This window comes from Mesoplodon densirostris, chromosome X, assembly GCF_025265405.1.
Source record: "Mesoplodon densirostris isolate mMesDen1 chromosome X, mMesDen1 primary haplotype, whole genome shotgun sequence".
NCBI lineage: Eukaryota > Metazoa > Chordata > Mammalia > Artiodactyla > Ziphiidae > Mesoplodon > Mesoplodon densirostris.
The window spans coordinates 134,052,921-134,197,099 of record NC_082681.1 but is presented as its reverse complement, the minus strand read 5'-3'; the positions used below and the strand labels follow the sequence as shown (position 1 = coordinate 134,197,099).

At 41.6% G+C, this 144,179-nt stretch overlaps 1 protein-coding gene and 1 long non-coding RNA gene across 5 annotated transcripts in view; both read right to left on the bottom strand.

Annotated features, from left to right (window-relative positions):
• Positions 1-9,709, bottom strand: part of NLGN4X (neuroligin 4 X-linked) — a 342,892-nt gene extending 333,183 nt beyond the window's left edge. For 3 of the 4 annotated variants that reach the window (XM_060087275.1, XM_060087277.1, XM_060087278.1), the window contains exon 1: positions 9,424-9,709. The gene's annotated coding sequence lies outside the window, so the exon portion shown is untranslated. Of the gene's footprint in view, positions 1-7,070; positions 7,123-9,423 lie in introns of those variants that run through there. The other variant, XM_060087276.1, reaches the window with a different exon arrangement.
• A 68,338-nt stretch (positions 9,710-78,047) lies between these two features.
• LOC132482390 (uncharacterized) lies at positions 78,048-124,773 on the bottom strand. The gene is made up of 3 exons (XR_009530914.1): positions 124,691-124,773; positions 99,738-99,825; positions 78,048-78,096 (listed from the first exon to the last, which is right to left on the bottom strand). It is a non-coding gene; the product is annotated as an uncharacterized LOC132482390 (long non-coding RNA).
• Positions 124,774-144,179: the final 19,406 nt, after the last annotated feature.

Sequence of the window (144,179 nt, the reverse complement as noted above, 5' to 3'; positions counted from 1 at the left end):
GTCTTGGGACTTCCCTGGTGGCACAGTGGTTACGACTAGGCACTCCCAATGCAGGGGGCCCGGGTTCCATCCCTGGAACTAGATCCTGCATGCCGCAACTAAAAAAAATGAGAGATCCTGCATGTGACAACTAAAGATCATGCCAGAACAAAGATCCTGCACACGGCAACTAAGAACCGGCCCAGCCAAATAAATAAATAAATAGATAGATAAATATTTTTTATAAAAAATAATAAAGTAAAATAAAGCATGTTTTGATGAGTCTGTCATCAATTATATAAATTGTATGCAAATACAAATATATAAATGCATAGTGTATACTATATATAGATAACTAACAAGGACCTACTGTATAGCACAGGGAACTACACTCAATATTTTGTAATAACTTATAAGGGAAAAGAATCTGAAAAAAGTGTGTGTGTGTATATATATATATATATATATATATATATATGAAGCAGTTTGCTGTACACTTGAAACTAACACAACATTGTAAATCAACTTCAACTTAAATGCACAGTGTATACACATAATTATATAAATATATAAATACAACATAGCAATAATTATATACATACATATTTAAATAAAATTTAGCTCGTTTAGAGGATGAAGTCTTTCTAGATATGATCTGCCAATAAAACGACCCTGTGCAAGAAATAGCTTTGTGATGTTGTGGCTCTAACTGTCTTGAGACCACTTGGGTCCGCACACCAGCCTACTGACATGTCAGGCACCTACGTCTGTTTGCAGTCCACGTGCAATTCTATTTCCAAAGAACCTGAGCCCACTGGCAAAATGACAACCCAGGACAGGAAATCCTCTGGCATTAATTCACGGCTGCCGTGGCTTTCCTGTGAGCTGGGGTGTGTCCGTGCTTCTCGGTAGGTGCACCGTGGATGAGTGCTCCATGTGAAACTGGGATGCAAAGGGAGTGCGGGAAGGCAGGGACCCCAAACCACAAAGAGACTATTATGAGCTTCTCAACTTTGGGGACTTCCAGCTTCTCGGTGTTCATGGCAAGTGAACTCTGGGCTTGTCTGCTGTGCTGATACGATGCTTCTTCGACCGCGCCAGGAGCTTTCGATGGCGACAGCCTCTCCACAGAGCCCTTACGTACCGAGAGACACAAAGGCTTGCATCGCCTACCAGGCAGATAAAAGGGCTATTTAGTTTCGCCTTTTTAAAAAAGAGTGTCCAGTGTGATCCTTGCAAAAACTGTCAATTTCTCCATCCCAGTATGTAACCTGGAGGAATATGGATGGACATAAAAGGGCAGCGTGTTATCACTCCAACCACACAGATTATTTCACCCTGGACCTGGACAATGATACCTTGTAAGAAACTCTTACTCAATCAGAAGAGAAAGCTTCAAGGAAAGTTAGAGAAAGCAGCTGCTTGCCCCTCAACATACACTCTCAAATTATTTAGGTCTCAGTGTCCTGTCATAAACCATCATGGAAAAGAACATGAAAAAGAATATGTATACATATGTATAACTGAATCATTGTGCTGCACACATGAAACTAACACAACCCTGTAAACTAATGTCTTTCCCCTCCAATGAGGAGTCTTTTCAGGTCCATCTCAGGTAACTTACATCATGAATTTTCTAATATCACTTACGTTTGGTGAATGATGGAGAGAAGAAATGGAAAATGACCAAGACAAAAATCCCATTTTTCATTTTGGTACTTTGTTTTTTTGTTTTGATCTAATGTGTTGCTGTGGCTGAGAAAAAAACATTTGATGCAAGAAATTGCTCTTGGTTACGCTGGTGCATACGGGCATACCTATGTGTATAAATATACACAGACACACACAGACACACTTCCCTTCTTACTACATGCCTTTAGGCCATGAGGGAGTATGCATTCGAGTGAGAAAAGCAGTTAACAGTGACATACTTTATTTGCTTGAAAAAATGTGTTTCCTCAGACTCACAGATACAGAGAGAACGAAGGAGTAACCAGTGCAGAAGGAGAAGGGGGAGGGGCAAGATAGGGATAGGGGATTAAGAGGTACAAACTACCCTCCTACGCCTTTGGTGGGAATGTAAATTGGTGCAGCTACAATGGAGAACAGTGTGGAGGCCCCTCAGGAAACTAAAAATAGAGTTACTATGTGAGCCTGCAATCCCACTCCTGGGCATATATCCAGAAAAGACAAAAACTCTAATTCAAAAAGATACATGCACCCCAATTTTCACAGCAGCACTATTTACAATAGCCAAGACATGGAAGCAACCTAAATGTCCATCGACAGATGAATGGAAAAAGAAGATGTGACACATATATACAGTGGACCATTACGCAGCCATAAAAAAGAACAAAATAATGCCTCTGCAGCAACACTGATGGACCTAGAGATGATCATACTAAGTGAAGTAAGTCAGACAGAGAAAGACAAATATCATATGATATCACTTATATGTGGAATCTAAAATACAACACAGATGAACTTATTTACAAAACAGAAATAGGCTCACAGACATAGAAGACAAACAGAATACACTTTGCTGTATACCTAAAACTAACACAACATTGTAAATCAACTACCCTTCAATTAAAAAGAGGTACAAACTACTATGTATAAGACAGGTAAGCCACAAGTATACATTGTACAGCACAGGGAACTACAGTCATTTTTTCGAAATACCTTTTAATGGAGTATAATCTGTAAAAATATGGAATCACTATGCTGTCCACCTGAAACTAATAGAATTATGTAAATCAACTTAAATTTTTTAAAAATGAGTTCATGGCTGCCCACCACCTGGCCCATTCACAAAGGGTACTCGAGTAGGAAAAAACTGAAAACACTATAGGCACGCCACCTCAGTGGCTTGTGGTCTCCACACACACACCTCCCCAGTGCCCCGCACACCCCCATCCCCACTGGTTGTTTCTGAGACCACAGTTTGACGCTGCAGGCTAAGTAGCCAAAGCTGGCGGACCGTCAAGGTCACATAATCCACGTCCCTGCCACGGGTCTAAACCAAACACTGGTGATGCTGATAGATGAAACCCGGAACACGACACCATGTGCAAATCCCATCACCGCTGTAAGAACACAACCAAAGAGATCTTTTCCATGCTTCGCAAAAATAAACAGCGACTCACGGGTAATACACCTCTCATCACTGCCCGTCACAGTTTCTTTCAGTTTGATTCCTTTTTTTTTTTTTAAAGGATCCAAAAGCTTAACCAACTTTCTTTTTCACGTAGAAAAATCGGAGGTGAAATTCCCATTTCAAAGAAGTGCACTTGGCAAAATATGACTTCTTGCGCCAACACCGCCCCCCTGGAAACAAAGTTCCAACCAGCCAAACAAAAGCAAAAATGGTTACCAAAGGGGAAAGTGGTGGAGGGATAAATTAGGAGTTTGGGATTAGATACACACCACTATATATATATATATATATAAAATAGATAAACAATGAGAACCTCCTGTAGAGCACAGGGAACTACACTCAATGTTTTGTAATAGCCTATACGGGAAGAGAACCTGAAAAAAGACTATACACATATATATGTATAACTGAATCACTTTGCTGTATGCCTGAAACACAACAACTATACTCCAATTTAAAAAAAAAAAATGAGAGGTGAGTTGGGATGAGGGTGGATGCCTGCAGAAACCTAAGAGTCAATTTCACAGAACGAAAGAATAGAATGGGGGTGGTCAGGGGGAAGTGGCGAGTTACGAATCAAAGGTCATAAAGTTTAGATAAAGCAAGATGAGTATCTTCTAGATCTTCTGTACGATATTGGACCTACAGTCCACAGGACTATATTGTACACTTAAACATGTGTTTAAGTGTACAGTATAGTGGATTCTTGTGTCACATGTTTTTACCTCAAAGCAATAAAATAAAAAAACATACCCTTGGGATGATGACTTCAAGATGGAAGGATGACTTCATCATCCAATCAGGGATTAGCCTCTGGAAACCAAAATGATCGCCGATAGCAACACATCAAACCAAGAAGGTCCAGTTGCCAGCCAAAGAAGAGCGCTCTGTTACCGTGGTAAATCACTATTCATAAATAAAACCACCAAACAAAACTCTAGGTTCTTTCCCTTCATTTCCAAAGAGCTGTGAAAGCACACGCCATTTCATTAATACCATCCTGAAATAAAGATCTGCCTCCAGGGAGGCCCTGTAGGGTTTATTCTTCCTCACTTCTTCCCTAATACGATTACTCTTTTCTCCTCTGGAATCAATTCAATAAAACCTCACCTTACTAGACATTTCACGCTTGTTGGGGTTTGGTTCCTGTTCGGTCAGGCACGCCTTCTGGGCAGTGCAGGGGGGGGGCGGGGGCTGGTGCAGAGAAGATGCTCATTCTGGAAACTGGCCAATTTCCACAGGCACGTGGTGCTCAGGGGTTCCACACACACCTGGGGCAGGTGATCTCAACAGTGAAGGTCTGAAGGCTGAAATCAGAGCCCTAAGTGGCCTGGCTATTCTCCACTCATGTGCTCATTTTATGAGCCCTTTATTTCCTTTTTGTGTCGTATACCCACTGCAGACATAAATCCTTCTCAGAGGTATTTGTTCAAAGCCTATAAATGGCCAACCTCAAACTTCTAGGCGGTCCCACTGTTTTTTTCTCCCTTATTCATTTGTCCTATTCTGCCTGCCCCTAAGTAAAGGAGGAAGGGTTTCCCATCCCGCCACTCACGGAGCACAGAACAGAAGAGGCTTTGAAAGGCCAAATGTAGGTTGTTTAGAGAAAAATGACAAAACGGGAAAATATTCATGGCGTGAATGGCCCATGAATGGCTTGCAGCCCACAACAGATGACCTAATTGCCTAGAACCACGTGGGCTCAATTTTGAGATTTTCACTGCCTCCCCTTATCCGGCCCAAAGCGGAATATCTGATTTGAAACTGGTAGCTGACAAGTTTAAGAAAGCAGCTGTCGCTACATCCAAGGCCTAGTCTGTCTTTGACTTTTTTAACATAATTAAGCGGAAAATGAAGTGTCTCTTCTGAAAAGATACAGTATCCAGGATTTTTTTTTTTAATTGGGCAACTGACTTAAACTAAACCCTGCGCGTATTTTTCTCATTTGGGAATAAATGTATACTGCTAAGCATCAAAAGCATTATAGAAAGTATACAGCTGTGGTTGATATATTAAAAATCTGTTCCTTGCCCTTGACTTTCACATACAAAAATCAGCTCTCATCGGGTTTGGAATTTAAGTATATTTTAACCAGAGAAGCCTGTCATCAGAGTGAGGGCATTAAAGGACTTGAAATATTTTCATACGGTGGCTTCATTGGAATCACATAAATTCTGTCAACAGGTTGTACTGTTGACAATACCTAGCTGTGCAATAAAGGTTTAGAATCTGGAGTACCAATTAAAACGGAAGAACAGTAAAGCCATGCCAGACTCTGTGCACTTGAATATTTACTTTTGTGAGAACCCTCCCTGGGTTTTTTTGTTGTGGTCCAGGCATCAAAGCCCAATATTCTAAAGAGCTCTTAAAGAGATGCTTGCACATTCTGAAAGCACTGTAATGTGTATAGAGAGGAAACACTCTCATCTTTGTACAGAGACCAAGAAGCTTTCCACAAATTACTACAAAGGAAAAAACATGAAAAGGCCAAGTTCAGAAATAAAGGAAAACCCCACATACTTACTGCGGGTCTACATTCCAGGCCCCAAAAAGAGAACTTTTATATTGCCCACATCTATTCACTTGTAAATTTCAGAACATGGAAATACCTGCTTTATCTACCTTATGTAGCAAATCATCACTTATCAAGTATCTTATATCTATTTTGAGATTTGGGTATAAATTGGCTGGGTTTAGGGCCAAATGTACATTCAGCACTCTTTTCATTTAGGGGAAAAAAATACAAAGGAAAGCAACAATTCTTCCACCAAAGAAAAACGTGTCAAAACACCTTGAAAACGGCATCAAAGCACAGCCATTAGTATGAAAATGCAATTATCATTAACTCCCTGCTCGAAATCATTCCGGTTTCCAAAAAATTAAACCTGTCATTTTAATCCAGTAATTTAAAACTGATGAAGTAATTTTCTACTTGCTACTTATTGGCCGTCATGATTTTCTTACATGTCAAGGAAAATATTCTTTAAAATTGCCATATATATATCTATATATAGAGAGAGATAAATATAGATATATAGATAGATAGATCTCCAAGTACATTTCTTTGGGTAACAGAATATTTAAGTTTTAATCTAGAAAAAAAATAAATATTTGCAGAGGTCTCCGTGAGATTCTTATGTTCTTACTTTAGGGATGCATTTTTTAAATCTGGAAATAAGGGATGAATGCAGCCATGTGCCAAAACACTCACCACCCCCTACACACACACAGACACACACACACACCCTTCTGCTGCATCTACACAGGGAAATCTACCCTGAGGTTTTCAAGGCCGGCTGTTAACCTCTTTCCAAAGCCCACTAAAGGCAACTAAAGGCATGAAAAATTCCCCAGCCCCTCTATCTGCCCCCAGAAAGATGCAGATTTCTGTGCCACCGGACCCCTTCTCCGGGCTCTCTCATTCTCTAGGAAAAAGCTAAGCATCGCCATTCAAACCACGCCGTTCTCTTAGCAGCTGCGGTTGCTTTGTTCTGATAGAAAGTCAGGTCTTGAAGCCCCGGTTAATTTCTAGCTGAAGTATATACCTACCGACGATGCCTTATGCACGCACTCCTACGTTGCCTGCAGAACCCTACACAAACTGGAAATTCTGCTCCCTCAGGATATAACTAAGTCTCCCCAAACTTTCTTTTCTTTTTTCGTTCTTTTTTCCTCTGCGTCCCGTCCCTCCAATCGTGGTAAAGGCTGACTCCGAAAAGGAGCTAGCTCGTACCACCTCGCATCACAAAACAGTTAAACGCAGCGCGCTCAGGATGTGGAGGCCGGGTCAGCCAGGGGACCCCTTCAGACAGCCTAGGCTAGGAGCACAGAAAGCCGTTTCCCCGAAACTGACCCAGTAGGAAAAAAAAAAAAAAGGAAATCAAGGGAAGAATCCACACTACCACCTTGTGGATTCTGCTCGCAAGAACAGTACCTGCTGAGTTCGATACCCGCCGCCGGACACACCTCACCCCAAATCTCCCAAGTTGGGTCCACATGACGGAGGGCGAGCCGCGGGCCCGGCTCACGGCAGGCGCGCGCGCGCGCTCTCGGCTTCACTCCCGACGCGCGCTCCCAGAGCGGGCGCGAGCCGCCTTCCCCGGCCCCCGACGCGGCCTCCTGCGCCCCGCCCCCCTCCCGCCGGCCCGAGAGAGCTGCCTCGTGGCTCCAAAAATAGATGAAAAGAGGCCCACACCTGCTGGTCGGTTCAGAGAAGGGAGTCACACCAGAGGAAAACCCGCAGCCAAAAAAAAAAAAAAAAAAACCCACAAAAAAACAAAGCAGAAAAGGGCGAGGGGCGGGAGGGAGGCAGAAGACGTCCTCCGGGCGCCCCTCGCCCTCCGAGGGGGACTTCCGTTCCTAGGGCGGCCCCGGCCAGGCCCCGAGGGTGCGCGGGGGGACCCCCGGCCCCCGCCCCCGCCGCTTCGGGGAGAAAGGATGCTGTGTCTGGCGGCGGGCAGGCGCCGGAATGGTGCGCCGGGCCCAGGGATGCGCGGGGCCCCGGGCCCGGATCCGGGGGCGCACCGCCCGGGGGGGCCGGGCGGAGAAATCGAACCTACAGGTTCTCGGAGGGGCGAAGAAGCCGGGGGAGGGGAGGGGTGCGGTCGGGGACGGGCGGGGAAAGAGGGGGCGTCTGGGAGACTGAAGGGTGCCCGCGCGCCCTGAAGAGGCGGCGGGCTTCCCGGAGAGCCGGAGCGGAAGGGAGGGAACACTCGTGGGCTGGGGTCGGGGTGCAGCCGGGACCTCGGCCTCTCCTCCGGCCGCCGCCGGCCCGCGACCCCCGCACCGTCTGCGGCCGAGCGGCACGCCTGTTCGGCCCGCTGGAGCGGGACGGGGGTCAGGCCGAGCCGCGCGGGAAAGGGCAGGGGGCGGCGGCGGGGGTCGGGATGCAATCGGCTGGGAAAGCGTAGGAGGCGGGCGGGATCCGAAGCGCGGGACGGCTGCGAGCTTTGGGATACGGCGGGTGGGGGGGGGATGGAGCGAGGGAGGGGGGAGGGTTGTCTGTTACGTGGCCCAAGTCTCTGCGGGTGGTCCGCACCTCCGAACCGAGTCCCCGGACCTCCGCCCCCCGCCTCCGGCGAGAGGACCGGCCCGCCGTTCGCCCCGCGGGCTCTGCTCCTGGAACGAGGGTTCTCCGTGGGCACCGACGGGGGTCCGCATCCCCGGAGACCCCGGCTAGGGCGCCCAGCGCCGGTCCCCGCAGCTGCCAACTTTTGTGGTCCTCGGGGAGAAGCGGGCAGCTCGGGGACGGCGCTCGGGCGGCAGCTGCGAGCCCCGCGCAGACGTGCAGGCCAGACCCAAAGGCTCCCGAAGCAGCAACGCCACCAACCGCCCTCACTCCTCCTCGCGCCCTCCATGTCCCGCCGCTTGCCTTCCCACAGCCCACACGCACGGCTGAAGGGCGGATGGCCGTGGGAGGGCAGGTGGCCCGCTCCCCAGCTTTGCAGAAACGGCGCTAAGCTATTTCGTCTTCACCCGGGGTCTCCAGCGCGCCCGGGTCGCTCCCCAGCAAAGCCCAACCAGGTCCTAATCAATCACGTGCGTTATTTCGTGCATCACACAAGCCGTCATCTTATTCAAGGCCAGCAGAGGAAGGAGGGGAAAAAAAAATCGCTTAATGCAAACCCAGCCAAGCCTGTTTTCCTTTTTTCTCTCTGGTTAACCCAAAAAAATGCACCCGGGGAGGTGGTAGCTGACAGTTTCCTTAAAGAAGAAGGAGGAGAAAAAAGCCCGTGATGGCTCACAGTTTCCAGAAGTGCTCCTGGCTTCCCCACCAGTCCTGCTTTGCAGAGATCTGGCACTTTGCTCTTTCTCTCCCTGTACTGCAGATGTATTTTTTTTTTCTTCCTGTGTCCGCCACACTCTTCTGTTTATTTGTATGTAACACAGCGCTATTTTGTAAACACATCACACACGGCCCCAGAGCCGTTCAAATAGCTGATTGCAGCAAAACGCTTCCAAACCACGGTGGTCCCAATTTTTTTAAGTCATGAGGAAAAAAAATGTACTGTTTCTGTAGAGATGTGCACGAAGCTTGCACAGGACACGCCGTACATATATGTCCACACTCCCACCCACACCTAAGAAACGGAGCGACCGATGGAAGAAAAACTCCTATCCAAATTTTCAAAATTAAAAAAAAAATTTTTTTTTTAATGTCGGATGAAGTGGAGCGCAAACGTTAGCAGTCGGGCTTATCATCTTTTGCTGGGAAGCACACATCAGTCAAAACGTTAAATAGGCTTTAAAAAAAAAAAAACCCAGACACATCTTAAAACGGCACCTACCTTAGCCGTGGAAAAGCTGCATCGGCTGTAAGTGTTCTTTTTATGCATCCAGATTTTTCCAGGGACCGAGGCTATGATTCAGGAGGATGTACTAAGTCCAAGCGCCTTGGCTTTCTCGAATCCCAACTGGATTTGCTCCCCCGAAGAAACGCGAGGACCACCGACACTGCCGTTTGCAGGAAATTCGTTGTTTCTGTCGTAGTCTGACGGGGGAGAAGAAACAGGAACACAGTCGGAGAAGGAAGAGCCGCGTTACGTCTGAATAAGAGCTCTGTATGTAGAGACAGAGACCCGTCTGCAAGAAAGAGAGAGATTGAAGCGAGAGGTCCTGATGGCTCCCAGCTCCCCCTCTGCTATTGGACCAAACTGAATGAAATTTACAAAGCCAGCAGCCAATAGATCCCCGCGGTCGGCCCCATCGCTACAGAAACCACATCCACGGCTACAAGCGCATGCAAAGAGCAGCTAATCCCAGTGCAAACCAGCTGGAACAGAGAGATTCCGGTGCCGCCGGGGTGGTGGAACAGGTGAGCGGGCTTCTCACTGGGCCACTGTGCCAGAGCGCACGGGAAAGCTTCCCTGCGCTCTCCAGATACCCTTCAGGGACACCACACACGCTGCCGTATTTGCAAACACTTTTAACCCTTTAAGGCTATGCTATCCAAGGGTGAGTGCCAGCAGTGCAAGCTATTCCCCGGGGGTCAGGCTGACAAATGTGTTACTGTTTCTGGATGGTATTCGGCTTGTACTGGGAAACAATGATAGATAGATAGACAGATAGATAGACAGACAGACAGATAGATAGATAGATAAATTAGCAAAATTAGAATGAAGACCTGTAAAGGACACAACCTCTTTTATGCCCAGGCGATGGGTTAATACCTTTTGGCGTTTTTTTGTTTGGTTTTTTTGGTTTTTTTGGCTGCGTTGGGACTTCGTTGCCGTGTGTGGGCTTCTCAATGTGGTGGCTTCTCTTGTTGCCGAGCACAGGCTCTAGGTGCATAGGCTTCAGTAGTTGTGGCTCGTGGGCTCTAGAGTGCAGGCTCAGTAGTTGTGGCACATGGGCTTAGTTGCTCCGCGGCATGTGGGATCTTCCCGGACCAGGGCTCGAACCCCTGTCCCCTGAACTGGCAGGCAGATTCTTAACCACTGCACCACCGGGGAAGCCCCTGTTTGTTTCTTATACAGTAGTGGTTTTGATGAATGAACTACTGAAGAAGTTTCTAGCATCTGCCAGTTCTATTGAAATACCCCTCTTCACTTTTGGGATCCAGGATTTCATCTTTTCCAGCCAACTCAGAATTTGGTAATAGGACCTGGTATTTATCACTGGGTTAGAGGTAGCTGGCTGTCAGTCGCGTGATGTCTGAAGCTCCCCTCTGATAAATCAGGGAAGGCTATAGAGTGCTGTGGCAGTCTGAACACAGATTCTCAAACTAGACTGCTTGGGTTCAAGTGGCATATGACCTTCGCTGTGTGTTTAAATACTTCGTCTGGGTTTCTGCCTCTGTAACGTGGAGAAGACAAAAGTAAATCACCTTGTGATATCCTTGTGATGTGATATGTGATACAGGACTAGGCATGCAAGGAGCTCCAAATAAATGTCTGCTTTTCTTAACCTTATTTCACAGGCCTGTGGACTTACTTACTGAAGGAAAAACATAATGTCTTCCATCCATAGGACATCGTCACAATTGCTTCTGCATTTAGGCAGCAAACTCAGGCATCCAACCTGCTGTCATTATATGGTGTGACGGCACAATTAGCGATTCCTCAGGAGTTTTAAGAGAAGGACTCTTGGGGAAGATAGCCAATAGTGGGGAAGGTGATAAACGCTGATGTAGGGGACCTAGTTTCAGGTCGAGTGCCTTAACCCTGCTAGCGTTCACCTGTTGGAAAGTCTGTTAGGTTCTGTGAACCTTAGGGAACAGATCCTTTAAACAGTGATGAAAATAGCTCTCTGTGGTTCCTTGGGACAAATAAATGAGATAACAGGCACGAAAACATGCATCACCAAAAAGATGACTATATATACCATACATACAGGTACAGAGAGAATGCTGTTTTCATCAGTTATATATACACAAAATAGATATATAATCTAATAATAGAAGAAATATACATATGTTTTATATAAATATATATTTTTCTTCTATCATTTAATAATTATTTAAGATCCAATAACATAATAGTATCGCTAATAAGTGTAGTTTTCCCCCCAAATTAGTAACACACATAACTGTAGACACAAAAATATATAGACAGATATAGATGTCTCTATATATGTAGACATCTATTCTTCCCAAAGTAAAGTTTAGAAGCAGAGACTTGAGTTAAACACAATAACTTAGAGCAGGCCAGAAAGTCACTGGCTTTGCCGAGAAAGTGTGCATTCACTGACTTATTTATACATTTATCAGGTAGGTATCTCTTGAGCACAGGCATAATCCTAAGCGCTAAAAATGCATTTGTGAGTAACACTCATCCATTTATTTTTGAAGAAGCATACCGTCTAGTCGATAAGGGAGCCAACAGCGTAAGAAAAAAGTGATCACCGGGAGGTGTGAAAGTACCTATGACGTATGAAGTCATAGGCATCCATGCAGATGGAACTGATGGAGAAAACAGTCTCCAGAGAAAGAGTGCTCTCAGCAGAGAAGGCACCGTAGCAGAGAAGAACCAACCTGCCTCCCTGTTCAGTCTATTCCATTCGCTCTAACCTTTGTGCTCTGCGGTCTGTGCTTAGGCAGGCTGGCTCTGCATCTTTTGTAGAAGAATGTTGCCTAGAGCCTGAAATATACATGACAGCGCATTCTCAAGGCTCTGCCTTGCAGGCTTGACCATTAAAGGCATAATAAAAAGTTGTGGAACAGAAAAGGACAATTGTGGGCTGTTCCCTGGCGGTCCACTGGTTAGGGCTCAGCGCTTTCACTATCGTGGCCTGGGTCCAATCCCCGGTGATGGAACTGAGATTCCCACAAGCGGTGGCCCGTGCAGATTAAAAAAAGAAAGAAAGGGCCTCCCTGGTGGCGCAAGTGGTTGAGAGTCCGCCTGCCGATGCAGGGGATACGGGTTCGTGCCCCGGTCTGGGAGGATCCCACATGCCGCGGAGCGGCTGGGCCCGTGAGCCATGGCCGCTGAGCCTGCGCGTCCGGAGCCTGTGCTCCGCAACGGGGGAGGCCACAACAGTGAGAGGCCCGCATACCGCAAAAAAAAAAAAAAAAAAAAAAAGAAAGAAAGAAAGAAAGCAAGTAACAATTGTTGAAGTTTTCTTGGAACATTGTATTGTGACCACAACCAGTCAATACCTCCTCCCGTTTTAGTAAAAAAGAAGCCTGGATTCTATTCTACTGGATTCTACTCTACCTCCGGTCAGATGGTGCTTTGGGACATTTCTCAGTCTCCTGGCTTCCCGAATAAAGTCCTTATTCGTTGCCCCAACACTTCCTCTCTAGATTTATGGGCCTGTCGTGCGGTGAGCAGTGCAAGCTTGGAATGGGTAACAGAATGGTAAATAAACATGCATCAGGTGCAGCAGTTGGGGGGAAAAAACATGGAAACAGCACGGAGAAAGGCACAGCAGCGACAACCTGTATGTGGGGATCTGGAATACACAGGGTTTTTGGGATGGGCAGGGTAGAGAGGGTGAAAAGAAGAGAGATAAGACGAGAGGGTGAAGAATTCCTCTGAGACCTATTTATGGAGGGTCTTGAATACCATGCTGAATGGCTGGAATTTATCCAGCAGGCAGTGGGGCACCAAAAACATATGTTAAGCAGGGGGTAGGGGAGGAATCATCAGATTTTATATTTTAGGGCAACTGCTCTGGTGGCAATGAGAAAAAGGCCACAGGAGCAGGAGACAGAAAGCAAAGGTCCACTTTCTGAGACTGCTGCAAGGACGGATCCTAGAGAAGTGAAGTCCTGAGTAAGAGGGAGAGAGAGAGACAGACAGACAGAAAGAGAGGAAGGAAGGAAGGAAGAAAGAATGACCCTGTTGGGATTTTTAAAAAGAGCCAGAGTATTATTAAAGAGCCAGAGTATTATTTTAAGAACAAGTGAATGTATACTTTTATGAGTTTATAATTTCCCCTAATCCTGACTTCCTCACATAACGCCAGGAAAAGCAAGAACCCAACTTAACCATCGGGAGAACAGATTGTACGATAATACAGCAAAAAAAAAAAAAAAAAAGTTATACAGTTTTAAATCCGGGCTTCTTGGAAGAGAGAATTCTTCATGTTTCCATTTGAAATCTAATTATGGAGTATGGCGAGCTGGGGAGACATGTCATAAAAAGGTATTAAACAATAGGGTCCAGAGAAGGACCCATTGCTATAGGGGCTGGATTTGATTCACAAGAACAGAAGGAGACTGAGAAATAATCTATAAGGTACCATAGATGCCTCTGATGCGTGCAGCAACCTTGAACGATTCTAACCTACATTCTAATATAACGTTCGTGTTCCCATGGGCCTGACATGTTCAACCCTAAACGCAATACTGCCTATGCCAGGGAGATGATCAGGCAATACTACCTCATACTGGCTCTAGCAGTACAATGGGAAAAATAAAATAGAACTATGATTATGTAGGATAATAATTATTAGTGCAATACTAATATACACTACTTTGTATTACCACACACTATTGGAGATACAAATATGAATAACCTGTAAGGTGCTTAAAATCTAAGGCGGTGGTGATAAATCAGGCTCTTCGAATACTAAAATCCAAGGCAGTATATGGTCTGTGCCATCTTAGAAGCATAGGAGAGGCATAGCAGGCTCCCTGTAGGGATGAGGAGAAAATTCTTCAGAGATAAACAAGGTTTTCATGGGGAACTGGAGAGGTGGGGAATCCTTCCAAATGAACAAAGTCTGGAAAAAAAAAAATAGCCATGGAGTAGGTAGGGGCTCTGAAAGTTGAAGGCACCTAACTGTGAGCCAGGTAGCTTGTTTAGCTAGTCTCATTCCATCTTACTTTATACTCCAAAGTGCCCGAGGAACCTTGTCCTTTCAATGATACAAAGTAGACTTCAGACCAGTTGAACTTGAATTCTCATGAATTCCAGGTTAATGTCAATCACTTAAATGAGGTTTTCACATACTAGTTTACTAGTATGTACCTTTTCATACATGTAAATATCATTATAGAAATTTAGTTAGAAGAGACACAGAGATGGACCCCACTGGTTTTGTGGGTGAAGTGTTTTCTACACTTTAAGGAGAGATGTTCAAGTTTGTATTTTCCAACAAGAAGGTTGTACATTCCTCTAATTCAATTTTTGCACCTGAGAAATGAAAATTAAAAAAATGAAATCCTCTTGGGTGGAAGTCTGCTCCCAGGCCCTACCATGCTCTTGTCCTTCTGACTGTTATTTTAAACCCCCCAAAACACCATTAATTATGCAAGATGCATATACTGTGTGGCAATATGCTCTGACTTGCCATCTGATTTTTAAAAATCCTTTGCTAGTTATTATTTCATCGCTGGACATGATGAGCCGAAATGACTTTTAAATGGCCCTGATTTTTTAAAAAGGGTTCAAGCTCCTGAATTTCAGTACATTCATTGAGGCTGAGAAACCCATTAGGTACTGCTTTTGTATGAAAACCAAGGACACTGGATCCCAGTAAATGGCCCCAAATAGAGTTTGTTTGTTTGTTTATTTATGGCTGCGTTGGCTCTTTGTTGCTGCGCGTGGGCTTTCTCTAGTTGTGGCGAGCAGGGGCTACTCTTCCTTGTGGTGCGCGGGCTTCTCACTGCGGTGGCTTCTCTTGTTGCGGAGCACGGGCTCTAGGTGCGTGGGCTTCAGTAGTTGTGGCATGCAGGCTCAGTAGTTGTGGCTTGCGGGCTGTAGAGCACAGGCTCAGTAGTTGTGGCACACGGGCTTAGTTGCTCCACGGCATGTGGGATCTTCCCAGACCAGGGTTCAAACCCATGTCCCCTGCATCGGCAGGCAGATTCTTCACCACTGCGCCACCAGGGAAGTCCCCTAGAGTTCATTTTTAAATGAACTTGCAGCAACTTTCCCACCGTTATTGCCTAAGTCTTTATAAACTTATTTCCGGGGTACTTATATATATAAGTATATATACTTATATATATATATATATATATATATATATATATATATACACACACACACACACACACACACACACGATACACACACACACACACACACGATACACACACACACACACATATATATTCAGGCATACATACATACATATACAGATGTATACATATAATACATAAAGTATATATGATAGAGAGGGGTTATATATTATATGTAAGGTTATATAATATATATATTTATATATTATAGTTTATAATTTTTAATATATTTATATAATGTAAATGGTTATATATAATACATATAATATACAGGCACACTTCAGAGATACTGTGGGTTCAGTTCCAGACCACCACAATACAGTGAATTTCTAAATAAAGTCAACAGGTTTTTTTGGTTTCCCAGTGCATATAAAAGTTATGTTTAGAGTTGACCGTAGTCTATTAAGTGTGCCATAGCATTATGTCTTAAAAAATGTCCATACTTCGATTAAAAAATACTTTATTCTAAAAAATGATAACTATCATCTGAGCCTTCAGTGAGTCATAACAGCAACATTAAAGATCATGTGGGTCACAGATACCATAACAAATACAATCATAATGTAAAAGTTTGAAATATTCTAAGAATTACCAAAATGTGACACAGAGACATGAAGTGAGAAAATGCTGTTGGAAAAATGGCCCCGATAGACATGCTTGAAGCTTGGTTGCCACCAACTTTCAATGTGTAAAAAAACAAAACAAAACAAAACAATATCTGTGAAGTACAATAAAGCAAAGTGCAATAAAATGAGGTATGTTTGTATAGCATTATATGTGACATATACAGGGTGTTATATATAACCCCTCTCTATAATATGTAAATATATAGACATCATATATATATATATATATATATATATATATTATATATATATATATATATATATATATATATATAATACATTACAGAGATGTTTATATTCCCAGAATGGTTTATTCCTGATTCTGTCCTTGTATGCTTGTTCTGTGTGCACACCCGACCTCACTTCCTACTTTATACCTTATACTTCAGGTAATCTATATTTAAAAAGAAAGAAGTTTACTACTGTAGAGACAAAATAAGAACTGGCATAGACGTGCTTTGTTTATTGATGCAAAGAACCTTCTGTCTTACTAGTGACCTGTACCAGCTATACCAGCAGGGAAATAGAACTTCTCTGGTGAACGGAACATGGTTTATAATTTCAGTTTAAATAAGATGAGGTTGACCAAAATATTGTTAGCACCATTACTCTCTTGTATCCTTTCAAACTCAAGGTTTATTTTGGAATCTTTTCTTTAAAATCATCATTTCAATTTTTTTTTATCCTTCCTTGAGAGGAGAGGGAAAGTATTGCCAATTGTGCTTTGCATGTGACATGTAAACATATGTGGATTTGCATACATGTGGAACTAGAGCAGGAAGAAGATGTATATTAATACGAATGGTCTAGTTTTGAATGGAGATCAACTTCTGTTCTAAGGCACTGGTACAAGAGTAATAAGATAATGTTTTCCTGGAATAGTCAAGAATGACCCAATGACACAGAAAACGGTCACACCTGTGTAATATCTTCATATCAAGAAACTGATGTAAAATATGGCACAAATGAGCCCATCTACAAAACAGTAACAGACTCACAGACATAGAGAACAGACTTGTGGTTGCCATAGGGGAAGGGGAAGGTGGAGGGATGGACTGGGAGTTTGGGATAAGCAGATGCAAACTATTATTTAGAGAATGGATAAACAACAAGGTCCTACTGTACAGCACAGGGAACCATATTCAATATCCTGTGATAAACCATCATGGAAAAGAATACGAAAAAGAATGTATATCTATACATATAACGAGTCACTTTGCTGTACAGAAGAAATTACAACACTGTAAACCAACTATACTTCAATTAAAAAAAAAAAAAAGGAAAGAAACGGATGGTATCTTTTGGCCAAAACTTGGTGAAGAACTGAAATCCTCAGTCCAGCAGCCTGTGAGAAGAAACTGAATCCCACCAACCACCATGTGATAGAGGAAATGGATTCTTCCCCACTCGAGTTTTCTGCTGAGACTCCAGCCCCAGCTGACACCTGGATTGCAGCCTACGAACATCTTGTTGCACAGGACTGACTCAGCCAAGCTATGCTCCAGCTGTAGCCGCTGTGTGTCCCAGTCTCTACATCTGATAATGTGTTACACTGTGACAGATAGCTAATGTTACTTAAACACATAGGTATGTCTGCATGTATGCACGGATGTATATGGATGTGGAGGGCTGTAAACAAGCTGCAGCGATCAGGATTGTAAAAGAATGTTGATCAAGTCGAACCAAGATGCTAAAGATTTTACAATTTGCAGCATGGTTGGGACAGCTCTTCGAGAGACACCATAGACGAATGAACCAGAGGAAGGAGTACGTCATCTGCTCGTGAAGGCTGACAAAAGGTATCAACTTAGGAAGAGGCGGAACTTGACAACCAAATCTGTACTTCCTGCATCCAGCAAAATAGATTTTCTGTGCTCTGGCTGAGAACTGTTTCACACTCATCAACACCCCTGATGTGTGCACAATTTGTCACATCAGGGAATGATTAGGGAACCCACCCTCTATCTGGTCAGCTCTGTGCTAGCCAGGATGTGAGAGTCTTGGAGATATTACACAATTCCAAAGGATTTATAATTTCTTGATATAATCACTCATTCCCCCCACATCCTCCTGCAGAAAAATTCATCATTCCACCTCCCCTCATTTCAAAGTATGTTGACCTTCTGATAGCACTTAAACCACCTACTCCCGGTGGCACACAGAGGGCGTGTGTGTGTCTGTGTATGTGCATGCATCTTGACCACGGGACTGTAGGCTGCATTTAGATATCTATCCCTAATGCCTCACTTTAAAAATATTTACTATTTTTTAGAGTTACCATATGATCCAGCAATCCCACTCCTGGGCATATATCCAGAAAAGACAAAAACTGTAACTAGAAAAGATACACATACCCAAATGTTCATAGCAGCACTATTTACAATAGCCAAGACATGGAAGCAACCTAAATGTCCATTGAGAGATGAATGGATAAAGAAGATGTGGTACATATATACCATGGAATATTACTCAGCCATAAAAAGAATGAAATAATGCCATTTGCAGGAACATGCATGGATCTAGAGATGATCGTACTAAGTGAAGTAAGCCAGACAGAGAAAGACAAATACCATATGATGTCACTTACCTGTGGAATTTAAAAAATTATACAAATGAATTTATTTATAAAACAGAAATAGAAAACATCACAGACATAGAAAATGAACTTATGGTTACCAAAGGGGAAAGCGGGGAGGGATGATTTAGGAGTTTGGGATTAGTGTATATAAACTACTACATATAAAATAGATAAAAACAAGGTCCTACCTCATAGCAACAGGGAACTAAATACAATATCTTGTAATAAGCTATAATGGAAAATAATCTGAAAAAATATATATAACTGAATTACTCTGCGGTACATCTGAAACTAACACAACATTGTAAATCCACTATACTTCAGTTAAAGAAAAGGTGTGTTAGTTTTAATATAACAAAATGAAATATAACAAAAGTTGAATTTTGTTTCCTCTTTTTCAGTTCACTTTCATCTCATAAATTGGGCAGATTCATCCAAAACCATCAGTGGAAATTTACTGGGAAGGACAGATGTTACCTTGTCTTCCTACATCTCATTCCTGAGGGTTGAGATTTCCCCCTTGGGTAGACCACAATTAAGTCATTTGCCAATGTGATCTAATCCTGTGTTACAGTAATGAGCCTTCTGATATGAAGTCACATGGCTTTACTAATAACATGAAAGGGTTGAAGTCCCAGATCCACACAATCCCCTTGCCCACTGCATTACCATTTGCTAGTCACGCTCGAACATAGCTAGCATGATTAAGGATTATAAACAAGCCCTCTCTGTTAGCAATTGGGGATCAAGACTCTTTAATGGGGGCACCTAGCACGTGGGTTGCAAGACTACGGAGGAATATATTTATTCCAAGCTGGCCAATTTAAAGAAAATAAGAATTACTTATAGATCATATTTTTTGTTATAAATTTATTATTTTTTTTTACTTTACTTTTGGCTGTGTTGGGTCTCTGTTGCTGCGTGCAGGCTTTCTCTAGTTGCGGCGAGTGGGGGGGCTACTCTTCATTGCAGTGCACGGACTTCTCATTGTGGTGGCTTCTCTTGTTGTAGAGCACGGGCTCTAGGCATGCGGGCTTCAGTAGTTGTGGCACGTGGGCTCAGTAGTTGTGGTGCACAGGCTTAGTTGCTCCGTGGCATGTGGGATCTTCCGGGACCAGGGCTCGAACCCGTGTCCCCTGCATTGGCAGGCGGATTCTTAACCACTGTGCCACCAGGGAAGCCCTAGATCATATTTTTTAATTCACATGAAAAGTGTGTTTCATAGTACTAAGGACAAATAATCTCTCCCTCACTCTCTCTCTTGGTCTCTCTTGCTTCTCTCCCTCTTCTCTCTCTCTCTCTCTCTCTCTCTCTCTCTCTCTCTCTCTCTCACACACACACACACACACACACTTTTTTTTAAGACCGTGCAGCAGGAAGCAGGGATTAGATCTTCGAGCAAGTTCTCCTGTTTCTTGCAGGGACCTCACAGGTCCTCCGGGCTTCAGGATGCATCTTGTTTCTCCCTTGAGAAGCCCTGGACAGCCTCAGAGCTCAGCCTCTCTCAGACCCGTCCACTCGTCCATGGGCACTTGGGGCTGCCTCTTCCAGGACAGCCTTCCCCTGGCCAGTCTCCAGGCCCCTACAGCCACCCTCCCAAGCCTATAATGGTGGGGGGAGGATGAGACTCAGAGGCTCAGGGGTCCCCAGCCTGAGATGCTTTTGTCCATAAACAATCACTGTGGGACCTCCTTCATGGCGCAGTGGTTAAGAATCCACCTGCCAGTGCAGGGGACACGGGTTCGAGCCCTGGGGTGGGAAGATCCCACATGCCATGGAGCAACTAAGCCCGTGCGCCACAACTACTGAGCCTGCACTCTAGAGCCCGCGAGCCACAACTACTGAGCCCACGTGCCACAACCAGTGAAGCCCGTGTACCTAGAGCCCGCGCTCTGCAACGAGAAGCCACCACAATGAGAAGCCCATGCACCACAACGAAGAGTAGCCCCCACTCACCAAAACTAGAGAAAGCCCACACACAGCAAAGAAGACCCAATGCAGTGAAAAATAAATAAATAAAAATTTTAAAAAATAGTAAATATTTAAAGAAAAAGAAATGGGAAATGACAGTGACAAATAGTAATGGAAATGACAAGATTTGCATTCTCAACTGGGGTAATATGTATCACTTTCAAGGGGGTAAAAACTGGTTCTTAAGGGGCAATAAAAATCTTACTCTTTGAATATATATATATATATATATATATATACACTCAAAGTTATATATATGTATATTTATATATACACTCAGAATAAAACATATATATATATATATTCCATATATATGGATATATATGTATATATATTCCATAAGCAAATGTAGAGTATATCTGTGATCCACGGTATTAAAATAACATGGGGATGGGAACTTTGGAAAACATGTTTACAAATTCTCCCTAGGGGTAATGGGTGGATAATTAACAATAGCTTGATAAATACTGCTACAAGGCATAGAACATATGAGAGAAGGGACAAATTATATATTAGTTTCTTCAAATAGCATCAACAGCCTCTCGCCAAAAGTAAATGAAGAAGAATTTATTAGTGTGTACAAGCTCCATACCCTGCAAGACACTTGAATGAGTCCCAAAAGTGGTATTAAGGCATGGTCCTCAAGAAACGTTAATTGATACACATGGAAAACACATGTGTGAAGCATGACATCACACTGAAAAGTATTTAACCATCGGGTTTCTGGGAAACCTGATGTATCACTTGATGATTTCCATGGTGAAATACTTGGATCTTGGCCAGTTTCCTATATGAACATGAAGTCCCTGAGCCTGGAAACTGGAAGATGCTCGGGGTGTTTAATGATAGAGAATTTCCTCCATGAAGCTACAGTAGACTTAATAACCTCAAGAGTGTGGAGAAGACCAAAATGCAGTCAAATAATTAGTCACTGATGAGTTTCAGGCACTTATTAGCATTTTAAATAATGTATTTAGTTTTAAGATTATACAATTGTTTTTAATGGAGGGCTACCTTTATCAACCGCGTGTCAAAATTCCCAAAGAGTGAGCCATTGGTGATCTCAAGCCAGAATGAGTTGAGTCAGCCACACCTGCAGAGAATTAGGAGATGGTGCCCTTCATTGTATCAGATGTCCTTCAAGAACTTAAAAATTAATTAATTGATGCATCAGCTGTTCAAATTAACAGAAGAGTTCCAATTCTATTCCCTTTTGTCCCATCCGTAACTACCTGTTTGTGGACTTGAACTCTTCTTTTGCTGAGTTTCTTTGGGTTTTGATGGTTTTTCACAAACTGACCCTGTTCCAGGTAGTTTTATTATTATATTATGTAAAATATTCACATGAATGTGACTGGTCTTATGTAAATCCTTTTAATCTGATATCTGTGTCCTTTCACTATGGATCCAGAACTTTTTTTTAAAGCAACCATTCTTTCCAGTAATTGAGTTTTCATATTTAAAAAGACAGTCTCTTTAGCAAGTGGTGCTGGGAAAGTTGGATAGTCACATGTAAATCAATGAAGTTAGAACACGCCCTCACTTCATACACAGAAATAAACTCAAAGTGACCTAAAGACTTTAACATTAAGACATGACACCATAAAGCTCCTAGAAGAGAGAGAGCAGAGGCAAAACATTCTCTGATATAAATCATACCAATGTTTTCTTAGGTCAGTCTCCCAAGACGACAGAAATAAAAACAAAAATAAACAAATGAGGCCTAATTAAACTTACAAACTTTTGCATAGCATAGGAAAGCAGGGACAAAATGAAAATGCAATGTATGGAATGGGAGAAAATATTTGCAAATGATGCAACCAACAAGGGGTTAATTTCCAAAATAAACAGCTCATACAACTCAGCAGCAATAAAACAAACAACCCGATCGAAAATTGGGCAGAAGACCTAAGTAGACATTTCTCCAAAGAAGATATACAGATGGCCAAGAGGCACATGAAAAGATGCTCAACATCGCTATTAGAGAAATGCAAATCAAAACTACAATGAGGTATCTCCTCACACCAGTCAGAATGGGCATCATAAAAAATTCTACAAATAACAAACCCTGGAGAGGGTGTGGAGAACAGGGAACCCTCCTACACTGTTGGTGGGAATGCAAATTGGTGCAGACACTATGGAGAACAGGATGGAGTTTCCTCAAAAAACTAAAAATAGAGGTAACATATGATCAATCTCACTCCTGGGCATATATCCAGACAAACTTTAACTCAAAAAAATACATTCACCCCTATGTTCATAGCAGCACTATTTACAATAGCTAAGACACAGAAACAACCTAAATGTCCATCAACAGAGGAATGGATAAAGAAGATGTGGTGCGTATATACAATGGAATATTACTCAGCCATGAAAAAGAATGAAATAATGCCATTCGCAGCAACATGGATGGACCTAGAGATGATCATACTAAGTGAAGTAAGTCAGAAAGAGAAAGACAAATACCGTATGATATCACTTACATGTGGAATCTATACTATGACACAAATGAACCTATCTCCGAAAGAGAAATGGACTCACAGACATAGAGAACAGACATATGATCGCCAAGGGGAGGGGGGTGGGGGGAGACTGGGGTTAGTAGATGTAAGCTATTATATATAGAATTATAGATATATGGATAAACAACAAGGTCCTACTCTATAGCACAGGGAACCACATTCAATACCCTGTGATATACCATAATGGAAAAGAATATGAAAAAAGTATCTATATATATGTATAACCAAATCATTTTGCTGTAGAGCAGTAATTAACACATTGTAAATCAAGTATAGTTCAATTTAAAAAGTTAGTAACTCTGCAAAATGAAACTTCATCAAACCTACCATGTGAACGTGCACATTTAGATTTAAATAAAAATGCAGATTTGGTTATAATGTGATTGGTGATTGCTTCCTGTCTTCTCCTGAGATCCCCCAATTTTCCAAAGGAGATGGGATCAAATTCTTTTGATTTGGAGGATGGGAGTGAGGATGATACGGGTGAGGGAGCAACTGAGGCATGGGATTTTATTAATAGGTTTAAGGAAAAGGTATTATTGGTTGCATTGGTAGTTCAATGCATTCGATAATATCATCCTGTAATTTATAGATTGCATTTCTTCTTCTTTTTTTTTTTTTTTTGTGGTACGCAGGCCTCTCACTGCTGTGGCCTCTCCCGTTGCAGAGCACAGGCTCCGGACACGCAGGCCCAGTGGCCATGGCTCACGGGCCCAGCCGCTCCGCGGCATGCGGGATCCTCCCGGACCGGGGCACGAACCCGTGTCCCCTGCATCGGCAGGCGGACTCAACCACTGCGCCACCAGGGAAGCCCTGCATTTCTTCTTTTTAAGGATAATGTCTGAAGATTTTTTAAGAGCCCGCTTTAGAAGTTTTATATTTCAACCCAATGGACAAAATGCAAGTGATAATTGTTCTAGGCCCACAAAAGCTCCCTGCGTATTGAAGATTCCAGAAACAGCTCTTTACCCCAGTGACACAATCCAGGATGAGAACGTTGACCTGCCTCTCTCCGACTGGGGATGAATCAGGCATGGTTACAGCAGATATTCTGACTCACCTGGAGTCATCACGAGAAGATTCTACATCTGTCAGTCTAACTCGAGGGACTTCCCTGGTGGCGCAGTGGTTAAGAACCCGCCTGCCAATGCAGGGGACAGGGGTTCGAGCCCTGGTCCATGAAGATCCCACATGCCGCGAAGCAACTAAGCCCACGCACCACAACTACTGAGGCTGCATGCTGCAACTACTGAAGCCCGTGCACCTAGAGCCTGTGCTCCACAACAAGAGAAGCCACCGCAATGAGAAGCCCGTGCACCGCAAAGAAGAGTAGCCCCCACTTGCTGCAACTAGAGAAAGCCTGCATGCAGCAATGAAGACCCAACTCAGGGAAAAATAATAAAAAAAAAAAATTAAAAAAAATCTAACTTGAGGGTTGGCAAACTTTTCGTTTTTAATCATAAGCCAACGATATTAAATGATAATTAAAGAACACAAAATTAAAAGCAGTCTTTTTTCCGTGAGACTATGGAGGTTTGTTTTGTTGATGGAGAGGAATTGAAACATGTATCTCACACTTTAAAGGGATTAATAATGACAACACAAAATTTCAGTTGATTTTAGTAAAACCTTTTACACCATTCAGTTCTTACAGTATCTCCCTCTTTCTCTTATTGAAGTAGACATTTCAGTAAAAGTAATGTCGTGATTGAATCTGAACATTTGCAATTAATGATTATTTCACTGCATGAGTGGAAAAAAAAAAAAGACAGGCAGGAAACAACTGGTGAACTCAACTATAGGAATGTGCTAAATTTGATTTCTTCCATTCAGTGATACGGAGGATAAAATGCAGGAGGCTTTCAAAGACCAAGGCTGTTATGCAGATTGCAACACTCTACTTCTACAAGGTCATTCATATGTACTTTCATATTTCATAGAGTGTCAGTAGAAATGTTCTGTTGGTCAAGTCTGATGTTTTAAAAACACTTACGGAGAGACACAGATGTAGAGAACAAACATATGGACACCAAGGGGGGAAAGCAGGGGATGGGGGCGTGGGGTGGCGGTGGGATGAATTGGGAGATTGGGATTGACATATATACACCAATATGCATAAAACTGATAACTAATAAGAACTGCTGTATAAAAAAATTAAATTAAATTAAAAAAACACTTATGGAAATTGTTACTTTTTTTTTTTGGCGGTACATGGGCCTCTCACTGTTGTGGCCTCTCCCGTTGGGGAACACAGGCTCCGGACGCGCAGGCTCAGCGGCCATGGCTCACGGGCCCAGCCGCTCAGCGGCATGTGGGATCTTCCCGGACCAGGGCACGAACCTGCGTCCCCTGAATCAGCAGGCGGACTCTCAACCACTGCGCCACCAGGGAAGCCCTACATTTTTTAAAAACCTCTGCAAAGCCCTTGGTTTTTCGATGAGGGATATTTCTGGGAAGGCAAATAACTGAGATCAAAGATCTTTCTGCTGCTTTTAAAGGCAAGCTTATTATTTCTTGAAATGTGTTCTCATTTACCTGTGATTCACGGTGCACGGTTAGCCATTTTACTGGGGATGAACATCAGAGAGCTACAGTTAAGCTACGAATGTGTTTAAAACAAAAAATGTGCCAGAGGCTATTTTGTCTCTACTTCCACAACAATGTAGAACCGCAGTGAATTATATGTCTGTATGGTGATAAAGTCAATGAGCTTATCACAGCACTTTGTGTGTGTTAAGAATAGGTAGGTAATGTGCAGTGTATGTGTTTATTTTAGGGTGTGGATAACCTCTGTGTAACAGCATTTGTCCACCAGAAATATCAGTCGCGGAATATTTCCATGGCTTCCCAAATGCTTGAGCCCTTAACCATCTTGAAATAATGAGCTTCTTACTGTTGTCAAATTGGTTCCCTCTTGGCAACATTGCATTTGCAGCAGACTTGAAGTTACAGAAGTGCCCTCAAATGCACGTGGGTGAGTTTTAGCTGGGAACCAAAAGATTTTCCCAGTCTGCACTGGCTGTTACCATATGGATGGAGTTGGCTACATCTGCCCTGGGAATTGGAGCACTACCTGTTTTAAGGATGGACAAATACAAGGACTCGGCTTTTAGCTGAGAAAAAGAGTTTTCTGAAACCTACACAGCCACCAGGAACCCAGCTTCATTTTAATGCTTGCAAATCTCACTGTGGGGTGGTGGCCACATTGCTCTGTGCGTTTTCATGGCACCACTTCCTATCGAGATAAACAAATATATAACTTATTATAACCATTGGGAAGAGTGTCTTCCCTTGGGATTTGGAAAATAAGGAGGACAAATGATCTCTTATAGTCCCATCTCACACTCAAGAGTCTTCTGGCTAAACCATGGGTTGAAAGACTCAAGTGTTTAATCCCCAAACAAATCTATACACAGTCCAAAGAAATACTGCCCTGAAAGACAGTATTGTGGATTTATCTTAGAAAACCTGAAGCCAAAGACAGTTGATTCTGTTTCCGGGTAAGTCAGAGCTTACCCAAAGCTGAAATTAAGGTGTTTTTTTCTTTGTTGAGTGGTTGAGAATCTGCCTGCCAATGCTGGGGACACGGGTTCGAGCCTTGGTCTGGGAAGATCCCACATGCTACGGAGCAACTGGGCCCGTGAGCCACAATTACTGAACCTGCGCATCTGGAGCCTGTGCTCCACAACAAGAGAGGCTGCGATAGTGAGAGGCCCACACACCGCGATGAAGAGTGGCATCCGCTTGCCACAACTAGAGAAAGCCCTCGCACAGAAACAAAGACCCAACACAGCCATAAATAATTAATTTTAAAAAATTAAAAAAAAAGCTTCAACCAGTTTGAATGATTTAAAAAACAAACAAAAAGAAAACTTTTAAACTCAGTGTTGTGCACCATTTACAAAAAGTTTTGCTTTCAAGACTATAGAAAGAATAATAAACCACATTAAAGCTTGTTCCCCCAGAAACTCAAATATGAAAAACGATGTGAAGAACTCAATTTAAGAATGTTTTTCTCCACTTTGATGCGATGGGATTTCCCACCCTGCATTGATGCTTTTCTTCCTCCCATTTCATTCTTCAAAAAATTTAGAGACAAAAATAGAAGAAACCTCTCCCCTAGTTACACTGGGCCTTAAACAATGAAGTCATTTATTTAAACAAGGATTATCCTTGTTAGGCCAGATAAGACTATTGCATGCATACCCTGTTCTAAATGCACTACCTGTTTCACTCTGCGGACAAAACATCCAGCATGAAAAACTGACAACCCGATACCTCTTCATTCTCCGTGAGGCACTGCGTTTAACATAATTAACATGCATTTCCTGGAAGGATGGGTTTGCTCTATGCCATAAATTCCAACATAAACCGTCAGGATCACCATAGTTACCTGCAGCAGTAGACTCAGTGATGTGTGTGCCTGAAATATCTAGGAAAGTTGACTGTGGGGTTGGGCAGGTTTTTTTTCAGCCCAAAGATAAAAGGGTAATGAAAAAAAATTTAATTAATAAAAAAAAATTACAATAATTTAAAACAAAAACATCAAGAGAGAATGGCATCATAAACTTTCAAAGTCGTGGATTTATGCTCAAACGATCTGTCTGTTGATCATCAGAAAGAGGGTGCTTGCAATCTGCAGCTGTTTCCGAGGCCAAGGATGGGGAAAGCAGACGTTTCTAGGGCAAATCTGGTTCCTTTAAGCACACCTTTATCAACTGACATCAACCTCTGAATTGAAGATTGAGTGCTGAGCGCACGGCAGGATGATTTTCACCTTGGGGGCAATCCCGTCGTGGCAACTAAAACTCACGAATGATACCCTATCCGTTAATTACTTATAAAAGTCAGAATGAAGGACAGTCAATATGGTCAAACTCCATTTCTCTCGGGGGCGGCTTTTAGCAATGATTGGAAGACATTTCCTCATTCGAGGATCGAAGAATCGTATCCGAGCCACATCCCTTCCGTAGACCCTGCATTTGCAGGAAACAGCACATAGCGCAAAGATGGTCTCTCTTTAGGTGCCTTTGGGTTTTCTGCTGAAAAATCCACAGAACTGGGCAAGAGAGGAATTACTATCATCACGTCATTTCACACAGGAGTTGTTTCTTGAAGGTGCACAATAAATGTGTGTGAATTAGGCCTCAAATCCTGTTTTTCTGATTGTACCATGGAAATGCTGCTCCTCTTGAGGTTGTAAAATTTTTTAAGTGTTATTTAAAAAATCAGCCAGCAGTGATCTTCACATACCGAGTGTCGAGAATTATAGCAAAGGAGAACCTTACCCTTAAAGACAAGGTTTGGAAAACAATGGTCCCTGGCACAGTTTAACATCTACCTGTATCTGTATGGCTACAAGCTTGGAAAGGATTGTACGTTTTCGATGGTGAAGAATAAACCAAAGAATCTCTGCTGACCCATGAAAATCATATGAAAGTTTAATTCTGGCGTCCACCAAGAAAGCTTTACGGGCACACAGCCATGCCCGCCCATGCTTCTCTGTGCTGCGTGGATGCCTTCAGGCTTCATGCTGCCCTGGAAATGGAGAAGCTGCAAGAGACCAGAAAAGTCTACAAGAGTCACGATTCCTGCCTTCACAATCCAGGTTTAGGGAAATACCTTGACATAAATACCTCCTCGGGTGTGAAGGGTGGTATCTCTGGGCCTGACCTGGAAAGAGAAAGACACAAGAAAGCAAAAAATCAAGTGTCCTCCATCATTGAAGGATCTGGGGTTTCCAAGGACAGGTCAGAGGGCGAGGGCCGGCAAAAGATACGTCAGGGATGAGAGTCGGGGTGGGGGAGTAGCTTGGGAAGATGCTGGAGCGGAACATCCATCCAAGTAGAAGGAGGGGGACGGTGTACAAGTTCATGGTCAGCGTGAAATTCCCGACTTGCCAAGGACAAGCAAAGATTGTTAAGATCTGAGCTTCCAATATTTATTCCATAGGAATTGGTCCTGATGTCCTCTCTCCTCAATGCTCTACACTTTCCATGGCCTTGGAAGACACCTTCCATTGGAAGGTCCTGTCGGCCGAAAAAGAAATGCACAACCTAAAAGCTGAGAATTAGGTTTTACTTGGCGGACTTTCTGAGGTCTTAAGCCCGAGACGCAGCCTCTCAAACAGTTCTGAGGGACTGCCCCTAAGAGGTAAGGGGGGAGCCAGGATATACAGGAGTTTTTGCAACAAGAACCAGGTAGAACATGAAAAGATGACTGTTGATTAAAGAAACCAGGCGTCTGGAGGAAATGGATTTAGCATTTTTCTCTGTATGCGAAGATGCAAGAGGATGGGCTCACTGAAGTCAGTCCTCTGATATGCACCTCAGTTACCCTGGGCCAGGATCCTGCTTTTCTCCATCCCGAGTCCCCTCAGGGTGCCCAGTTTGGGACAGCTATGATGGTTGATGGCTTGATGGCTGCAACATCCTTTGTTATGGATAGGGCAGGCGCTGGTTTTTGTCCACAGTCTGAAGTTACTGAGGAAGGGGATGTGCGCGAGAAGGAAGCCATGGAAAGTGCAGCTCCGGCCCCAAGCACTGACGGCTCCGAGTTTGCAAGGCCCCGCGACCCTATGAGAACGGTGATGGGCCACCAAGGCAGCATATGGGATGAGCCCCCTGATCCCTGAAGAGGTGCCTATTACAAGGGGACCTCAAAAGACAGGAGGATTTAGGGCCAGGCTTGTCGGTGACACCCAGTTACAGTCTGCGGTTACAAAGTGGAAAATACTCAGGTACATGGCCTGCATGATGGCAATTATCACCCAATATCTTCCAATTATTAACTTGAATGTGACCTCTGCTCTTAGCTATTAAATGTTCGGAGTACCGATGCCTGAATCACTCTCCAAATATATTTTTGAATACAGAAAGAAGATAGGAAAATAATCATGCTTTCGAAAAGCACCAATTGGATTCTGAAGAAAATCCAATTTCAGAGAAAATAATTAAATGAATGTTGTTTTCTCTTTAATTGCTTCACACTTACAATCAAGTGTGTTTGGGTTAATACTTTTCAACTTCTAATTGAATTTTTTTTTTTTTTTTTTTTGCGGCACGAACCCGTGTCCCCTGCATCAGCAGGCTGACTCTCAATCACTGCGCCACCTGAGAAGCCCCTTGAATTTTCACAGTTCCTTATTTTGTTTGTTTTTTTAGTTTTTTGTTTTTGCGGTACGAGGGCCTCTCACTGCTGTGGCCTCTACCATTGCAGAGCACAGGCTTCGGACGTGCAGGCTCAGTGGCCATGGCTCACGGGCCCAGCCGCTCCGCGGCATGTGGGATCTTCCCGGACTGGGACACGAACCCGTGTCCCCTGCACCAGCAGGCGGACTCTCAACCACTGCGCCACCAGGGAAGCCCACAGTTCCTTTTATTATAAGATGAGGTTATAAGGAAAGGTGCTGACTTTTCAGGTACCATATGGTTTCTTTAGACTATTGGGCAATGTTTGAGGGGCCCAAAAGATGTTTCTAAGACTAATGCTTGTTTTGAAAAGGAAGATTCTACAGGCAAACTTGTGAGAAGCACAGCAATGAAGAGCAAATGCTTCTATCATAGAAGAAAAGGAATCAATAATCCAAGTAGTGACAACTGGGCAGTCCTGTTTCCCTATGATTTCGAAGTCCAGAGCCCAGGGAAACATAACAGGCTGACCATGCTACGCTATACTCAATATAGATAAACATGTTCCAGAAACTACGATCCAACCTGTGGAAAATCAGCATTTATGAGAAAATCTGAATAATTTTAGGTCTGTATGAATACTAACAGTAGGTAGTCGCTATAACTGCCCTGAGAAATGTGTGAATTTAAGTTTCCAGAGGGCTTGTCCTCAAACCAAGAATTTAAAATCATTCTTCCATGTTTTTAAATAATGACTCAAACATTTTTTTCTCCATTCCATCTTCCATCCAGTGCGCCCTGAATGTTTCCATGTGTAGCAGTGGCATTATGATATATTTAGATTCTGTATGTATTTTACACTTTTCTTTGGCCACATTGCACAGGTTGCAGGATCTTAGTTCCCCGACCAGGGACTGAACCTGGGCCCCTGGAAGTGGAAGCACGGAGTCCTAACCATTGGACCACCAGGGAATTCCCTATTTTATGCTTTCTTATTGTTGATATTTAATATAATTGCACAATGGATAGTAAACGCTGTCTTGATGGTTTTGATTCTTTGGATTTTTTTTTTTTGAGCTTTCTTTTGTAGCACATGATTCAGATCAGCACAGGTTAAATTTTGTCAATGACTCAGATGCCTTGCAAAAATAATACATAATGTCTTTTTTGGTTATATATATATATTTCACTATCTTTGGGGGAATCTATCAATTAGATTAAGCTTGTTAATTACAACCTTCCAGGTTTTATCCTTGCTTTGTTTTTTGTTTCCTTTCGCAATACTTGAGATGCATTTAATTCTCCCACTAAAGATATGTTTTAAAAATACCTTTGGGGGATTCTGTCATTTTAAGCTTTATGTACGTCAAGACCGTTGTCAGCGTTAGAAAGCAAGTTTGTGATTACTGTGGATTTTTAGTGGGATGATTTTCAGACTATGTGATATCCCTAAACTCTATTCCCTGCTTTTGGTTTCAAGTCAATTGTATGTCAGTTTCATTTTTTTTTTTTTCCGGGTGTGAGATTTCCATTTCTATCATTTTCAAACTCTTTTTGTCATTTTGTTATAGGTATGTCACCAGTAAATCATTTAGAGATGCATTATTATTTTATTTAGTTAGTTTTAATCCAAGCAGAGTATGTGTGCCTTTTACTATGTTGAAGGGGTTTAAGCTTTTATATCTATGGTGATGACTGACGTAATCGTACATATTCCTACTATTTCAAATTGTGTTTTCGTGTCTCACCCTGTCCTTTATCTGGCTTTTTAAAAAATTTTTTATTGGAGTATAGTTGCTTTACAATGTTGTGTTAGTTTCTACTGCACAGCAAAGTGAATCAGCTATACGTATACATATATCCCCTCTATTTTGGATTCCCTTCCCATTTAGGTCACCACAGAGCACTGAGTAGAGTTCCCTGTGCTATACAGTAGGCTCTCATTAGTTAGCTATTTTAGACAAAACTGGGTCACTTGTAGAGACGTGGATGGACCTAGAGACTGTCATACAGAGGGAAGTAAGTCAGAAAGAGAAAAACGGATATCGTATATTAATGCATATATGTGGAATCTGAAAAAATTTGTACAGATGATCTTATTTACAAACCAGAAATAGAGACACAGACGTAGAGAGCAAATGTATGGATACCAAGGGGGAAGGGGGGTGGGTGGGATGAACTGGGAGATTGGGATTGACAGATATACACTATTTTTTTTTTTTTTTGCGATACGCTGACCTCTCACTGCTGTGGTCTCTCCCGTTGCGGAGCACAGGCTCCGGACGCACAGGCTCAGCGGCCATGCATGGCTCACGGGCCCAGCCGCTCCGCGGCATGTGGGATCTTCCCGGACCAGGGCACGAACCCGTGTCCCCTGCATCGGCGAGTGGACTCTCAACCACTGCACCACCAGGGAAGCCCCCATATACACTATTGATAGTATGTATCTGGCTTCATTTTATCTGTCTTCTTGACGTCTGGTGATTTTCCTCATTGTTGGTTTTGTTTCCTTACTTTTTCCTACTTGTTGTTTTCAATATTCAAATTTCCAATCTCTTAATGAACTTCAAAGCTCATAAGTATGATGATCCTCTTTCTGCACCAGACAAGGGTGGCAACATACTCCACCTAGTCAAACACCTACCCCCGCCCCCATTCCTTATTCATATTATTTAGCATTTCTACTCCAGCTTAGATATTAGTATAAAAAAATTATTTTTGGCTGCGCCATCCAGCATATGAAATCTCAGCTCCCTGACCAGGGACTGAACATGCACCCCCTAAACTGGAAGCATGGAGTCTTAACCACTGGACTGCCAGGGAAGTCCTTTTTTTTTTGGTATAAAATTTTAATATTGTATTACAACTGTTTTTGCAATTAATACATATTTATTTATAGATTTACCACTATAGCTCACAGTGGTCTTTCCTTATCTTTCACATTGAATCTAGTATTTCCTACCATGTTTATTACTCTGGGCTAAAATGTATCTTTTCATAGTGTCTTTATAAAGGATCTTTGGGTAAAACATTTTTTAGAGCCATTTATGCATGAAGAATATCTCTATTTCTTTTATTAACTGTTGCATTATTGATGGTTGTGATTGGAAGTTTATATTCTCAGATTTTGTGCACAAACATTTCAAATACACTGGGATAGACAAGATATTTCTAAGGTGACCCCGATGATTCCTGCTTCCTGGTGTTCATAACTTTGTGTGATCTCCTTCCATAGAGTGTCGGTGGTCAAGGAGATCTGTTTCTAGACATGGAAAATTTTAAGGGAGATTGCAGACAGTTCCACATTAACTGACTTTGAGTTCATCTACAGGAAGGTTATCATGGGTGGGTCTGACTTTATCCCATGGAAGGTTTTAAAGGAGAGAATGGGTCCTCCCTAAGAGAAAGGCTCTCCCCATGGGTTGGTGAAGTTGAAGACCATACTGGAGATGTCTTGGGCTTCACCTGTGTTGGACAGATTGTAGGAAGACCCCCCAATGACCCCCCATCTTCTGGTATACCTTCTTGTATACGTCCCTGTCCTTGGGCATGCCCAGGATCTTAGGATGTGACTTCCCTCTTTGCTGATGCTACATTACACTCCATCTTGCTGGCAGACGCTCTTAGAGACATTCTCTTGCTGATGCTGAAGAAGCAGGGGGTCGTGATGCTGGGCCCACACGGTGAGCTGATGAGTTTGGCCTCTAGGATATGAGCGTGGCTTCTGCCTGAGAGTCAGAAATGGCCAGAGCATTCAGTTCTACAGCCACAAGGAAAGTTAAGTGGCTCCTTCTCCTCTTGAACCTCCAGATGAGAACACAGCTGGCCAAAGGCTTGATCACTCCCTTGTGAGACTCTAAACACCACACTCACCCAAGCTGTGCCCAAATTCCTGACCCGTGGAAACTGTGAGATGATGGATGACTTAATTTAATAAATGCTTTAAGCTGCTATGTTTTGGGATGACTGTCACACAATTAGCAATAGTGAAGGAGTCCATGAATGATCCCATTACAACGTCCGTGAAGCAGAGAGTGTAAGACCTTGGTTCTGAATCCAAACAGCCTTTACTCCTCTCTGACTTATTCTGCTCCATCTATCAACTGGGATAAATAACAGCCCCTCCATCCTAGAGTCATTATACAGACAGTGTTGATGTTTAGAGCCCTGCCAGAGGGACCTAGGATATATATTTAATAAAGCTATCATTATTATTTCATTGTTGTGATTATTATTCCAGGAACTGAACATGCAGAGTGGTTAATGTTGCTCTGCTAGTATTTTTTCTACTTCTTAGATCAAATAGGAATCTTAGTCAGACAGGAAGGACTTCCCTGATGAGCCATGCTTTCAGAACATGGGACCCTCTCTGGGTTGTGTGATAGGTTTAAATATCAGGTCTCTACTCGTCCAAGGTCTCTGTAATTATGTGCCTTTTACATTCACCCCCAAACTTCAACAATCTATTGATGTTTGAAGTGAGCACATTGATTTTTTTCTCTCTCTCTTATATTACAATGCCAAGGGCTTTTAATAAATGAGCGGTGGCCTTTATGTGAACTAACACAAGTCCCCATGATGGAGCAGCTATCAAGATAGCAGCCAGACAGATAAGCAGAATCACTGCTAAGGCTCTGGCATTGAAACTCTGGTCATCTAGGCTTGTAAATGCTCTGACTGTGACCCCCGACCAAAATCTAAAACATAATGCTCTCCTCTAATTATGCAACTCTTAACGTCATAAATTTTTAAAAATTCTAATTGTGCATGACTAGCCTTTGTGTTATTTATGAAAATTTCTTATGTTCCCAAGTTACTTGATTTTATAAAAGGAAATCTTCAACTTTCCTTATGTAAATTAGTGCAGCCACTGTGGCAAACAGTATGGAGGCTTCTCAAAAAACTAAAAATAGAGCTACCATATGACCCAGCAATTCTATTCCTGGGTATATATCCGGAAGACACAAAAACACTAATTTTATTTTATTATTATTATTATTTTTGGTCACACCATGTGGCTTGTGGGATCTTAGTTCCCCAACCAGAGACTGAGCCCACGCCTTCGGCAGTGAAAGTTCAGTCCTAACCACTGGACTGCCAGGGAATTCCCCTAAAACACTAATTTTAAAAGATACATGTACCCCAGTATTCATAACAGCATTATTTATAATTGCCAAGACATGGAAGCAACCTAAGTATCCATCAACAGATGAATGGATAAAGAAGATGTGGTACATATACACAAGGGACTATGACTCAGCCATAAAAAAGAATGAAATAATGCCATTTGCAGCAACACAGATGGACTTGGACGGTATTATGTTAAGTGAAATAAGTCAGACAGAGAAACATAAATACTGTATGATCTCACTTACATGTGGAATCTAAAAAATACAACAAACTAGTGAATGTAACAAAACAGAAGCAGACTCACAGATACATAGACTGAAGTAGTGATTACCAGTGGGAAGAGGGAAGGGGGAGGGACAAAATACGGGTAGGGGACTGAAAGGTACAAATTATTAGGTATAAAATAAGCTACAAGGATATATTGTACAACATGGGGAATATAGCCAATATCTTATAATAGCTATAAATGGATTATAACCTTTAAAAACTGTGAAACACTGTATCATATACATGTACTTATATACTAATAATAAAGAAAGAAAGAACGAAAAAGAAAGAAAGAAAGAAAGGGAGAGAGAGAGAAAGGGAAAGGAAGGAAGGAAGGAAGAAAGGAAAAAAAAATCATGCTATGTTGTGTCTGGGACTAGGACTTTCTCTAGCTCTCAGGCACTGTTTAATTCTAAACATGAGACTATTTTTTTACATTTTAATTTTTTATTTAATTTTAATTTTTATTGGCTGCACCGCATGGCTTGCGCGATCTTAGTTTCCTGACCAGGGATTGAACCCATGCCCCCTGCAGTGGAAGCGTGGAGCCTTAACCTCTGGACCACCAGGGAAGTCCCTACACCTGAGACTGTTTAAAAAAATATAATTGATATGTATGACCTCTGCCTTACCATTTCTTTTTCTTTTGTCCTGAAGAGGATCCCAAAAGAATTGCATACATCCATTAGACACAGGCCGACTTCTCTTGTGACTGTAAAGATATAATAATTCCTAGGGTGCCTTATGCTTTCACTCAAACTGGATCCTAATCATTTTTGAAACAGTCATGGCCCCAGAAGGGAGAAAAAGAGTCATTTGAAAGTTGGCTTTTTTTTTTTTCTCTCTCTCCCTGATTTGATGGAGCCTTAACTTCTCATTTGATGGAGAACAGCTCCACCTCTGGAAAAACAAACAGACATGCTTTCTTGCATGGAAGTGTTTAAACACAAGGATGCTTGGGTTCTTCTGGGTTCACCGAGGAGGAGATTGCAAGATGCACCCTTGGAGAAGCAGACAAGACGTGATTCAACTGGAAAGGATTGTTTCCGGAGAAAAACCCGTGTGAGGGAAGATGCCAGAGGATCTGGGTAAGGCTGGGAGACCCAGCAGAGCTGAACGCAAAGTCTGACTTTCAGCAGAAGAGAGAGGAAGGGGGTAGGAAGATTGGGAAAGGCGGTTTGGGGTCCTGGAGCCAAAGTTGACATCAGAGGAGTCTTTTGTCTCCCCAGAACTGCCCTGCCTGACACACTCAAGCATTAGGGGGCGATTAGTCTGGGGGAAGTATGGCCACCATACAAACAAGGTGATGGCTTTCGGAGCACAGCAGCTGGAGCCCCTGACAACCAAATTCTCTGCAGCGGAGGACCTGAGAACCACATTTTTTATGGCTCTTCAAGGGGCATTTTGTTGCAGAGAGTTTCTCCTGGACGCACAGCACCTGATTCCAGAGCACGGAATTGCAATGCACGAGTACCTAGGAAGCTGATTTCTTTTTTTTTCTTTTTTTCTGCATTGTCAGCCTCAACTGCTTTAACATGAAGTTTTGTGTGGTGTCCCAGCTTAAAATTTGCTGAGCTGTGGGAATTTGAGGGTCCAGCATGTGTCCAGGCTTGGTATAGTGGCAGCCCTAAGGATGCCTGGCCTGACAGGGCAGCAGGAGGGGCCCATCCAGAAGCTCAAGGCTGACCACTCAGCTGCCCTGCTGGCAGGGGCTGGGGAAGACGGGGCCAGATCTCTGGGGCTGGGTGCCTACTCTTCGCAGATGACTATAGCTTTAGGAGAAATGCAGTACCATGCCGGACTTCCTGCTGGACCCTCACATGTGAGTCTTCTGGTTATATTTTGTTTTATACTCTCCTTTTTCCCAGTAGGGGAAACTCACATACATCCATTGAAACGGCCTCATCTATTCTCTAAAATTGTGTCTACCAGAAATAATAAAATCTCACTGGAAATGCACATTTAAATTTTTATCTAAAGAGCATGGTTTTCTTCTGGAGACTGCTGCTCTATTTTGTGAACTTCCACGCAGCTGGGCGGTGGGGTCCGTGTCAACCTTTCAAATTTAGGTTTTGCTCTAATGTAATTTCTCCAGGGAGGTCCAGCACGTTTTTTCTAGAAATTTCTTGAGCTTGGCCTCATCCGCAATCCAGATGTTCTTCCCATGACCAAGGAAATCGATTTCTCCCTCTTCATTGTCAGCCATAGACGCTCTGGAGTGATATCAGGGTCCTGGCTGAAACTTATCCTCTCTCAGTTCTGGAGGCTACAAGTCTGAGATCTAGGTGTGGGCAGGGTTGGTTCCTTCCAGGGCTGTGCCAGAGAATCTGTTGCAGGCCCTTCCCCTAAATTCTGGTGGATTACTGGCCATCTTTGGTGTTGCGTGGCTTGTAGAAGCATCACCCCGATATTTGCCATCAGAGTCACATGGCATTCTTCCTGTGTCTGTGTCCAAATCTGCCCTTTGTATAAGGACAGCGGTCCTATTGGACTAAGCCCGTCCTAATGACTTCATCCCAATTTAAATACACCTTCACTGACCCTATCTCTAAGTAAGGTCACTTTCTGAGGTGCCTGGAGTTAGTTAGGTGTTCAATTATGCGTTTTCAGTGTTAACCCACAACTCCAGTGAATCAGACATAACTCACCATTTCAGGACCCAACGTCAGCCGTGACTGGGTTGCCCAGGGATGCTCAAAACTTGGCAAAAGAGCGGCTCGATTCCATGACAAAAGTTGGCTCAACTTTTGAAAGAAGCATCCTGCTCCCACCTTGCCGTCAGATTTCCTGAATTACGCAGCACGATCTCCGAAATTCACTTGGTATCTAGAAATTATCCCAAGTCTGGCTGATCAAAGAAGCTTTGCTGAATGCCAAAGGTAATGAGTTCAAATTTGCATTCAAATTTGCATCATTGTATTATCCACCTTGGAAACTCTTCACTTCTTAATGTAGCATGACTATATAGAAGTCAAGTACTTTATTTTCTGCACATTCCTCACATGTGTTCTTAACAATTACAGCCTGTCTCCTCAGCACCAGCATTGACAATTGTTGGCACTTGAGAATATTTTAAGTTTGTCGTGCTTCCTGGCAGAATTTTTAGAACCTGGATTAAACCTGCAAGGCTAAGATCTCACGTTTTTCCCTTAGTAGTTATTTAACCCAAGTTTTATGGTCCATATTTACGACTAATGATTCCTTCTGTATCTATAAGCATAAAACACAGGTTTAAAGGTGTGCTCAGTAATTAAGTCAGTAGTTATATAACCGTCTGTGTGGACATGACAAATTATAACCCAGCCCTCAAAATGTAGGTTTCTTATGTAAAAGGTAGAAGTTAGGATGGGTAATCTTAAGAACTGGATGTTTCAAAGATATTTCATACCTTCAAGGAAAGGTTGAGATTTTCTTTGTCCAGAGATGAACTCATGATTTATCTTTATCATACATGGACTTGCATGTGAAGCAGCATTTAATTTTAAATTACTACTTCAGCAAGAGTGATGCAAATGAGCAGAATCCACCTCCAGAATCCAGTAAGTCTCTTCTGTACACTGCCATAGAAAGTCCATGACTATTTTATTAAAATGGAACCCAGTACGGCACTGTGTTAAGTGAAGGAATTAAAGAGTATTTAACTGGCGAATTTATTCATTTATTTTTTTTTTGGTGGTACGTGGACCTCTCACTGCCATGGCCTGTCCCGTTGCGGAGCACAGGCTCCAGACGCGCAGGCTCAGTGGCCACGGCCCACGGGCCCAGCTGCTCCGTGGCACGTGGGCCCTCCCGGACAGGGGCACAAACCCGCGCCCCCCGCATCGGCAGGCGGACTCCCAATCACTGCGCCACCAGGGAAGCCCTAACTGGCGATTTTAACTGACAGTCAGAGCACAAATGGGAAAATGAAAAGTCCAAGAATACACAGTTATATAAGTAAGAATTAAACATTCTTGGAGAGCAGATTCAGAGTTACTGTTCTCTAGAGGCTGATACAAATTTCTCTTCTAAGCTTCTGGAAACAGTGTAGGTTAGTACAGAGCACACACGTGAATGCACACACACATACACACACACAGAGGCAACCTTTTTCATGGCTGCCTAATATTCCATTTACAAATGACTTGGACTTTACATTGGACTTCCATCAAGGGTCATTTTAGTGTTTTTCTGCACTATTACCAAACAGTTCTGTAGTGTCTGCATCCTAAAACATAGATCTCTCTGTCATATGGGTGTGTGTATTTCTGAGTGCGTCCCTAGAAGTGGAAGGAGATGCTGAGTCACAGGCCATGTGCATTTTATTATTTTATTTTATTTTTATGGGGGTATAGTTGTTTTACAAGGTTGTGTTAGCTTCTACTGTACAGCGAAGAGGAGTTCCCTGCGCTATAGAGCAAGTTCTCATTAGTTCTCTATTTCATACATATTAGCGTATCCATGTCAATCCCAATCTCCCAATCCATTTCAGCACCACCACCCACCCCCACCTTGCCCCCCTTGGTGTCCATACGTTTGTTCTCTACATCTGTGTCTCTATTTCTGCCTTGCAAACTGGTTCGTATGTACCATTTTTCTAGATTCCACATATATGTGTTAATATACGATATTTCTTTTTCTCTTTCTGACTCACTTCACTCTCTGCATGACAGTCTCTAGGTCCATCCATTTGGGTCTCTACAAATGACCCAGTTTCATTCCTTTTTATGGTTGAGTAATACTACATTATATATATGTACCACATCTTCTTTTTTTTTTTTTTTTTTTTGGGCTGTACGCGGGCCTCTCACTGCTGTGGCCTCTCCCGTTGCGGAGCACAGGCTCCGGACGCACAGGCCCAGCGGCCACGGCTCACGGGCCCAGCCGCTCCGCGGCACGTGGGATCCTCCCAGACCGGGGCACGAACCCGTGTCCCCTGCATCGGCAGGCGGACTCTCAACCACTGCGCCACCAGGGAAGCCCCCACATCTTCTTTATCCATTCATCTGTCGATGGACCTTTAGGTTGCTTCTACAACCTGGCTATTGTAAATAGAGCTGCAATGAACATTGTGGTACATGACTCTTGTTGAATCATGGTTTTCTCAGGGTATCTGCCCAGTAGTGGGATTGCTGGGTCATATGGTAGTTCTATTTTTAGTTTTTTAAGGAACCTCCATACTGTTCTCCATAGTGGCTGTATCAATTTACATTCCCACCAACAGTGCAAGAGGGTTCCCTTTCTCCACACCCTCTCCAGCATTTTAAAATTTTTATTTATTTATTTTTGGCTGCATTGGGTCTTTGTTGCTGTGAGTGGGCTTTCTCTAGTTGCAGCGAGTGGGGGCTACTCTTTGTGTGGAGTGCGGGCTTCTCATTGCGGTGGCTTCTCCTGTTGGGGGCATGGGCTCTAGGCACGCAGGCTTCAGTAGTTCCAGCACGTGGGCTCAGTAGATGTGGCACATGGGCTCAGTAGTTGTGGCTCGCAGGCTCTAGAGCACAGGCTCAGTAGTTGTGGCACAAGGGCTTAGTTGCTCCACGGCATGTGGGATCTTCCCGGACCAGGGATCGAACCCATGTCCCCTGCCTTGGCAGGTGGATTCTTAACCACTGTGCCACCAGGGAAGTCCTGCAGCATTTACTGTTTGTAGATTTTTTGATGATGGCCATTCTGACTGGTGTGAGGTGATACCTCCTCGTAGTTTTGATTTGTATCTCTCTAATCGTTAGTGATGTTGAGCATCTTTTCATGTGCCTCTCAGCCATCTGTATGTCTTCTTTGGAGAAATGTCAATGTAGGTCTTCTGCTCGTTTTTTGATTGTGCTGTTTGTTTGTTAAGTGTGAATCTTCTTTGCCAAATTTCCCTCTCAAGGGGCTGATTCACACTTTTACACACTTACTGTCAAAACGTTTCCTAGGTGTTGTCAATTTTTTAGTTATCTATTGGAAGGTTAAAAATATGGGTTCCCACCCACGTTTGGATTTGCATTTCCTCCCTTATGAGGGAAGAAGAGAATTTTTCCACTTATTTAAGTTTATGTATATTTCTGTTCTTCTCAAACTCTCTGTTCAGGCTTTGTTGTTTGTGGTTAATATTCTGGACATATTTTAAGTGGTAGCCCACGGTCTGTTACACAGTTGAATGCTTAGTGTTAACGTGTTGCATTAGTGTACCAGGGTTGTCGTAACAAAGTACTCCAGACCAGGAGGCTTAATCATCAGACATGTATCTCTCCTAGTCCTGGAGGCTGGAATCTGAGATCCAGGTGTCGGCAGGGCTGGTCCCTCCTGAGGCCTCTCTCCTGGGCGTGTAGACGGCCGTCTCCTCCCTGTGTCCTCCCAGGGTCGTCCCTCTGTGTGTGTTTGTGTCCTGATCTCCTCTTCTTATAAGGACACCCGTCCTATGGGATCAGGACCCACCCTAGTGACCTCATTTTACCGTCATCACCTCTTTAAAGACCCCACCTCCAAATACAGCCACACTCTGAGGTTCTGGGGCTTAGGGCTTCAGCCTGTGAATGTGGCGGGGGTGGGCACGATTCATCACATCACGTGTTAGCTGGGTTAGGCTATAGTTCCCAGAAGACTAATCAAACACTAGCTTATATGTCGTTGTGAAGGTATTTGATCGATGTGGTTAACATCCAGAATCAGTAGACTTTAAGGAAAGCAGAGTGGCGCGGGGGATAAATTGGGAGATTGGGACTGACACATACACACTGCTACATATAAAACAGATAACTAAGAAGGACCTACTGTAGAGCACAGGGAACTCTACTCAATACTCTGTAATGGCCTGTATGGGAAAAGAATCTAAAAAAGAGTGGATCTATGTATATGGATAAATGATTCACTTTGCTGTACACCTGAAACTAACACTACGTTGTAAAGCAACCATACTCCAGCATAAACTTTTTTTAAAAGATGAAGGAAAAGCAGATTACCCTTGATAATGGAAGGGGTTCTTTCCTGGTCAGCTGAAAAGCCTTAAAATCAGAAGTGAGATTTCCCACAGAAGAAGATATCCTATCTCAAGACTAAAACATCAGCTCCTGCCTCACTTTCCAGCCTGCCTTACCGATTTTGAATGTCACAGCACCGGCAAACGTGGGAGCCAATCCCTTGAAATAAATCCTATGTGTGATCTATAAAATAAAGAGTGCATATAACATGTAATAGATAATATACTTTTGTGTTTATAATATAAATATATGTGATATGTATATACATCTTTAGATACATAAACAGAGCTATCTCCTACATATATATAAACCACACATTATATGATATAAGATACGGATCAAGGTGTTTTGGGGGTTGGTTCCTTCTGGGGGCTGGGAAGAAGGACCAGTTCCAGACCTCTGTCGTGGGCTTGTTTTGGGGTTTTTTTCTTAATATATTTATTTATTTACCTATTTATTTATTTATTTTTGGCTGTGTTGGGTCTTTGTTGCTGCACACGGGCTTTCTCTAGTTGCAGCGAGCGGGGGCTACTCTTCATTGCAGTGTGCACACTTCTCATCGCAGTGGCTTCTCTTGTTGCAGAGTATGGGCTCTAGGCGCATGGGCTTCAGTAGTTGTGGCACATGGGCTCAGTAGTTGTGGTTCACGGGCTCTAGAGTGCAGGCTCAGTAGTTGCGGCACACAGGCTTAGGTGCTCCACGGCATGTGGGATCTTGCCGGACCAGGGCTCGAACCTGTGTCCCCTGCACTGGCAGGCGGATTCTTAACCCCTGCAACACCAGGGAAGCCCTGTGCATGTTTAATATATAGAACTTAATGACATGTGGAGATGGTATCTACACCCATGAAACCATTGCCACAATCTTTGCCATAAATGCAGCCATCACCTCCAAAAATTTCCTCCCATTCTATTTATTACTATTTTTTGTGTGTGATAACATTGAACATAAGATTTATCCTTTCAGTACATTTTTAAGTCTATAATACAGTATTGTTAGCTATAGGCTCTATGCTGTAGATTTTTCATGTATATTACCATGTAAATTTGTCATGTATATTACCAAAACTCTGTATCCTTTGAACCCTCCTACACTGTTGGTGCGAATGTAAGTTGGTGCAGCCGCTGTGGAGAACAGTATGGAGGTTCCTCAGAAAACTAAAAATAGAGCTACCATATGATCCAGCAAACCCAGTCCTGGGCATATATCCAGAAAAGACAAAAAGTCTAATTCAAAAAGATACATGCATCCCAATGTTCACAGCAGCACTATTTACAACAGCCAAGACATGGAAGCAACCTAAGTGTCCATAGACAGATGAATGGATAAAGAAGATGTGGTACATATATATATACAATGGAATACTACTCAGCCATAAAAAGGAATGAAATAATGCCATTTGCAGCAACATGGATGGACCTAGAGATCGTCATACTAAGTGAAGTAAGTCAGACAAAGAAAGACAAATACCATATGATACCACTTATATGTAGAATCTAAAATACAACACAAATGAACTTAACTACAAGACAGAAACAGACTCACAGACATAGAGCACAGACTTGTGGTTGCCCAGGGGAGAGGTGTTGTGGGGGGAAGGATTGGGAGTGGGCCTCTGGACAGAAGTCTGCCCTCCTCCCTGGGTGCTGACACTGCAAATAGAGCAGACTTTCCTTTCTACCAACCTTGCCTCTTTACTGGCTTTTGAGCAGCGGGCAGCCAGACCCCACTTTCGGTAACAAAGAGAACAGTTTGAAAGCCACTCAGCATTCTCTGAGCCCCTTGGGTGTAGGCAGATGTCTGCAGGTGTATGGGCTGCTTCCTTCAGGACCTATGAGCACAAAATCTGCACACCCAGAGAAAGGAGGAACTTTGTCTGGAATTCCCAGCCCCACTGAGTAACAGGGCTTTGGTCTCTGGAATCAGAGCAGCGCAACGCTCACCATGAAAACACTTCGGGAGTCTCCCTGTGTCCTGTTCAGCGGTTACCATCTGCCCGTGGCTGTCCCCGCTTGGCATCTTTACCACGAAACTCACTTCTTTTTGTAATGTGCACCTTACCACCCCCATCAGTGGAGTTAAGGTTTCCGTACTATTAGGAAACATAGAGCTTGGTGGTCACGGTAATGTCTTTTCCCGCAACATCCTAAGCGAAACGGGGGCCACGGAACAACTGTGTTGATTAGCTCCTGCCTGCGGGCTCAAAAAGAAATCAGGCTGGTCTCCAAAGAAAGCAGGCTTTGGGAGAAGAAGAACACCTGGGGGACAAAGGGCCACAGGAAACTGCACTGATGTTGATCGATTCTCTACCTTATCTTGAGAAGAGTGAATAAAAGGCAGGGACAGGAACTGCTGAATACAGGGGTACTAGTTGAGCGTGGCTGCAAGCAAAGACAGAGGACCCCACACTGGTGACGAGAAACCCTTCTGTAAACTACTGGCAGCCTGAATCCGCACACCGCTCCTCATTCTTTCGGTGACTCCCAAGCTCGGAAATAAGAGGTGAAAATGACATGACTTTTGCTCTGCATTGTCAGCCATGACATATTACAGCCAGGCAGATCCCCCCCCCCCCGCAACCAGGCTCCTCTTGTCGACGCAGGGGAAGCAACCCCACTGCTCGGAAAGCTCGGCGGGTTACTAGGAAGCTAGATGCACATTATTAATTCTTGCCTCAGTTATTTTTCACACCACGGAAATGATTCTAAGAATAACCTGGAGAATTATGTAACTCTCTTTGCCATTATACTCTTGCTTTCTTGATTTTTTTTTTCTTTTTAAACGAACTTCTAGATGGATCCACCATGGGCTGCTTTGGCTAGAAGCAATATAAAAGATGTTCATTTCAGTGGACCCTCCTTCTTCACGAAGTTCTAGAGCTGCACTGCTCCTGGGACTTATGACTTCATCTCTGCAGTCTTGGCAGTGCCGTTGAAGCCGTGGGTTAAGTTGTAAGATGAGTGTTTTAACATCTAGTGCTCTAACAGTGAGATGTAAATGTTTTCACTGCCTTTCTACAGCCCAGATTCTCCAAGAAAGTAAAACAGGAGAGAGACGGTGAGCTCATCATTTTGAGGATGGAACAGACCAGGCTGACTTCACAGAAGAGAACAGACTGCAGGGGGAAAGCCCCCAGGCTAATGGAGTTGGAGAATTTTGGAGGCATGGACATCTTCTAAGTTGACTCCTGGATACCCACTGATATGCAATCCAGACTTTGGGGGCACTGTACAGCCTGGAAGTCAAGAAAACCTTCCCTCACCATGGTTCACCTTGTTTCAAAAAGGTTTTCTTTCATTCCTTTTTAATGAAAGGAAGGTACTCAAAGGCATCTTATTACGACAAGGAAATCTCAAATTGCCATTCAAATATACTCCGAGGTACCTGGTCCTGTGGATTTAAGTCATTAATGGAAGCAGAATGGGCTGGAAAAACAACTAGAAGCCCCCAGGAGTGCCCTGAGAGCTCCAAACAAGATAATTTACCTTCTTTATCTTTCGCAGATGGAGGACGTTGAATCCACTGTGCGTCCCTTTTAAACTCTATGTGAAATGCTCTAGTGAACGCAGGATTTTAGTGAGTAGAGAGCTGATTTATGATTTCTGTGTTTGCTCAGTTTTACTTATCATTGGAATTAAATCATTCAATGGAATCTATTCAGTTTGGTGAGAAGCAAAAACAGGTGGCAGGAAAAACATGTGCCATGTTTGCAATCTGTTTTTTCTAATGCTTTAGAGTTTCAGGGTCCCTAAATAGATCTTGTCGAGGGTTTTTTTTTCTTTAATTCCCATCTGTATTTAGTGTTTGTTTTTAAAGTAAATTCATTGAGGGGAGAACTCTACCTTCTTTCATCCATAAAAAAAAATAGATTATTCTCATTTTCCATCTTGAGTGAACCATGATAGCAACTGAATTAAGTTGACCCAGGTACACAGAGTTCATCCAAAGTTCAGTTTAAGGGGTTAGATGAAAGCGGGTAGGTTGTACTGACTAGTAAAATGGGCAAAAAATCTCTTAGAAGTATCATCTTAAAGAGCATATATTCCAAAGTGATGTGAATGTGAAAAGACACTGAATATCAATGAAAAATTTGGCCACACTGATTCAGAGCAAAAGCTGGGAACATATGTAAACCATCTGCTTTCAATTCTTCCTCTAAGTTTAGGAAGATAGGGTTTTTGCTATCAAATTCCTATTCATCTTATAACTAGGAATGATACTTAGATTAACGTAGCATCCTGGCCAACTCTGCTCTGACCTTTACCAGGTATGCTGCAGAATTTCGTTGCTGATACACAATAAAATCAAAGGGAAATGTTAAGGGTCAGAACAATCGAAACTCTTTGAAGAATTATGGCCAATTTTCTATTTTTTTTAATCCACAGAGTCTATTACCATGCTTGGCCCAAATGATGTTCTCAAATATACAGTTGACCCTTGAACAACATGAGTTTGAACTATGCAGGCCCACTTATACATGGACTTTTTTTTTCAACAGTAAATACTACAGTTCTAAGTAATCCAAGGTTGGTTGAATCCCAGGATGCAACCGGGGATACAGGAACCCAACTGTATGTTATAGATAGACTTTTTACTGTGCGGAGGGTCACTGCCCCTAAGCCCCACAGTGTTCGAGGGTCAACTGTGTCATTATTGGGTGGATGACTGAATGAATGCCTCCAAGTTATACTGCACCTTGCAATTTGGGAGACCACTAGCCATCGAGATAGAGACATGAAGAGTTCTCCCCCTCTACTGAAAACCCCTCATAGCAGGGAGCTAACCATTTGTTGCCTTTCTGCAGGAGAGTAATAAAAATAATAAGAAAAACCATAGGATGCCTGGAATAGAATGCCCCAGATTCATCTTGTTTTCCAGAGAACCATAATGGAGGGTTTTCTACAGTTAATTAATACTGCTCCTTAAGAAAAGGGAGCCCTCCTGCACTGTTGGTGGTAATGTAAATTGGTATAGCCACTATAGAGAACAGTATGGAGGGTCCTTAAAAAACTAAAAATAGAGCTACCATATGACCCAGCAATCCCACTCCTGTGCATATATCTAGAGAAAACCATAATCCAAAAGGATGCATGCACCCCTATGTTTACTGTAGTACTATTCACAATAGCCAAGACATGGAAGCAACCTAAAGGTCCACTGACAGAGGAATGGATAAAGAAGATGTGTGTGTGTGTGTGTGTGTGTGTGTGTGTGTGTGTGTGTGTAAAATGGAATACTATGCAGCCATAAAAAAGAATGCCATTTGCAGTAATGTGGATGGACCCAGAGATAGTCATACTGAGTGAAGTCAGTCAGATAGAGAAAGACAAATATCATATGAGATCCCTCATATGTGGAATCTAATTTGAAAAGAAAGATACAAATGAACTTATTTACAAAACAGAAATAGACTTACAGATATCAAAAACTTAATGTTACCAAAGGGGAAACACTGGGGGGAAGGGATAAATCAGGAGCTTGGGATGAAAACACACACACACACACACACACACACACACACACACACACACTACTATATATAAGACAGATAACCAACAAGGACCTACTGTATAGCACAGGGAACTCTACTCAATAATCTGTAATAACCTATATGTGAAAATAATCTTAAAAAAGAGTTGATATATGTATACATATAACTGAATCACTCTGCTGTACACCTGAAACTAATAAAACACTGTACATCAACTATACTGCAATAAAATTAAAATTTAAAAAAAGTCAGAGATCCACCATAGAACACTGTGCCTAGAACTAACGACATTGTGTTGTACATTTAATTTGCTAAGTGTTCTTAGACAATAAATAAAAATACATATATCTTTTAAAATGCTGCTCCTTCATACTTCTGGGAAGAAAGAAAGGGAGTGAAATCACTTTGATCGAGCTCCTAGGATATGGAGAACAACCTCCAGGGCTTTCAGAGGTGCCTTCCCACTACCTACTTTGGGTAATCACCTCTCCGTGACATATGATTATCTGCACTGTTCAAATAAGGAATTTGAGACTGAGGAAGGCTAACTGTGTTGGCAGTTTCAAGCAGTTGATACATGGAAGCATTGGGGCTCTAACCCTTATCTTCCACGCCCAGGTCCAGAGCTGTTCCCTCTTTACTGATATCTATTGAATGAACATGAATTAGTTCATGCTCCACTTGTCTTCACTTTAGAGATTTCTCTGGCGTCAGAAGCATTTAGAAACAAGACGACGCCCTTTGCAGAATGCAAAGCAATTCGTTTCCAACCCACGACTTCTCCCTTCTTTGCTTCTTGAACGCATCCTTCCATTCAAGACATCATTAGTATCCTGTGTTCAGGGTTCACACTGAACTGCGCTGGTGGCAGTAAGCAAAGGGCTCTCCCTTCTGTGAAAGAGATTGTGACTTAGCCCGAACTTAATGTGTATGCATGATCTCACAGTTTCTGCAGGTCAGGAGTTCAGGCACAGATGAATCCTCTTGGTAGAGGTTGGCGAGGCTTCCGTAGAGGTGTTGGGCTGGGCTGAGCTCTCATGTGGAGGACTGACTGGGGAAAAGTCCATTCCCAAGCTCAGGCAGGTCACTGTAAGATTCTGTTGCCTAGTGGCTGTTGGTTTGATAGGCCACCATCTTGCTGGTTATCACCCAGAAGCCACCTTCTGCTTTTCTGGGCCATCCGCAGCTCACGTGGCCTCCCAGCATGACCATCGACTTCTTCAATGTCAGCAGCAGAGAAAGTCTCTAGAGAGAGTCTGCTAGAAAGATGCAGTTTTATGGTGTATAAACACAGGAGTGACATCATAACCCTGGGTGCACTTAAAGCGATGGGGGCAGATACAAGGATACAAAGGCGAGAAGTCAAGAAGTCAAGGATTATTGGGGTGGTTTCCTTAAAGTCTGCCCAGCATAGGAGGTTGACCAAACAATTATCAGTCTGCTTGTCACTATATACATTTGTCCAAACCCACAGACTGTACAGCACCAAGAGTGAACCCTAATGAAACCTACAGACTCTGGGTGATGATGATATGTCAGGGTAGGTTCATCTGTTGTAAAACATGCCCCACTCTGCTAGGGGATGTTAATCATTAATCTCCCAAGTATGGCTTTCAATTCTTCCATCATCTGGCCTTGATCCACATTTCCAAGCTCCCAGCATGGCTGCAACACTTCTTTCCTTTCCCACACACGTCCTGCATCACTTCATGTCTTGCCTTTCCTTCTTTGTTCATGGGGCTGTTCAGTGTCAGGTCAGTGGGTATGCATCCTTGCCCTGTCGCTGTCACTGACTGGTTGTGTCTGGTGGATACCCGTTTTACTTCCATCTAGTTTATCCCAGTAACTACAGTTGTTTCTCTCTGGGGGACCAACTGTTTTCTTCCCTTCAGCTCAACATTTCTGATAGACTTGAGTCCAACTCATGCTCCACAGTGGAACTTATAAGCTAGAGTTTAGTCAACCAGGAGGTTATACTTCCTGACCACACAGATTGGTTCACAGATCATCATGTGACCCAAAGTGAAGAAGACTCAATGAGAATTTGATGGGAAATGCTGAGATACAGATCCTTAGTCAAGTGTGAAAAGATATAGCCCTTGATGCTACTGGTAACCAGAACATTAACACTTCGCTGTTGAAGAAGAATTTTTAAAATACTATTATTTAAATACCCAAATACATATGTATCCTATGCTTATTTATATATCTATATTTATGCATGCATTGTATACAGATCACATATCTGTATTATTTACATTTTTTAAATATATAAAAACATATTTAGGTATAGGTTTCCCTGTATCATCTGACACTTCAGTACCATGTGTACCCAAGGAGCAGAATTCTCAGTCAGTCAATGGTTACTTTTTGATAGACTTGTCATCCTTGTACAGTGATGCCGATATGGTTTTTTAAATACCTTACTGATTATTGCCCTTATTATTTTGTTTTTAAACGGGTAGAATAGGGAGCCATGAAGGTGTTAGCATTATAATATGAAGTACAGGGAATTTCCTGGTGGTCCGGTGGTTAGGACTCAGCACTTTCATTGCCGTGGCCCAGGTTCAATGCCTGGTTGGGGAATGAAGATCCTGCAAGCCACGCAGCAGAGCCAGAAAAAAAAAATGACCTACATGTTTCAAAAAGTTAATGACATGGAAGACCAATGTGAACATCATTCAGTGAGATGAAAAAATGGAATCTCCAGCTTTTGGGACTCAGACTTGGCAATGGTGTGTGCCATTCTGATGGAAATGAACACCAAAAAACCAAAAAAGTATGAAATGCTGGTCTAGTGTTATTGATGATTTTGCCTAAAATAAATATTTCAGCGTTCATTTTTTGTTTTATGGACCTAAAGTTCTCTTTTCAGCGTAGAGTTTGTTATCTGATTTTCTCATGTTCAAACGCTGTGTGGGACTTCCCTGGTGGTCCAGTGGTTAAGACTCTGTGCTCCCAATGCATGGGGCCGGGGTTCGATCCCTGGTCAGGGGACTAGATCCTGAATGCATGCCACAATTAAGAGTTTGCATGCCACAACTAAAGATCCCACATGCAGCAATGAAGATCCCGCATGCTGCAACTAAGACCCGGCACAGCCAAATAAATAAATATTAAAAAAAAAACCCAGAAAAAACAAATGCTGTGTTAATTGTTAGGAACATTTTGTGTAAGAAAGGAAAAGCTGCCTACGTTACTTAAAATCATACTCACATTATGCATGACACATACTCTACTTGGCTACTAGTACATGCTTGGGATTTTAAGAGAAGGCATTTTATGATGTCCATGGCCTACCCAAAAAAATGTACTGGCAAAGAATGCTACCTAAGGTTTTTCTATGTTGGGGGACTTCCATGTGTTTTTTAAAACAGTACCATTTCCTGTTATTTTTCCCTTGCTCCCATTAATTCTTTTCCGCAGGAGCCTGAAGGATCTAAGCTGTCTTTAATTCTTTGTCACAATAATGGTTGCCTCTTTTTACGTTATCAGTGTGAAGTATTACCAAGAAATAAAAAGCTCCTCTTCAGGACAGACAGAGAAGCAGGGAAGTAGTTTTTTTTTTTCTTTCTTTCTAATGTTTGTCACGTTTTGAAACCCACTTTGGTCGGACACAGGTCCATCCTGAATTTCCTCCATTTAAAGTAAGTTCAGGGATTCCCTGGTGGCGCAGTGGTTGAGAGTCTGCCTGCTGATGCAGAGGACACGGGTTCATGCCCCGGCCTGGGAGGATCCCACACGCCGTGGAGCGGCTGGGCCCGTGAGCCATGGCTGCTGAGCCTGCGCGTCCGGAGCTTGTGCTCCCCAACGGGAGAGGCCACAACAGTGAGAGGCCCGCGTACCACAAAATAATAAAAAGTAAAAATAATAATAATAAAGTAAGTTCAGTCAGACTTGTGGCTGCCAAGGGGGAGGGGGTGGGGGAGGGATGGACTGGAAATTTGGGGTTAGCAGATGCACACTATTATAAATAGGATGGATAAACAACAAGGTCCTACTGTACAGCACAGGGAACTCTATTCAATATCCTCTGATAAACCATCATGGAAAAGAAGATGAAAAAGAATATACGTGCCACATCTTCTTTATCCATTCCTCTGTCGATGGACACTTAGGTTGCTTCCATGTCCTGGCTATTGTAAACAGGGCTGCAATGAACACTGTGGAACGTGACTCTTTGAATTACGGTTTTCTCAAGGTATATGCTCAGTAGTGGGGTTGCTGGGTCACATGGTAGTTCTGTTTTTAGTTTTTCAGAAACTAACACAGGATTGTGAGGCAATTATACTCCAGTAAAGAGATATGGGAAAAAAAGAAAGGAAAAGAAGATCTGTAACTGAGTCGCTTTACTATACAGCAGGAATTAACACTGTAAAACAACTATACTTCAATAAATAAATTAAAAAATACAATACAAGGGAGATTCAATCAATGACATGTGGCTCAGAAGGCCAGGGTTGTCACTCAAGCTCTAACAGACTTCTACTCTAAAACAAGAGAAGAGGTCCACAGGTGAGAGCCAACATGCCAAATCTAGCCCACTGCTTGTTTTTCATATAGCAGCTCAGGGTACTGAATAAGACAGACACATAAGAGTCTCCATATGACCCAGTGATCCCACTTCTGGGCATATATCTGGACAAAACTATAATTCAAAGAGATACGTGCACCCCAATGTTCAAAGCAGCACTACTGACAACAGCCAAGATATGGAAACAACCTAATGTCCGGCGACAGACGAATGGATAAGGAAGATGTGATATGGACACAATGGAATACTACTCAGCCATAAAAAAGAATGAAATAGCCATTTGCAGGGACATGGATGGACCTAGAGGTTATCCTCCTAAGTGAAGTAAGTCAGATGGAAAAAGACAAATACCATATGGTATCACTTATATGTGGAATCCAAAATATGACACAAATGAACTTATCTACTAAACAGAAACAGACTCACAGACATAGAGACCAGACTAGTGGTTGCCGTGGGGGAGGGGAGTGGGGGAGGGGTGGACTGGGAGTTTGGGGTTAGCAGATGCAAACTAGTATATGTAGAATGGATAAACATCAAGGTCCTACTGTAGAGTACAGGGAACTCTATTCAATATCCTGTGATACATCGTAATGGAAAAGAATATGAAAAAGAATATATACATAACGGAGTCACTCTGCTGTACAGCAGAAACTAATACAACATTGTAAATCAACTATACTTCAATCAAAAAATAAATTAAAAAATAAAGTTCAGTCTACTAACCACCTCCTTATGCGTATTCTTGTTAAATTATTGAGCCATTTGTTTTTTTATAAAAATTCCCTAAAATAAATACCTTTCCCTTTATCAGTATTGCCATCCTCAGACTCCTTAAAACAAAAAAACCAAAAAAACTATTCTACTCAGGAGGAAATGGGTCTGCTGTAGTGCTGCAGACTTCTCAATGAAATTTCTCTGTATATTTCAGGATTCGGAAGCCACATTTTACGTCTTCAAGGCCAGTAGATTTTATACAATGGAGTTCCTGCACCCCCGAAGGTTTTCTCAGAGAGGCAATGGGGTATTTAGATTGGTGCCAAGTGCAATGGCTAGCAAAGGATCCCATATCATATGACTCCTCATCCCACTTGATTTAAGACAGGCTCCATAACAAGCACATCTAGATGCAGAAATAGTGCACTCCGTCCTTCCATCATAGGCTCTGTCATTTCCACATTCCAATAAGTATATCAAGGAACTCTGAGACATACATACAGATGACCAAGAGGCACATGAAAAGATGCTCAACATCACTCATCATAAGAGAAATGCAAGTCAAAAGTACCATGAGGTATCACCTCACATTGGTCTGAATGGCCATCAACAGAAAATCTACAAACAATAAATGCTGGAGAGGGTGTGGAGAAAAGGGAACCCTCTTGCACTGTTGGTGGGAATGTAAATTGATACAGCCACTATGGAGACCAGTATGGAGGTTCCTTAAAAAACTAAAAATAGAACTAACATATGACCCAGCAATCCCACTACCGGGCATATACCCTGAGAAAACCATAGTTAAAAAAGACACAGGTACCCCAATGTTGATTGCAGCCGTATTTACAATAGCCAGGACATGGAAGCAAACTAAATGTCCATCAACAGATGAATGGATTAAGAAGGTGTGGTACATATATATAATGGGATATTACTCAGCCATAAAAGGAAATAAAATTGAGTTATTTGTAGAGATGTGGATGGACCTAGAGTCTGTCATACAGAGTGAAATAAGTCAGAAAAACAAATATCGTATATCAGTGCATATATGTGGAATCTAGAAAAATGGTACAGATGAACCTATCTGCAGGGCAGGAACAGAAAGGCAGATGTAGAGAACGGACGTGGGGACACAGAGAGGGAAGGGGAGGGTGGGATGCGTTGGGTGATTAGATTTCACATATATACACCACCATGTGTAAAACAGATAGCTAGTGGGAACCTGCTGTAGAGCACAGGGAACTCAGCTTGGTGTTCTGTGATAGTCTAGTTGGGTTGGATGGGGGGTGTGGAGGGAGGTCCAAGAGGGAGGGGATGTGTGTATTCGTGTGGCTGATTCACTTCGCTGTGCAGCAGAAACTCACACAACGTTGTAAAGCACTTATACTCCAATAAAAAATAAGAATAAAAAAAAAAGGAACTCTGAGCTCCTGGGTGGTGTCAGCAACTCAGAAAGCCTTCATTCAGCACAAGTGCACATGTGCGTTCTGTGCATCACTATACAGTAAGTCCCTTACACAGGAACCTTCAAGTTGCGAACCTTCAAAGATGCGAATGCGCATCTGGTTCCAGCAAGGAACCAGAACCTGCGCCATCAATGTCAGGAGTGAGTGACATTGCAGCTTGCCCTCCATCTCCTATTGCTGATGATGCATCCACTCTACCATCTCCCACCTCCTCTCTCTCCTCCAGTCAGTAACTCTTGTTGCCTGTTCACTGGATGCCAGCCCCTGGATGCCCACTGTTGTATTGGACTACGGTACTTTTCCAGGTACTGTGCTGTAAGATAAATATGTTTTCTTTATTTTGTTTTTTTTTTATGTATTTGCATGTAAAGTATTATAAACCTGTTACCGTACAGCACTACATAGCCCATGGTGTTGGCTGGGTACCTAGGCTAACGTTGCTGGACTTACAAACGCTCTCTTGGAACGGAACTCGTTCGTATGTCGAGGACTTACTGTACATCCTCCAAACTCATCATGAGATACAGGCAGCACCTGCTCCCCAGTTTAGCATCCCCCCCCCAAACTCTACTTTGGATTTTCCCCACTCAAAATTTTGTGCAAGTATAACAGTTGTTCCACTGGAGAAAACTGCCTGATTGTAAAAATCCTTCAGCTTTATCCGTCTGTTATCATTGCAGTTTTTCTTTAAAGGAATCATCAAAAGAGAAAAGTATCCAAGGGGATAGTACTGGCATAAAATAGCAGATAGCAAAGGAGATAAAATTTTCATCAAACCTTTTCGGGATTAGATGGGAAAATAAAATGTCAATCACTGAAAGGTTAACTTCAAAAAATTTAGATGTAAACTGCTCTCTTCAGAGACCGTCCATATTTAATTTTTATGTTTTATAAAATAGAAGAACCATGTTTTAATTAGTTGTACAAACACGGATTAAAACAATCTTCTTGTATAGCCATGCAAATTCACGGGGCTTGCTGATTCTGCGTTTACAGACGTCAAGACCCCTAGTTCTTGGCACAAACCATTCTTGGACTTTTTTTTACAGGGAATTTTCTGGAAATAGCTGAAAACCATGGAACATGTTATGCACTTTCAGTGAATCTCTACGGGGCAGGCCTTACAATTTTTTTAAAAAAAATTTATTAATTTTTATTGGACTATAGTTGCTTTGCAATGTTGTGTTAGTTTCTACCTTACAGGTCTTACAATTTTAAGGGTAGCAAGATTTGACTCTCTTTTCCTTAACTAGCAATATGAAAATAGTTTTCACAACTGAGAATGTTCTTTCCAAGCTAAATGCATGCACCTAACATACCTACACTGAAAAAAAGACACCCAATCAATATTCACATGGAAGTATCTACATTGCAGAAGCTGCTTAGGTGCTGAGGGTCGCCATTTGCTTTTCCTGGGAGCACAGCAAGACCATCTGCTGAAGAGACCCACGTTACTTTGCTTGTAACCTTGATACTCAAAATCCGGTCCGTGGGCTGTAACATCAGCACCATCTGGGAGCTCGTTTTAAACAAGGCAGACTCTCAACCTCAACTTACACATGCTCAGACTTTTCATCACAACAAAACCCTCCTTGCAGTTCGTGTGCACATTATCTTACGAGAAGCCACATGTAGAGAAAAACGGTAGACATCTCTGCATCCAAGGGAGAGTCAGTGCGGGCAGGGTGGAGTCACGAGAGATGGAATTCTTTGATACAACAACTACAATGAATCACACTCACCAATACCTGGTGAAAGTCATACTGTCCTATGACTCCTCAAGTCTATACCTGTGTTGGGACAAAGAAGCTTGGGCTTTGGGTGCTTCCTTAGTGAAGAATCTAAGCAGAGTTTGGGCTGGGGGTGGTCAGTTAATGACGTTACAAGGTTTCTTTTACAGGCTTCTCAACCAAATGCCCCTGTCTCTGGGGATAAGGGTGTCCGTCTACCTCCAAATGGTGGGTGGGGGCGCACCTTTCACCTGGGAGATGTCCCTCCTGCTTCAGGGAGACCGAGAGAAGGGTCAGCGTGTCCCCCTTGTATCGGCCATTTCTTAAGTAACTTTCATTAAAAATAATCAGTATGCCATGGAGGCATATTTTGGGGGTGGCCTGCCCTGGGCTCCAACACTTGCAATCGTCTCACTGTTACATGGGTGTGTGCAGAAAAACCCACATTTACCCACACACAAAACCCCGCCCCCTTCCCCTGCCAATCTCGGTTCACCTGGCGCTGTGTCTTGATGCCTGGTCATCCTCCCTACCTACCTTCTTCGAAAGCACAGAAGAGAAACAGGCGCCTCTTCTGCAAGCTCCAGAACGTGGTATTTGTGCCTCTCAGATTTAGAAAGGAGGGGGCGGCATTCGGAGCCAAGAAGGGAGGCGTCCTTTCTGACGGTCGTATCAGGGCTCATCCACAGAGTCTCAAAGTCAACACAAATCAGCTCGGCGAGACAGAATTTAACCTCTCTCCAGTTTTTATTTTAGGGAGCAGGCACGAGGCCACCTGCTCTAAGTCAGCAGACTCCATCACTTTTGACCTAGGGAACCACTTTACCTTCTTCAAAATGACTGAGGACCTCAAACACCACCTTTAATGTCCGTTATATTTATTGATATTTCCCAAAGTAGAAGTGAAAACCTAGACACATTAAAAATATTTACTTATTAGCCTATTCACTTTACATATAATATAATGAACCCTCTGTATGCTAACATAAATTACATGTTTCATTAAAAATGACAATATTTTAAGAAATAGTGATTAGGGCCCCACTGCTCTGTGTTTGTGCAAATCTCCCAAGTGAGCTTGGTAAGACAGCTGGAGCCTCATATCTGCTTCTGCATTCAATCTGTTATAATATCACATGGCATGCAGCCTCTGGAAAACTTTACTATAAACTCACGAGGGGATGAGGGGGGAGAAAAGGCAACAGTGTCTGAGAGTTATTACGAAAAGTGTTTTGTCCCAAGGACCCCTTGAAAGGGTCTCGTAGACGCTCAGGGTTTCCTGATCGCGGTATGGACAACATATGCTTTAACTGGTTGAATGGTGGTTCTCGCAGAGACCAGGATCAGCTCCGTCATTTTCAGGGATCGGGAGAAAATGAAAACGGGCAGCCTGTGGATCAAACATCATCATGCATTTCAAGATGGCGACAGGAGAGCGTGAAACCAAGTGGGGAGCCTTCTAAGAATGGGTCACATGCAAATGAAGCTAGACCAGGTAAAGATGGAAATAAATTGTATTTTGCCCTGTATTGTCGGGGCTGAAGAGAACTGGGTTTGAGATAACTTCAGGACACCACAAGATTCAAGTCCGTCTGGTGGTGAGGGCTGTTATTATGTGCATAGGCAGGAATCAAGGAGGCTGGATGGCTTTCTCCTGGCTTCTGTTTTGTCTTCAGCTTTTGGCTTCCCTACCCTCCTTCCCCTCATAGAGGGGATACCTCCATGCTCTTCATTTTTTTCCAGGATTCCATCCATGTTGCGTGATAACAGATGCTAAGCTCATGGCAGGGGTGGGCAGGGTGAGGGGAAGGAGGTGTAGCGTTCTGTCTTCGTCATCCGGCCTCACATTTAGGCAGGTCCTGTGCTCACAAGGTTTGCACCTGAGACATTCTCAGCATCCCTGGCTTTCTTTCCATGGCAGCCCATGGATGTGTGGGCTTCACCTGGCATTGATGTTTGGTCTTGGGTGACACAGAGTTGATGCCCTATACCTGAAGGTAGCAGAGCTCTGCTTGTTATCAACACAGGATCCTCGACAGGATGAGAGGGTCTGTCTGCTGCTCTTGACCCAGCTGTAAAAGGGTTTTTGCCTGGACCCTGGGGGTGACAGGTTGTGCTGCACCTTCTATCAGTGGTTTAACATTTTTCTTCCTAGGAGGAGTGCAGGAAGCCTGTGGTGTCCGTGCCTTTCCCCAGGCAGCTGTTGGTTATTTCCTTCATGCCTGCAGCACTGAGGTGAGCTCTCCCACCTCTCCCACACGGCCTCTAATCCTTCTCATGAGGAAACAACAGGACCAGTTGAGATTCTCTAAGTGCCAATCCCCCTGGTGTTCGGGGTCCAGAGGATACCGGCAAAATTGAAAGGTACATTCATGACTTTCATTAAGATATAAACTGAGCAAGTGCCAAACAGCTTATTAATGAACGAGGGAATTAGTAAGACATACAACTGTGTTGTACCTTCGTACATCTACTGCGCGATAAAGAATGCTGGAATGAATTTACAAATGGATGTAAAACTGACCACCTGCTTGCATTCGTTGGCTGTTGTGTAGCTTAGCCAAGCCGGCACGTCCGAAGAAAAAACATCGCACTGGCAAATTCTACATGGTGAGAAGCCCTTGCATTCCACTGGACATAATTTACATTGCTTTGGGCAGGAATTATTTGCATTGCTATCAATTTGCTATAATGTAGAGGGTTGTAAATAGCCTGGTCAAAGGCCAACAAAGGAATAAATGACCAAGATGAATGAAGCAGTTTGGACATTCATGACGTTTCAAATGGCTGCACCATTCTGCATTCTCACTACCAGTGAACAGGCATTCCTGTTGCTGCACATCCTCACCAATATTTGGTGTTGTCTGTGTCGCAGATTTTGGCCATTCAAATAGGTGTGTAATGGTGTCTTACCCTTGTTTTAGTTTTCACTTCTCTGATGACATATGATATGGAGCATCTTTTCATTAAATCCCTTGTTTCTTTTATTGCAGGCAGAGAGGTTAGCTGGTACCCAAAGCCGTGTTATTCTTTGGTTACAGTGAGAAATAAAATGGGACTCAGAGGCTTATGTAGCTCTCTGAAGGTTGCAATTTTGTTTGCAGTAGACAAGGCGTTAAAACTCAAAATACTTTCTCATCTCTCATCGTTGATCTTTCTGATTGCAGAACTTTGCCCTTCGTATTAAAGAAAACATTTTATAATGGATCTAAGTCACCTGTAGAAGAAAATATCATATCCGTATGGGTGTTTTATTTCCTTTAATTCAAGATAAAAGACGGCAGGGTCAACATACGAAGTTGCTATTTCTGGCAAACTCTTTTGTGTAACATCTGAGTTATTTGGACAATTATCTCCAATGTTCTATCCTACAGTTTTTATGCACATAGAGTTTAATCTCCAGTTGTTTGCCTTGTCCTCTGTACTGGGGAAACTCATTCCGTTTAGCTTATTTCCACTAATTTGTTGACTGACATTTTTTTCAAGGGATGACTCAAACCCGAAGTAGTACTTTGTTGTTGCTTCAGGTTCTTCCTTGGTTTTGTTCTATCATGGCATTGTAGGGCCTGTCGTAGATAAAGAGCGAAGTTGTTTACTTTTTTTTTAATTTTTATTTTATTTTTTGGCCGTGCCCCATGGCATGTGGGGTCTCAGCTCCCCGACCAGGTATCGAACCCACGCCGCCTGCATTGGAAGCGTGGAGTCTTAACCACTGGACCACCAGGGAAGTCTATACAAAGGGAATTTGAAAGAGCAAAGATAAAATAATGGGAGGCCATCCACATGCACTTACCATACACACTCCCTTTTTACTGAGCACACACAAAGGTGCCCCAAAGACACGGAATACATGCCCATCTTGATATGCCTGGTTAATTACTGCTCTGCCTTTGTCTGTGACTCACAAGTAGGTCCATCACCTCTCACTCTGCACTAGGTCCAAGTCATACTAATTTTTCTCTAAGAAAGTGATTAGCAACTTCATTTCCTATAATCAAGAGGGCACAGAGGACACGGACGTGTATGTGTTTTGTGACCTGATGGGGAATAAATAGAGAGATCACACTTGGCGAGTTAACAAACCCTGAGCTCTAGCCACGACTTGGCCGTGATCCCAATACTGTTAGCCTGCTGAGATTTTTTTAAGTACTTATTCCTTTAATTAATTAATTAATTAATTAATTATTTGTGTCAGGTCTTAGTTGCAGCATGCAGGATCTTCACTGTGGCGTTCAGACTTCTCTCTAGCTGTGGTGCACGGGCTCCAGAGCACGTGGGCTCAGTAGTTGCAGCGCTCAGGCTTAGTTGCCCTGTGGCACGTGGGATCTTAGTTCCCCAGCCAGGGATCGAAGCCGCGTCCCCTGCACTGGAAGGTGGGTTCTTAACCACTGGACCACCAGGGAAGTCCCAGCCTCCTGAGATATTTAGAGTAATTAAATGAGTGACATGCATACAGCGCATTCTCCAATAAAGAGTATTATAGTTATTTTCAGGAATTCATGAATCTAATGAACATATGCTTTTAAAAATCATCCAATGGTTTCAAAGGGAACAAAACATGGGAGAAAAGAACTAGATGTGATTTGAAGCCAGCATTTGTTTTGCTCCCTTGCCGTGCGATGTCTTAAATGGTGACAGGATGATTCATCGTGAGTACTAGCAATTAACTAAAGGTCTATTGCTAAAATGGTCGATGGTTTTATCCTTTGATTTTCAATCTTGGTGACTACCATGCTCACGGCCCTGTCTACAATCCCCTGTTTGAAGGACCTGCTAGGAAGAGTGTTGTTTTAATGCCCTGAATACTGTTGATTGGACCAGAGGAGGGAATCTGACCCAAGAGTAAAAGAGAGCTTGGAGACCTCAGATGTGGCATGGTGTGCAGGGGAGAGACGGGCGGGTAATAGGCTCCTTTCCGAAATCTCAACTAGATAACTCTTTGAAAATGAGATCTGGAAGAATGACAGCTGGGTCTGTAAGAATGCAGAAGGAACATGAGGTCGGAAAGGGATCACGGCATGCAACACAGTGAGGACGCCCAGGCTTAGGAGTTAGGAGGAGAGGTTAAGAGGTAGACAGTAGGGGGGAGGAGAAGAGGAAAAGAAGTGAAGGAGCTGGTAACCAGGGGAGAAAGGACCAGACACGAGACACAAGCATAGGGGCCGTCGGTGTCAAAAGGAAGAAAGAAGTGGGCAGGTGTGCATGCAGTTAGCCCGGTGACAACCTGACAACCAGGTCCAATGTCTTTTTTCTTTTTTTTAAATAAGCTTCTTTTATTTATTTATTTCTGGCTGCATTGGGTCTTTGTTGCTGCCTGCAGGCTTTCTCTAGTTGTGGCGAGCAGGGGCTACTCTTCGTTGCGGTGCGCAGGCTTCACGTTGCAGTGGCTTTTCTTGTTGTGGAGCACAGGCTCTAGGCGTGCGGGCTTCAGTAGTTGTGGCACTCGGGCTCAGTCGTTGTGGCTCGTGGGCTCTAGAGCGCAGGCTCTGTAGTTGTGGTGCGCGGGCTTAGTTGCTCCGCGGCATGTGGGATGTTCCTGGACCAGGGCTCTAACCCATGTCCCCTGCATTGGCAGGCGGATTCTTTTTTGTTTTAAATTTATTTTAACATCCTTATTGGAGTATAATTGCTTTACAATGGTGTGTTACTTTCTGGTGTATAACAAAGTGAATCAGCTATAAATATACATATATCCCCATATCCCCTCCCTCTTGCGTCTCCCTCCGACCCTCCCTATCCCACCCCTCTAGGTGGTCACAGAGCACCGAGCTGATCTCTCTGTGCTATGCGGCTGCTTCCCACTAGCTATCTATTTTACATTTGGTAGTGTGTATATGTCCATGCCACTCTCTCACTTCGTCCCAGCTCACCCTTCCCCCTCCCCGTGTCCTCAAGTCCATTCTCTAGTAGGTCTGTGTCTTTATTCCTGTCTTACACCTAGGTTCTTCATGACTTTTTTTTTTTTTTTTAGATTCCATATATATGTATTAGCATATGGTGTTTGTTTTTCTCTTTCTGACTTACTTCACTCTGTGTGACAGCCTCTAGGTCCATCCACCTCACTACAAATAACTCAATTTCGTTTCTTTTTATGTCTGAGTAATATTCCATTGTATACATGTGCCACATCTTCTTTATCCATTCATCTGTTGATGGACACTTAGGTTGCTTCCATGTCCTGGCTATTATAAATAGAGCTGCAGTGAACATTGTGGTACGTGACTCTTTTTGAATTATGGTTTTCTCAGGGTATCTGCCCAGTAGTGGGATTGCTGGGTCGTGTGGTAGTTCTATTTTTAGCTTTTTAAGGAACTTCCATACTGTTCCCCATAGTGTCTGTATCAATTTACATTCCCACCAACAGTGCAAGAGGGTTCCCTTTTCTCCACACCCTCTCCAGCATTTACTGTTTGTAGATTTTTTTTTTTTTTTTTTTTTGCTCTACACGGGCCTCTCACTGTTGTGGCCTCTCCCGTTGTGGAGCACAGGCTCCGGACACGCAGGCTCAGCGGCCATGGCTCACGGGCCCAGCCGCTCCACGGCATGTGGGATCTTCCCAGACCGGGGCACGAACCCGTGTCCCCTGCATCGGCAGGCGGACTCTCAACCACTGCGCCACCAGGGAAGCCCTGTAGATTTTTTGATGACAGCCATTCTGATTGGTGTGAGATGATACCTCATTGTAGTTTTGATTTGCATTTCTCCAATGATTAGTGATGTTGAGCATCCTTTCATGTGTTTGCTGGCAATCTGTATATCTTCTTTGGAGAAATGTCTATTTAGGTCTTCTGCCCATTTTTGGATTGGGGTGTTTGTTTTTTTGATATTGAGCTGCATGAGCTGCTTGTAAATTTTGGAGATTAATCCTTTGTCAGTTGCTTCATTTGCAGATATTTTCTCCCAATCTGAGGGTTGTCTTTTGGTCTTGTTTATGGTTTCCTTTGCTGTGCAAAAGCTTTTAAGTTTCATTGGGTCCCATTTGTTTATTTTTGTTTTTATTTCCATTTCTCTAGGAGGTGGGTCAAAAAGGATCTTGCTGTGATTTATGTCATAGAGTATTCTGGGAGGCAGATTCTTAACCACTACGCCATCAGGGAAGTACCTCCAATTTCCCTTCTAGGCATGAACACCTTGAGAGTAAAATGATGTTTATTTGGACAGCCATTTGAGTAAATATCTATTAACTGCTGATAAATGAAACATAAATAAATCGAATATTAAAGTTCAATTTTCCTGTATTAAATTAACGCAGTCTAAATGTGGAAAGCTTTACATGTCAGATAATTAAGAATGGGGGGAAAACATCATAGTAAGTTCTGTGATATAAAATTACTATTAAGTCATGCCTATTTTTCATCCCACAATTTTTTCAAGCATGTTTTGATATTCTGTCATCTTTATATCAAATTGAATTTAATACTTAATATAGTATATGACATTTTCTAAATTTGTATATGCCTTTCACAGTCTTTATTTTTGATATATAACAACCCATTGAGTTGATATGATATGATTTATTTGAACACGTACCAACAGTCGACATTTAAATTACTGACCTTTTTTCACCCTCACTTTGTTTTATTTTCACAGATGAACTGCAAGTACACATGACACCATAAAACCATTTTCCTTAGAGGCTCTGCATTATTTTAAAATAATCTTTTGGTATTTGTCGTGGAAAAACCTTGAGGATAATCTATTTTTTCCTTCCATTTTTTAGGTCGTGTATATTTCCTGCTCAAATGCATACAGCGTATTTGTGCCTTTTCCATCAATTCTGGGTGAGCCCTCTTCGTCACCAAACTCAATTATTTTCTCAGCTTAGAAAAATGTCTTCTATGATGTGTTCACTATTTTCCTGTCTTCCATTGGTCTTTATTTTCCTAAGTTCCAACTATATTATTTGGAGTTTAAAGTAAGGTTCTGGAGGACACTTTAGCCTCAAGAAATCAAATAAATTCCTCTCATTTCACTAAAAGAAAAAATTCATCCATTTCCTTTGCATTCATGTACAGCGTCTCAAATTATCTTCCAAAGTACCAAGTTGATCTCTCCAAGTTTCACTGTTTCTTTTTTTTTTTTTTTTTTTTGCCGTACGCGGGCCTCTCACTGTTGTGGCCTCTCCCGTTGCGGAGCACAGGCTCCGGATGCGCAGGCTCAGCGGCCATGGCTCACGGGCCCAGCCGCTCCGCGGCATATGGGATCCTCCCAGACCGGGGCACGAACCCGTATCCCCTGCATCGGCAGGCGGACTCTCAACCACTGCGCCACCAGGGAGGCCCCACTGTTTCTTTTTACCCATTACAAGTGAATCTTTATCTTGGTAGAGCACTTCTGAATTCCACAAACTCTCTCTCTACATCCTCATGCTCTTCATCCGTCTCAGCCTATTGCTTCCCTGCCTGTTGCTTTTTTTATTCCTCATAAGCAATCTGATTCTATATTTAGTACCTCAGAACAGTCATTCTCCAACAATCTCTGTTCTTGTCACTCAAATCCATTCACTAAGAACGCTTCCTTGCATCCCTCTGAGAATTGCAACCCTTCCTTCACATGCGGAGTTTTGTCCTAATCCCCGTGTAATTCTCCGACCCCAACCGTTGACTCTTTCACCAGTTTATGTCTCCAGGTTCACCTCCTGGAGCCCTTTGCCTCTCACTTCACACTTTAGGTATTCTTAACTACTTGAACTTAGAAAGCACACCGGTCATTTCCAAGAACATCTTCCTCACGAACGTGAGGACCTCAAAGACAGCGGCAGGACCTTCCTCACTGGTACATCCTTCATCCTCCAGCTCTTATTGGTTGCTCAAAAACCTCATTAAATCCATGAATGAATGGACACATGAATGAGAGCAGGAACTCACACTTAAACTGTTAACATACACTGGTCAGGAGTCTAAGCCCTACAACCAATAAGGAGGGTAATGCAACTGGGACCACCAATGAGGAAGTGCTGGAGCCAGTGCATAAACTCACGGCGTCTGAGAGGCTTTTGCTAAAGGCATCACAATAATATCTCAAGACTCACACAATAATGGATGGAAATAATCTAAGTATTCACTGATGGAGGAATGGGTAAAGAAAATGTAAATACACACACAAACACACACACACACACACAGGAATGATTCAGTGTGAGAAACAAGAAATCATTTGTGACAACATGGATGGACTTGGAGGGCATTACACTAAGTAAAATTAAGTCAGAGAAAGACAATTACTGTGTGATCTCACTTATATATAGAATCTAAACAAAACAAAACAACAAACTCATAGATACAGGGAACAGACTGGTGGTTTCAGGGAGTGGGGAGTGCAAGATGGGTGAAGGGGGTCAAAAGGTACAAACTTTCAGTTATAAAATGAACTAGTCCTGGGGCTTCCCTGGTGGCACAGTGGTTGAGAGTCCGCCTGCCGATGCAGGGGACACGGGTTCGTGCCCCGGTCCAGGAAGGTCCCACATGCCGTGGAGCAGCTGGGCCCATGAGCCATGGCCACTGAGCCTGCACGTCCGGAGCCTGTGCTCCACAACGGGAGAGGCCACAACAGTGAGAGGCCTGCGTACCGCAAAAAAAATAAAACAAACAAACAAACAAACAAACAAGTCCTGCTGGGAGAAAATATTTGCAAACGATGTGATCAACAAGGGCTTAATTTCCATAATATACAAACAGTTCCTACAATTTAACAACAAAAAAATGAACAATGCAATCCAAAAATGGACAGAAGACCTAAATAGACATTTCTCCAAACAAGACACAGATGGCCAAGAGGCACATGAAAAGATGCTCAACATTGCTAATTATTAGAGAAATGCAAATCAAAACTACAATGAGGTATCACCTCACACTGGTCAGAACGGCCATCATCAAAATGTCTACAAACAATAAAAGCTGGAGAGGGTGTGGAGAAAAGGGAACCTCCTACACTGTTGGGGTGGGAATGTAAATTGGTGCAGCCACTATGGAGATTTCCATTTTTAGTTTTTTGGAGGTTCCTCAAAAAACTAAAAATAGGGCCTCCCTGGTGGCGCAAGTGGTTGGGAGTCCGCCTGCCGATGCAGGGGATACGGGTTCGTGCCCCGGTCTGGGAGGATCCCATATGCCGCGGAGCGGCTGGGCCCGTGAGCCATGGCCGCTGAGCCTGCGCGTCCGGAGCCTGCGCGTCCGGAGCCTGTGCTCCGCGGCGGGGGAGGCCACAGCAGTGAGAGGCCCGCATACCGCAAAAAAAAAAAAACAAAAAAAACTAAAAATAGAATTACCATATGATCCAACAATCTCACTCCTGGGCATATATGCAGAGAAAAACATGGTTTGAAAAGATACGTGCCTCTCAATGTTCATTGCAGCACTATTTACAATAGCCAGGACATGGAAATAACCTAAATGTCCATCAACAAATAAATGGATAAGGAAGATATGGTACATATATACAATGGAATATTACTCAGCCATAAAAAGAATGAAATCATGCCATTTGCAGCAACATGGATGGACCTAGAGATGATCATACTAAGTGAAGTAAGTCAGACAGAGGAAGACAAATATCATATGTTATCACTTCTACGTGGAATCTAAAATATGACACAAATAAACTTATCTATAAAACAGAAACAGGCTATTTCCAACCATTATTTTATGATTGATAAAGTATCACTGATTTCCTTATTCAGTTGTTTCAGGAAAAGTAAAAATATGTAAGAGAGATTTTGAAGATTCACTCAAGTCCAAGATACCCCTAACCTAATGTATGCCATTAGACCTTAATTCATCATAGATAAAATATCATATACTGGGGATTTGTAGAAATCTAACCACATCTATATGACACCAATGAACTTATCTATGATACAGAGACAGACTCACAGACATAGAGAACAGACTTGTGGTTGCCAAGGGAGAGAGGGCTGTGGGAGGGGTGGTCTGGGAGTTTGGGGTTAGCAGATGCAAACTAGTATATATAGGATGGATAGACAACAAGGTCCTACTGTAGAGCACAGGGAACCATATCCAATATCCTGTGATAAACCATCATGGAAAAGAATATGAAAAATTATATATATGTATAACCGAGTCACCTTGCCATACAGCAGAAATTAACACAACATTGTAAATCAACTATACTTCAATAAAATAAATTTTAAAATGTTATAAAAAGTAAAATAAACTAGTCCCGGAGATGTAGTGTACAGCATGGTGACTACAGTTATCAAGACTATTATATATTTGAAAGTTGCTAAGATGGTAGACGGTAAAAGTTCTCATCGCAAGAAAAAAAAATCTGTAACTGTGTGGTGATGGATGTTAACTAGACTTCTGGTGGTAACAATGTCACAATATATACACATATCAAATTATTATGTTGTACGCCTGAAACGAATATGATGTTATACGTCAATGATACCTTGATTTGAAACAAAAGGAAAAAGAAGAAACCAAGCCTTTGACATCTTGATCTTGAACATCTGGCTTCCAGAATTATGAGAAAATGAATATCTATTGTTTAAGCCGAAAAAGAAAAGTACAGCAAGGTCCCTTCCACCCACAGCTTTGGTCCATATTAGCTGTCTGGGTCACTCTTTCGTCTTCCCTCATCCACCAGGCCCATCCTTATTCTTTCTCTTCACAGATACATCATCCCTCACAAGAAGCCTTTCCTACTGTCCTAGGGGGGTGTGCCCTGACACCCTGTTAGGTGTTCCTCAAATGTGTCCTGCGGTACTCTCCATATGAACCAGCGGAATGCCCCCAGTATAGTTTAAGCTCTACAAAGGCAGGAAAAATATGTCTTGTTCATCAGTCTGTTTACACGGTGGAGAGCATTATCTCATTGCATCTTAAGCAAGGATGATTCACCACCTCTCTTGAAGCCATTAAATATTTACGAACATCCCCTTTGAGGGAGGGAAGAGCTTGAGTGAGATAAAAGCCATAAAAGCCTGATGTCTGCAGAGAGTGTATCAGCTCTGAGCCTCGTCATTGGCAGGTTTGCTTCCAAAATCCAATTAGCATCACGAAAGTACCCGATGTGACTTTTAAGAATAGGTTTGAAACAAATCAGCATGTTTGAACCAAGTTTCAGGATGCCGGGAGAGGAGACACCTCTACTTACTTCCTGAGGCGCCGATGCCTGTCAAGCTTCTCAGATACGGTCCATTTAAATCTTCAGAAATAATTTGTAATGGAGATATGCATAGCTCCATTTTGAAAATAACAGAAGCGAACAGTGAGAGAGGTCACCCAGCTACTGGTATGTCCACCAGGTTTCGACTACCCTTGCTGAGTTACTTGGTGATGTTTTAATCATTTAAGGTTGAAACCCAGATTTTGCACCTCCATGAAAAGCTGGGGCTGCACTTTTTTAGGAGCTTTCCCTGATTTCGACCACTGTGTTTGCCTTACTGTCTCCCCCCTGGGCTCCACATCCTTCCAGGTTGTCACTGGTCTGAGGGCATTTCCCCTCAGAAGAGAGTTGAGATTCAACTCTCCCCGTCTCCGTTCATTGCGGAGGAGAACATCCCTTCCAAAGGCTTCTTCTTCTGCATGGAATGGTACCCATCTGGCTTCTAACACCACCCGCCCCTCTAAGAATTACCCTGTGCAAACATAGAAGTCTTCAACTCAGCCATGACATTTTTAGTTAAATTCACATGGAGCAAATGATCATCTTTCCAGTCAATGACTGGATGCCATAAAATGGCATGACAAAGATGCCATAAAAAAAGTTTTCCCCTTCAGTATTCCCTAAATGTTACACTCTAGTCCATCTTTATCATGACTAAATAGAAACATGGAGATCATCTACTGTGAGGTGGAAACTGTTTTCTCCATGAACTTGGTGCTCATAGGGCATTCTAGAAACAAGACTTGCAATGACTCTGGTCATATATTTGCACTCATGTGGAGGGGTAATGCAGCAGCCGTCATCAACTGGAGAGACAACATGGCTGCTGATGTAAAACTAATGTAGTTATGCAGGTGATGGCCAGGACTCTCCATCTCTCATGGTAGAAATGCTGTCCACTTGATACCCGCTTTGGGTGGAGCTCTGTGACCTCTGTCTTGCTTCCCCTGATTCCTCATCCTTTCTCAGTTCTTCTTGATCTTTGGACCAGACCCTCTCACCCCTTACTCTTTCAGAGTTGACTTTCTGATTGGCAAAGTCTGGTGAAGCCAGAGTCTCAAAGAAAAAAAACAAAAAACAAAACATCTCCTTGAAAATTCTTTCCTCAACAGCAGTTCTGTACTTTAAAAATATTTACTAACAATTAGTGCTATTAGTTTTGAATCAATAATCTATAAAAAATGTACTGAGCTAAAGATCTCACCACTTAGTTCTTTCCTGATCTACAGACAAAACTGATCTGCTAGATATGATCCATTTAACGTGAGGAAAAGGAAATGTTTCCCAAGAGACACCAAAGGACTTGGAAGAAAGTGAGCACATGAAGCCCATGAATCCTTTCCTTTAGAACAGTACAGCTCCCAGCCTAAGCATTCAGTAAACACAGTCGCTGTCATGCTTTGCATGTTTTTCTTTTTAAAATTTACACATTTGACACTGTCTAGATAATGTTGGTTTCCAAAACACCTTCATTGGAAGTTGGCAAGAAAATAGACAAGGTCATCTGAGTTATCTTTCCTATTACTCAACCCTGAGATTCACTCCAATAAAAAGGGGGTGTAAGCTCCCAGAAATTTGGCTTGTGCCAGGAATCTACACTTCTGATAGCACTGTTTTTAATGAGTCCTTGGGTTTATGCAAAATTGATGTGCTTACACATTTTGGTCAACAAGCATTTATTGAAGTTTCTGGCCAAAGGTGGTTGAGTAAAGACTCTCCTTCCTTAAAATTTCCATAAAGAAAATAAATAATGAAAACTAGAGGGAAAAAAATAACCTTTCTCTCTCTCTCTTTTTTTATAACCTTTCTCTTTAATATATGAAAAGTTCCACAGACCCCCATCATAATAAGTCATGGCTGCAGACTGAACATGAAACCTGGATTTCCAAAAATTAAAAAAAAAAAAAAAAAAAATGATGGGTCCCTTTTTCTTGGAGAAGGAAACACAGAAAAGCCAAGAAAATTCTCCAGGGTCATCCTGCTAGCAAGAGGGTTCATCAGAAAGCTTGATGCTAGCAAGAAGGTGGGGAGACGGGAATAAGGAAATAAACCACCAAAGAGATGCAAGCCACCTTAGAAGGAAAAGAGAACAAACAAGACTCATACAACCAAAACACCATTAAGATTCTTTCTTGTGCAGAACGACCAATCCTCATTCTTTCATTTATTTCTGCAGCTCCACCAATTTGCCTGTTGTTTCATTTCTACCTTGCCTATCTTAAGCCTTTGAGAGACCACATTTTCTTTATTATAAGCTTTCATGGTGACTAAGAATATTAATGCTTGACGTTATTGTAGAATTACTATCGAACACAATACATCAGAGAAAGAAATAAAATATGTACCTATTATAAAAGAGGAGGTGAAGTCATTATTTTTTGACAGGTTAGTTTTATAACAAAAACCTAAGAGAATCAACCAGAAAATAAAAATGAAGATATTAAGACATTAAAGGAGCATGGTTATTTATGACATTAACACAGAAATTCAATATTTTCCCCAGATATGAGTAATAATATGTTAGGGAATAAACTGACAGGAAGATAACTCATATTACCAAATAAGCAAAAAAATAAAGTACCTCAAAATTAACTTAACAAGCCATGTACAATATACAGAGAGAAAAATGTTGAAACGTTATTGACACATATAAATAAGAGGAAAAACATGTTATTTTTCCTTGACTCAGTATTGTAAAGACATCAATCTCCTTAAATTAATTTGTAAATTGAAGGTGATCTCAATAGAAATGCCAACAGGATTACTTTGAAACTAGAAAAGCTAATTCTCAGACTAATGAGGAAGGACCAGCCCCTCGAGATATTCAGACGTATCATAAAGCTACATTTATTAGAGCTACTTGATGTTGGTACAGGAATATACGCAGAGAGCAACAGACAGGACAGAGGCCATAAGTAGATTGACATACGAAGTGGAATTTAGTATATGTCAAAGAGAACATCCTAAATCAGTGAGGAAGAGAGTACATTTACAAATAATAGTGGGATAGTGATGTGGCCATCAAGGGAAAATACATATATGTGCATATGTACATACATATATATGAGTATATATGTTTATTAAACTGTATTTGTTACTATATACAGTAACTATTTACTATATATACAGACTATGTATACTAAATAGTAACTCTGTGCAGACAGATAGATAGACAGATAGATAGATAGATGACAGATATTTTCATTTCCATTTATTTACCAATGGCTTACTTTATTCCTTATATAAATTTAAATATGAGGGTAGAAATTCTAGAAGGGAACAGGGCTCATTTTACAAGTACAGTGCTGAAGTGGAGACAACTTTCAAAGCAAGACATAAAACTGGGCACCATATTGATTTATTGATTTAGCCACTCTAAATTTACAATTTGTGCATTCAAAAATATATTGAAATTAAAAGACAAATTTTTAACAAGACATATCTCTTTGCCTAGTCATACAGGATTTGAGGACAAAGATGCTTCTATTTGTTCCTTTAGTTATTTAGTATCATCAGAAGCCCTCAGCACAGCACGCTGAATAAACAATCACTCTATACACATTTAATCATCAATTCATCGTGTTGATCAGAACTCCGTACTCTCAAATAGGAAATTTTTTCTCCAAATCCAAGCAGGAAGGAATTGGTTCACTTATCCTAAGAAAGTAAAAGAAGCTGAAGTTTCCAGAATTTGTCCTCTGTCTCAGCTTAATATAAGCTGTGGGATACAAGAGGAAAAATAAAACACTGAGAACTGAATCAATTATAAAAAGTGATCCAAGCTACAGAACTCTTTGATTTCCACAGGTTTTTGCTTCTGGTGGTTTTTTTGGTAACACCTTTATTGAGATACAATTCATGTACCACACAATTCACCCATTTAAAGTACAAATCAATGATTTCTAGTACATCAGAAGAATTGCTCAATCATCACAGTAAATTTTAGAATATTTTCATCATCTGAAAAAGAAAACCTACATACTTTGGCTGCAATTCCTCATTACATCTCTTCCCAACCCTAGGCAACCACTCATATACTTAACATGTCCACAGATTTCCCTATTCTAGACATTTCGTATAAATAGAATCCCATCGTATGTGGTTTTCTGTGTCCAGCTTCTTCATTTAGCATAATGCTTTGAAGAAACATCCAAATGGTAGCATGAATTAATTCTTCATTTCTTTTTATGGCTGAATAATATTCCACTGCAAGGATAGACCACACTTGTTTACCTATTTATCCACTGATGGACATGTGAGTCCTTCAGCTTTGTTCTTCTTTTTCAAGAATGTTTTGTCTATCCTGGTCCCTTAAAAGTCCATATGAATTTTAGAATCAACTTTTTCCATTACTGATATGGGCCATTGAGATTTTGATGGGGATTTCAATGCATCTGTAGATCACTTTGGTGAGTACTGCTTATCCTAACAATATGAGGTCTTGCAAATCATGAACACAGATATCTTTCCACTTACTGGGGTCTTCTTGACTTTCCTTCAGCAATGTTTTGTAGTTTTCAGAGTGTAAGTTGTACATTTTTCATATACTTTATTCCTAGGCACTTATATTATTTTCAATGCTATCATAAATGGGAATTGTTTTCTTAATTTTATGTTTCATTGAAAATGTACAGAAATTTGATTGAGTTTTTATGTTGATCTTATATCCACAGAATTTTCTATATACAGGATCATGACATCTTCAGATAAAAATCATCTGACTTCTTCCTTTCCTAGTCTGCATGCCTTTCATATTATTTTCTCCTTTAACTGCCCTGGCTGAAATGTCCAGCACAACGTTGAACAGAAGTGGCAAAAAAAACCCTGTCATGTTTCCAACCCTCGGGGGAAAGAATCCAGACTTTCACCATTAAGTAAAATGTTAGCTCTTGTTTTCTGGACATGTCCTGCAGAGATTTTTCTATACATGTGAGAAGAGTACTCAAATCGAGTTAATGGTCCGTGTTCAAATTCTGACATATATACAAACACTCATTCTTACAAAATATAGCCACTGTGCTACTATTTAACAAATGATCTTAAACTGGCGTTAATAAAGTGCAAATAGCCAAAGAGCATTAGGAGAATTTGACATTTACCAAAATTCAAATTCCATTTGAATGCTTCCCCCAAACTAAAAAATATTAAAAAATAACAACAGACATAAGATTGACCCCATGATATTCAAATTCTAATGATATAGCAATACTAACAGCATTATTGGTAATCTTAAAAATTACTGAAAATAGGTTAAGAAAAATGTATTTTTAAATTATACTAAGTGGCTTAATTCACTTATCAGTTTCAGTTGAAAAACAATAAGGCTATCTTACAAACAGAAAGCACTTTTTTACAAAGTACTTTATAACCATTATCTCATTTTAACTCTCAGTTTTTTTGTTTTTTTGTGGGGTTTTTTGTGGTACACGGGCCTCTCACTGCTGTGGCCCCTCCCGTTGAGGAGCACAGGCTCCAGATGTGCAGGCTCAGCGGCCACAGCTCATGGGCCCAGCCGCTCCGTGGCATGTGGGATCTTCCTGGACTGGGGCATGAACCCGCGTCCTCTGCATCGGCAGGCGGACTCTCAACCACTGCACCACCAGGGAAGCCCTTAACTCTCAGTTTTTTAAAAAAAATTATTTTATTGAACTCTAGTTGATTTATAATGTTGTTAATTTCTGCTGCACAGCAAAGCAACTCAGTTATACATATTCATAGATTCTTTTTCCTATTCTTTTCCATGATGGTTTATCACAGGATATTGAATAGAGTTCCCTATGCTGTACAGTAGGGTCTTGCTGTTGACCCATCCTAAACGTAATAGTTTGCATCTGTGAATCCCACACTCCCAGTCCATCCCTCCCCGACGCCCTCCTTGGGAACCACAAGTCTGTTCTCTATGTCTGTGTTAACTCTCAATTTTGAGAGTAGTAAAGCACATATTCATTTGAGGAATGAGGAAACTGTGTTTCAGAGACATCTCTTAGCTTAAGTAAAGGACAGTGTCTTAGTGGTGAAGTTTGTCCTAGAAATTAACGTTCCTCATCCCCTTCCCAGAGTTCTCAGCTCCACTCAGTGCTCCCACACTTGACCTGATGTTGGCAGAATTGCTTGTCAACCTTACCACCACCTGTAGTTTTCATCAGAGAGCAAAAACGGGAAAAGCTGAATCTTTTATAAAAAAAAAAAAAAAAAAAAAATTAAAAGCTCAGGAATTCAAGGGAGCATTCAACGGAAAATAAAAACTGTATTTAAAAGTATGATTATGGGCTGTTGGCACTAATTAATATTAATTTACTTTTACTATTCAGGTGCTTAGCTGGGGTGAGTTAATTGATGTAGGATGCCAGTTCGAAACTTTTCTAAACACAAATTTTAGGTTAAAAAACGCTCCAATTTCCAGGATGGAAACTATTTTCTCAACAGCTGGAGATCAACTATTTTCTCAACAGTTGGAAATCAACAATCCATAATTAAATCAATTTAAAAATGTTTCAAGGGACAGCAATGAACTGTAGCGAGAATTCAATATATAGTTCTGTCTTTAGTTTCAAGACCTCTAGAACATACTAAATAACTCGAAGATATTAAAGAAAAGAGTTTTTTTCCCCTGAGAATTTTCCTTGTAAAGAAGGCATTTCATGAGTTACCATGAGCTATAAAGTCAAATTGATCCATTCAGTCAATAAAGCGGGTTGACAAGATGAACTGTTATTCATCCATGATGGAAGCATTTTCAGATTTAGGGCCAGGGGGCATTTTTGAAAGCGACACTGCTTGTGAACATGAAAGTAAGGACACCTGCTTGTTAACGGAAAGGTAACTGATGACCCGGCAAATTTCCTGACACTCCTTTAAGTCTGATTTGTCCCAAACACATTTGCTTAAGCCTCTGGCATTATAATAGCCAAATGCCTTCCTGCTATCTAGCCAGCCACATGGGGCAAATTCTCCTTTCAGGCACCATGGAAATGGCCAAAGAACTGGTGCAGCACTTGGGGACCTGGTACTGCAATTATCAGAAGCACCAGTGACAGCCTAAGAGCTACCTGTTTGCACTGAAATCGTACACACATCCTGCGACCTACACAGGCATAATCACATATTAGCTTGGACTTGCTGACGGCAATACATGGGTTTTTTTTGGAAAATATCGTCAGAAGAGGGCATGAGTCACATCTGGGTTGTGTTTTGGGTTTCCAGACAGCAATCTGAGTTGGTCTGAGAAATAAATGGGGAAGTTGGCAAATATGCTGGTTCATTATTCTGCAGGTCTTTTCCCGTGGTTTATTCCTTGGCATACCTAAGTCATGCTAAGGTTAACTTAGGGAAAGATTACAGGATGCTTTGGTCAGGATTCTCCAGAGAAACAGAACCAATTTCACATATATACACATATAATTCCCTGCTATATGTACCTATATATGCAGTTAACATACACACTATATTAACATTAAATACTGGTGTCATCCAGGGGAAGTAAGCATATCTAAGGGCTTCTGATGGGAGGCAAGTTGTTACAAACCTTCCGGAAGGAAATATACAGCAAAGGCTTTAAGCCAATGAATATCCTTTGACCTAGCAATTCCATTCCAAGAAATACATCTTAGGCAAACAATCGTTGATGTGGGAAAAGATTTAATTGTATGTTCCTTCACCTTCTATTTATTAACAGTGAAGAGATGGTCAGAAGCTGAACGCCCCAAATGAAGAACCGTTAAAATAAGAATGAGTTGAACTTCAAGGCACCTATTTAATGAAGGTGTTTCAGGACAGCTAATGATGTAGACCAAAGGTTCAGTATAGGAATTAAAAAAATAAGTGAAAACTATTGGCTGGATACAAATATAGATATACAGAGATACAGACACAGATACATTTGCCCCTATAGGGGTAACTAAAAGAATATATACCCTACAGGTAACAGTAGCACAATTACAGCTAATATAACTTTCTTCTTTGTATATTCTGTGTGTATCAAATATATTATTAAACAAAAAAACAGTAACTTTACGGTGGAGAAACCTAACATACCACCTCAGCCAGGTTATGAAGTTTAACCGCCACTGTGATATCATGCTGATAGACTGTACCCCTCCTAGGATGTGAGGAAAACTGTAGCTACCTTTCTTCCAAACCTTACAACCCTGATTATAACATGAGAAAAATCCCAACTGAGTGACATTCTACAAAATACCTGAGAAGTCCTTCTCCAAACTGTCAAGGTCATCTGAGAAACTGTCACAGACAAGGGGAGCCTAAGGTGACTGAGGACTGAATGGAATGGGGTGTCCCGGACGGGATGCTAGAACAGACAAGGGATGTTTGGTAAAAAGGGAATAGGAATAACGCACGGACTTGAGTTCATGATCATGTATCCAGATTGGAGCGTAAGTTGTGAGGAATGTACCATAGCTTTGCATATGGAGGTGAACTTTGTGAAGGAGAGGGACTCCTTCAGAGTCTGTTTTCTAGTGGTAAAGGGTCTTCCGGCTTCAACCTCTTCACCTACATATTCCCACTGCCATGACAGATGGCACAGGGGACGGTACCATGTGAGATGAAGATCCTTCTGGGAATCCAACATAAACACCTTTGATGAGCAGCCAGTCTGGAGTGTGTCAAATCCTTGACCAGCCTCCATCCATAGACACAGTTTCTATGAATTTTCTTCCATTTCTGTGCCCCCATGGGTGTCTAACACCAGCCATGGGAGGAAAACAGTGGTTTCTACTTCCTGTATCCTACCATGATCATTGTCTACAACAGGTCCCAGCGCAGGTGAGCTGACAGCTGTCCTGAACCTTCCGCTGGGCTGGACAGGACCAAGGCTGAGAGCCCTCTCTCATCTCTGAGTTGGAGCAAGTCCCGGCCCACAGAGACGTCATGGTGCTGTAGCCCTGCCCGTCTGTGATGTCAGGGGTATCTAGGAGATGGGCCATGATGCTCGCAATTAAGAGGATGACCACCTTGATTCATCTACAGTGCTGACAGGCAACAGTTGTCCAGCTGCTGAAGCACACTGCTGAAAAGCTTTCCACCCAGAAGGATGTCGATTTGTACTCCGATTAGCAACGGCGCTAAGAGCTCTCCTCCTTCTCCTTCCCCTTCGTCTTCTTCCTTAAACTGAATTTTTTAAACTGCCTCTTAATATATTCTGATTATTCCCTTTTTGTTTGGATGGTCTGAGAGCTCCATTTTCCTGGAGCAGGTTTTTCCGGTTTACCTAGGCGACTGGGGCTGGGGGTGCAGCCAACAGAGCAGGTGTGGGCTCCGGGCAGCCCAGGTAGAGGGGTGCAGGAATAGATGGGACAGGGAAGGCCTGGTGGGAAAGGGGAGAGAAGGCAATCAGCTGTTAATGGGCAAAATACCAGAGTATGTTTCAGGGGAACGGACTTCAATCCTTACACCTTAATGATATCTTCAGATCAGCCGATTGTGGGGCTCAGCTTTGCCTCCTTACACTGCGGGGACTGAAAAGTCACCTCTGGTTTTGGCTCTACGACCAAATTCACAAAGATGCCAGAGACTGGTCCTGTCCAAGAGGGAGCTAAACCATGATTAAGTCACAAAGGCCGTGTAACGGCATTCTCACTGGATTTGGATTATCGGCTCAGTACCTGTACCTCCGGGCATGATTACGTGGGAGATGATGGAACAGAACCAGGAAGAATATCATGAGACATGGTGGGATGAGTGAATCGTGGCTGATGTGTTCTGTCAACGAAAAATGGATTCTTAAATCTTCTGTTCAGCCGTTCCTCTGTTAGGAGGTGAGGATACATCGAAGGATCGGGAGAGATGGGAGGGAAAAGAAAAGAGGAGAAAGCGAAGCACGGTGTGGAAATGATACAGGGGAAGTAGGAGCAGGGTGGTCGGGTCTGGGAGAAAGTAGAAAGTGCTTAGCTCTGACAGGGAGTGCAGAAGAATTCATACGTGACTGAACGATGGGGCTGACTCGTGGTGAATACCATTCCTTCAAGTGCAAAGGTTGGGGAAGAAGTTTTGTGGCCCATCTGAAGAATCAAATTCACCACCCAGAGAGCTTGAGAGGAGGATTCACAGAGGGGTTGTAGGGTTTGAAGGTCAACCAGTAGGTCAGGTCGGATCAGAAAGGACAGACTATAAGATACTGAAGAATTTAAGTGATGTCTGGCAGGTAATGGAGAATTTAAGTGTATTACCCATGATGACTGGAATTATTAAGATTCTGGCAAAAATGTGGAGATTAAGGAGGCGAGGCTGGACAGAAGCTGAATATTAAAACTGCATCAGTAGAGGGAAAGTCAACAGTGTGAGAAGTTTATATATTTAACTGATAGCATGCCCGGCAGGTTGGGCTCCCGGAAAATAGCATAGCTTTGAACTGGTTTACAGCCATATCTCAGAGAGAGCGTGGGTTCAGTTCTTGAGCACTGCAGTAAAGCAAGTGACACGGATTGTTTGTTTCTCAGTGCATATAAAAGTTACGTTTGGGGCTTCCCTGGTGGCGCAGTGGTTGGGAGTCTGCCTGCTGATGCAGGGGATACGGGTTCGTGCCCCGGTCCGGGAAGATGCCACATGCCACGGAGTGGCTGGGCCCGTGAGCCATAGCCACTGAGCCTGCATGTCCGGAGCCTGTGCTCCGCAACGGGAGAGGCCACAGCAGTGAGAGGCCCGCGTACCACAAAAAAAAAAAAAAAAAAAAAAAAAAAGTTATGTTTGCACTAGACTGTAGTCTGTTAAGTGTGCTAGAGCATTATGCCTAAAAAAAGTACACACTTTAATTTAAAGATGTATATTTATATATATATACACACATACAGTAGAATATCACTCAGCCATAAAAAAAATGAAATAATGCAATTTGCAGCAACACAGATGGACCCAGAGATTATCACACTAAATGAAGTCAGACAGAGAAAGACCAATACCGTATGATATCACTTATATGTGGAATCTAAACTATGATACAAGTGAATTCATTTACAAAACAAAAATAGACACAGACAGAGAAGACAAATTTATGGTTATCAAAGGGGAAAAGGGGGGAGGAATAATTTAGGAGTTTAGGATTAAAATATACACACTACTATATATAAAATAAACAACAAAAGGACCCTCTGTATAGCACAGGAAACTATATTTAATATCTTGTTATAACCTATAATGGAAAAGAATCTAAAAGAGAATAGATATATATGTATCTGTATAGCTGAATCACTTTGTTGTATACCTGAAACACTAACTATATTTCAATAAAATTTTTTTTAAATGCTTTATTGCTAAAAAATGCTCGCCATCTTCTGAGCCTTCAGCAAGTCATAGTAGTAACATCAGAGCACACTGATCACAGATACCACAGCAAATGTAGTCATGATGAAAAAGTTTCAAATATTGTTAAAATTACCAAAATGTGACACAGAGGCATGAAGTGAGCAAATGTTGTTGGAAAATGGTCCCCATGGACTTGCTCAAGGCAGGGTTGCCACAAACCTGCAATTTGTAAAAAATGCAGTATCTGCGAAGCACAAGAAAATGAGCTCTGCCTGTATTGGCAAAAATAAATGAAGATAGGCAATTTAGCATTCATTTAAGAACGTTAAAAGACAGATGAGAACAAATAGAAAAAATTAATATAAATAATAATGTAAGTTAATGAATTAGAGAAGAGGAAAATGTATTTTTTATAAAATCATGCTATGGGACTTCCCTGGTGGTCCAGTGGTAAAGAATCCACCTTCCAATGCAGGGGATGCGGGTTCTCTCCCTGGTCAGGGAACTAAGATCCCACATGCCACGGGGTGACTAAACCCATGTGCTACAACTACTGAGCTCACGCGCCTCAACTAGAGAGAAGTCCTCCTGCTGCAAACTACAGAGCCCACGTGCTCCAGAACCTGCAAGTGACAGCTACAGAGCCCACACACCCTGGAGCCTGCACGCCACAACAAATAACAGAAAACCACATGCCACAACTAGAGAGAAGCCTGTGTGCCGCAATGAAGATCCCATATGCTGCAACAAAGATCCCGTGTGCCACAACTAAGACCCAATGCCACCAAATAAATAAATAAATATTTTTAAAAATTAAAAAAAAACATGCTAGATATGATTTTTTGAACATTTAAAATTTTTTTATAGAAGTATAGTTGATTTACAATGTTGTGTTAGTTTCAGGTATACAGCAAAGTGGTTCAGATATTCTTTTTCAGATTCTTTTCCATTCTAGGTTATTACAAGATAGTGAATATATTTCCCTGTGCTATACAGTACGTTCCTTTGTTTATTTTATATATAGTGTGTATCTGCTAATTCCAAACTCCTAATTTATCCCTTCCCCCCAGTTTCACCTTTGGTAAACATAAATTTGTTTTCTATGTGAGTCTATTTCTGTTTTGTAAATAAGTTCATTTGTATCATTTTTAGATTCCACACAAACGTGATATTATGTGATATTGTCTTTCTCTGGGGGACTTACTTCACTTAGTATGATCATCTCTAGGTCCATCTATGTTGCTGCAAAAGGTTATATGTGACAAACTCACAGCTAACATCATGCTCAATGGTGAAAAATTGAAAACATTTCCTCTAATATCGGAACAAGACAAGGATGCCTACTCTTGGCACTTTTATTCAACATAGTTTTGGAAGTCCTAGTCATAGCAATCAGAGGAGAAAAAGAAATAAAAGGAATCCAAACTGGAAAGTAAGAATTAAAACTGTCAGTGTTTGCAGAGGACATGATACTATACACAGAAAATCCTAAAGGCACCACCAGAAAACTACTAGAGCTCATCAAGAAATTTGGTAAAGCTGCAGGATACAAAATTAATGCAGAGAAATCTGTTACATTTCTATATACTAACAACAAAATATCAGAAAGGGTAATTAAGGAAACAATCCCATTTATCATCACATCAAAAAGAATAAAATACCTAGGAATAAACCTACCTAAGGAGGCAAAACACCTGTACTTTAAAAACTACAAGACACTGATGTAAGAAATTGAAGATGACACAAAACAGATGCAAAGATATACCATGTTCTTGGATTGGAAGAATCAATATTATTAACATGACCAATCTACCCAAGGCAATCTACAGATTCAATGTAATCCTTATCAAATCACCAATGGCATTTTTCACAGAAGTAGAACAAGTAATTTTACAATTTGTATAGAAACACAAAAGACCCCAAATAGCCAAAACAATCTTGAGAAAGAAGAATAGAGCTGGAGGAATAAGGTTGCCTGACTTCAGACTATACTACATAGCTACAGTCATCAAAACGGTATGGTAGTGGCACAAAAACAGACACATAAGGTATGACTTTCTAGGGAACAAATGACAAAATATAATGTCAGATATATAACTATAAAAGATTTGTTAAAAAACTTAACTGATATCCAAAAAGAGGGAAGAAAATTATATATCAAATAGAGAAATTAAAACACTTATCAAAGATCTTTCACATATTATAGAACATTTGGAAATGAGGATGAATTGGGGTATTATTTTTGCTGACACATAAATTATCAAAATTCACTCAAGAAGACCCAGATTTAGACCAATGACTCCAAAAGGAACTGAGAAGGCTGTCAGAGAATTGTCATAATATGTGATGAGTTGTTTTAAATTTTGAAGACTTACAGGATTCCTATGTGTTTATAAATTTCCAAGAATAGAGAAAGTAATAAGACCATTAAAAGAACAATGTCATTACCAAACATGGTTTAATTCAGGACTGCAAGGCAGGTCAATATTCCAGAATCCAAATATATATAGCTCTATGTATAAATGACACATAGCAGAAAGAGTAAGCAGTTTCCTTCACAAATTAGATAACATTAATAAATTGGATAAAATTCAATACCCATACCTAATAATTCTTAATAAAATAGCAAGAGAAGGAAACTTCCTAACATGATTTCAAAAAATACTTATTTCAAAAGTATAGTCATGTTAAAGGTGAAACACCAGACATTTTCCCTTAATATCAATCAATGATATGACAAGAATTCTCACTCTGTTTTTGTTTACAATTTTTCTTCAGAAAATGATAATAGGACACATCTGATAGGAGAAGCAAAATTACTGATATATGAAGATGGTCTAATACTTAACCAAAAGGCTCAACTTAAAATAGTCAAAATGATATATGTTCATGGTGAAGTCCAGTGATAAAAGAGTTCACTGTTTAAAAAAATGTTACTGTTAACTATTATAAAACGGAAAATCAATGTTTGCTCATGTTCAACCCCTAATCAGTTAGGAAACATAATGTTAAAATGTTACAATAGCTACAAATAGAGAGAGGAACACAATAAGTTTCGGGATCTATATGAAGAAAGATGGATTCCTAACTCAGGGGGAAGACAAAAAAAAAAAAAAGACCTGATTGAATAAAAATCCCTGACTAGATAGGGAGAGGTAGCTCCTGCAGGTCTAGCAAGGTCTTAACATTATAAAGATGAATTCCACTGAAAGCAAATTAATGCAAATTCATTCAAAATATCAAAGTACTAACTTGAAGAAATGTTTTAAAATCCACTTGGATGAATATGTTTTATAGATTATTGAAGAAATTTTTGAAAAATTAAGCAAGGAGACACGTTTAAGACATTAAGATATTTTGTCAAGTTAAAACAATATATAGGGACTTTGCTGGTGGTCCAGTGGGTAAGACTCCGCGCTCCCAATGCAGGGGACCTGGATCAGGGAACTAGATCCCGCACATACGCTGCAACTAAGAAGCCCGCATGCCGCAACAAAGGAGTCTGCATGCCGCAACTAGGAAGTCCACATGCCGCAACTAAAAGATCCCTCATGCTGCAACTAAGAAGCCTGCATGCTGCAACTAAGACCCGGCACAGCCAAAATAAATAAATAAAATAAATTTAAAATAAAAAACACAATATGTAGAAAACTACTTGAGTGTCAAGGAGAGGGGATATTTATTTCCTATATACACTTGCACAGATATATAACAGAATACTCTGTACTCATCCAATAATGACAGAGCTCTAAACTGACATGGAGGATCAGAATATATTAAGTGAGGAAAACAGGGAAAGGCACAGTATGTACAGTGTGATCCAATTTTGATTAAAAATACATATATACAAGTGAAGTAAGTCAGAGAAAGATAAATATCATAAGCTATCACTTATATATGGGATCTAAAATATGACACAAATGAACTTATTTACAATACAGAAACAGACTCACAGGCATAGAAAGCAAACTTATGGCTTCCAAAGGGAAAAGGTGGAGGGGAGGGATAAATTAGGAGTTTGGGATTAGCAGATACAAACTACTATGTATAAAATAGGTAAACAACGAGGTCCTACTGTAAAGCACAGGGAAGTATATTCAATATCTTGTAATACCTAGAATGGAAAATCATCTGGAAAAGTGTGTGTGTGTGTGTGTGTGTGTGTGTGTATAAAACTGAATCACTTTGTGTACACCACATACTAACATGTTATAAATCAACTGTAGTTATATAAAATTATATATTAAAAATTATATAGGGCTTCCCTGGTGGCGCAGTGGTTGGGAGTCCGCCTGCCAATGCAGGGGATATGGGTTTGTGCCTCAGTCCGGGAAGATCCCATGTGCTGTGGGGCGGCTGGGCCCGTGAGCCACGGCCGCTGGGCCTGCGCGTCTGGAGCCTGTGCTCCGCAACGGGAGAGGCCACAACAGTGAGAGGCCCGTATACCGCAAAAAAAAAAAAAAAAAAAAAAAAAAAAAAAAAAAAATTATATAAATTAAAAATAAGAATGAAGCAAATTATAGGCTGTCTCTTCTCAACAGCCTCTTTTCTATCCAAAATAGAAGTCAAATGAGGTAAGAGGTGACAGCTAATTTTGCCAACTAGTTCTTTCATGGATCTATAGAACACCATTTATCAGGAGAGAAGCCAGCAAAAATGAATTAATGAGATAATCTGAAGCAAACAAATCCACTTGCTGTTTGCCAAAGCCTGCCATATCCTACTAGAATCTGTTGGGAAAGGGATGAGCTTAAAGACATGGCCTTATTTCATTCTTTCCTAAGACTGGCTGGTTATGTTTTAGTTTGTGGCAGGCAGGAAACTGGTGACCCCAAAGACACTTGCGCCCTGATCCCTAAAATGTGTGAGTATATTACTTTACATGGCAGAAGAGACTTTGCATTTATTTTTGAGACTCTGCAATTTTGATTAAGCTCAGGATCTTGAGTTGGAGAGATTACTGTGGATTATACTGGGGTCCTCAGTGTGATCACAGGGATCTGATAAAGATAAGAGGGGGGCAAGGGGGTGATTCAAAGTGAGAAGGAATCCAACTTCTGTTGCTGGTTATGAAAATGAAGCAAGGTCCCCCTGAGCCGAAGAATGGGGGCACCTTTTAGAAGCTGGGAAAGACAAAGCAGTAAATTCTCCCTTAGAGCCTCCAAAAGGAATACAATTTTGCCAACGCCTTGATTTTTAGCCTGGCGAGACCCATGTCAGAATCTCGACCTCCAGAAATGTATGAAAATAAAGTTGTGTTGTTTTAAGCCAGTAAACTCATGAACCGTTTCTATCCGCCTATGAGAAAACTCCCCTTTCTGTAAAGGAACGAAACTCTAGAAATCAGTCCAGATCAGGATGGGCCATTGCCACATATCCAGATGTATGGCATCGGGCATGGCCTCATCAGTCTTGTCCTGCAGCACGATTTTTTGGATACAACCCCTGCTGTGAATTCCGTGGGGCCAAGAGATGTAAGAACTGATTGTCCTTCATGGAACCTTGAATCATACCAGATTTCTTCATTGAAAATGGAACATTTTAATACCAAAAGTGGTATGTTAGAAGGGGCAACATCAATTCATTTTAAGATGTAATCAAATCTTAAGCAGCTGTTTTTCTTAAATGGTTACAAATCCTCTGAAGATTTTTCTATAAGCTCTTCCTTCGACAGAAAGCCTCAGCTACAAATTTATGTATTTCTAAAGCAACGGAAGGTTTCTGTTTATACTGAAGCCATTTCTCTTCCTTTTTATTTCTTTATTTTCTTCTACAGCACACATAGGTATGTATTTATAATCTCTGTCATACAAGAGCTAGAAGAGGAAAATTGAGAACTTCTAATTGGTAATTAATTCCTGCATACACACAGCAACACACAAAAAAAGGGAAGAACATTCTAAGTAACCAACTGGAGATGCTATGATATAAAACAGTAGTTCTCAAACTGTGGTCTCCACATCAGCGATGTGAAAATGGTCCTGGCAACTTGTTATAAAAGCAAATTCTCAGATCCCATCACAGCCTTACTGAATAGAAGCCACAGAATCAAGATGTAGAAGGAACCTTGGCTGTTATGCAGGATAGTGTGATTCCTTGAAAGATGGGCTCAAACACATCATCCACAGTTTAGGTGGCGTCATGCCATTAAATTGAAAATTAGTACCACGACTTTGATTTTCAAATCTTACACATACTTACATCCCCAAAATGGGAAACATACTAGAATCTCATTTCTCTTTACCCTTTAAAAAGGTAAAATACATATTTTAAAAATGTATACATCACAGGTTATTTGCTCTTTGTGATCCATTATGAAAAATAAAGGATAATTAATGAATAACATCCTCAATCTAATTACCCTCACACAGACTTGAATATTATCACCACTTTTTAAAGAAGTATCATTTTTTTTTCTATCTTATGTTTACTGCCAACTGCTTGCAAAATACCGTAGAAATTATGGGACTCATGGAAGCATTATTACATTTTCAAAGAAAACAAATGATGAACTTCCATCTTCACAAAGGCATTTTTAGAGTTATCTTTAAATTTAAATCACCAACAGATTATGGAAGCAGCCTGGATTTCATATGTGTTTATTCTTTTTTTTTTTTTTTTTTTCTTTTTTTTTTTTTTTTTGCGGTATGTGGGCCTCTCACTGTTGTGGCCTCTCCCGTTGCGGAGCACAGGCTCCGGATGCGCAGGCCCAGTGGCCATGGCTCACGGGCCCAGCCGCTCCGCGGCATATGGGATCCTCCCAGACCGGGGCACGAACCCGTATCCCCTGCATCGGCAGGCGGACTCTTAACCACTGCGCCACCAGGGAGGCCCCATATGTGTTTATTCTTAATCTGTTATCTTGTTTCTAAATATCACTGTTGTTTGTGAATTTGCCTTGTCTTTTATAAAGCACATTTTTTCCTTCCCCTTTGCTTTTTCTATGGCCAAAATCTGTTGCTTTTCTCTTAAACCTTCAGCTGTTAATTTGGTTCATGTCACAATAACCTTACCTCATAATTCAGGTTTCAGCATGGCTTGGGCTCTGAATTAACAGAATAATTGCTAAATTTCCATTTCACTTTGGGGTGTTCGGATGTAACTAAAGAGTGTTTCAAAATCAAACATGCTTTGTGACAATTTCTTTTAAACCCTAGTCTTGAAAATTCTGCGTGGGGATAGCTAGATAAACTGGCTCCTTAATTGAAGAAAACAGGTACACATTTTACCATCGATTACAAAGAAAGCTTTGCAATGCACATCTAAGTCAGCTGTAGAAGAAGTAAAGAATATCCAAACTATTCATCACAATCCCAAATCCTTTATTGTGAAGTCACTGAGAAAAAGTTTAAAACATCCATAAAAGCAGTTCCACCCTACACTGGCAAATAAATATGTCTTGAAGATAATACTGATGGTATAACTTAGTCACCATACCCCTCACTTAAAAAGAAATACATTGGGACTTCCCTGGTGGCACAGTGGTTAGGACTCTGCACTCCCAATGCAGGGGGCCCAGGTTCGATCCCTGGTCAGGGGACTAGATCTCCCATGCGTGCCGCAACTGAGAGTTTGCATGCCACAACTAAGGAGCCGGCAAGCTGCAACTGAGGAGCCTGCCAGCCACAGCTAAGACCTGCGCAACCAAATAAATAATAAGATAAATAAAATTTAAAAAGAAAAGAAACACATTTAAGGAACTTATGAATCCATGGTCTTTAAGGTTTTGCTAATTAAGAAGTATGCCTCTTGGACCAGTAGCATTGTCACTGCCTGGGAGCCTGTAAGAGATGCAGAACCTTAGCATGCCTCTTCCATCTATTATAGAATCTGCATTTGGACAAGTTTCCCAGGTGACTCATGTGCCCATTAAAATTTGAGAAGCACCTCTTTAAGGGAAACTATTTTCTGAAACACTGAAGATTTGGGGATTCCATTCTTAAACATCTGACTAGCTATTCTGGTCTTGTAGGAACTGTCGTGCATATTAAAGCATCATCAATCTCTGGTGTTAGGACACATGAGACGTGTGTCAGAGATGAGAGACAAACTTTGGACTTAAAGTTGCCACAACAACAAGAACAAAAAAAAAGAAAAGAAAGGGATTTGCCTTTCTGAACCCCAGCCAAGCGACCCCCCTCTTTGGAAATATGAAGCGCTGACTTGTCACCTTCTACCTTTGGCTACTTCCTGATCCAAAGACATGGGCATCCCTATTTTTTTTTTCCTTTTGTTTTTTAAGAAATGCAGAAAGATAAAAATCTTTAAAGTCAGTCACTCTCATTATCGAATTTCTGGCTCTTTTAAACAAATCTATAATTCATGATTGCATTCATTTTACCATGTGTTCACTTTTAAAGGAGTAGGAAGAAAACCCTATTCTTTGTCGTTTCTTGAAGAATATAAACCAATGAATCTAAAGAATATTATCTAGCATGAAAAAAATTCATTCTTCAGACACTCAAAAGCATTTCTCTTTTCATTACTTATTAAACTACAGCATCCCAGCGCTATCTCTAGTGGCGATTTCTCTTTCGAAATCGTGGAAGAATAAACCCGCCCCGGTGCGTACTTTCATTCAATGTGTGGGCTTAACAAGAGTCTCAAGATGCACGGCAATGAAAGGAAGGTATTTATTCTCACTGCCAGGGCATGACGCTTATGTATATGTTGACTGTGACTCCTACTTTTTTTCTATTCCTGAAAATCAATCAGGGTGCTATCACAGAAGCACACTGCATACAGCATGCATGTAACTTTGTTACAGAGCTTTGATATAAGATACACATATACGTGGTATCAATATCAACAATATATTGATAGATAATATATAATCATATAGGTATATCTAGAGATATGTAGATTCGTACACTGATGGAAATATATAGGATATAGAAAGATACAGATATTACATATATTCCATATAAATATTGGGTTGGCCAAAAAGTTTGTTCGGGTTTTTCCTTAAGATGTTACGGAAAAACCTGAACCAACTTTCTGGCCAACCTTATATATATAAGGCATATCCTTCTATCTATATACCATATATATTCTCCATATTTTATATCTACATCATATATATATACACACACACACATATATACCTCCCTATCCAATATACCCTATAGATAGAGATAAACTGATTCTACACATAAGCTATATTTCTCTCCAACCCGTCACAGGTGTTGTAGAGTTATACCCAGTTAGAGGGATTTGTTACAGAGCTTTGCTGACACCCCTGCAGGGCTGGGCGAGCTGCTGCCGTGAGGCCGTTGTCTCTGCGCCCGATGCTTCCAGCTGGAGCCGGAAGCCCACAGGGCAGCAGTCAGGAAGGGAAGAGGAGCCCCAGGTGGGAGGGCTGGGAAGCAGGCTGAGCCCACAAGCACTAGTGGAACCACGCAAGGGTGAACCGACGACGCTGGACATGATTGCTGCCTTGACCCTGGTGATGAGGGCTTCCTGCGGAACGCGGGGCCCCTCCTCAGAGAGCTGACAGACATCCACGCCGGACCTGTGACTCGGAGAAGCTGCGGGGGGAGCCGGAGAAAGTGGAGGACGTGCAGACCCAGCCGCTGCTTCACACCAACACGGTGAGTCAGTAGATCAGAGACAATGGGGGTGACCCGCAAAACGGCGGCTGCTTTCCTCCCACCCTCTTGATCCACCCCCCACCCAAGGATGATCTCCTTTGTGGTGATTCATACAGGAAAGGGATTTCTGGGAAATGCCACTGAGCAAAGTCAAGATGACACATTACAAAGGCACGCCTGCCTTCTCCTATTTCTCTGAGCTCATGGAGCATTCAATAACCAGCACCTTGCCTCTTGAGATTGGAGAATCAGAACTTACATAAACCCAAACTTCCTGCTCCAAAAACACTGACCTTTCAGAATACAGACAAGAGAAAATGCCCAAGTAAGTGTCCTACTATAGAACCCTGTTTTCCCAACCCATGTGTCCAGTTCTGATCACCTGATGTAGTACCTTGAACTCATGTCTCCTCTAAATCCATCAGTATCCTACATCTGGATGATGTTGTTTTATAACCACTGAATTGGAATTATAAAGAAGTTATGCAGATGGCAGGGTTAAGCTTTATATGCAAAAGGATTCAAGGCCGAAAGTGACTGGGTAACTCTGCTCAATATTCTGTAACAACCTAATTGGGACAAGAATCTGAACGAATAGATACATGTACATGTAGAAATGAATCGCTTCGTTGTACGCCTGAAACGAACACAACATTGTTAATCAACTATACTCCAGTATAAAATAAAAAGTTAAAAAAATAAATTAAATCAATAAAAATAAGTTAAAAAAATTTTTAAAATAGAAAGTGACTGGGTAATTAAAATGCTACCCTTAGTTCTTCCCATGTTTGGATTATACCATCAGGGTTGGGAGACCTCACCATTCTGATCTGCCCTCCTGGGAAACACATAAAATACATTCAGTTTCAATTGCTATACATTCAATTTCAAACAGCAAATCTTAGAAAATGTGCTCTTCTGAATCCACCAAATGTTTGACTTTCTGGACACTAACCTGATTCTTCCGTCAGATCACTTAACATTTCCCTTTTAAGTACATGTTCATCCTTTTTCCACACAAACACACAAAAAACCTTTTCTTTTTTCCTTTTGTTAGTGAGTAGCTGGAGGGCTGGTAATTACTCTATGTATTTAGTAGCAAGTATCATTAGAATTCTGGATTAAAAATAAGATTAATGATTTAATTTCAGTCTTGTCAAGAGGACTCATTTAAAAAAATACTGATGTGATATAATGTTATAAAAGATTTAAGCATAATTTATTGATAAAACCATTACAACTGGAATGAGAGAGCTATTTGTCTACATAATGGTTCCTGAAATCACAGACAGTACTTTCCCATTATTTCGCTGCAACATTCGTAATTCCTTTTTGGATTTACCTTTTTTTTTTTTTTTTTTTTTTAACAACCATATGTGGTACTTATTAAGTGCCAGCCACTGGTCCAAATGTCTTACAAACAGTGCTCACAATTGCCTTACAAGGCAGTTTTACTGTTACTCTTACATTATGCATAAGAAAATGTAGGCGTGGAAAGCTTTGGGAAGTTCCCCAGTGGAACACAGCAGGTGAGTCTGGGAGCCATGATACAAAACCACAGATTCTGGACCCTGACTCTATAGCCTCCTAACCCTTCCTCCACATTCCTTCTCTAAAACCAAGGGAAACTGGGCCTGAAGACAGTAGCAAATACATCTTTGCATCTGGGAGAGTAGCCAGGTGGCAATATTCTTGGTGTAGAAAATGCTCTCGAATACAGAAAGTCAATAATCCTCATAGCCAGATGAAATGTTACAGAAACCTTCTCCTAACAAGGAAGTACATAACTTGAGGTGTAAAAAGTTAAAACTTCTACTTCTTGGAGAGTTACTTTCCCAACAGAAACAAAAAGTAAAGCAATGGCTTTCAGGACATTGGATATCAATGAATGGATAACAGTGATTCCAGAAAGATGGGGAATAAATGAGATAAGCGCTCTGATATGCCCCTCCAAAAGGACTCAGTAGAACACTGCTCAGTGCTCACAGAGGACCACAAATACTGCCTGTCCCCACTAGTTGGAAGGAAAAGAGTCCCACAAACCATAAGACATTGCAGAGTGTTAAGGAAGGTGCAGCCTTGGTAAGAAGGAAATCATTCACCATAGCCTGATCACTGCTCAGGGTCTGCCTGCCAAAGGTGCTAAGCAAGACTTGAAGACATCCATCTCCCTCCAAATAGCTTAATTACAGCCCAGAATCAAACCGAACATTTTTATAGGAATAATAATTACTCAACTCCAAAGTGGTAAAATCTACAATGTTCTATCAATACATTCAAACATTTGAGAATTTGAAGTATAGCAACAGAAATGATCCAAAATGAAATACAGTTGGCCCTTGAACAACCTGAGTTTGAACTGTTTGGGGGCCACTTATAAGTGGATTTTTTTTTCAATAAATACTACAGTGCTACATGATGTTTGGTGGATTGAATCAACAGATGCAGAACAATGGATATGGACAGCCAATTATCAAGTTATAGGGGGTTACCCAGGAGTCAGTGCCCCTAACCCTCAAGTTCTTTAAAGGTCAACTGTACAAAGACAGAAAAAAAGTATAAATTAACTGTAGTACAGCATCAAGTATCCTTATATATTGGTGTTTGGAATACACGAAGGAAAGAGAAGAGGACTGAAAAATAATTTGAATAAATAATGGCCAGAAATTTTCAAAACTTAAAAAAAGCTAGAAGCCTATATAGATCCAAGAATCTCAACAAACTCCGAGTGCAAGAAATGAGAAAAATTTTATCAAGACACGTCATAAACAAATTGTTCAAAACCAGTGACAAAGTCTTCACAAGCACCAGAGGAAAGAACCATGTTTTGTATAAAGGACAAAGATCAGAATAACTTTAGACTTCTTAAATAGGTAACAAACATATTTAAGGTACTAAAAAAAACACAACAAAACAAGTCACGTACATTTCTATACCCAGCAAAAATATCTTTAAATCAAACAAAGGTGGAGAAAAGACATATATATAAATCCAGAAAGAATTCATGACCAGCAGACCAGCACTACAATAAATGTCCAAAGAATTCCCTCGGGCGTAAGAAAAATGATATTAGATGGACATCTGCATTTACATAAAAGAGTGAAGAACACAATAGTAGCTCCTTGATAAACCTATACATTTTTTCTTATTTAAATATCTTTAAAAATAACTGATGGTTTACATAATTCAAAAAGACACATGCCTCCTAACATTCACTGCAGCACTATTTACAATAGCCAGGTCATGGAAGCAACCTAAGTGTCCATTGACAGATGAATGGATAAAGAACCTATGGTGCATATATACAATGGAATATTACTCAGCCATAAAAAGGAATGAAATTGGGTCATTTGTAGAGATGTGGATGGACCTAGAGACTGTCATACAGAGTGAAGTAAGTCAGAAAGAGGAAAACGAATTATCATATATTAACACATACATGTGGAATCCACAAAAATGGTACAGATGAACCAGTTTGCAAAGCAGAAATAGAGACACAGATGTAGAGAACAAATGTATGGACACCAAGGGGGGAAGGGGGGGTGGTGGGATGAATTGGGAGATTGGGATTGACATATATACACTAATATGTATAAAACAGATAACTAATGAAAACCTTCTGTATAGCACAGGGAACTCCACTTCGCAGTACAGCAGAAACACAACACAGGAAAACAACTATACCCCAATTTAAAAAAAAATGATGGTTTAAACAAAAATGATAGGAATGTACGGTGAAGTTTATAATACACGTAAAACTAAAACCTGACAATAGTATATGCTGCCATATACGACTGGAAAAATGAAAATATACTGTTGCACAAAACTGGACAGAGCACAGAACAGGAAACTGCAGACCAGTATTCCTCATAAACATAGAGTTGGAAATTCTAAATGCATGTTTAGCAAACTGTATTAAAACAGTGTAAAAAGGATAATAAATCGAGACCAAGGAGGATCATTTCAAAAATGTTTTAACATTCAAAATCAATGTCCTATTAACTAGTTAAAAAAGAGAAAAAGATCGTCTTAATAGTTTCAAAAAAATTTGTTGAAATTCAAAATGTAGTCCTAATTTTTTAAATTATGCTCAAAAAAAAAAAAGAATAAGGGCAAGTGCTCCACACAATAAAAGGCATCTACATAAAACGTACAACTAACAGCATTCTTAATGGTGGATTCTTCGCCCATAAAATCAGAAACAAGCCAACTGTGTTTGCTCTCAGCACTTTTTTTTTTTTTTTGGATTCCCAGTTTTAATTTCTTTAGATGTTCAGGTCCTGTGAGTAACATTTCACCAAAAAGAAACAGTCTTTTCTGAGTCTTAACTGACCAAAACAGAAGAAGCACAGGGCAGGGTATCTATGGGGACAAAATATGCAAGAAGATTTGAAGAGGTTCTGTTGCCTGGCTAAGCACTGCATGTATAAGGTACAGGGGAGAACGGATGAAGTCATGGGAGGGAAACGAATCTTACTAATAATTCCAAAGCTGTCAGCACAGAGACTGTCACTACCATATACAGAGAAAGTATGCACACATGATATATTGATTTCTGGGTGAATGACCAGACCAAGACCCTGTCAGCCACACGGCTGTACAGAATGCCCCACCAAGGTCACCTCAGGATGTGATCCAACCACATATCTGGCCAGCCACTGATGTATCAAGAAGTCATCAGTGCCCTTGAAACAATGTGTCCACTCTTTAAGAATAGGACCAGAGGCATTGCACTTGATGCTTGTTCTCCAAGGAGGCCAGTCTTTTTTTTTTTCCTTTGTGCTTAGTGTAGTGTCCCTTGCTCACAGGGTGCCGAGTGCAGAGGCCTTCCTTGCACTCTTCAGACCAGGGTTTCTCGTGTGAAATGGCTGTGTCTGACACTTTGGCTCAGTAGACAGTGTGCAGAAGCACTGTCAGTCCTTCTATTCACCAATGCACTGAAGATTCTACCCAGTAAAACAAGGAAGAAAAGCTTTTAAACCTCCAGATCGGAAAGGAAGAATTAAAACTGCATTTGCAGATGACATGATCATCTGTGTAGAAAATCCAATGGTATATACACAACTACTAGAACTATTATGTGCATTTAGCATGGTTGTAAGATAAAAGATCAGTATCTAAATTATATTTCTATATACTAGCAATGAACACTCAAAAATTGAAATGAAAAATACAACCTCAATTACAACAGCATCAAATGTATGAAGTACTTTGGGATAATTTGGACAAAGGTGTGCAAGACCTGTGTACTGAAAACTACAGAAAAATTGCTGAGAGAATTTGAAGAACACCTAAAGAAATGAAAAGGTTATTACTTTGTTCATGGGTTGAAACATTATGTATTGCCAAGATGTCAGCTCTCCCCAAATCCATCTATAGATTCAACACAATCCTAGTCAAAACCTCAGCAGGATATCTTTTTGTCAAAATTGATAAACTTATCCTAAAATTTGTATGTAAATTTAAAGAACCTAGGATAACTAAAAACAAAACAGAAAAACTTGACAAAGAAGAACCAATTTGGAGGTCTCTCACGACCTGATTTCAAGACTTAGTCAAGCTGTAAAAATCAGGACAGGATAATATTGGCATTAAGACAGAGAAACAAATCAACAGAATAGGTACTTGAGGAATAGAGCTACACATATACGGCAAACTTCCCTTCAACACACACACGCACACGCACACACACACACAGAGTCAACACCTGAGGTCATCAGGAGCAGGTGTTTGGGGCGCACACCACTAGATCATCGTTCAGCTCCCCTGCAGACTAAATGATCAATACTGTTTCCAGCTAAGCCTCATGTCTTCTCGGCAAAGAATATGATGTAGCCATTTCTACCTGATGACAAAACCAATCCACTGTCTTGGATGTTGACCAGCCCAGATGTCATTTTACGGGTGAGAAAACAGGGCACTGGTAATTGGGGATCATTAGAGGTTGATTCAGAACAAGAAATCCGTCCCTTAATTCCAATCCAGTGTCCTGCAGATGACGGGCCAGAGAACAGAATAACTCAAAACTCCGCAGGACAGGTGCAAAATATGGTGCAGGTAAATATAAGCAGCTAAATTGTCCAAAATTAGCCTGGTACCATAGGACACTTTTATTTGATCTACCTTTAAATTTGTTGGCTTAAGACATTTATGATCTGATAAGCATCTTTAACAAGAATGAAACTAGGAAGGCTAATCATATTTTTTCTGAAAAAAATACCCAACTGAAAATGTGCTCTTTCATATTCTTATTGGTTTATTCTACTAGCTAAGCAATTTGCCAATTCTGTAAGTCATAAGTGTAAAAAGATTAGCTTGTTTTTATAAATGTATTTTTCCTTATTGGGTTACATGCCACCAATATGTTCTAAAATGATGTGTCTAGGGACTTCCCTGGTGGTGCAGTGGTTAAGACTCCGTGATTCCACTGCACGTGGTGGGTACAGGTTCAATCCCTAGTCGGGGAAGTAAGATCCCACATGCTGTGCAGCATGACCCCAATTTTTTTTAAAAAATGATGTGTCTAGATCAAATACAATTAATATCATTCTACAAAAGAAATTAAGACATATTTATAAAATGAAAATACAGCCATTCTATGGCTTCCCTGGTGGCACAGTGGTTAAGAATCTGGCTGCCCATGCAGGGAACACAGGTTTGAGCCCTGGTCCGGGAAGATCCCACATGCCATGGAGCAACTGAGCCCATGTGCCACAACTCCTGAGCCCACGTGCTGCAACTACTGAGCCCATGTGCTGCAACTACTGAAGCCCATGCACCCAGAGCCCGTGCTGCACAAGTGAAACCACCGCAATGAGAAGCCCATGCACCGCAATGAAGAGTAGCCCCCACTCGCTGCAACCAGAGAAAGCCCGCCCGTGTGCAGCAACATAGACCCAATTCAGCCAAAAATAAATTAATTAATTTAAAAAAAAAGAAAATATGGCCATTCTATACGTTAATGACAATTCATTAATGATATATATCCATTTGTAATATTTTCAGAATAAAATTCAGTCTCAATTTTTTTATAGTAAAGAAAACTGAAAAGACTAGGAAGTAGTACAAAATAGGCATCCTGGGTTTTTAGGGTCTGATTTTTTTAAACCCTAAAATATTTTCCTGTTCCTTATAAATCTCTTTAAATAAAAAGAAAATATCTTGGGGTTTGATCAGTGGCATTCCATTAGTCAGGATTTTACTGCATTTACGCATCCCTAATCATTGTCAACAGAAAATGTATCAGAAAGCTTTTAATGATCCATTGACTGGGACAATTAAAAATAAGAATTAAAGCATCTTAATTGCAAAGGAATTTTCAAAATTATTTACTAACAATTCATTATCAATTTTACCTATGGCATTAAACGAATGAGAGCTTTTAAGAGAGTATATTTTACAGCGAAAAACATACTCTAAATCTCTCTTACACATTTAAAAATTCTCGTGAAGTATCTGTTCTAGACATATGGGCTACTTGGAGACAGAATGTTTGGCTAAATATGTACTTCTCCATTACAGTTCAGATGAGGTTATTACATGATATAATACATATAAATGGGCAACAGGGGACTACATGAGTCAGCATGTCCCTCCTCCTGAAATTAACTGAACATTAAATTACCTTGGTTTGACAGTGGAATAGAATATCAGCAAGCCTTATAATTCGCTATCATGTCTTTGTTTGTTTATAAAAGAGAATCCTAAAGCATTTCCACCTAAAACCCTAATGCTCGTTCTGTTCAATTACAGAGGAGAAAATTTAACAGCCTGTGTCATCAGTAATTAAGAAATCAAGGTAGTGCTGTTCCTTTGTACAGTGCAAATATAGAACATGGATGTGTATTCCCGTGGATGTATACAAATGCATTCAGAGGATGTCCGTGGACTGAAGAGTGCTTGGGTAGGCTGATGCCTCTAAAGTTTTTTTTTTTTAAGCTTCCAAGTTCAACAGCAGTTTTGGACCTAAAGGGTCCCACCAATTCTCATTGTTTTCATTTAAAAAGCATGTTTTACCCAATCACCATGGAAAACAATATGGAGGCTCCTCAAAAAATTAAAAATATATCTACTATATGATCCAGCAATTCCACTACCTGGGAATATACCCAAAGGAAATGAAAGCAGTTATTTCCAAGAGATATATGCACTTCCCTGTTCACTGCAGCATTATTCACAATAGCCAAGATATGGAAACAACCCAACTGCCCATCAGCAGATGAATAAATGAAGAAGATCTGGTATATATATAAACAATGGGATGTTATTCAGCCAAGAGAAAAGAAGATAGCCTGCCGTTTGTGACAACACAGGTGGCCTTTGAGTACATTATGCTAAGTGAGATGCGTCGGACAGAGAAAGACAAGTATGGTCTGATTAATCTTATACATGGGATCTAAAAATGTCAAACTCGTAAAAATCAGAGAGTAAAATGGCAGTTACCGGGGGATGGGGTTGGGGGGTAAGATCGATGTTGTTTAAGCTTACAAACCTGCAATAAGCAGTAAATAAGCCAGAGATTTAATGTTCAGTATAATAAATATAGACGACAGTACTGTATTATAATTATGTAATGTGATAAATATCACTACAGTGGCAATCATAGTACATTATATAAATGTTTCAAAGCAACAAGTTGTACACCTTAAAGGTTCACAATGTTTTACGTCAAATATATTCAATAAAAAAAATGCTGTAAAGATAAAAGAAAGCGCGTTTTTATACTGAAAAGGAAGATCTATGAGGGGGGTGGAGTTACACTGGATATTAGAATATACAAAATCTTTATAATGATGATGATGTTGAACTGGCACAAAAAAAGCAAAGAATGGAATGGAATGGAGTAGAAAATAAGAGGAATAGACCCAAGGATATATAGAAATCTAGTATCGGATGAAGCTGGATCTCAAATCATTTGGGGAATAATGGATGTTTTAATGAATGGCTATATTGTAAATGTCTGCAGCCATTTGAAAGAAGATACAAATTAGATTCATTCCTTACACCATACCCAAGAATGAATCCCCACTGGACCCAAGATCTAAAAGTAAAAAGAAATGAAACCACTAAAGTACTAGAAGAAAAAGTGGGAAAATTCTTTTATAAGCTGGGTGTAGGGAAATGGCTTCCTTAACAATGATGCAAAGCCCAGATTTAATAAAAGAAGGGATTGATAAATTTGACTACATAAAAAAAACAACCTTCACATGGTATAAAATTCCATAAATAAAATCAAAAACAAAGACGAATGAGGAGAAAATATTTGCACTATTTATTACAGATAAAGGACTAATACTCCTAATATACTAAGATATTGAAGAGCAAAAATAAAACAAATGGGGCAAAATATCACACTAGATAAATCTGGACAGAAGGTATGCTGATTGTAGTATTCTCACAACTTTCAACTAATGTCAAGCTACAGAAAAAGGTTTTTTTTTAAAAAAAAATTACGGTTTCCCTAGGAATAGTTTGTTCTTAGCACACAGTACACACTCAACAAATGTGTCTTAAATCAGTATTGTAAAATGAATAAAACTTATATCGAATTTAGATTTATATAAAATTGAATTGGAATGTGCATATCATAAACGGGTCTTCAATAATGATTCCATTTAATTTTTTAAAGCACGTGTTTATAAAGGAATGTCTATTTGCATATTATCATATGGTTGAGAATCAGAGCTAAGAGTCATTTTAGTCTCAAGTTATCCTTTCAGTGTTAGTAACTGTCAGAGTCTCTGATGTTCTGACGAGGGGATGGACTGACGAGGGGATGGACTGACGAGGGGATGGACTGAGGTCTGAACTCCCCGTAGGGAGTGAAGACCCAGCCGTGACTGGAGTCCCTTTTACTGCACGTTACTTTCCCAAGTTTCCCATGAGACTTCACATTTAAGGAGCCATCAGGATATGTCAGCATCAATTACACACGAAGGTGACGGAATTGCTATCTCACCGACGACCATCAGCATCATCGCTCAATGTCCTAGCTTACAGTCTTAATTGGTCATCACCAGAGGCTTTGCCCACCACTGTAGCCACCCTTCAACTGGGTCCTCTTTCCCTTTTGCCATCGTCACTTTAGTAAAATATGGGTGAACATGATGAAACTTACCCAGGCAGCCAGGAACTTCTCAAGGCTTGGTAGAACGAGAGGTGCGTGGGGAAAGAACTGCAGTGTTCGTGGGTAACACCAAGGCTTTCTAAAGAAAGAGAGAAAGCGAGAGAGAAACAAACGGGAGTTCGAACTATTCATATGGAAGAGGGAGAAAGGACAAAAAGAGAGAGAAACTGGAATTAGTCACATGGAAACATTCTACCATTATCAGTCATATATCGCCCAGAATCCATTCAGAGATGCACAATGAATAAAGTAAGATAACTTCATTGTCTCGCTTCTTAAACCCTCTCTAATCAAATATTACTTTGGAAATACCCGGCATCTCCTTTTCAAGACTTCTGCAGCTGTGATATTCCTATTCTGATAAGCATTAGGGCAATGGAGTAAGATTCTTTGTTGCCTAGTTTTATACGTTTTAGCTAAAAAGCGCAGCAGACAACTTTGAGTTTTACATATTTGGATTTTCTCCTCACATGCTGGACATGCTTTGTGTTTGGAGAAGCGTCACCTTTCAGAAAAAGAGAGGCTTAAAGGCCAACCAATGGAACCGCCGACACCTGGAATTCCGGCTGCGAGCAGGGGCATGCGGAGGCGTTTGCCAGACCGGGGGCAGCTCACTGACCACATTGGGGTTCTGCAGAAATACTGTTGTCTTGGAATTTCCTGGGATTTGGATGTGCTGGAGAGTTTTGCTACTTTTACTTTTCTGCTTGTAGTGAGAATTTTCATCAGCTGGTTCACATCTCCTGTCTTCATTGGACAGCACTGTTTCATTGAATTTTTCTTCCTGTTCCTCGGCATTTTGTGAAGACAGCTTCTAGGTCTAGATCACCTTCTACGGTGACTGTTCTAAAATGTGGTCTTTTTAATGGATGATTGTGGTGGGGTGGTTGCGTCTGGGAAGGGGAATCAATTTTCTCTCCTTGTTCCGTTTTTCCCTAGATGGCCACGCCTTTAAGGGGACGTTATTTTGATTATTTCCCCAAGGCAATGCTGTCCTCCAGCTGCTACACCTGCACGCCTTTCTCTGAAGCCTGTCTCCTCTTATCACGTTTTGTGAGCCACAAAGACCCATGCTCAGTACTAGGGTTCTTGTAATTTTTATAATGTGTATGTAAAACCTTTATTTTATAATTTACATAACATTCATATAAGATGTAAAATCTTTGTTTTGTAATTTATATCATATTCACACAAAATGGAATGGTTATAATTTATGGTTTAATGTTTATAACTACATTGTGGGTTTTCAATCCATATTATGGGCTGAAGAATGTTAATGGGAGTGGAAGTAACACACTCTCAAGTTCCAAATTCTTTGACAGAATTGTGCATTTTCTTTTCATTTCAGAGTCAATAAAATCTCTCATCTTATTGAAAACTGAAGCTAGTAGATTGCAGTGCTTGGGAATCAATACAATTCATTTTTGATTCAAAACTGAAAGTGAAAAACAAAAATCAGTGAATTCTGGCATGAGAGTATGAGCGTGCAATCGCAGAGCTTAGCTAAGAAGAGCAAGAAATTTAATAAATAAAATGAGAATGATTTATTATGATCCATCCTTTGGGAAAAGTGTGGAATTAAGAAACATATTTAAAAAATAAGCAAATGTGAATGGACTTCAAAGAAACAGCAGCCGACTCCACAGCTATGCTAGCATAATAATGTACACAGCATAATACAAGAAACGCAGAATCGGTATTTTTCAAGTAAGACATTCCACTAATATTTGAGTTCCAATATTCTGACAACTGCCAGCGATGGCAGGTGCCTATAAAACTAGAATAAATGTTGTCGTAACACGTTGTTGAAACTTTATTTTTTCACAAATAGGAACTACGTTTTGGTGTTTTCCAAACAGACAGCCGAATATTCACCATCCGAAGAATGAAGACACAGCTATGCTACACAGAGTACTGACCTGGAAGACAAGACAGCAACTTCAACCAGTGGGGCTCTTGGCCTTAATACCTCTGGCTCATCCAGTAAACAACACACAGATCAATGGTCCTGCCTTATCACCTCCCCATCAGAAGCTTCACATGCTGATTCTTCTTGCTCTCACCTACTTTCCCTACTCAAATAGATTCCCGCGTATCTGAATTCTAAAATGCATTCCTAGTTCACGTACCCAGGGCGTTCTACAATAAAATCAATAACCCTCAGACGCACATACATCTGTAGTAAGTATCATACCCAGCACAGCCATACCCAGGGCATTCTATAATAAAATCAATAAACCCTCAGATGCACATACATCTATAGTAAGTACCATACCCAGCACAGCCAATCTGTAGCATCCTTGATAAATAACAAGTGCTGGCTTAGTATTCAAGAAAAAAAGAAGCTAAGTTTCTACGACTGCACCTCTTAACACTGTAGAGAACTCTTCAACTCTAGGATATGACTTCATGGAAGAATCCTTGACCCATCTCTCAGGTGCTGTTTTGTCCATATGTCTGCTTTGCAGCAGGGGGTGCACATTTAGAGGCCTCTACCCCCGGCTGTAACCGTGAAAGTCACTCTCTCAGGAGAATATTCAGTTTCCAGGAAAATAAATGTGGAAGATACAGACACTGGAAAAACGACCAACGTTTACTTTAAGCTGCAGCTGCTCTTATTCTGCAAGAAGTCATTTACGTGAAAGAGCCCTGGAGCTTTTCCACGTTTCCAGGAATTCTTCTTCGCTGAGACAACTCCCTCAGAGGCTGCAGAAGTTTGCTTTTATCACACCTTCCTACATGCATCAGCTCAACAAAATAATTTCTACAGGTCACATGAAGTCTGTTCTTAGCCTGAGTGAATGAGAGCTCATTACATTTTAAGATGATTTAAATAACTTGTAAGGCCCCTTGGGTTAAACGGCCATGCCCAGCTATGTTGTAGAATTGGGGGTGAATAAATTATTTGGGGGGAAAATGGAGTTGTCATGGGAAGCAATGGCTTGAAATAATATCAATATAGTCCTGACTAGCCTGCACATGAAGGTCAAATCGAGATTTAGTTCAGGGATTCTGTGCTCAGAGCAGTAACGGGCGTTGACAGAATCACATGGAAGTGGAAGAACCCAAAGTCAGGAGGATAAAGATGTGGTCCTATTCCTACTTCTGTTACTTCTTACAGGGAAAAAAAAATCCCGTTTTTCAGATAAGCCAACTGATTTCATAACTCCACACCCTCCCCACTTAATTATTTCTTCTCCAGCTTTCCCACCTTCTTCCAGCGCCGCTCAAGCCCCCGCCCCATCGATTTCCTCTGGAGTTGTTTTGAAATATCACCCCTTCACCGAAACGCTGCTAACCTACTCCAGGGATGTCTACATGCTTCTTCCTTTTGATGTGTCCTTGTTTTATTGGGTCCACTGCACTGCCTTGTATTTTACTTTTACATCTCTGTCATTCTGGGTATGTGTGTGTGTAAGAGGAGCATTTATTTATGCAGTAAGACGACATACAAAAGAAAACAAGAGAAGGATGAACACAGGATCGAGGACAGCCGCTTCCCTGGATAGAGGAATAGAAGGAGGTGGGGTGGGGAACCGGATAACAGCATGTAGGTTATTTTTAAGGTTCTGTTTTTGTGTGATTGCCTCTCTGACGACTATAAACACACCAAGAAATGCATGAGCCATTTCTAGACTAATGATGAGAGCAGGTCGTGAGTCAAGACTCACGTTTCATGTATGTTTTTGGAACTGAGGTCCAAAAAAAAGAAGGTGTTACATTTACGTCATCTTTATGTATTTTCTACTTTCCCATTGGTCAAAGCTCTTCAAAGATATATGACAAAATTCTTAGTTCCTGTGTTAATGTGGGCTAACACTGCATTTCCTCATCTGTCAAATGGCATAAATACAGTATCTACTTCATAAAGATGTTGTAAGGATTAAATATAAGTACAGGAGAAGGTTCTAGAGAAAGACCTGACACAGAGCAGACACTGAAGAAAAGTTAGCTCTTGTTCATGGGATTATTAAATGAATAGTTTCTGTTGCCATTTAACCAGAATTCTGGAGGAAGACACGCATCTACTTTGGCTCAGGGGTCCTGGAATGTCAAAGTTACATGTGTTTCCATTCTCTTGGTCTCTCTTTCCTTGATGGTCACTACATGTCAGCTGTAGCTCCAGCCATGTCTCCATCGCAGGCAGGAAGAAGGGAAAAGGAGAGAATAAAAGGGAGAAGTCAGCTAAATCCATTTCAGGTCAAGGCACCCTTGTGGAAGCCAAAGCAATGATATCACTTAGCTTCAAGGGAAGATACACCATGCAGTCCTCTTCTACTGGGAGACATTACCACTCAGAACAAAGCAAGAGGACAACTCGGTCTGAGAGAAAGGACAATGAACGTTGGGCAGGCCACTTTCAGGAGCTCCCCGACTTCCACTCCTATCTAACCAGGCTTGTATTATCCTGTCCAGCCTAATAATCAGTCCTATTGAAGAGAAGTTGCAGACCGACTAAGCTTTGTTCTCTTCACCTGCAATGAAGACCATGTCTTGTACAGCAAGCAGGAGGTTGTGTTATCGGTAGAACTATACAATTCTACCAAAATATTCTGGTAGAACTATAAAATTATGAACATTTTCTGTTGTACTCAGCATTTATGTAAATGCCAACTTATTCTGAAACTGAGCTTTCTTGACACCCAACTTACAGTCCATGCCTGTCTGTCATTCTTCCCTTGAGGGCTTGTCAGGGAATGTGGACATAGTCTTTGAATATTCCAAAGTCAGAAACCTCCTTATCTGCAGCTTCAAGGACTGGGACTTTAGGTGCAAAATTTCACTTCCAAGAATATCTATTCTGCCTGAGTAATTTTTCTGTGGAGAATCTCAAGCTACAAGAACACAGTGTATCAATTGATCGTGTGCCTGAAATCAAGGGGAAACACTCAAAGTTCCCCCTTGTGTGAGTATGAGTGACCCTGCAAAGTGTGTGAATTGTACCTAACTCCAAAATGTGAACTGTTTTAAATCAATTCTTCCATGGTGGTCAGAATTATGTCCGAGTAATGGATTTCCACTAGAATTCTAGGAATTAATAACTTAACCCACCTCTTTTTTAAAAAATCACTTTTACATACCACTTTTTAAATTTTAAATTTCACTTAATGTTAAAATGAGTGAGACATCCAGATAATTCAAAACTCATGAATGTTTCTTTTGATATTTCATGCTCATACTTTTGTTTTCTCCAGGTAAGATTTTTATGCACCCATCCAGTGCTTCCTTTATGCAAATAAAAGACGAATATATAATCCTTTTAACACCTTTCCAACACAAAAGTTACTTTTCTACATACATTAATTTGCACCATATTTTTTCATGTAATATAAAGAATTTTTATATACTTAGCAGGATTTTACCTGCTAGTTTTCAAACTTTTTAATCTGTCCAGTCCTACTCTGCTAAAAATCATTTTACCCTGCACATCAACATCCATGGCTTTACCTCTCCTGGGTATGTACTTTGCATTTCTTTCACCGAAAACAGGTTTCATTACCCTTAAAGACCAACAAAGCTAGGCTATGCATTGCCTCTGACTACCTTCAGAAAGTTTTGCAAGAGATAAACTTCCAAAAACTCCATGAGCACTTAAAAGCCAACCTGAAACATACCTGATAGTAGTCCCAAATCTAAGATGCATTCCAAACCACAAAAACAATATGATTTCAAGGCCCTCTGACATTAGAGAATCACAAGCCAAAATTTATGTCTGCAACACTCAAGATCCAAAATCAACAATCTCAAGAATATTCAAAGTGTCTTTGCATCAATTTTTCCCTGGGAAAGGTGACAGGGTAACAGGAGATTGATTTTCTTCTAACAATTCAGTATAAAATTGAAAAAACAACGGTCATTAGGGAGCTATAGGGTAAGTGTTGATCATTCTGGAAAGTTTAAGGAAGCAATACGTCATGACTGACTATTATAAAATCGTGGCAATGGAGATACATATTTTCTTGTTCATGTATTCCAGAATTCCAGAACCAGGACACGTTCCTGAAAGTTGGAAGGTGATAGTTTTATGACAAAAGGACTCACTGTTTACACACCAGGCAGGAAGGATGTAGAACTCATTTCTGGAAGGGTCTATAACAGATGGAGAGTATAAGTAGGCACAGAAGGACCGTGATAAAATCAGAGAGGATGAATCACAAGGAACGTAGAAAAAGAGTGATGACTTATATGGCTATCTACAGACACATTACATAGGAGGTTTGCTTCACCTAAGCAAGAGTCTTTACACAAATGTCCAGGATGGAGCACCCGCTGTCTTGCGCAGTTGCTCTGAACCAGTACCCTGTATGCTACGTTCTCATCCAAGGTGTTCATTTCCCTTCAAAGACTGGAGACCCCTCTGTCCCCATCACTGGACCAGGGCTGTGGCTTTGCCTGGCTTCTTGGCAGTAGGTTGGTCAACAGCTCATCTCAGGACTCGGCCAACCTTGGTAGTCCAAGCAAGTATGGCTGGACCAAGGTAGGCAGCTAATGGATGCAATGAGGCTCTAGGTGAGGATGTGGTTTCAGAAGGTACAGCTGCTCCAGTCACGGAATCACCCCCAGGAGAAAGAGTTTATTGGGGATAGGATGATGGAAATTGGTATAAATACTTTACTGGAGAAAGATAATGGAAGAATTTGATATAGTTTATTGGGGACAGGATGATGGACGTTGGTACAGAGAGTTTATTGGGACTAGTGTGATAGAAGGTGGTATAAATATTTTTTAGGTACAGGGCAAAGGAAGTTACTATAATTTGTATAAAACAAACATTTTATTGGGAGTAGGATGAAGGAAATTGATATAGTTTACTGGGGATAGGACGATGGGCGTGGTGCGAATATTAATTTCTTAGAGATCTCACCTGCTGTGTGCTTCTACAGCCAACTCTTGTTCCTAGTAGCTGGTCCCCTTGTGCGTTTTGTAATTTGGGTTTGTGTACTTATGTGAACGTGTGCTTTACCTGTGAGAAGCCTTCTGCTCATTTTGAGCATACATCCATCTAAGGAAGAGTCACTTTCCAGGTGCCAGGCACCCTGTGTCCTCACAACACTAGGGCATTTTAAGGTAATCATGTTATTATTGTCTTGGGTCTTCTTAAATTGTGGAAGAAATGTAAGGTCTAACCTCGCGAACTCTGCAACAACAGTTCTATAGTTACAAAGTCTTGGAGGAAACATTGTTCCAACCTGGATTTCAGATCAGAAGAGTACATTTTCTTCTTCTTCTTTTTTTTTTTAATATTTATTTATTTGGTTGTGCCGGATCTTAGTTGCGGCAGGTGGCTTCCTTAGTTGCGGCTCAAGGGCTCCTTAGTTGCGGCATGCAGGCTCCTTAGTTGTGGCATGCAAACTCTTAGCTGCAGCATGCATGTGGAATCTAGTTCCCTGATCAGGGATCGAACCCAGGCCCCATGCATTGGGAGCACAGAGTCTTAACCACGGCACCACCAGGGAAGTCCCCTGCGTACATTTTCTTACTTCCTTGTTTTAGAAGGTGGGTTTTTCTTTTCTAGTGCAATGTTTGACTGGCAGAAGAGCCTTCTGAGTTCCTGGCTGCAAAAAGGGATCTCAATTTCTACTCCATCCTTGGTGTAAGATCAAGGTCTTGTGTACTCCCTTTGTTACAAGTGGAAATGTCTAATCCCCTCAAAGAAGTTTTGAGTTCTCTGAATACTCTTATTCCCTGTCCTGTTACATTTCTCCCCCTGGCAATTAATTACTTCCACTTTCTTATAATCTGCTGTGTGTGTTTTTTTAAATCATCTTTATTGGAGTATAATTGCTTTACAATGGTGTGTTAGTTTCTGCTTTATAACAAAGTGAATCAGTTATACATATACATATGTCCCCGTATCTCTTCCCTCTTGCGTCTCCCTCCCTCCCACCCTCCCTATCCCACCCCTCTAGGTGGTCACAAACCACTGAGCTGATCTCCCTGTGCTATGCGGCTGCTGTGTGTTTTAAAGAATGTTTGCCACGCCTTACCCAGAATTTTTATGTATTCTCCAGTGGGAATGTTGCTTTGGTAAAAAGTCTGCCATATTGGTAGAAACAAAAATCCTACACTTTTCTTGTCCGTGCGTCCTGCCTTTACTTCTCCTCCTCAGCTTCTTGAGAGAAGGACGCCAGCAGCCTCCCAATGAACTTCATTGACTACAGACTTTTTCTTATTTCTGTCTACTGGCAATGACCTCTGAGCTTAATTTTATTGAAGTGTTTTATTTACACGCCAATACCCTGCTCCAAACATTACTATGTTCTTCCACTGTCCGATTATAGAACGAAATTTTGAGATTTCTAGGTCTATTTCAGCTTTGACGGCTCTACTTGGACAAACTCATGTGGACCGCTTCTCCATGACTGGGCTCTTTTTGCATCAGGCTGATTTAAGTGAGGACCCTCAAAGCATTCCCTTCTCATTCTCAGTGCTGTTGGTCATCTTATCCTTTTCTTCTGTGAAACAACTTCTCTTCTTCTTTATTTCGGAGGTAAATCCAAATCACTCTGCAGGTCCATCCTTGTTTACGAGGCTTTTTACTAATCAAGGGAGCTCTGACCCCAATAATACCCTGGAGCATTTCTTGTAATTGCTCCGAAGGAACAGGTAAATACCGAGACTTTTACTGTTCGTTGTTTTATGGGCATTTACCTCATGTTCCCAATTAGTTTTAATTGTAACAGAGATTTTTTAAAATGATCCACTCATCACAAAGTGCCTATCCGAATGTTCATTGTACTTAACAGAAGAGCCACATGAGGCATGCTTTAAGAATGGTGTATGTAAAGTAGTTGTAAACTAACGTTGAATTATCTCTTTTTCTGAGACTGGAGAACACGGCATGTCTTCAATTAATTAGGATACTGCCTGCTAGGATTGGGCACCACTGAGTTCATAGTAGATCCATCACTTAACATGCAGCATGGTGGGCAGGGGAGGTAAAGCATTCTCTATGCTCCCAGACCTTTAGGTCCATTCTTCTCTCCAAGACCGTGAGCTCATCCAGCAGATGCACCATGTCTCCATGTGCTGTATCCTAAACAGAAGCAGATGACACAGTATCCAAGCTAAACTTCACCGCCATTTGGTGCCATTCAAGAAAATCTTGTCCAAATAAACGGAGAACAGCAAATCCTTGATGTTTCAGAAATCTAGAAGGTAGGTGGGCTACTTCTCCTTCAATTAATCCTCATTAAGTTAAGTCTTCAGAATGGGCTTGATGAGAACTTGGGCAGGAGACACTGTGGAATTTTTTTTCTGATGAGTAATTAGAGTTCACTCTTCCCTGATATTGAAAGACAGTGGACCTACACACTTCAAGGATCATGAAACACAGAACAGTATCCACATCCTATATTGAAACTTATGGATTCTAAAGAAGACTCATTTGGGTTGATGGAGGGCAAACAGGAATTAGTTAACCTGATGAGAACCAAAGAATAAGAAGAAAAATGGAAGCAATCTATATTCCTTCGGGAAGGTGACTATACATAACTAACAAAATTCCCTGGTTCTATTCCCTAAAACAGAGCCAAGAAAATAATGCATGATTTGACTTTTATAACAAGAAGTTATTTAATCCATGCCATTTCTCAGAATCTCTTTGGTCGAAAGGTTGCCAACTTTTACCAGCAGAAATCAAAGATCATATCTGCTTCTCAGCAAGACAGACTGTGCAACACCAAGATGCTGAAATATCACCGTTTTAGTAGGTTGGGTGCATTGGGGACCCTAGGAGAACACAGAGGAAGAAAATGATTGATTTTAACACACTGTTGATGGGCGAGGTTGCAATCCCAGTGGCATGTGAGGCAAGCAGACATGGTAACCACAGACGTCATGAACAGCCCCGTGAAGGAAAGTGGCATGGCCACTGTTTGCAGGGGACTCCAGGAAGTTTCTTTTGTTGGAGCAGAACTGTTTTTCAATATTGAAGGCAAAAGACATCTCTGGTAAGGACAACGCTTTCAATCAACGCTTAGTAAACGTGAAGGAAATGGACTCACGTACAGTCAAAGAAAAGAAGAATGTTCCAGGTTGGAGGAACATTTCAATGACGTCAAGAACAAAACACATTTCATGAAAGAGGAGTAAAGTATGCCTGTCTTGTTAAAGGTAGGACTTAAAAAAAAATTAAATCTCTCACTATAAGGCAATTTTCCTAAAACCTCTCAACATGGGTCTACCTAAATTTTTTTTTTTTTTTTCTCTTTTTGCGGTATGCGGGCCTCTCACTGTTGTGGCCTCTCCCGTTGCGGAGCACAGGCTCCGGATGCGCAGGCCCAGCGGCCATGGCTCACGGGCCCAGCCGCTCCGCGGCATATGGGATCCTCCCAGACCGGGGCACGAACCCATATCCCCTGCATCGGCAGGCGGACTCTTAACCACTGCACCACCAGGGAGACCCTAGTCTACCTAAATTTTGAGAACCGTTGTTCTAAACCTTAAGAGACAAAAATCTCCCATGTATATACAGTATTTTATATATTGCTTGCATATTGTTACATAACAAATATTTGAACTACACCTGTTATTCTCACATTGATATATTAATTCATATTAATAACTCATAATAACGATATTGATGGCTAACTTTATATAGTGTTTGTACTAGGTGTCAGGCACAAATGCTTTACACACAAACTAGTAACTCACTGAATTCTCAAAAGTTCTAAGAGGTAAGGCATTTTTTTATCATCATTCTATAGATCAGGAAACTGAGGCTCAAAGGTAAAGGAATTGCCCAAGACCGCAAAGGTTATAAATGATGACATATGAAACCACCACTCTTACTCATTATGCTATAACTTATTATTTAATAATAAGGACAGTAAATTCCCTAATTACAGTATAAAAAAGAAATAAATGGAAAGTAATATGTGATCATATAGTACGTAGTTTCACCATATGACATAATGAAGTGGTCCAAAGCTTTGGGGGTTAAACTGCTTGTGCCAGTGACTCAAATACCACGAGCAGTGTTGGAATTCTTCTAAAATTGTTAACAACTCTTGGTAAGTTTCCAAACAAATAAACTGCCATTTTCCCTCTAATTACTTGGCAGCTGTGCTCTTGGAAAATTCAGTGCCTATTGTAACTGTGCAAAAAAAAAATATATATATATGCCTTGAGTTTAGATATAAAATGCAGTTAGGTTCTAGGTTCAGATAATTATGGAGAGCTTTTTTATGTCAACAGATACTTAGAGGGATATTTCAAAGTTGTGTGGGAAATGGTATGATTCTTTTTTGCTTTTTTTAAATTACGTTTTGTTTCAACGTCATGGACACTGTGGAACTTTTTATCATTCCTGGCTGCCGCCTGCTAAATGACAGTAGTGATACTAAATTATCATAATAACACTAGTAACAACACAATGCCACAGCCATCTTTGAAGAGTTACTGTCCTAAGGAATCCATGGATAGAATTCGGGATGGCCTGAACTCTGCAATTCTAGGCAAAACGTAGAGTGCAGGTGCATTCTTCTTGGGGAGCTCTCAGTAACTTTCAGCAAATTCTCAAATCATCATTAACATCTATTCCCCCCAAAGTTAAGAACCACTGATCTCGGGTATTCCACGATCGTCGACTTTTTCCAATCCCTTTTCCATCTGGTAACCATTCTTTTTGGTTTGCACAGGACACTCTTGGCAAGTTCAAAACCTGCATGATTTTGACTGTTGGCCCAGCATCCTTCTCAACTTAGCATCCATCACAGACTTTGTTTTTTGTTTTTTGGCCGCACTGCAGCATGCGGGATCTTGGGTTTCCTGAACAGGGCCTGAACCCGCACTCCCTGCAGTGGAAGCACGGAGTCTTCACCGCCGGACCACCGCGGAAGTCTCTATCACAGAGTTCTTATTTCCAATCAACGATGCCAAACACTGCCCACAGCTGCATTAAGATGAGCTAGGACAGGTGGGGTGGAACACCACTCTAAAGTTCCCAGATTCTGCCGTGATGTTTTTGCTGGTCCTACGTGCAATACAGAGGTGGTCTGCAGAGTCATCGCTTAAACCTACAATTACACTTGAAGGGCAAAAGCTGCAGAACCTCTTCCCCCAACCCTTTCCGGGGGCAAGGTCATGAGCATCTCCTTTGAAAGGCACTATGCAGGGTGGTGGCTAATAATGCAACTTGTGTTGGGGCAGAAGCTGGTGCTGTGGACTCTTTCTGGTCTCCGATGATGGTGTCCAGTAGTACTGGCTATTTGGTATACCAGTTGAGCCACGGCCGTTGCCAGGACCCAGACTATATGTGAAGCCATCGGGGCAAGGTTTAGGGTAGCAATAGGACATTATTGGGAATATGGCAAATGTGTGCTGGAGAAAGGAAGGCTCCGTAGTACTCTCTTAGTGCATATAAATATTCTGTGAATGCCTGTGATGGTAGTCTCGCCATTAAGGCTATAGTATAAATCCACTGTTATTTATTTGTGTTTGGCCATTCTGATAACATATGTACTGTCCATTTCACGGTTAGGGTCTTCAGCGACCTGTCCAGATTTTGTAGCTGCATTCAGTGGGGGTTACTACGTACTGTTCCCATGTGTTACAGGCTGAATTGTATGCCCTCAAAATTCATGTGTTGACACCCTAGCACCCAATATAACTGTATATTTGGAGACAGAGTCACTAAGGTTAAATGAAGTCATTAGGGTGGGCCCTGATCCCACAGGACTAGTGTCCTTATAAGAAGAAGAGATTAGGACACAGATGCACAAGGAGGGATGACCATGTGAGGACACAGGAGGAGACGGCCGTCTGCACGCCCAGGAGAGAGGTCTCAGGAGGAACCAGCCTTGCTGACACCTTGATCTTAGACATTCAACCTCCAGACCATGAGAAAATAAATTTCTATTTTTTTAAGCCACCCAGTTTGTGGTACTTTATTATGGCAACCCAAGCAGGCTAATCCACCATTTTATTGAGAACTAAAATGCAACAAACATATATATATATATACACATATATGTATATATATATATATACACATACACACACATATATATATATATATATATATAATTTTTTTCCTTGTGATGAGAGCCCTTAGGATTACTCTCTGTTAAGAAATATTTTTAATGATATGTGTGTGGGCAGAAATCCTTTTTAAGAGAATATATAGCTCCATCAGTTCAATAAAATTTATTTCTCAGTCAATAACTTTTAAACAATTAATCATAAAATTTATAAATTTATGCTTTTGTTTTTGTGTCCCCATGTCTCTCAAGAGACCTAGTGGAATGGTGAAATTATATAGTCACCTTATTCAAATTTCTGTTAACCCAGACACTCCCGAATTCCAATTCCTTTCCTCTTCATTTCTCTCCTTTAAATGGTTAGTCGTTTACAGAAGATATCGAACACCATTCTCTGACAGTCCCCTCGTGTGCGCCCTTCCCATAATGGCATTAACCATCGATTAACATTTTAAAACGTTCCCTTAATGTTTCACAATATTAACAAAGTCTTTAATCCTTTCTGGAAAGTTAAATCCATAGTTCTTCTTGGTGGACTGTGTGACAGCTATCGAACCAGCTCCCCAGTTACCAGGCTCATGGGATTCCTCCCCAGGCATCCCTGTTGGTCTGTCAACCCTAATAAATGAATCCAGGCTGAGAGGGATGACTCATAGGACCAACTGTAAAAGGGTTTTGTGTGGACGGTGACCTGTTTACACACTGTTCCCTCCCGGGATGATGGAGGAAGGTATTCAACACAAAGGAGTGAAATTTCAAGAGTTTTGATCTGCAATAGGATTCTCTGTGTATGGAGACTTTGAAGGAGAGATCACAGTTGCCCTAGAGAGAGTTTCCCTCATGCAGCGACCTTTCACGTCCACCCTAAAATGTGTTGGGGTGGGGGACTGAGGAAGGCTGGAGGCCATGAACCTGGGGCAAGGAGACGATCTCCAAACTATCTCTGTGGCTTTGGGTAATGCCTTAAGCATCAGAGCCTTGGTTTCATCAACTTGACTGTAAAAAGAATTATAGGCACCCTACCTATTTCCTAGTGTCAGAATGAAATAAAGACGTAGGCATAAAAGTGTTAAGTCCATTATAGAACATTATATAGTGATAAAGCTGAATGACCCCCTCGTAATAATAATTATTAAGTGGTGCCTTTTTGAGAATGGAAGCGGGGCGGTTTTAAATTCTGCCGTGTCCTTTACGTCTGGGATCCAGTATTATTATTGTACATTTGTCATGCATTCTCATGATGATTGCATTAGTTCTCCTCTGTAACTGTTAATATGCGGGCAGGCTTCCAAACTCCTCCAAATGCATGCGTTTAGGATAACCATAAATCAACAGATTTTTACTGAAATAATGAGTTCTCATTATGAATATGAAATGGATTAAAAGACAAGACATGTCTACCCAGCAGTTGACCGGATTAGTGAAAAAAATAGGACTCTATGGATATTCATTCTCATGATTTATTGCAAGGATACATAAATCTGTGCTTTAGAAGTTTAAACTATATATTTTGCCCTTGATTTCTAAAACCTGCTAATAAATCCAGTTCAGCTTCTCATTGAGAAATCATTATTCTAAGCGTCAACTCCAGCTAAGTATGAGGACTTATCAGCCTGGAAAATACGTGTACAAAAGGAACCCCAGGGTTTGAAACTGTACCAATAAATCTTTAAAAAGAAAAAAAAAAACGTTTTTAAACAAATCCTTACCTTCCAGTTGGGATATAAGTGAAAGATTCAGAAATTATGACCTTAAATATATACAATGATGGCCAGCATAAGCCATCACCTAATCTGAATTTAACACAGGAGAATTTCCGAGTGGTAAGTATTAGGAATCACAGCGTGAGAAGTATTATTTTAAATGAACGTTTAAAGAGATTTCTACTTGGCAGGAGTTAGTAGGGGGATAGATGCTGTTTTGACCCCTTGCCCAGATCTTTACAGGGCAGATGGAGATCTCTTCCAGCCGCTGGAACGGGTGCTATTAACAGGTCACAGCCGCTCTCCTCTGTAGAGAGCTGCCCTTGGTGGAGAATAAGTTGCCCCGCCTGGAAAGTTACCCCCTACCTACCCACCCTGAAGACCCCACAGCCAAATGCCTCCTGACATGGGGGCTACAAATGGTAGTCCCTCTTGCTTCAAAGCTGGATGGTGCAGTCTGCGCTCCAGGAGCCCTGCCACCATGATATCAGACCAAGGCTCTATTTTACCAGGGGCTGGTCCTTTCTCATTTCTCTGCACCTTGCTTGCTGGTTTTTCCCTCAGTGAATCAATGGCACTCAAATTCCTGTCTCAGATTCTTCTTCTAGGGAACCCAACCAAAGACTCCAGCTATTTCCAATGATTGTTTACATGCGTCTTGCCATTCCAGTTCACCTGGATGACCAACACCCATTTAAGATAAGTGGGGTCAGCTTTCAAGTTGCAACAAATTCTTTCTTGTCTAGTGAAGCTCCTTGGTCAGAGTCTCAACATCTGAACGTGTCAACAGGATCTTCTTGTTTTCCCATTTTGTGATTACTCATACAAAATTCAGAGGTGACTGTGAGTGCAATTATTATCCTAAAAAGGGATACTGATGTTTCATTTGGTTTCAGTGAATGAAGCGAAGTCTTGGTCATTTGAGCTTTACATATCGGTGTCTGTTTGTTTTTTTGTTTTTTGCGGTACGCGGGCCTCTCACTGTTGCGGCCTCTCCCGTTGTGGAGCACAGACTCCGGACACGCAGGCTCAGCGGCCATGGCTCACGGGCCCAGCCGCTCCACGGCATGTGGGATCTTCCCAGACCGGGGCACGAACCCATGTCCCCTGCATCGGCAGGCAGACTCTCAACCACTGCGCCACTGGGGAAGCCCTCGGCGTCCGTTTTAAGAAGGGTGAAGACGTCTCCACCCAAAGAAGAGGCTGCAATGAGACATGGGCTTTCTGACTGCCAAAGCCCCTGTTCCCCCATCACAACTTGGAAGCATCATTAAGAAATACATTAAGAGCACAAGACGTTCTGAAATTAGCACACAGCACTTTGGTAGCTAGCAAAACATTTCCCGTTACTTGGCCAATGATGATGAATGTAGCTATGGATGAGGATGCTAATGATGGGGCTTAAAATATTCAATACATCAAGAACGTTCCGTACAGGAGCTACTTAAATCCAAGGCTATTGGTGACTCTTTGGCGATTAACTTAGAGGCATCTAACGTTTTTCCTTGGCAACATCTGCATCCCTAGCAAGAGAAACAAGATCTACAGAGCATCTTCTGTCATCCTCTTTTGGCTCTGAGGTGCATGTGCAACTATTATACAGAGATTTGCTTCTGTACATATAAGAGCAAGAATGGATGTTGAATTTACAGGGTGAGGATGAATCTTGAACGCTAAATTCAACATGGCGGATTTCTGTGGATATCTGTGATCCTCTTGAGGCACCAGCTGGCTCTTGGGGAGAAGTGGAAATCAATGATGACTTCTGACAGCACACGCTGGCTGGGGGAGGATCTCTGGACCACACTGCCTAGAATCAAAGCACTGCTTGCACTCAGCACTTCTTGCTTGGTACGGATGCCTCTCTGGGCATCGGTGCTCACTGTAAAAATGGGTGTTAAGAGTAACTTCTGGGGCCTCCCTCGTGGCGCAAGTGGTTGAGAGTCCGCCTGCCGATGCAGGGGATACGGGTTCGTGCCCCGGTCTGGGAGGATCCCATATGCCGCGGAGCGGCTGGGCCCGTGGGCCGTGGCCGCTGAGCCTGCGCGTCCGGAGCCTGCGCGTCTGGAGCCTGTGCTCCACAACGGGGGAGGCCACAGCAGTGAGAGGCCCGCATACCGCAAAAAAAAAAAAAAAAAAAAAAAAAGAGTAACTTCTGCTCATGGCTGTTGTAAAGCTTGAACTGTGAAGTTAGCAAATGTAGCATACTTAGAAAGCTACCTGATGTGAAACACTCTAAATTCTGTGCAAAAACATTATTAATCAATATACTAATTATTATATATGCATTATTGTGTACTATATTCTATATACATATATAATTATACATGATATTATATGTAATTATACCTTATATATTATATTTATAATTATACATTATATAGTATGTTGTATAATTATACATTATATGTAACATAATATATAATTACAATATAATTAATGATCAATTTGTTAATATACAATATAATATATATATATTTAATATATATGAAATATAAAATCATATAAAGTATATAATAAATGTATGTATATAAAAAGAGGCAAAGAAGAGACATATCTATAGACATATGTGTACATGTGTGTTGTCTGTATCTAAATGGTACACGCAGTTAACAAGCCTCTTGTGTTCTTCGTTTTCAAACAATAATGACCTGACAGGGGCCCGTATGAACCAGCACCATTTCTAGGGTCCTTGTCACAGGCCACCTCGTGTTGTCTTCCCACACATACTCCCCGAAACATCCAATTTCATACTCCTTTACACTGTATGAAGCATTAGATATGTTCATCACTCCACTGTCAAGATTACTCTACTCTGGGCTTCCCTGGTGGCGCAGTGGTTGAGAGTCCACCTGCCGATGCAGGGGACACGGGTTCATGCCCCAGTCCGGGAAGATCCCACATGCCACGGAGCGGCTGGGCCCGTGAGCCATGGCCGCTGAGCCTGGGCGTCTGGAGCCTGTGCTCCGCAACAGGAGAGGCCACAGCAGTGAGAGGCCCGCGTACGGCAAAAAAAAAAAAAAAAAAAAAAAGATTACTCTACTCAGGGAAAGGAAGAGAAAGTCCAGACTAGAACATCTGATCATGGGAAAGAAAGTGACTTAGTAAGAATAGAAAGATACCATGGACAAGGATGTAGGCTTGTTAAATTCACGGCTAATGGATACTTACACTCCTGTAACTGATGCTAGGAATGAATTCAGTGCAACTCAACTGCCATGACTGAATCTCTTTATCTAAGTACATGAGCATATGCCCTCGTGTTTGAACATATGTCCAAGATTCCCTGGGGCCTTAGTCCTTAAAAAAACACTTTATATTTTCAAATGGGAAGATCTCTACTATTTATTGCTTGATATAGTGTTTGCTGATATATAAAAATGACATTTAAACAGAAAAAAAACATGAATGAAAGAGGAAAATAGGGATTATTAATTGGATATTTCTCATTGCAGTTGAAACTTAGGAGAAACTATGTCACACGAGGAAAATAATGCATGCAATTTTCCTCCTGTCCTAAAAATATGGTTTTGAAAAGATAACTTGAGCTGTTTGATATTTTTGGAATGCAGCCTTGTATGTGTGGGGAGGGGGATGAAAAGAGTTCTGAAGGGGGTGGAGGAAAGAAAAGTGTGATCAGTTTTGCCATAACTCCTTCATGCCTTAGTTACTTATTTATTTATTTGGTTGCACCGGGTCTTAGTGATGGCAGCCAGGCTCCTTAGTTGTGGCTCACCAGCTCCTTGGTTGCGGCACGTGGGCTCCTTAGTTGCAGCTGGTGGGCTCCTTAGTTGTGACATGCGAACTCTTAGTTGTGGCACGCATATGGGATCTAGTTCCCTAACCAGGGATCGAACCCGGGCCCCCTGCATTGGGAGCACGGAGTCTTAAACGCGGTGCCACCAGGGAAGTCCTTCGTGCCTTCTTTATGTTGGTTTTTAAAACATAATAGCACGTTAGAGAAGTACTGTATTTTGAAGTCCCCTGTGGACCTGCCCTCAATTTCATTTCCCTTCTTCTCTTCCCAGCAAACTCAGTTTGGTTTTCACAGTGTCCTGGATCCCTGAATTGTGTTATCATTCTAATACTTATGTGTCTACCTTTCTATCAATGTTTATCTATTCATCTTTCTTTCTTTCCTTCCATGTATCTATCCACCTATCATCTATCTATCACCTATTTATATCTATCCATCTCTCCTTCCTTCTTTCCTTCCTTCCTCCCTTCCATATATCTACCCATCTATCTTCTATCTCAAGCATCTATCTCATCTATCATCTAGTTCTATCTGATCTACCTACCTACATCTATCCATCCATCATGTATGTCTACCCAACCACCTTCCTTCCTTCTCTTTTCTTTCTTCCTGTTTCTTTCTCTCCTTCCCTATATCTATCCATCTACCTATCATCTATCTAATCTATCGTCTATCTCAATCATCTATCTCATCTCTCATCTATTCATATCGCTCTACATACCTACATACATCTATCCATCATCTATCTATCTATCTACCACCTATCTATTCATTTTTAAAACTTAAGCAAATGGTATCATGCTGAAGGTCACTTCTTTTATTCATCATTCAACTTGAGACTCATTAAACTGATACCTATAACTACAGCTTATTTATTTTACTTATAATTATTCCATCGTGGGTAGTTTCTAATTTTTCATTATTATTATTATTATTATTTTTTTTTTTTCTTTTTGCGGTATGTGGGCCTCTCACTGTTGTGGCCTCTCCCGTTGCGGAGCACAGGCTCCGGATGCGCAGGCCCAGCGGCCATGGCTCACGGGCCCAGCCGCTCCGCGGCATATGGGATCCTCCCAGACCGGGGCACGAACCCGTATCCCCTGCATCGGCAGGCGGACTCTTAACCACTGCGCCACCAGGGAGGCCCTAATTTTTCATTATTACGAGCAAGTTACTGTGAACATTCTTGTCCATACTCTGTGCACATGGCCTGAGCTTCTGTGGAGTAGCAGCTGGCTGGAGAGCTGAGTGCATCTTCAACTCAACTGATGCTTCGAGAAGTCTTCCCAAAGTGGTTTGGTCAATCCACATGCCCTGTAACAGTACGGAGATCCATTTCTGCTTCACAATTTCCTCGGTGCTTGAGACTATCTGACTTAAATTTTTGCCCAACTTAAGGGAGTCGTATTCATGTTTTAACTCGAGTTTCCCTGTCCGTAGTAATGCACATAGAATGTTACTGCCATTCAGGTTCTTGTCTTCTAAGTGCTATGCATTTCCTATTTTCCATGGAGGTTTTTCCCCTCCTCTTCTTTTTGACTGGTCGTTATCTGTGTGTGTGTGTGTGTGTACTTTTATATACTCTTACAAACATGTATATTCATTTACTGTCATTCTAAGCTTTAGATATGTGAAGACTGTCGTCAGCATTAGAATGCAAGTTTGAGATTATTATGGATTTTCAGTGGGATGTTTTTAGGATGATGTGATGTCCCTAGCCTCTATTCCCTGCTTTGGTCTTCAAGTCAATTGTATGTGATAGACATATAATATACGTATGTTCTTATATATATGAGTGTATTATAATATATTCTTGATAGTAATCATAAACATTTGGGGTGAATAGTCTTCACAGATTCTTGGCTCTTCTCTTTGTTGATGGTATATTTTATTTTTAGAAGTATTAAGCATCTGTGTATTCAAATTAACCAATTAAAATAATTGGTTCCTTTTGTGTCTGAAATTCAGGAAAGACTATTCCTTCACGATGCCGCTAAACGCTAGCTGTTTCGTATCTTTCTTAAATAGGATGCCTAATAAGGCTTTTCCTATTACATAAGGACAAAAATGGGACGACCATTTAAGAAGATACCAACATTAAAAGCATGTTATGCTGTTGTTCTGGACTGAGCACATTTGGCTATAATTGGAAGCAACTGCTCCATAAACACCAAGTTCACCATTATCACATTACACAGATATATCAGGGTATGTTTCCAAAGTACTTTTATATCATTTTTATTTGTTATTACCCCGTGCCCTAGTTTTAATTGGAAAGCATTCCCTCTCAGTACAAAATTCCTAATTAAATCCCCAGACTACACTATGAAATCTGTCCCCACCTTTTTTTTTTTTTACAGGAAGTAGACACCATTTGAAGGAGGAATGCATGCATCTTAATTAGGCTGTTCATCTTTGCTCAACTAGGAACCCATCACTGGATTTTGGAAAAATAAATTCTACCCAAGCTTGTTCTAAAGGTTTCTAAATTGGGGTTATTGTATTCTATAATTCTATGTCTTGTGAAACAAGCTTTACAAAATTCCCCTGGCTAACCTTGAGTAATAAGACAGTCACAAAAGGACACAGTGGTATGATTCCATTTATACGAGGTGCCGAAAACAGTCAAAATCAGAGGCAGAAAGTAGAATGGTGGGTGCCAGGGCCTGGGGGAGGGGGAATGGGGAAGTCGTGTTTCATGGGGCCAGAGTTTCAGTTGAGTGAGATGAGAGTTCTGGAGATGGATAGTGGGGATGCTTGCACAACAGTGGGAATGTACTTAATGCCACCGAACCGTACACTTCAAAATAGTTACAATGGTAACTTCTATGTTATGCGTATTTTACCACAATTTAAAATATTTTAACCCCCTTTAAAACTGATCAGGGCACTCTCATTGTACACAGATAGCGTAGGTGAGCAAAAGAAGAAATGATATCGCCTGAAGAAGTGATTTCCATTGGTCATTCCAGCATCCTCATGGTTTATGTTGGTCCAAGTTTGTACGGGTCACACACAAAGAAGCAGACACTTGCTAAGATATTTTCTATGAGCGTTTTCCTTACTGAAATATATTGCCTTGTAACACTGTACACTTAAGGTGTACAACATGTTCTTTTGATATATTTCTGTACTGTAATATGGTCGCCATTGTAACAATAGTTAGCACCTTCATCACATCCCATAATGATCGTGTCTTTTCAAGATATTTTCTATGGAATAGTTGCAGTGCTGGTATTTCAAGAAGTACAGACCAGGTAATGGAAATCGAGCCGTTTGTGTGCTAATTTCTAAAAGCAAGAGCTGGAGAAAAGACAGGCATCGTAGCGATGGTTATACCTGGCCAGAATCTTAGAGCTCTTCCAGTCCAATTTCAAACTCCTGGGTGTGGAGTATAGGGGAAAACAGGTTAACAACCACAGGAAGATTGCTGGTGGGTGAAGAGGCTGGAGATCCGGATCTTCCGGCCTTGGGGTTAAAACGTGCTCCACCTTCAACATCCAGAAACCAGTGATGCATCTTCCGCCATGACCTTTACTGATCTCCCATCTCCTGGCACTTTGATGAGATGACACTGGACATCTCGTCCATTATTTTTCTCTATAACATCAATTTTAAGGTTCAGCAGGGCAACTGTTTCCTGACCTACTTTTACTTTTCTTTGATACTCAATACTTCATTTGACGATGTCGACTGCCTCACACATGTGGATGATTTCTGCAAGAAGCGTTTGGGCGTGCTTGGCTTGGGGCTTCCAAAAACATGCACAGAAGTGTCTGTGATATAAGGTGCACCTGTTCGGCGATCTTTAAAACCCGCTACTCGGTAGAGGGTCATCGATGTAAATCAGGGAAAGTCTAAAGTCCACACTGGAAACCTGGCCACACATCTTTCATCCTTGAAGCTCCTTCTGAGGATTACGTGGTATTGTATATTGCTTGTTGTTCTTCTCTAAATCCTGTCTTGTCGAGGGCAAGGTCAAGAAGACAGTGTACAGGGCTGCGTGGCCATCATGCACATGCCAGGTGATCCCACAAATCATGGGCCTTTCATGAACATCTCGGACAAAAGATGATTCTGCCCTCATTGAGTTTAACCAAATAGGTTCCCAGCCCAAAGCTCCCAATGGAAGAACACTTAGAATGACAGCTGGGGGGTGGGGAGTCGGCTGCATCACACAAGGTAACACATGTGAAATGATTCCATAAGCTTTAACACGTGGCTTTCAGCGATTGTGATGATGGATGCTATTATTACAATTAAAATCACTACTAATGAGATATTTTAGACCATTTTTGATACTTTAAAAATAGGTCTTAGCAAACTACAACCAGGGTGCCAAATCTAGCCAGCTGCCTGTATCTGTGTGTTTTAAGGGTTGCTGAGTTAAGAATGGCCTGAACATTTCCAAAATGGTTACATTTTCAATGATTGTATATATACCTGTGTTAATTTCCTCAACTTTGCATCTTAGTTCACCAAGTTGAATGTCTAAACTATTTACTTTAAGAAGTTTGAAGAACTCCGCCTTACATTTTATACCCAATCAAAATATGGGCAGAAGACCTAAATAGACATTTCTCCAAAGAAGACATACAGATGGCCAACAAACACATGAAAAGACGCTCAACATCACTAATTATTAGAGAAATGCAAATCAAAACTACAATGAGGTACCACCTCACACTGGTCAGAATGGCCATCATTAAAAAGTCTACAAATAACAAATGCTGGAGAGGGTGTGGAGAAAAGGGAGGCCTCTTGCACTGTTGGTGCGAATGTAAGTTGGTGCAGCCACTATGGAGAACAGGATGGAGGTTCCTTAAAAAACTAAAAATAGAGTTACCATATGATCCAGCAATCCCACTCCTGGGCATATATCTGGAGAAAACCATGATTCAGAAAGATCCATGGGCCCCTATATTCATAGCAGCACTATTCACAATAGCCAAAACATGGAAGCAACTTAAATGTCCATCAACAGATGAATGGATAAAGAAGATATGGTACATATATACAATGGAATACTACTCAGGCATAAAGAAGAATGAAATAATGCCATCTGCAGCAACATGGATGGACCTAGAGATGATTATACTAAGTGAAGCAAGTCAGAGAGAGAAAGACAAATACCATATGATATCACTTATATGTGGAAGCTAAAATAGGACACAAATGAACATATCTATGAAACAGAAACAGAATCACAGACATAGAGAACAGACTGGTGGTTGCCAAGGGGGTTGGGGGTAGGGGAGGGATAGAGATGGACTGGGAGTTTGGGGTTAGCAGGTGCAAACTATTCCATATACAATGGATAAACAACAAGGTCCTATTGTAGAGCACAGGGAACTATATTCAATATCCTGTGATAAACCGTAATGGAAAAGAATATGAAAAAGAATATATATGTGTATAACTCAGTCACTTTGCTTTACAGCAGTAATTAACACAACACTGTAAATCAACTATACTTCAACGAAAAACAAAAAAGAAATGTAAATGCAGACATGCAATTTCAGGGCTCACAGGAACCCTATGATATAATGAGCGTCGTGTAATAGGAAGAATGAGAGGTCCGCATGAGAAGACCAAATTCCGTTTATCCATTACCATCTGTGTCCCTATATGAGTCTGCTCATCTGTAAAGGAGAAAGTAAGAAAGAGGGGATGGTGGTACTAAAAATACCACCTAGTTTAAAGCCTAGACAAGTGTTGGAGGAATAAAATGCAGCGATGTATATAGGAAAGCCTTAAAGCTGGAGTAGGAGAAAGTGAAGGAGATCTGAAAACCTACACTGAAGGGTGTGTCAGGAAGTGCAGCCCCAGCTCAGCTCAGATGACACAGTCCAAACCACCCAGATGGGGACTGGATGCTCAGACGGTGAATCTGATGCGTCAGCTTGACGGGGCCACGGGTGCCCAGACAGCTGGTTAGACATTAACTCTGGGTGTGTCTGTGCAGGTGTTTCTGGAAGAGGTTAGCATGTGAATCAGTGGATGAGGTACAGCAGACGCCCTGACCCTAGTGTGGGTGGGTGTCACCCAATCCCTGGAGAGTCTGCGTGGAACCAAAGGCAGAGGGAGGCTGACTTTGCTCTCTTCCCGACTGTGTGAGCTGGGACGTCCGTCTCCTCCTGCACTGGGAGTTACACCATCAATGTTCCTGGTTCTCAGGCCCTGGGGCACACCCAGCTCTGGCTTCTGTCTAACCAAGTCGCTGTCATTTCCCCAAAGACGCCCCGTGCTTCGTCACCTCCAGCCCCATCACTCCACTTTTCATCCCTGCATCACCTCCCCTATATATTCTCCCTCACCTTATGAAATCTCAAGGCTCTCCCATCCTGCAAAAAACCAGAAGTCCCATCCTGAAACGAAAGCTGTCCCCTTTCAAAGCATAAGAGGTCAGTCACCCATCCAAATCTTCATAAATGCTGTTAAAAAACAATGAGCTCACAGGGCTTGTGTGTGCAACACCCAACACAGGATTTGAACTTTTACCTGCATCAGCCTTGAGCCTTTTAGTGTGTCTTCATCTCATCCGTGTGTGCTCCTTGCAGGTTCCTACATGGCAGGGTCCCTGGGGTCTGCTTCCTTGTACACCCCACCCTCTGCAAAGCCTTCCGCAGCTGAAAGGTACACAGTACGTGCCTGTCAATGAACTGATTCATGGTGTGATGGGTAAGACCCACTTCCTGGTAACCATTTAAGGGCGCTGAATCTCTCCTGCTGTCAGCGGCCATTCCATAATAATACCCAATCCGCAGAACCCATGAATCTCACCCCTGGTATAAACACTTCTCTAAACAGCACTGTTTCTAGGTCTGCATGACAGGCTCCTTAAGACAGGACCACCCAAAACTCAAGGGCACACAACGTGTGCCCTGAGTGTTCATGTTGTTTCACTGCCGTGCTTTTCAGTAAAGCCTGTATTCTCAGGTCTTGCTACTGCTGCAGGGTCTGAGAAGTACCTCCCTTGGATGGGATGGTGATTTCCACGTTAGGCTGGGGCAACTAAAGTGAGGGCACGGTCTCATAAGAATTACAGAGCGGTTGTCAGCCTGGGCCTCCCACTTATGAGAGGTGGTACTGAGCCACGGGGACCCACTTGGAGGTCCACAGACAGGGCATCCCCTCTCTCCCTACTCTGCTTCCGTACCTGCATCTCCATCCATTGGGAGCATCCCTCATGCACCTGTGCCCTTGTCCACCAGGCGTGAACTCGGATGCACCTGCTCCATGGATTCTGAGACAGGGTTGGGGAATGCCATACAAATTAATCTAATAGAAAAGGTTTATATATTGCAGGTTGTCACCTCTCCTGAGGCTTTTTACCGCCACTCTTTCCCCCTCACTTTCTTGTCGCTGTTGCTGCTGTCTTTTCAGTAACATTCACTTTTTGGAAGAGACCCACACACCTCTGTACTGGGTGCTGCACATGGCAACGTATGTCATCATTTTACTTATACCCACCAGCCCTAATTTCGGGAGCCCCGGAGCAGCCTGCTTCATCCTTAAACCATACGCGATGTGGCCAACTCTGCATTCCCTCTATATTTATCAACCTTTTTTATTTTTAACAATTTTAATTTTTAAACATGGCTGATTAGCCTTTTAAGATAATGGCAGAAGTAATGCTGTGTAACTGAACATAAAGGTTAGAATATTTCCTTTTCAGTCCCCCCACCACCCCGCACCGGCCCCCAGGCTCATTCTGGATGTATCAAGTTATTCGGTAAGATTTCTTTTAGCTTCCAGCTTCCAAAGAAATGCCTATGGAAAGCAGAAATGGTGCCTGAGCAGAAACATTTAAAAAATTATTTTGGCATCTCACTAAATACCTAGGAATTGGGTCCAATCTAAAAATAACTCGGTCATAGTTTTTCTTCCTGTCGTTTTGAGACCCCGTCGTCCTATAATCTTGGAGCCATGCTCACCAGTAACAAAAGGAGTATTCTCTTTGGTGCCCTTGTTCCGTCTGCTTAAATCATCCTTTTATTCAATTCATGTCTCAGGAATTACGCAGTGGTGGAAAGTAGTGATGATTTGGAGGCATGGTGTCTATTAAAAATTGAGCAAGCGTTCGCCCCTCTTGGTCACCAGTGACCTTTCTGTATCTAATCTTTTGCTCGGCACCCGTTAGCAGAGCAGACTCTCTTCATATAATTGCTCAAGGCTTTCTAGAAAAACCAGCTGGCCATGGCCAAACTTCAATAGACTTCAAGAGACAGCCAAACTTCCCAGGCTGCTAGGAAAGCACAGGGAAATCTGGGCTTCATGCATTTGGGGCAAAGCTCTTACAGTGCACACATGTACACAAAGATGCTCCAAAGGGGGGCTTTCCTGAAGCTTGAAACTAACAACCAGTTCAGGAAAATTAACTGGTCACTTGACATTTAAGAAAAGATCTCGTGCAGATACTGGTCTGTCAGCTGGTCTCGTTCAGAAAGAGTTATTGATCCAGCAGTTGTTTATTGATTTTTACACCAGTCTTGCTCTTAAAAAAAAAAACAAAAAACTCTGCAACTAACTTACTTTATCTCATATGTGAATAATACAATTGTTAGCAACAGCAGGATGTTTCCCAGAATTCCAATCCTTCGCATCTGTCTTACCGTTTCTTTGCTTTACAGGTGTGAAGGAAGCCTAATTTACCTAGGAGAGGGGTCTGCATGTACGGCTTGCAGCCTCCCTCTGCTGTAGGTTTGGGACATGTACCACATGCAGCAGACATAGAATTATGAAAATGGAACCCTGGGCTGTCAAACTGTATCACATCCATGGTGCTCTTGTACATGCCTTACAAGTAATGCCTCTTCTTACCTTTCTCTGCCGTGCACAGAATTCTTATGTGCGATTTCCCACAAATACAAGTCTCAAGGGACTACAGGAAGCGGCAGTCTTTCCCAGAGGCCATCTGGAGTACTCCAAGAGTGGTGCAGTTTCATTGGGTGGAGCGACCGATCTCAAGCCCCTGAACACATCTGCCCCAAGGCCAAGGGCCTCCCGTGGTCCTTGGTCCTCAAAACTGTGGCAGCCCACTGCCCGTGGAAACCCTGTTGGTGTCCAGACATCACAACGGGGTGGTGTGCCCACTCTGGGGATCTTCTCCTGTTGGGAGGACACGAATGGTCTGGTGAGCATGGAAGGTTTCCAACCGTGTCCACCCAGAAGAGCAAACCCTGACAGGCACGTGCGTGTGAGAAGGCGCCCTCCTAGGCTGCAGAGCAAGATGCCTGATGAGATTTAAGAGTCTCCAGGAGGAGGCAGGGGTGACGGGATGCTGAGGAGGGTGGGAGTCTTCCACCGCCATCAGAAATGTGCGAATGACATTTAAGCCCATGAAGGGTCCAGGGATCAAAGGGGTGATAGAAGCAAGGCCCGCGAGCAGGATTTGGGGGGCCAGATGTTTTCATCCAGCGTCAGGGCGGGGAGAAGTGGGAAGGGCACGCAACCCTACAGCCTTTTACAAACGCTAACGAACCTCAGTGGCCTGGAGGACGAAGGGCTCCGGTATCAGCCCCCAGCTTCCTCTTTCAAGGGGAGGACTGAGGACCACACAGCTCATCGTCTCTGAAAGAGAAAGGATTTCCACGTTCAAGATGTAAATCGAACCCCTTTCATCCCATTCACTCGCTCCTCCCTGCAGAGGACCCTAGTTCTGGAAGCATTTTCACAGCCACTCCCCCCCAGCCCCCGCCCGGCACAGAAGCGCACAATCGCTGCACATCCTATCCCTACTGATGGGGGGCGTGGTTTACGGAGCACGTGCGTAAATGCGCGAATAGCAGCACACCTTCCAGGGATGCGCAGACACAGAAGACCGCCCCCGGGAGCAGTGGTTCCTGGGCTTCGACGATCACGTTTGATGAAGTGATGTGCTGTGCTGTCCGGCATTTGAAGGATCCTAAACAGCATTTTTTTTTTTTTTTTTTTGGTACGCGGGCCTCTCACTGCTGTGGCCTCTCCTGTTGCGGAGCACAGGCTCCGGACGCGCAGGCTCAGCGGCCATGGCTCACGGGCCCAGCCGCGCCGCGGCATGTGGGATCTTCCCGGACCGGGGCACGATCCCGTGTTCCCTGCATCGGCAGGCGGACTCCCAACCACTGCGCCACCAGGGGAGCCCCTGAACAGCTTTACTTTTAAAGGAGAGGAGAGCGTCGAGCTTTCCAGGCCTCCCTACAAGCAGGGGGATCCTCGGGCTTTCAGGTCTCTTACTGGCTCGTTTTCCCGGCCAAGAATGCCCCGTGGAATCCTTTGAACGCCCTGCCAGTTGCAAAGTGCCCTCATTTTCATGGATGCCCTTGAATGAGCCCTTTCACGGAAGCTTTCCCACAGCCCGGAAAGCCATCTGGGCGCGCCCGCTCGGGTTTCGTGCGTCTTGGTGCCAGAAAGAGAAGAGGCACAGGCCTCCGCCTGGCTCCTGAAAGCATTCCTGGGCTGGCGCGTCATGGGCGTGAGAAACCGCCTGAGAGGCTCAGAGGGAAAGCTGTCCCCCCAAAAGAGTCCCCGAAGCCACTTTGAAACGAATCTTCTTGAAAGAATCTTACAGGATGGGGAAAGCAAGTCTTTCAGAGACTTAACACTGTTTATGAAAATGGTGTTTATAAGGGAAATGAACGGCCACGTGTAAACACCCTATCTCTTCTGCAATTTTACGTCCCAAAATATTGATGGAAGCGGTAGGGCTTTTCTTGCATAAACAAGGCCACCTAGTAGAAAAATGTAACGCCTAGACTTTTCCCAAATTATCTCTGTGTTTATCAAGTCATGGGGGACAGACATGGGGTTGGGGGGAGCCTGGCATTTAAAGCTTATTGTCACCATTAGGAGGAAACACAGGTTATTCATTCTTTCATTCATACAAATGTAAGGTGTCTGGCTGTGCTTAGCAGCTAAGGGGGAATCCAGCAGTAACTGGGCACCCCTCCCCAGTGGACTTTGACAATGTCTAGAGACAGCTTTCACTGTCTGAACGGGAAGGCTGTCACTGGCTTCTAGGCAGTGGAGGCCAGGGATGCTGCTAAAAATCCTACAGCGCCCAGGACGGCACCCCAAGGCAAGTGGCATCCGACCTGGAAAGTCAGTAGTGCCGACGTGGAGAAACCCCGACGCTGAATAAGGAGGCAACAGCCATCTCAGCCTTTAGGAGTCACTTTGGCAGGTGACATCGTGATATCAAAGCTCAGTTTTTCCTGTCTGGTGAGAATTGTGTGCACCACGCAGACGAAGGATTATCTCAATATCCCTCATATTTAGTGGTCAGAGGTGCAACAGGCATGTTTCAGTGGCTAAAATGTGGCTAAATATGCCAGGTTAGAGAAACTGCATTTTCCACCTAAATCCTCTCGGGATCCCACCCCCTGCCCCCCAGGGCAGGGCCAACTGGACCAAAACCCAAGCCCCTGAGACTAACGCATGTTTTGTCTTTGTTATTCTGTTGGCTCCATCCGACCGGACTCCCTGTCTTCCTGCCACGCTCCTGTGGTTTGCAGGGTACAAATATCCCCTGCTCGTTCTCTTGGTTGCTTTGGGTGTAATGTCTTTCTGAACCTGTGCAGGTTCAGCCGATACACGACACATTAAACATTGTAATTCTACTGGTACCCTCTCCTCTTCCAAAAGTACACCTCTACCTTTTACATCTATTTCCAAATTTCTTGTCTCTGTCTGTATAAGGCATCCCCCCCTCAGCCTTTTCCCCACATATTTCTTTCCTAATCAGCGGTAGGTAGTGTGTCTCCTTTTAAAGCTCACAGACAATTTGAACATTACATAGGAAATCACATTTCTCCATCATCCTGCTTTCTGAATCCTGCAGGGGTGGGAGCTTCAATCGCTCTCTGCGCTGCATCACTTCCTGCGTATTCCTACCTATCGAGGATTAACCCGTTGACATGTCATCTGAGGCCACGTGAAATCTGGAAAACAAGCACGTGTCAATCCTGACGGCTTTTTACCTCTCGGTGGACATTCTCTGGTGAACGGAGGCTGTTGTCTGAGGATCTCACACATAAACAGTTCTTTCCTAACTCTCTGCTCATATTCTCACCCACAGAATGAGTTCCTCCCTTCCCTCTCTCTACCCAGGTGCTACACAGCTTTGAGTTCCAACCCAAGGCCATGGCTTCCTTCTCTTCTGAGCCCTGACTAGTTCTAGCACCTGTGTGGCCCTGGATGATCACAGAATTTCAGAGCTGGAAAAGGATCTTGTGTGTGATCTGCTGCTATTCTTTCATTTAGTGGGTGAAAGAAAAGGAAAAGAGAACATCATCACGTTGTCAAATATCAGGTCCTAGTATTGGTAGCTTTTGTCCCGAGCTTATTTTTGGCTGCCCTGCTGGAAGACAGGGACGGTGTCACATCCATCTTCATCTGAAGCTACGTCTCCCTGTGCTGAGCACGTAACGGGGTGCTCGTCAGTCAGGCACAGCGTAGTTTCTGTGTATGTGCTTTATTCTTTCATGCATGCTTCTACACCAGAGGAACTCACCCTACAGACCTCATGCCTGGCAAATGTTGAGAGGGTTTTGGAAATAAGTGGTGAATTTAGCCAACAAAAGTCAAATTCAAAGCGAGGATGCAAAAGAATTCTCTTTCAGACTATTGCTTCAGACTAATGGGCAGATTCATTTCTCCTGCCCTGGAAACTGCATTCGTTTGCATCAACTCTTAGTGACTTCCCAGAGGCAGACAGCTGGAGGCCACTGTCACCCTGAGATATACTTGCTTAAAAGTGTGCATCCAGTTTACAACCCCCCCAAATGATTCCCTTTTCCCCAAACCCAGCTACTTGCCATTTTTTTCCATCTTCTGACGGTCATTACGTAATTCAAAGATGTGCTGAGTCATGACTTCTATTTCTAGAGAGTCGAGCCTCCCCCTTGCCTAAGAGTTATTCTCTTAAGTAACATGTGAGTTTTGACTCATTCTATGTTTTTCTCAAAGAGAATAGAGAGTTTGTGACTCAGGTGTGGTCATTCTGGTATCATAAAATCAGTATCTTGTTTTCTAGCTCTTATGTTATTCTGATATTCAGGGCTGCTGCAAGCGCATGTGGGAACTGGTTTTAGGGTATACACGTTATTTCATCCAGAAATTTTACAATATCCTTTATTTTCCTTAGGGGCCATGGTCTCAGCTGCCGCCCTGCTCGGCTCAGCGTCCGGCTGCCTTGGATCCCCATCTCACACACTACAGACCTGCTCTTCCTTGAGGAGCCAGAGGAAGGAGGTACGGGAACTTTCTCCTTGCTCTCCTTCTGGATAGCTCAACCATGCTCCTCTGAGAGCCTGAAGACGGAACCGAGCTTCCAACACCCACCTCAATGGGGAACCAGGCATCCGCTGTGCACATTTGTTATTCTAGAAATCTACCTTGAGGTTATGCAATTTACAATGCTTTTCAGGAAGAGGAAAACCACCCGAAGCATTAACATTTGTAGCCAAACCTCAGCTTGGAAGAAGTGGCCCACAAAGATGCAATCATCCCCAGCAGCTAAGCTTTGCCCTCACCTGTCCTCCAAGCCGCTCATATAATAAGTTAAAATGCATGACTCGTAACCTCCCTGCAAACGGTTCCACCCAGGAGATACACTGCTGCGGCCACTCCCCTTAAGCTGTTAAAAGAAAAGTGTCTAGGTGGACCATTTATAAAAATACCAACAAACAGAACTAATACAGAATCAGCCAGGAATCTGAGTCCCTCCTGAGCCGTACTTTATGGAAGATACACCTCTCTCTAGTTTTTACCCTTTTGTCTACGCAAACTCAATTCCTCTAACACGTACTCACGAACCATGTCTTATACACGTTTTCCATCCCTTTATTGTGTGTGTGTTTTACGCCCAAGGAAATATCATTTAATTTCCAGGTAAAGGATGAGAGAAACTAAAATGATGAAGAGAAAGACCATGGCATGATTGCAACCAATCCTGCTAACTTAGCCCCCAGTTTAAAACAGTACTACTACTACTATTTGAAAATGTACTTTCATAAATAACTAAGCTTCATCATTACTTGAACATGGGCGCTCTATTTTTCACAGGGTGTTAGGTCAACCTTGATGGTCTGTTAGTAGACAGTCTCTTACCTCTTGTTCCATACAGGAGACACTATACCCTGTGTCAGAATTTTCCTTTTAGCTATTCCACTTGTGGACCGGACTCAGGAAGCTCAACAACGACTGCAAACCACACAGAAATGCTAGAGCCTGCAATCCCAAAGAATTCCAACCTAAGACATGCAGGGTTTGTTCTGGTCAAGGCAACAGTGAATTAATTGGGGTCTTATCTATTCTTTGCCTGGAAAAGAAGACACCAAACCCAGCTGCGTGAATGACCTATGTCCTTGTTATCATGCAAACCATGGAACTAAAAACGTTCTGGTGACAGGCCAGCACATATTATTTCTAGCAAACACACACAACTGGACTCTAAAAAATGTACATACAACATCATCACTGTGGAAATAGATATGCTGAACGTGATTTTAAACTGTGATGTAGAACAGAGTAAATGCTGAATAAGTACATTCCTACTAAAATATACTTACCCTAAGATGAAAGAAACTAACCCACATAATTAGTGAACACTATGGTTAGAAAAGTTCCTTTGAAAATATATGGAACACAAGCTTTCATAGGGAACAGAAGTGCATAAATAAGTACATGATATTTTATACTGAGAGTAACTGCCTTTCAAAATTTTCTCTGTATTTATTTTATATTGGATCAATTTAAGATGTTTTATGAGAGATTCACTCTATAGAACAGACAACTATATTCAATACCTTGTAACAACCTATATTAGAAAATAATTTTTTTAAATATCAATATATATATAACTGAATCAGTTTGCCATACCCCGAAGCTAACACAATATTGTAAATCAACTATGCTTCAATTTTTAAAAAAGATAATTTATAAGAGGAACATAAGAGATTAATAAATTTGTATTGACTCAAAAATTAATAAACAGATATATTAAAGTTGGTTATTTTGGAAAATATGATATTATATTTTTCTCAAAATTCACAAATTGATCAAATTCCAGTAACAAGATTTACCTACATTTACTAGATTTGCTATTATTATTATTTAATATCTAATTAGTGTTAAGAAAAATAACTTAGGAAAGTCATACATGTTCTTTCTAGAAATAAATAATTGCTAAAACAATAATTGCTAAAAGAGTAAGTTTCCCCAATCTAAATATAAAAGGGGGCAAGTTAAAAGGTTAAAATCCAGTTTTCTACTTCCAACAAAAAGTGAATGGCTCATTCACAAAGAAAGAAAACTACATGCCAATATCACTGATGAACACAGATGCAAAAATCCTCAACAAAACACTAGCAAACAGAATCCAAAAGCACATTAAAAGGATCATATACCATGATCAAGTGGGGTTTATCCCAGGAATGCAAGGATTCATCAATATATGCAAAACAATCAATGTGATACATGATATTAACAAATTGAAGGATAAAAACCACATGATCATCTCAATAGATGCAGAAAAATCTTTCGACAACATTCAACACCCATTTATGACAAAAACCCACCAGAAAGTAGGCATAGAGGGAACTTACCTCAATATAATAAAGGCCATATAGGACAAACCCACAGCCAACATCGTTCTCAATGGTGAAAAATTGAAACCATTTCCCCTAAGATCAGGAATAAGACAAGGTTGTCCACTCTCAATACTATTATTCAACATAGTTTTGGAAGTTTTAACCACAGCAATCAGAGAAGAAAAAGAAATAAAAGGAATCCAAATCGGAAAAGAAGAAGTAAAGCTGTCACTGTTTGCAGATGGCATGATACTATACATAGAGAATCCTAAAGATGCTACCAGAAAACTTCTAGAGCTAATCAATGAATCTGGTAAAGTAGCAGGATACAAAATTAATGCACAGAAATCTCTTGCATGCCTATACATTAATGATGAAAAATATGAAAGAAAAATTAAGGAAACACTCCCATTTACCACTGCAACAAAAAGAATAAAATACCTAGGAATAAACCTACCTAAGGGGACAAAAGACCTGTATGCAGAAAACTATAAGACACTGATGAAAGAAATTAAAGATGATACAAAAAGATGAAGAGATATACCATGTTCTTGGGTTGGAAGAATCAACATTGTGAAAATGACTATACTACCCAAAGCAATCTACAGATTCAGTGCAATCCCTATCAAACTACCAGTGGCATTTTTCAGAGAACCAGAACAAAAAATTTCACAATTTGTATGGAAACACAGAAGACCCTGAATAGCCAAAGCAACGTTGAGAAAGAAAAATGGAGCTGGAGGAATCAGGACCCCAGACTTCAGACTATACTACAAAGCTACAGTAATCAAGAGAGTATGGTACTAGCACAAAAACAGAAATAAGATCAATGGAACAGGATAGAAAGCCCAGAGATAAGCCCATGCACAAATGGTCACCTTATCTTTGATAAAGGAGGCGAGAATATACAATGGAGAAAAGACAGCCTCTTCATTAAATGGTGCTGGGAAAACTGGACAGCTACATGCAAAAGAATGAAATTAGAACACTCCCTAACACCATACACAAAAATAAACTCAAAATGGATTAAAGACCTAAATGTAAGGCCAGACACTATCAAACTCTTAGAGGAAAACATAGGCAGAACACTCTATGACATAAATCACAGCAAGATCCTTTTTGACCCACCTCCTAGAGAAATGGAAATAAAAACAAAAATAAACAAATGGGACCTAATGAAACTTCAAAGCTTTGGCACAGCAAAGGAAACCATAAACAAGACCAAAAGACAACCCTCAGAATGGGAGAAAATATTTGCAAATGAAGCAACTGACAAAGGATTAATCTCCAAAATTTACAAGCGGCTCATGCAGCTCAATATCAAAAAACCAAAAACCCAATCCAAAAATGGGCAGAAGACCTAAATAGACATTTCTCCAAAGAAGATATACAGACTGCCAACAAACACATGAAAGGATGCTCAACATCATTAATCATTAGGGAAATGCAAATCAAAACTACAATGAGGTTATCACCTCACACCTGTCCGAATGGCCCTCATCAAAAAGTCTACAAACAATAAATGCTGGAGAGGGTGTGGAGAAAAGGGAACCCTCTTGCACTGTTGGTGGGAATGTAAATTGATACAGCCACTATGGAGAACAGTATGGAGGTTCCTTAAAAAACTAAAAATAGAACTACCATACGACCCAGCAATCCCACTCCTGGTCATATACCCTGAGAACACCATAATTCAGAAAGAGTCACATACCACAATGTTCATTGCAGCTCTATTTGCAATAGCCAGGACATGGAAGCAACCTAAGTGTCCATCAACAGATGAATGGATAAAGAAGATGTGGCACATATATACAATGGAATAGTACTCAGCCATAAAAAGAAATGAAATTGAGTTTTTTGTAGAGAGGTGGATGGATCTAGAGTCTGTTGTAGAGAGTTAAGTAAGTCAGAAAGAGAAAAATATATACCATATGCTAACACATATATATGGAATCTAAAAAAAAATGGTTCTGAAGAACCTAGGGGTAGGGCAGGAATAAAGACGCAGACATACAGAATGGACTTGAGGACATGGGGAGGGGAAAGGGTAAGCTGGGACAAAGTGAGAGAGTGGCATGGACATCGATACACTACCCAAATGTAAAATAGATACCTAGTGGGAAGCAGCTGCATAGCACAGGGAGATCAGCTCGGTGCTTTGTGACCACCTAGAGGGGTGGGATAGGGAGGGTGGGAGGGAGATGCAAGAGGGAGGAGACATGGGGATACATGTATATGTATAGCTGATTCACTTTGTTATAAAGCAGAAACTAACACACCATTGTAAAGCAATTATACTCCAATAAAGACGTTAAAAAAAATTGAATGGCTCAAAATTATTTCGACAAAATAAGTGGAAATAATTACGGATTTGGGGCTACATCTTTTTCATATCTTCATTCTCTGAAGAGCAAATGAAATAGGATTATCATTGAATAATATCAGTCAATTAATTAAAGATCCAGAATCCAAGTAACAAATGTTTAGAAAGACTGAATACCAGGACTGTCTATTTATAATTACCCTGGAGCACTTTAAAAAAATTATTTAAAGTAGCTAAGCTCCCTGTAATTCCTGTGGGTAATCTAAGGACAGATTAATTTTTCAATTATAAATATAAACGTCTGTGTCAGGATAAAAACAACTTTATAGTTTATGTTTTTCTTCTTTATTTAGGGTTGATTATAAGTCTATTTCTTTTTTTATAAATTCATTTATTTTTTTATTTTTGGCTGCGTTGGGTCTTTGTTGCTGCATGCGGGCTTTCTCTGGTTGCGGCGAGCAGGGGCTACTCTTGGTTGTGGTGCGTGGGTTTCTCATTGCAGTGGCTTCTCTTGCTGCGGAGCACAGGCTCTAGGAGCACGGGCTTCAGTAGTTGTGGCACGTGGGCTCAGTAGTTGTGGCTCTCGAGCTCTAGAGCGCAGGCTCAGTAGTTGTGGCACACGGGCTTAGTTGCTCCGCGGCATGTGGGATCTTCTCAGACCAGGGCTCAAACCTGTGTCCCCTGCACTGGCAGGCGGATTCTTAACCACTGCGCCACCAGGGAAGCCCCTATAAGTCTATTTCTATCTTGAGAATATTAATGCTTTTTTAAACATGCCCAACTGAATTAAATCTTACATGTTCTAAGATGATGTGTCAATGGAAATAAGACATGGTATTTTTGTTTGTTTGTTTGTTTTTTTGGCTGCACTGCATGGCATGTGGGATCTTAGTTCTCCAACCAGGGATCAAACCTGTGCCCCCTGCAGTGGAAGCATGGAGTCCTAACCACTGGGCCAGCAGGGAATTCCCATGGTATCTTTAAAGTACAGGTTCCAAAAGCCTTGGCATTTTGCCAAACTTAGTACTGAAAGGAACATGCTGGAAGCCATTAACACACTGAGCTAAACGTCGGAGAGGCTGAACATGGTAAGATGGGGACTCACGTGTTTGGTCTAACAGGGAAGTAGGACAGCAAACATCCTTCAACACCAGCACCCATGTAACAAGGCTTATTAAGGACCGCAAGGGCTGCAAGAGAAGAAAGCAGCCTGTGTGCACTATAGGAAGAAAATCTCACGCCCACAGACGCCTCCCTGCTGGACAGCACAGAAGGGTGAACACACGTAAGATGGATGCTTCCATAAGGTTGGCTGCTAGTACAAAAGGAAGAAGACAACAGAATGGGCAAGTGCCCAGAGTGGACAGGTGATGCCCTTGAGTTCTGCTGGTTCCAGAGGACTGACATGGCTGGGTCCCCCCAACATCAGGAACTAAAAAAGCAACCCTGAGCCATTTCAGATAAGCCACGCTCAGGAGGACTCTTGATAAGTTGATTGTTCCGACATCTGTGATTCCTAAGACCCCGGGGACCGGGAGGAATTTAAGTTTGCCACTCCCATGGTCACCTCCGTCAGAAAAGCGTAGGTTCCAGTCCCCGAGCATTAAAACCGGGCACTAACCTCCTACTTGATGACAACTGCCCTACCTTAGCCCATGACAAAACCATGCCAATGTCATCGACACTCGTTTTCTGCTAAGGCAGGTGAGTGGTCCTCCTTACTGATCCCTTTAGGGAATTTCTGTAGAGTCATTCTCAGTGTGTGTGGCATCACACCGGCTTCTGGGACACTCTTTTTGTTACTGGGCAGCTTTGAAGAGCCCTCAAGTCTTGGACATCAAGAGAATACCAAGAGAACAGAGACCAATCTGAGCCTTGATAAACGCCCAGGTGTTTTTAAGTGGAAATGGAGCTTACCCCACACTAACATGGGTCTGGTCTTACACTGAAAGGTAATTTGGAGACGACTGGTCAACTGTGAACGCGTGATTCTTATACGAAGCTATCCGCCTGAGATTAGCGATTACAAAGAGAAAAAATTACTTCTTGTTAAAAATCCTACAAATCTCCCTATTTGTTGTGGGATCACCGAGCACTAGACTCTGTAGGCCATGTGAAAATACAGGCCCCGTGTTGCCAGGTCTTCCAATTTTTAAGAGAAACATAAAATCAAATTATAAAATCAAAATTTAACCAATGTTAAATGCTAATAAATTACATTCATAAAGATAGCAGTTGCCATCAGGGAAAAATGGGTGAAGGGTACACAGTAACTCTCTACTTTTTCTTGCAACTGAATGTGAACTTATGACTATTCCAAAAAAAAAAAAAAAAAAAAAAGAAAAAAGCTTACGTTAAGAAAAACAACAACAAAATACTGTGAAAAACACCTCAACACTGTGAGCTGGGAACTCTGTAACCTCTGATGTATAAAACAATGGCTCTGGGGCTTCCCTGGTGGCGCAGTGGTTAAGCATCCGCCTGCCGATGCAGGGGACACGGGTTCGTGCCCCGGTCTGGGAAGATCCCACATGCTGCGGAGTGACTGGGCCCGTGAGCCATGGCCGCTGAGCCTGCGTGTCCGGAGCCTGTGCTCTGCAATGGGAGAGGCCACAACAGTGAGAGGCCCGCATACCGGAAAAAAAAAAAAAAAAAAAAAAAACAATGGCTCTGGCTGAACTGCCATGATATGACTGTTCTCTTTTTTGTGGTTACTGTTGACATACATTTGCTCTGGCAAATAACTGACCTCATGAAAGGTTTTACCTTTAAATTTGGCAAAAAGCAGCTTATATCTGTAATGTATACCCATGATTCACTGAATGATGAAGTGTGTGTGTCTTGGAATTCCCTACTGGTTTCCAAGGAAGCATGTCCTTTGACACTCTGTAATGGTGTTTTTTAACAAAAATGTGGATTTGAGCACAAAAATGAACTCAGGCTGTGTAGGTAGAAGCTATAAGGGACTCTTATCCAAGGTTCAAAAATGCTTGTCCAAAGCTAACTGTAAAACAAAACAAATCAAAATTATATTTGAATTATAGACTCTGTGCATCATAAAGCAGAATTTGGGAATCTACTTTCCCATGCCAAGTCTAAACTTTGTTTCCTGCGGTGTTTAGGTCATTTTCACATTTAATAAATTTGGCTGGTCTCTCTGAGGAACTTCTGGCATCGCTATTTTTTGAGATACATTTTTGACTTTCTACGTTTGCTCGTAAATGTGTTGAGGATTCCAGAGTTCTGCTGATTTGGATCCTGATGGTATATATACCTTCATTTGTACATGAGAATAGCAGTTTTATCAGTTCACTTAGTTATGATTAAGGTCCAGGCAATCAGTTCCTATTAGCCAAAATCTAAAATGTGATAACACCAGTGAAAATGGCCATCATTAAAACACTCTACAAATAGCAAATGCTGGAGAGGATGTGGAGAAAAGGGAACCCTCCTACACTGCTGGTAGGAATGCACGTTGGTGTAGCCACTATGGAAAACATACATGTAGGCTCCTCAAAAAACTAAAAATAGTTGCCATATGATCCTGTAATCCCACTCCTCGGTATATATCCAGAGAAAACCATAATTCAAAAAGATGCATGTGTTGGTGGGAATGTAAATTGATACAGCCACTGTGGAGAACAGTATGGAGGTTCCTTTAAAAACTAAAAATAAAACTACCATACGACCCAGCAATCCCACTACTGGGCATATACCCTGAGAAAACCATAACCATTCAAAAAGAGTCATGTACCAAAATGTTCATTGCAGCTCTATTTACAATAGCCAGGAGATGGAAACAACCTAAGTGTCCATCAACAGATGAATGGATAAAGAAGATGTGGCACATACATACAATGGAAAATTACTCAGCCATAAAAAAGAAATGAAATTGAGATATCTGTAGTGAGGTGGATGGACCTAGAGTCTGTCACACAGAGTGAAGTAAGTCAGAAAGAGAAAAACAAATACCATATGCTAACACATATATATGGACTCTAAGAAAAAAAAAAAGGTCATGAAGAACCTAGGTGTAAGACAGGAATAAAGACACAGACCTACTAGAGAATGGACTTGAGGATATGGAGAGGGGGAAGGGTAAGCTGTGACAAAGTGAGAGAGTGGCATGGACATATATACACTACCAAATGTAAAACAGATAGCTAGTGGGAAGCAGGCGCAAAGCACAGGGAGATCAGCTCAGTGGTTTGTGACCACCTAGAGGGGTGGGATAGGGAGGGTGGGAGGGAGAGAGATGCAAGAGGGAAGAGATATGGGAACCTGTGTATGTGTATAGCTGATTCACTTTGTTATAAAGCAGAAACTAACAGCATTGTAAAGCAACTATACTCCAATAAAGGTGTTAAAAAAAAAGATGCATGCACCCCAATGTTCACTGCAGCACTATTTACAAGAGCCAAGACACAGAAGCACCCAAAACATCCATTGATAGATGAATGGATAAAGAAGATGTGGTACATATATACAATGGAATAGTACTCAGCCATAAAAAAGAATGAAATAATGCCATTTGAAGGGACATGGAATGACCTAGAGATTATCATTGAGATGATCATACTAAGTGAAGTACGTCAGAAAGAGAAAGACAAACACCATATGATGTCACTTATATGTGGAAGCTAAAAAAATGACACAAATGAACTTATCTACAAAACAGAAACAGACTCACAGACCTAGAGAACAGACTTGTGGTTGCCGGCAGTGGTGTGGTTGGGGAGAGATAGACTGGGGGTTTGGGATTAGCAGAGGCAAACTATTACATACAGAATGGATAAACAACAAGGTCCTACTGTAGAGCACAGGGAACTCTATTCAATATCCTATGATAAACCATAATGGAAAAGAATATGAAAGAATGTGTGTATATGTACATATACATACACACACACATTACATATATATGTATAACTGAATTACTTTGCTATACAGCATAAACTAACACATTGTAAATCAACTACACTTCAATTTTTAATGTGATTATATACAGTAAAAAGCACAGGAGACAGACTATCGGAAGACATCATTTGGGAACCAGCAGGAACACTCCTTCATGGGTTAAGGCAAACTCGGTGAAGGGAAATAACACCTAATGCTCACTGAGCACGTACTGCACCAGGCTCTTTGTTAATTATTTTTATCGGCTCATTTAATTCTCTCTTCCAGCCTGAGAGGGAAACCTGTGTCCTGTATCTTCTCTCAGTGAGAAGATGAAGAAATCGTGATTCAGATGGGTTAACTGGCTTTCCTAGAGAGACTCTTCTGCATAGCTGGAACGGACTCCAAAGTTATGCTTTCAAATGCTCCAAAAAGCTGCCTAAAAAATTGTTTCCGTTATTTCTTCATCTCCTTCTCTGTTAAAAAAAACAAAACAAAACAAAACTTCTACCTCCTTTCACAAAATGTTTGGGATCCAGGAATTTTTAAGAAGATATGGTAAACTTCAAATCACTATAATAATATGAGACATTACGTTGATCATTTTAAACGTACAGGCAATTTTTTCGTTATGTTGGAAAGTGTGTCTGGTGAAAGAACCAGGACTGGATCTCTTTTCAGAACACTCTTCCTGGGGGATAATTAATAATTCCACCCAGAAAAGTAAAATGGGATGCTGGGAAAATGTGATATGCACACAGAGGGTATTTGTGGGTAAATGGGTATTTCTGTTTATCAGAGCTGTAGGGCGATGTTTCCAAAAGGATATTTACTAGAACAAAGGTTTCTCAAAATTATCTAAGGTAAAAGGACCTCTGGCCAAAGAAGTTTGGAAAACACTGCATATGAATACTGTTTCCTGTGAAGTCACAACACACAATACTGTGCCGAATGTAACGTGAGAAACGTACGTGTTTACGTGTAGTTTACTCAGTGTTCCCAAGCTTTCCTGGCAAGGGGGATTATTTTTTTATGGAATATTAATTTGTTAAGGCTGCTATAACAAAGGACCACAGACGGGGCGGCTTAAACAACAGACATTTATGTCTGCCAGTCCTGGAGGCAGGAAGTCTGAGATCCAGGTGTGGGCAGGGCTGGTCCCTCCCAAGGCCTCTCTCCTGGGCGTGTAGATGACCATCTCCTCCCTGTGTCCTCATGTGGTCATCCCTCTGTGTGTGTCTGTGTCCTTATCTCCTCTTCTTATAAGGACACCAGTCCTATGGGATCAGGACCCACCCTAATGACCTCATTGTACCTTAATGACCTCTTGAAAGACCCTGACTCCAAATTCAGTCATATTCTGAGGTCCTGCTTAGGACGTCAACATATGCATTTGCGGGGGTGGGCACGATGCAGCCCATCCATAGCAAATACCCACTAACACTCTTCAGAACAGTAATCCTGAGAACACACTGGGCACGCAGGTGTTGAAGACAGTCAAGACTTCCTTGAAGTGGCTCTGAAAATGGTCTGCAGGGATTTGCATGAAGCACAGTGTTTGCTCCACCATCCAAAGCAATCAGTTCCTCTTGGACGTAACTGCCAAGAACACTGATAAGAACGTTCAGGGGTTCCCACAGCGTTCCCTTATCGAGTTGATGCACCTGTTCTTAAAAATCTATTCTCTAACAAACAGACCCTTCAAACAGATCTTCCGTTTCACGTAAAATAAGAATCTACCGTCCAAATATTCACAGCAATGCCGGCACTTTGCCTGTTAACTCCAGATCACAAAATGTCTCCAGCATAGCCCTTGGCCCGTCTGCTCAGCCCTTGGGATTATAACTCGAAAGATCGTTAAGTCCCGAGTTCCATGGGACTGTCAGAGCGAGAGAGGTGCTTGGAGATGTGCTCTGAGTCATGCACCCCTATTAAAGCAATTATTGGATCAGCTATAAATCCAGCTGGATAAACCCTGAAAGGGAAAATCCTTTTAACTTCCCTTCGCCTATAATGAGTTCACGTGCCTTCTCTCCTGGAGCTCATATTTACCGGACAGAATAATGTCGAGAGCTGGTCAAGCCTGAAATGACTGAATGGAAACGTCTCATTCTGAAAATCCACAAGACTGATTCTCCACAAAGCCTTTCTGTGGGAAATAACACGCCGTCATTCAGAAATTACTGGTGACAATACTTGTCCGTATCACTTCTCCAGGCTACTTACCGGTGGGCTTTTGGGGTGTGTGTGCCAGAGTAGCAGATAAGGTGCAGGGAGATGAGAACCCTTTCAGTAAACCACAGGAAGTTCTTGACAAGAAGAACCCTTTTCTATTTGCAAGGGTTATGAAAGCAAGTTAAGGAATGTCAACTTGTCTCTGCGTTCGTAAGAGCAAAAGAGAAAGTAGAAATTATTTCATGTGGTCCAGCAAGGGATGGAGAAGAAGTGCTTTGTATCTGCTCACCTTGGGCAACCTCCAGCAGGAGAGAGTGCAGGATGCCACTTTCAAGTGTTGTCTTTCAAACTGCACGGAACACCTGAATCTCTTGCCTTCTTAATGGACCTAAGACATTACCCTTTCCAGGAGAACCTGGATTTTCAAACCGTCTTCTCTTTGTTTCCCAAAGAACAGGCTTACTCTATCACCAGTTAAGTGGAGAATCAAGAGTGCTTTTCTTTTATTTTGTAATGCTTTTTACTGACACACTGGTGCAAGAACTTGAACTCCACTATTTAGTCATGCTTTCTCTGTAAGTTTAAGCCGGGGGCCAGCCTCAGAGGTGTCCAGTTATCAGGAAAGCAAACACATTTTAGACAAAATGATCGTGTATCATGGAAAACGCTGGGAATTTAGCATTCCATTTTTTGGAGAATGTAAGTAAGATTGCATTATATTTCTGAAATTGTTGAATGTAAAAATTCTCAAATCACTCAATAAGCCTCTACCATTTGTTTGAACCCACTGTATAGGTGGGTCATTTGTTTAGCCTATCTGAATTGATATGTAGGATTTTGTATGTCGGAAAATACAGTTAAAGCAACTAGTTCCTTGTATATACTTGAGAGACTATTTTCTTGCATGTAAGTGATCTGAAGCAGTGCAGAATATACGAAATCTACAGGCTGCCTTAAGTGTTATAAAACTGGCCACACACCAAATGCATCCGGTATTCACTGAATCAAAGGTACGTTTTGGGCT